Here is a 144179-nt window from a genome sequence, read left to right on the forward strand (position 1 = left end):
GGATACGAACTTAAACTTTAATACATTACATCTCTATATCTGACATAGTAAAGGGGACTTCTTTTTAAGCCCATAACCATGTGTGTGAGGTGTATACTTTTGTAGATTTATTTAAGACTACCAAGACACATTCTGTGTGACCCTGATTTAGCCCACTGCAGTAAAATGAAAGAGTTGCCAAACTACTGTACATATTGATAGACAAGTTAGAGAGATTGTTTCTCTTCCAAATTATGCAAATATGGATAAGCAAATATTTCAAGAGTAACTTTCATGTCCCCTCTACTTAAGTGATAATGCCAGAGAAGCTGGTGTTTGGAGGATATATTGGATATATATATTGTGGCAAACCTCTTCAAGGTTAGGAGCGTTTGTCACAAATTAAGTGGGAAACTGTCACCAAAATCCGCCCAGAATGAAAGTTATTTAGAACATGACAGTACCTGTGTATTTGTTTCTCCGTCCTGGTCCACCCAGGCCGCAGGCAAGTCAAGGATAGCAGGGTTCAGTACACAAATCTGGTTCTCGGTAGGACCAGGTCTAAACGCCAACAGGTAAGTGCAAAACAGTCCAGCTCATACACGGTAAATCCAGCCAATATAGATTGTCTCTTTCTCTATGGTTCATAGATCCTTCCAGCCCTCTCTCTCCCTTCCTGGTTTGTCTTGACCCTTTATCTGTGGGTCGGCTCCACCTTCTGAGGGTTCCCCTTGCTTCTGGGAATTGTAGTTTTGGTAGTCGCCATTTTTGTGATCGGGCAGAGCCCGTTTATTAGTTCTGCTCTCACATATCTGCCATTTATCACTCGACCCCCTTCTTTGCCACAATATGTATATATGTATATATCCTGCAAACACAGGCTTTGAGGGCATTATCACTTTTATACAACGGGTCTCCAAATCAATACTGATTTACATATTTTCGATAAAAACAAACGTAATATTTATTAATTTATTCATACTATTTCATCCTTCCAGAAGATATAGTCCTGACACAAATCTAGGGTTTCTACCCAAGCCGGCTGGGTTGGGTTCTATCCGTTCGGTTGCCAGAGACGCAACCCAGTCGTTCAGTCTTTTTGTTCCGTATCTATGGACGCGACCCAGTCGTTCGTTCTAAATGTTCTATTGGTTGGCAACGTTCTTATCCCTTTGCTTGCTAGCTAGCCAACTATGACTAACTTCTGGCTGCACATGTCAAACAGTGCAGCCAGAATAACAACAGTTTCTGCATTTGCATTTGTTTAAGTTGTTTTCTATTGACATTTATTTGCATACATCCATAACAATGAGCTAATGAGGCATTATTTTGCCTGACATAGAATATGTGCTCTCTCATCAGAACGCTGTTGTTCAGAGGAGCTAGCCAACAACACAGCTAACACAATAACTTCAAACTGAAGCTGGAAAGACTGCAAAGTAGCTGCACTTCATTTTGTTTGAATTTTTTTCAATTGATATTTCTTTGTATGTATCCATAAAAATTATGACAGCTGATTCATGATTTCGACTGGATGAGAAACGCTGCCTGCTTGTCTGCCAAGTCCCGACACATGCATTACTATGGGACAGCTGGAGATTGAATTTGAATATTGAAACAATGTTGCAAATGTCGTAAAGACAAACAGCAAGGTTTATACAAATCTCCCCTGTTGAAAACTAAATGCTAGTCTGATAGAAATGTGAGATAATATCTAGATGCTTTTTGTAGTAGAGATCAAGTTTATAAATTGCCTGCCTGGGCTGATGAGACAGTGGATTGCGCAGTCAGATGGAACAGAGTAAATAGCATGTGTGTGTCTGTTACCATTACGCCCTAGTGGACTGCTCCATCTCTTTTCATTATTGCTTGACCTATAAGGAACAGTGATGATGCATCAGTCACATCAGTCAATGAAAATCATTTTACTAACAGTGTACAGCAGGCATATCACACCCTGTATGTCAACCATAAGTCAAAGAGGTGTTGTGCCCTCATGTGGTGATGCAGTTCCATTACACTTTATACTGAATGCCCATATATGTAAACAAACAACTGGCAGATCACTTAATTATCCTGTAGCATGCATGTCTTTTAATTGGAATGATTCAGTAAACATGTATTTTTCATATAGGCTTCATACAATACCTTGTGGAACATAGGTTACCAAGGGAGATTAACATAATACGTTGAAGGGAAACATTAAATTATGCAGTACCTACATTGGAAATTGAGGTCAATGTTGGGGCTTGGAAGTAACAGTACTTCAAAGCTTCTAGAAGTTAAGTTAAGAATATGTCCATAGACTGATGATGTCCAATGATGGCCATGGACTGAAAATGCTAATAGAGTGATGTTTACATTTTGTTCAGTATCTGTGTCATTTTTCAAAACAATAATATGGATTAGGATTTATTTTTAAATGATTGATCTGCTTTCGCTCTCTCTCTCTCTCCTCGCTCTCTTCCCCTCCCTCTCTCTTTCCCTCACCCACTCCCCCCTCTCTTTTCTCTGGTTGATTTAAAAAAAACACAGTTCATGTATTCCTTAATTGACATACTGTTTGAGCTGTAGAATGCACCAGTAACTGCTTGCAGCACATACAGGTCTTTGTGACTTTTCCCAAATGTCTATTTATGTCATTGTAATTCAGATATCACATAATATTCCATGTATATAGTAACATTTAGCAGCAACATGTTGAGATTATTTCCAATTTCATGTAGACACTGCACAACATGAATTTAATTTGTTATACTATTATGCAGTAATAAGATATTTTACAGTCTTTCTGACAATTCAATTGTTTGATTATTTACATTTCACAGTAATATTTTTTAAATAGTTTATCCGCGGACTAGCCACATTCTCTGCAAACATAATCTAACAATGGAACTTTCATGGGAGGTTATTCAATAGCGACAAATATCTGGACTCTTTATATACACTCTTGTTGTGTCCATGAACGAGCTCATATGGGATCCTTCAGATTTAAGTGGTACCAAATGTTTTTTCTCAGGCAACAATAGGCCACTGTTGAACTTGGTCGTTTATAGACCTGGGGTCGTATAATAGTAAAATAGAGATCTGAGCACTTCAGGTTCTTGACGTTAGTGGAAGGCAGTAAGGGGTCATAAACAAAAAATCCGCACATTGGCAACCAACCTAATTTCATCGCACTCCGGCGGTTTTCATGGGTTTAATTTCCTTCTGTACATTGCAACAGGAGATGGAGAGTCTGGAGATGATAGTGCTGGAACCAAAGTCTTCTGACACAGTCCATGGATCAGGATAGCATTTTGTGATAGATTGATCTCTCATAATGCATGCTCTATCGTCTAATGTATGGTGATACGTTTAAAGTCAGCAACCTCTTTACAGAGAGCGGGGAGCGCGATTACATCCAGATGTGTCTTGTTTAATTTTCCCCCTATGCATTGGTTGTGTTAACTGAAAGCAGGGGCTGTACATTAGAACGTTGACATTGTAGTGTGGGGCAGATAACTGGGCTACTGCATTACATAAGCACACAGAAGCTTGGGGGACTCTTCTCATGCATGCAGGTACCTACAGTACACTGAGCTGGGCCTACCCTCACGGTACCCCGTGCTATGAATGACCCATAGAGCACTACCCTCCAGAGCACATCCCCTCGGCGCATAGCACAGGCCAAAAATCCATCTTAGACCTGTGTCACCCCTGTACGTAACAGAGGCTCCTTTTCAACCTTGGGAAGCCATGACCCCTTCGGAGACCGTGTTGGGGTTTGGGGGGTGGTGAGAGGGAGGTACTCAAGCATCAAGCGTGACATGGGGGAAGGAAGATCTTCAAAAGGATGGCATTTCGGAGCTGGGAGTTTACATGGCAGTTTATTTTTCTTTGTGTGTTTGGGGGGTTAGGGAGAGTTGAGGGTGAGAGGCAGAGAACCGCCAATGGCAGGCCTGCTCCTATGAGGTTGGGGCCACTGAGGTCTGGTTGTTTTAGCCTAGGAGGTCGTGGAGCGGGGAGAGGAAGCTGGAGACCCACAAGGTTGGCCCAAAGTACACCCTGCCTCCAGACTCCCAGGTTGCCAAACCTGAACACTCAACTAACAATAACTACCATCGCTTGGCCTTTAGAGATTTACATAGTCCTAAATTCACTAGAAATGTATTTAACAGTATCATTTAGTTACCATATTTGTCTGCATATATGATCTGTGCTCTAAACACGAATGAACAGGTGTTGAAAGGTCATAATTTTGAGTAAAATAATTGCAGCAAGAGCTCCAACAGCCCAACTCATAACTAAACAAGAAGTGAACAAGGAGTCTACATAAGACCTCATATGCTGTCCAGCCTCCCACTCAGAGCATTCCAACTCACATGAATACAGTGCATTAGACAGCAGGGTGCATTTTGGCTCATTTTGCACTTTGTACTGAAAATACTGGTTCAAGAAGACTGCCGGCCATTTAAAGTTTCCACTTGGCCTTAAATGCCTGTGGAAAATATATATGCATCCAGCAGATCCGTGTAGCTGGGGGATGACTATCTACTTATAGCCAGGAGGAGGAGGGATAGAGAATGTACATACTGTATAGGGGCGGGGGTCTCATGTCTCTTAATTGTCCTGGAGCTCGTTCATCAATAAGGTTTTTAACAATGCGTCCATACAATTCTCCCTATGTTTTTATGCCTTTAATCCCATTACTGCCTGCTGGTGGGAAAGACAAAGCGATGGATGAGAAACAGATTGATGTGCCTTGCCAATGAGCTTTACTGCCCAGAAGGGACTTGTATTCTATAGGCTGTAAACTGAAACATAATTATATCAATATGCTGCCTTTGGTAATTTGTTTTCCTTTCATGGTATGGTCTAAGCACAGTGTGCATATGGGACACGTACAGAGCCTTCAGAAAGTATTCACACCCCTTGACTTTTTACACATTTTGTTGAATTTAAAATGGATAAAATTGAGATTGTCTTGTCACTGGCAAACACACAATACCCCATAATGTCAAAGTAACACATACAATTAATTATCACATACAATTAATTAACACAGATTTAACCACCAAGACCAGTAAGGCATTCCAATGCCTAGCAAAGAAGGGCACCCATTGGTAGATGGGTAAAAAAAGCAGACATTGAATATCCCTTTGAGCATGATGCAGTTCATTACACTTCGCATGGTGTATCAGTACACCCAGTCACTACAAAGACATGTGCGTCATTCCTATCTCCGAAACCGGTCAGGGACTTTATATTAAAAAAATATATGTTTTACCTTTATTTAACTAGACAAGTCAGTAAAGAACAAATTCTTATTTACAATAACAGCCTACCCCAGCCAAACCCTCCATTAACCCGGACGACGCTGGGCCAATATTGCGCCGCCCTTTGGGACTCCCAATCACGGCCTGTTGTGATACAGCCCAGGATCGAACTTGCCTATGTAGTGACGCCTCTAGCACTGCGATACAGTGCCTGAGACCGCTGCGCTTGTAATCGTTAAAGGGGAACCTGTTTAGGGTCCTGTTGGTTGCAGGTCCGACCCCAGACATTTAGATTTCTGCATTTTTATATCAAAATGCTGAATTTCCCATTTTACCAAAAACGCATTAAAAAGTGTGTATTTATTGTTACATAAACAATGATTGGTGTCTCAGCATTGAATTGCCAAATACATTTGTTTAAAAAACAGAGACCTACTTCGTGCTAGCGCAAAGGACTTCCATATAGTCTGTAATCCAGTAGATACTCTTCTTCGTGTTTCTAAAATTGATATTTACAGGAGGCAGGACAAAGGAGTGTCTTACTATTGGTCTTCAAGAAAATAAATCAGAACGAAAGGAAGTTATCAAAGATTTGGTAGCTAGCTAGACTAGCGGTTAGCAATCTCCGAAGTAAAGTAAGGCTCGGCGAATAACGTTAGTAATCGAGTAATCGTGACATTTGCCAAAATGAAGTGCAATACTATTCCAGTCAGATACAAATACACTACACATTTCCACTCTTGTCCTGACCGCGATGGAGATTTCTGTCAGGCATGGCTGCAGGCCATCCGACATTGTGCTTATGGTGTCGATACGACGCCTAAAGTCACGGGAAAGCTCCAACCATTGAAGGTATGTTGCTAGGTAGCGAAGTTGCTAACACCTGTAGCTAGTCACCACAAAGTCATTTATAACATAATTTGCTTGCCATTCCTTGAACTAGTTTGTGGTGTTTTTAGCTTAGCGGCTACTGTAACAGTAACATTATCCTGTCCTGCTGACTGTTTTGTTTGTTTAGCTTTGTGATGCAATTTCCTTTTTCATTATAACGTTACTGATAAGAAATAGTATATTATTTTCCACCTGACATCACAGGTTTCTGTAGTGCTATTGATTGCATTAATGTACTTGCCGTAGTTAAGGTTAATGAGCAGGACACAGCCCTAGCTATATACTGTAGATACATGTAATGCTCCGTCCCTAGCTGGTACATGAGTTGTAATGACAACAATCTAGCCCAACCTTTACATTATTTACATTAAAACATTTAGAATATGAGCTCATGCACTAAATTGACATGTAATGACTGACTCTTTACCAAAGCAAATTTGAGGAAAACGCTACCAAAGTTCTACCAACACATTGACTGTAGCACTCGCTCTGAGAAAACAGATTGTTATGATCACGCGGACTGGGATATGTTTCGGGTAGCCTCTAAGAATAACATCGGCAATACACGGATACGGTGACTGAGTTTATCAGGAAGTGTATAGGAGATGTTGTATCTACTGTAAATATTAAAACCTACCATAACCAGCAACCATGGATAGATGGCAGCATTCGTGCAAACTGAAAGCATGAAACACTGTATTTAACCATGGCAAGGTGACTGGGAATATGGCCGAATACAAACAGTGTAGTGATTCCCATTCCCACTTCTGTCATCATGAAGTGCTTTGTGAGGCTAGTTAAGGATCATATCACATCTACCTTACCTGACACCCTAGACCCACTTCAGTTTGCTTACCAACCCATAGATCCACAGACGATGCAATCGCCATCGCGCTGCACAATCCCATCTGGACAAGAAGAATACCTATGTAAGAATGCTGTTCATTGACTATAGCTCAGCATTCAACACCATAGTACCCTCCAAGCCCATCATTAGGTTTGGGGCCCTGGGTCTGAACCCTGCCCTGTGCAACTGGGTCCTGGACTTCCTGACGGGCCGTCCCCAGGTGGTGAAGGTAGGAAACAACACTTCCACTTTGCTGATCTTCAACACAGGTGCCCCATAAGGGTGCATGCTCAGCCCCCTCCTGTACAGTACTCCCTGTTCACCCATGACTGCGTGGCCACGCACGCCTCCAACTCAATCATACATTTTGCAGACGACACAACACCAATTGTGCTATTGTGTGTGTTTTTCACCTTATTTGTAACTTATTTTGTACATCCTTTTTCTGCCACCATCTCTTATGACCAAAAGAGCTTCTAGAGGACAGCAATTACTCACCTCGTATTGGAGGAGGATTCTTTCTTTAACGAGATGGATGCAAAGGATTCACTTCAGTCACCCGACAAGGCCCAAAGCCCCATGAAAGAGAAAGCAACTGAGATATCAGGGACGTAGGTCGGTGGGCCTTGTAAGGATCCGACGGCGAGTGGGTAATCTGCCTCTACCATCAGTTCTATTAGCCAACGTACAATCATTGGATAACAAAATAGACGAACTACGATCACAAATATCCTACCAATGGGCCATTAAACACTGCAATATCTTATGTTTCACAGAGTCGTGGCTGAACGACGATATAAATAACATACAGCTGGCGGGTTATACACTCTATCAGTATGACAGAACAGCAGCCTCTGGTAAGACAAGGGGTGGCGGTCTGTGTATATTTGTAAACAACAGATTGATGCACAAAATCTAATAGTAAGGAAGTCTCGAGGTTTTGCTTACCTGAGGTAGAGTATATCATGATAAGCTGTAGACCACACTATTTACCACCACACTATATTCGTCATAGCTGTCTATTTACCACCACAAACCGATGCTGACACTTAGACCGCACTCAATGAGCTGTATACGGCCATAAGCAAACAGGGGAAAAAATCATCGAGAGGCAGCGCTCCTAGTGGCCGGGGAGTTTAACACAGGGAAACTTAAATCTGTATTACCTCATTTCTACCAACATGTTAAATGTGCAACCAGAGGAAAAACAACTCTAGACCATCTTTACTCCACACACAGAGACACGCACAAAGCTCTCCCTCACCCTGCATCTGGTAAATCTGACCATAATTCTACCCTCCTGGTTCCTGCTTACAAGTAAAATTTAAAGCAGGACGCACCAGTGACTCGATCAATAAAGAAGTGGTCAGATGACGCAGATGCTAAGCTACAGGACTGTTTTGCTAGCACAGACTGGAATATGTTCTGGGATTCTTACGATGGCATTGAGGAGTACACCCCATCAGTCACTGGCTTCATCAATAAGTGGATCAATGACATCGTCCCCACAGTGGCTGTATGTACACACCCCAAGCAGAAGCCATGGATTACAGGCAACATCTGCACTGAGCTAAAGGGTAGAGCTGCCGCTTTCAAGGAGCGGAACTCTGATCCAGAAGCTTATAAGAAATCCCACTATGCCCTCCGACGAACCATCAAACAGGTAAAGCGAACGTATATACAGGACTAAAATTGAGTCGTACTACACCGGCTCCGATGCTCGTAAATTGTGGCAGCGCTTGCTAACTATTACAGACCACAAAGGGAAGTACAGCCACGAGCTGCCCAGTGACACGAGAGTACCAGACGAGCTAAATTACATTGAGGCAAGCAACACTGAAGCATGCATGAGAGCATCAGCTCGGACGACTGTGTGAACACGCTCTCCGGAGACGATGTGAGTAAGACCTTCAAACAGGTCAACATTCACAAGGCCTCAGGACCAGACGGATTACCAGGACGTGTAGTCAGAGCATGCATTGACCAACTGGCAAGTGTCTTCACTGACATTTTCAACCCGTCCCTGATTGAGTCTGTAATACCAACATGTTTCAAGCAGACCACCATAGTGTTCATGGGCACAGGGACTAAGGTAACCTGCCTAAATGACTACACACCCTAGCACTAACGTCTGTAGCCATGAAGTGCTTTGAAAGGCTGGTCATGGCTCACATCAACACCATTATCCCAGAATCCCTAGACACACTCCAATTTGCGTAACGCCCCAACAGATACACAGATGATGCAATCTCTATTGCACTCCACACTGCCCTTTCCCACCTGGACAAAAGGAACACCTATGTGAGAATCCTATTCATTGACAACAGCTCAGGTTTCAACACCATAATGCCCTCAAAGCTCATCACTAAGCTAAGGATCCTGGGACTAAACACCTCCCTCTGCAACTGGATCCTGGACTTCCTGACGGGCAGCGCCCAGGTGGTAAGGGTAGGTAACAACACATCTGCACACTGATCCTCAACACGGGGGCCCCTTAGGGGCGCGTGCTCAGTCCCCTCCTGTACTCCCTGTTCAGCAATGACTGCATGGCCAGGCATGACTCCAACACCATCATTAAGTTTGCTGACGACACAACGATGAGACAGCCTAGGTCAGAGACCTGCCATGTGGTGCCAGGATAACAACCTCTCCCTCAACATGATCAAGACAAAGAAGATGATTGTGGACTACAGGAAAAGGAGGACCGAGCATGCCCCCATTCTCATCGACGGGGCTATAGTGGAGCATGTTGAGAGTTTCAAGTTCCTTTGTGTCCACATCACCAACAAACTATCATGGTCCAAACACACCAAGACAGTCGTGAAGAGGGCACAACAACGCCTATTCCCCCTCTGGAGACTGAAAAGATTTGGCATGGGTCATCAGATCCTCAAAAAGTTTTACAGCTGCACCATCGAGAGCATCCTGACTGGTTGCATCACTGTACTCTGGCTCAAATCAATATGACACAACAGTACCATTCTGAAAACAAGGCAGGCCTCCAATTTCCTCTTCTTTCTCCAGGTGACGTTCTTTACTGTAATTACATTTAACGAGCATACCAAATACTATGAGGGAGTGAGAACAGAAAATGATTGTTTTCTTGCGGCGCGCATTAATCTACTTCATGGATTTCAATATAAGAAAATAACAAAATACATTGGCAAAAATGTGCCTACTGAAATAAGTTAGCTGAAAAATTGTGCCTAGAAAGTCATTACAAGGACCGTTGTGGTCATGGGAGGTCACGCTCGTGTGTTTGGGAGGTATTTATGATGGACTTTGACGTTGCATGTGGAAGGTGGGGGTAGAATCAGCTTATTACCTAAATCTAAATACTCAAGCAAAGGATCTAAAAACTGTCTGGGGTAGTGACAAAACACCAGGCAAGTATTTTGAGTTAACTTCCCTTTTAAGGACTACAGAGATTTTCAGGCTAAAAAATAAACGGAATGGAGCTAAGCACAGGCAAAATCCTTGAGGAAAACCTGGTTCAGTCTGCTTTCCACTAGACACTGGGAGATGAATTCACCTTTCAGCAGGACAATAACCTAAAACACAAGGCCAAATCTACACTGGAGTTGCTTACCAAAAAGACAGTTAATGTTCCTGAGTGGCCGAGTTAAAGTTTTCACTTAAATCTGTTTGAAAATCTATGGCAAGACCTGAAAATGGTTGTCTAATAATTATCAACAATCAATTTGACAGAGCTTGAAACATTTTGAAAAGAATAAATGGCCAAATGTTGCACAATCCAGGTGTGGAACACTCTCAGAGACTTACCCAGAAAGACTCACAGCTGTAAACGCTGCCAAAGGTGCTTCTACAAAGCATTGACTCAGGTGTGAATACTTATGTAAATGAGATATTTCTGCATTTCACATTCAATAAATTTGTTACATTTTCTTAAAACATGTTTTCACTTTGTCATTATGGGGAATTGTGTGTAGATGGGCGAGATAATCTATTTACTCCATTTTGAATTCAGGCTGTAACGGAACAAAATGTGGAATAAGTCAAGGGGTATGAATATGGTCTGAAGGCACTGTAAGTAATGGATTCCATGAAGTAACCTCATCCCTATAGCTGCCCCCATCGGCAGTCCAACAGTGCTCGTCTGTTGCAGCATCTGGTTCATTATACAAGACTGATGAAAGCTCTTTAATATGAACTCGCCGAGCACAGTGCAGACCCCCACCTTCCTCCCCTCACCCCCACCACCCCTAACCCTCGTGTGAGAACATGTGGAAGCCATTCACATGCTGCAGCGGTAGAGGGACCCCTGGTTAGATGGGAACAGAAAGGGACACAGGCATGGAGAGAGAGAGAGAGACAGACAGCTGTAGCTCTGTTGTATTGGCAGCACAATCAACCAGTTAAACAGGCTGATTTAAAACAGGCTGAGACCCATGGAACATGCTGTACAGCCAGCCACTACGACAAGAGAGGAGAGGACAGGACTTTTGAATTTTCAGACTATCTTCTGATCAGTTTTCCACTTTAACTGTTGCTTGTGTTCTCTTTCTTGCAATATTTTCAAATTGTGATGTATGTTCATGTGAATGGATGATAGAGGTTGTTTGAAAGGGTTTAATAGAAGGGGAGACGGAATTTTAACAGGGAAAGGGGGGTAGATGGATGGAAAGTATTTGAAGACATTTGAGAGAGGGAGGAACACGTACAATACTTTCAGTGGGACAAAGATGAACATCAGGGCAACGTTGTGTTCATGTACTGTAAGTGATCACAACCCAGTAGCATCCCAATATTTCCGAGCCTGCATCTGAAGTAAGAATGACCGTCTCCTTGTCTGGTTGGCATGATAGACACAGATGTGATTTCATACAAAGGAAATCATGTATTTTACATTTTATTAAGAGACACTTTGGGAGTAAAGTTCCTTGGGTTTGAGAAAAGAAGTATCATGTTCCATTCTATTTGTGTTACAGAAAATTGTTCCAATGCATGTAGTTCTTTATAGGTTTGTCTGATTCCGTTTGTCTGAAGTTGGCAGGTCAAGTACTCACGATTGATGTAATTTCGTCAGTCAGGCTTCTCTCTTGTATGTGTTACATTGTCTCTGAGAGGCAGGAGTTAGGCTATGACTGATGGCAGGGGAACAGATAAAGAGCCACAAGCAAAAGTCCCCTTTAAATCCACATGGTTCTTCAGGTGTTGAGATTAATCTACAGGACCTCTAAAGAAATGCCTAGCACAGAATGGCAACAGCTGGGGACTGTACCACAACACTGTCACTGAACCCATTTGAGGTTTTTGTGGATGGTCTCTAGCCCTGATGATGTTTGGGAGTTTTAGGGTGGTCTGCTTCCCCTTTCTCAACATTGCTCAACCTCACTTCCTTATGGGGCTGTGATAATGGACCCGAGATGGTGAGAGAGACGCACTGTCTAATTGATTGTTTTGTAAGCATATGGACATTGAGTTTACAGACGTAGTCAAGCAGAATGGAAATTGAAGGGTTAAAAGTCCAGAAAAACAATCACTTCCTGTTTGGCTCTAAATTGGAAGGTGGTATGTGGGAAGTTTAAAAAGCTCCAACCTCGCATGAGGGGCTTGCAGTAAAACATAATTATCATTATTTTTGCTGAATCACGTTAGCACTAATCCTTCGAAACATTTATATCGCCACCCGTTAGTTTGTGTAGTCGGTGCCAAGCGGTGCAGCTCTCATGTAGGGCTAATACACGTCAGTGGGTTGCTGAGTCACTGACCCTAAACCGCCAGGACTAACCTCTGAGTGTGATGATAGCCACCCTGTCTAGGTGAAACATCCCGCTAAAGGCCTGGAACATGTGCCACACTGGCCCTTAAAAGTGTGCTCTTCAGATGTTGGGAAACGCCCCTGCTTCGCTATAAAACCTATAATGAACTAAAGTGAGTTTGGACCAGCGATTTGGAGCGAGAGTGTTTATAATACATTTTATTTTATTTTTTTCCCCCCTTGTCCTCCCCCTTCCCTGTTATTTTTTATAGACAGATTTTCGTGAATGCTTTGTCATTTCCCTTTGTGTGTTTCGTCCTGGTCTTTGAAAAGGGAGGAAGGAGGCAGATTGTGTTGGGAGGAGGAGAGCAGGGTGCCTCCATTTTGCCCTGGAGCTCTGCATGTGGATGTGAAGCCACATCTGATGGGCAGGGGGAAGGGGAGTGGGAGGGTTCTGGTATAATGGCTGTAACTACTGGGGCACTGACGTTGAGGGATTGATTGGGTTTGTAATGGCCGCTACAATAACCGAGCAAAGCCATTCAAACAGGGGTCCGTTCAGGGGGACCAGTAAAGGAGGAAGAGTTAAATAGGGAAAGGATACTGTACTCTCTGCCCTTGTTTGCATGGATTGTTCCAGGTACACAAAGGGTCCTCTGTCAAAAGAGGAGGTTTGTTTAGGATGTGGTTAAGACAGGACTGGTGTCACAGCAGAGTAGTTAACCATGCATTTGTTACACTCAGTCAGTAACATGTTGCATAACAATTTTGGGGATTGACGCTCAAATATTTGCATTACCAATGGGCCTATGTTGAAGGCCCAGTGCGGTCAAAATTCTGTTGTTCCTGTGTTTATATCATATTATACAACAGCTGATGAAACTAACACTATAGAACTGTGAAAACATTTGATCAGTGATATTTCCTGATAGTTGCTGGTTGAAAATACAATCTAACAAGGACTTTCTAATCAGCAGGCTTGCATGGGCAGGAGTTTTGGCTTTCCATGGTGACATTATATTTTTACATTTGACATTTTAGTCATTTAGCAGACACTCTTATCCAGAGCGACTTACTGTATTCTTTTTCGACATCACCATGCAGTAAATTGGTTGATAGAGCAATAACAAAGAGAGTTACAAACCTCTCGGCCAATAACAGCTAGTTTTTAATTTTCCCTTCCCCACTCAAGACCCCTCCCAGATAGTCCTAGCAAAAAATGGGCAAAAAGCCATTTTAATTGGAAATCTATTACTGTAAATTACTTAAGAGTTATTGTTTGTTGCAGCACTATTCATCAGCCAGTATGATGTGGATGAGTGAGTATGATTGAGTGAAGTAACTGCCTTTTAATGCTCATGAGACCGATGTTGTTACCAGTGCTTATTTTCTCAGGCAAATTAACCATCTATTAGCAGAAACTGGTATATATATATTGGACCAAAATGGTTTAGACTACGCCCTCTGAACAATCACGCTAATCACAATTTCCCAACAAAATGATTATGAAACAATTCCATTGCCAGAATTGTACATTTAACTGATGGGGTTTGAACGCATATCTTCTATGTACACATATCTTCTATGTACCTGATCTTCTATTAGCCCACTGAGCTAAAGCCTAGGTATAGACACAATACCAATGAATAAAATAAGCCAATGAATCTCCTTGTTCCGGTTCGCTCCTCGTTCTAGTATTTCTTGATCTCTTCTTAACATGTATGGACCCAGAACTTCATTGAGCAGCTGACCAATTCTGTGAGAGATTACACACACAACAAGTAGCAACTTACATTTACATTTCAGTCATTTAGCAGATTCTCTTATCCAGAGCGACTTACAGTAGTGAATGCATACATTTCATACATTTTTTTCCCGTACTGGTCCCCCGTGGGAATCGAATCCACAACCCTGGCATTGCAAACACCATGCTCTACCAACTGAGCCACACGGGACCAACTTATCTTGCAATGCCTTGTTTTTATTTCACTTAGCTCCGACGAGAGACATGGCTTATAAGAGCCCCTTGAGGATAGATAGAAAACTAAAATATACAAGCTTCAGAGCTGTTTGTGCACTAATGACTCGATTGCTACCCGCACTCTTTCCCAAACCCTAGCGTGCTCTCACTTTGGCCAATCCAAATCTTAGTGCTGTTTCTGTCCCAGTGTAAATCTTGAGAGATTGCTGAGGATAGTCTTTTGTCCCAGAATAAGACACAAGGGTCTGTGACATGATTTGGGCACAAGCATATCTTTAAGGTTACAAAACAGCGAATAATATAGGGCTGTTTTTCTGGAGCCAGATTATGCCCGCTCTTGGACTAACAGAATACGAAATGAAGAGTCTCCATTGAAAATGATTAATCTGGATCTGTGAGGGGCAACATTTTTAATGTAGGATGAGCTGTTGAATGATGGAGAAGATCGTATGTGAGCTGTTTAATGAGAGAAAATGTGGATGTTTGTTTGAACCTCCAAGCTGACAAATTGTAAGCAACTGTTGATCTCCCTTCCTCACTCATCTTCAAAGCTGTGCACGGGGGCTATTTTGCTTGTGGGTCTGCATTGGTATTGGTTTGGTCATGGTTGAACAGCACTGAGTGAGAGATGTTGAGTGGTGTTGCTATGAGCAGAGACAACCTAGACCAGGGGTGACTCTACCGATCAGTTCTGCTTCATGTGTGGCTCCCCGTGTTGTACGGAGACCTAATTAAATGTAATGTGAAAGAAGAGTAACAGCTGTGGGGGGAAATGACTGACAAATCTTTACTAATCCCAGGTTTTGTTAAGACTGCATTTTCCTTTCCTATCTCATAATAACGAACGTGGTAAGAACTTACTTTCCACCGTGTTACCCTTTCATCTGATAGCTCTTTTTCTTTCTATGATGTACTCACATAGGAGAGAGCTTGGCTCTCTGCTAGGGTACATTGTAGACTATTAGATTAGTAAAGTGATTCATCTGAGCCACACACTGTTCTACATCTGTTCCCTTGCCCTCTCCAGCTGTTCTCTGACGGCGTTCTTCTAAAATGAATCTATAGGAGATCGCTAGGGTCACTGACAAAGTGTTCTGGCTCCCAGTATATAATCTAGTGTGATCCCTCCAGTCCCTTTACGTCTAACGTTTATCAGTGCATCCAGTTCTGACTTTGCTCCAACACTGTTCACTCGCCATGTGTTTTCAATATGCAAGTGTATACCTAAAAGCCGTCTTTAACAATTGGAACTAGAGAATTACAGTAGATGATGTAAAAGCTATTCACTGACAATAAAAGATTATGTTGATTAAACTCAAATGAAAACAAACATTAAACAACTGACATGACGCGCAGAAGACATTTGAAGTTTGTCTTTTGTTTGCAATGCCAGGTGGCTCTGCCTAGCCCCACCCATGTCCTTGGCAAGGGACCCTGGACTCCAAAAGATAGTGTGAATTTTTCGACCTCTTAGATCAATTATGAATAAAAAGCATGTGGCTGTAAACTTGGCACTGTCCGAACTCTTTGGTCATTCATTGAATCGTCTAGAGGCACAGTGATAGTCATGAATCCACCTCTCTACCCACTACCCCAAGACACACCCCTTTCAAATTCCAATTGTCTTCAGTTTCATCTTTCCCATCCATTGACGCTGACTTCAGCTACATCTGGCATCCAGCCTCAGCAATGCTCTGTGAAAGCACTCACAGACTAATCAATTCGTTTCAATAGGACCACAGAATGCTTATCAAAAACTCTCATCCAACCCAACATCCAAAGACTTGCTGGATGAGGACAGATTTGATTTTGATTTTATTTGGATCTCTTTTAGTCCCCATTTGGACTAATCTTCCAAGAGTCCTTAAATATTAAAATACAATTTATATACGAACACATTTTCACATATAACACACTATTACAAACATACATAATATACTAACATAATAAACCAATAAATAATCAATCTAAAAAATATGGATTCTTCATCTACTGTAATCCCACAACATTTCTGTGTATTATATTTAAATTGTTTTAAAATAATGTTTAAATGTATATATTGAAAGGTTTCTGGTTTGCTCAGGTAATTTATTCCATTTCTTTATTGCTCTAAATCGAAATGTTCTTTTGCCTATTTCTCTTTTCTGTCTAGATAACGCATAGATGGTGGACAATCTATTCCTAGTATTTACGGAATGTCTGTCTCTTACCAACTGATTACCGTTGTGAATTGTACTTGGCCGTTTTAAATTATGTATATTATGAAATAAAATAAGCATGTTTTTTTTCAATTATCTTGTCGATTGATGACCAACCAAGAACATTGCGTATGACTGCAACAGAAAAACCATATCTCCACCGTAAAACAATCCTTGCTGCTTTGTTCTGTGCAATCTGCAGCCTCCTAACTTCACTTGATGATGCATTTTCCCCAGACCACAGAACAGTAGTTCACTTGACTCTCAATTAAAGCTTGTGTTATTTGCTTAAGAATTTTTCCTGGTAAATATTTAGCTATCCTTCTGATTATACATGCTGTTTTAATCATTTTTTTACATAGATTAGTTATTTGAGATGACCATGATAAGCAGTTGTCTAGCTGCACTCCTAATAGTTTGGTTTCTACCACTTCTTCAATTTGTACTCCTCCCATACTTAATTGTATCCCATGCTGTTTTGGCCTTTTCCTAGTGGAACAGATCAACATAACTTTGGTTTTCTTGGTGTTTAAAACAAGTTTATTCTGGCAAACCCACTCCCTAATATTCTCCAAATCTCCTTGTAAAGCTTGCTGTATCTGTTCAACCGATTGTCCTGCTGCATAAATTGTAGTATCATCTGCAAATATAGTAGCTTGAGTTTCAGCTAGGGCATAGGAAAGGTCGTTGGTATATATTAAATAAAGAAGTGGCCCAAGGCAGCTGCCCTGCGGTATTCCACAGTTTAAAGCATGAGGGGAAGAAAATGAACCATTGATATAGGTGGACTGTTTCCTGTCAGTTAGATATGACTGTACCCAATTCAATGCTACCTCTTTAAAACCATAATGCATTAATTTTGTCAAAATTATCTAATGATCCACTAAATCAAATGCTGCACTGAAATCTAAAAATAGTACCCCCACAAACTTGCCATTATCCATAGCATTGAGCCACTGGTCAGTCATGTCAACCAATGCAGTGGTAGTGGAATGATTTTTGCGATAAGCATGCTGATTGGCTGTAATCAGATCATTATTTTCCATGTACTCCCATATTTGTCTACTCACAATACCCTCCAATATCTTACTGAGTGTAGGGAGTAGACTAATTGGTCGACTATTGGCAGGAGTAGCGGTTCCTTGGCAGTCTTTCGGAATAGGGCACAGAAGTTCATCTGTATCGTAATGGCACTGTAATGACACTGTCTCCAGCACTCCAAGCCCCCTGCCTTCCATCTTCTCCTGTCCTTTCACAGTCCAAACCATGCCCCAGGCTGCAGACCTAATGATTCACCACCATTGTCATAATACTGTCCTTTGGGTTAGGTTGGGTCTGTGACTTAGTTCCGGGGTTCAATATGGGGAAGGGAGGTGTATTTCTCCACGGTCATTAGGGATCTTAATATGTTATTGGTTAGACGTCTCCCTAAAGCCATGTTTCTTCATGGCACCATCATAGAAATAGAATGAATAGAACAGGCGTGTAACCTCTGACTGGTAAACTCATCCTGGCACATTTTTGCAAAAGGCTAAATGTCACAGGGTTTTTTATCAATACATTGCGGTCAATCGGAAAATATGAGTGTCACAGGGTTGACGTTTATATCAATACATTGCAGTTCATGTGAAATGATAAGCTTCACAAGTGTTGACGCTTATCTCCATAGGAAAAGATGTGTCACACGCCTAAGTGAATACATTTCAGTCAATGTGGGAAGATTAACACCACCATATGGGCGCAGAGAAAGGCATCACAGACATGACACCCTCCTCTCTCTACATATCACTCTCTCTCTCTCTTTCCACGACCCCCTCCATCAACCTTTTGCCCACCACCCAGGACAATGGATCGGATCCCAGCCGGTGACCCAAAACAACTACGCCGTAAAAGGGGCAGACAGAGCGGTCTTCTGGTCAGGCTCCGTAGACGGGCACATCGCGCACCGCTCCCGAGCATACTACTCGCCAATGTCCAGTCTCTTGACAACAAGGTAGACGAAATCTGTGCAAGGGTAGCCTTCCAGAGAGACATCCGAGACTGTAACGTTCTTTGTTTCACGGAAACATGGCTCACTCGAGACACGCTATCGGAGTCGGTACAGCCAGCTGGTTTCTTCACGCATCTCGCCGACAGAAACAAGCATCTTTCTGGTAAGAAGGGCGGGGGTGTATGCCTTATGATTAACGAGACGTGGTGTGATCATAACAGCATACAGGAACTCAAGTCCTTCTGTTCACCTGACTTAGAATTCCTCACAATCAAATGCCGACCGCATTGTCTACCTAGAGAATTGACTATAATCACAGCCGCATAAATCCCCCCCAAGCAGACACGTCGATGGCCCTGAACAAACTTCATTTGACTCTATGTAAACTGGAAACCACATATCCTGAGGCTGCATTTATTGTAGCTGGGGATTTTAACAAGGCTAATCTGAAAACAAGGCTCCCTAAATTCTATCAGCATATCGATTGCGCTACCAGGGCTGGCAAAACCCTAGATCATTGTTATTCTAACTTCCGCGACGCATATAAGGCCCTCCCCCGCCCTCCATTTCGGAAAAGATGACCACGACTCCATTTTGTTGCTTCCAGCCTATAGACAGAAACTAAAACAGGAAGCTCCCACGCTCACGTCTGTTCAACGCTGGCCCGACCAATCGGATTCCACGCTTCAAGATTGCTTCGATCACGTGGACTGGGATATGTTCCGCATTGCTGCGAACAACAACATTGACGAATACGCTGATTTGGTGAGCTGGTTCATTAGCAAGTGCATCGGCGATGTCGTACCCACAGTGTCTATTAAAACATTCCCAAACCAGAAACCGTGGATTGATGGCAGCATTCGCGCAAAACTGAAAGCGCGAACCATTGCTTTTAATCAGGGCAAGGTGACCGGAAACATAACCGAATACAAACAGTGTAGCTATTCCCTCCGCAAGGCAATCAAACAAGCTAAGCGTCAGTATAGAGACAAAGTAGAGTCGCAATTCAACGGCTCAGACACGAGAGGTATGTGGCAGGGTCTACAGTCAATCATGTACTATAAAAGGAAAACCAGTCTGTCTCCCAGACAGACTAAACAACTTCTTTGCTCACTTTGAGGACAATACAGTGCCACTGACACGGCCCGCTACCAAAACCTGTGGGCTCTCCTTCACTGCAGCCGACGTGAGCAAAACATTTAAACGTGTCAACCCTCGCAAGGCTGCAGGCCCAGACGGCATCCCCAGCCGCGTCCTCAGAGCATGCGCAGACCAGCTGGCTGGTGTGTTTACGGATATATTCAATCAATCCTTATCCCAGTCTGCTGTCTCCACATGCTTCAAGAGGGCCTTCAATTGTTCCTGTTCCCAAGAAAGCTAAGGTAACTGAGCTAAATGACTACCGCCCTGTAGCACTCACTTCCGTCATCATGAAGTGCTTTGAGAGACTAGTCAAGGACCATATCACCTCCACCCTACCTGACACCCTAGACCCACTCCAATTTGCTTACCGCCCCAATAGGTCCACAGACAATGCAATCGCAATCACACTGCCCTAACCCAACTGAACAAGAGGAATACCTACGTGAGAATGCTGTTCATTGACTACAGCTCAGCATTTAACACCATAGTACCCTCCAAACTCGTCATCAAGCTCGAGACCCTGGGTCTCGACCCCGCCAGTGCAACTGGGTCCTGGACTTCCTGACGGGCTGCCCCCAGGTGGTGACGGTAGGTAACAACATCTCCACCCCGCTGATCCTCAACACTGGGTCTCCACAAGGGTGCGTTCTCAGCCCTCTCCTGGTACTCCCTTACCCACGACTGTGTGGCCATGCACGCCTCCAACTCAATCATCAAGTTTGCAGACGACTGCCTGTTCACCCCGCTATCATCCAGAAGGCGAGGTCAGTACAGGTGCATCAAAGCAGGGACCGAGAGACTGAAAAACAGCTTCTATCAAGGCCATCAGACTGTTAAACAGCCATCACTAACATTGAGTGGCTGCTGCCAACATACTGACTCAATTCCAGCCACTTTAATAATGGAAAAATGTATGTAATAAATGTATCACTAGCCACTTTAAACAATGCCACTTCATATAATGTTTACATACCCTACATTACTCATTTTTTAATTTATTTCACCTTTATTTAACCAGGCACTGTGATAGACTGCATCCAGTTGTGATAGACTGCATCCAAAGTCGAGGATCGGTAGGATAGTCAGTTTTACTAGGGTAAGTTTGGCGGTGTGAGTGAAAGAGGCTTTGTTGCGAAATAGAAAGCCGATTCTAGATTTGATTTTGGATTGGAACCGTCCAGGGTGGTGATGCTAGTCGAGCGGGCGGGTGCGGGCAGCGAACGGTTGAAAAGCATGCATTTGGTTTTACTAGTGTTTAAGAGCAGTTGGAGGCCACGGAAGGAGTGTTGTATGGTGTTGACCAGGGTTGGAGTAGCCAGGAGGAAGGCATGGCCAGCCGTTGAGAAATGCTTATTGTAATTTTCGATTATCATGGATTTATCGGTGGTGAACGTGTTACCTAGCCTCAGTGCAGTGGGCAACTGGGAGGAGGTGCTCTTGTTCTCCATGGACTTTACAGTGTCCCAAATTTTTGGGGAGTTGGAGCTACAGGATGCAAATTTCTGCTTGAAAAAGCTAGCCTTTGCTTTCCTGACTGACTGCGTGTATTGGTTCCTGACTTCCCTGAACAGTTGCATATCACAGGGACTATTCGATGCTATTGCAGTCCGCACAGGATGTTTTTGTGCTTGTCAAGGGCAGTCAGGTCTGGAGTGAACCAAGGGCTATATCTGTTCTTAGTTCTGCATTTTTTGATCGGGGCATGCTTATCTAAGATGGTGAGGAAATTACTTTTAAAGAATGACCAGGCATCCTCGACTGACGGGATGAGGTCAATATCCTTCCAGGATACCCGGGCCAGGTCGATTAGAAAGGCCTGCTCGCAGAAGTGTTTTAGGGAGCGTTTGACAGTGATGAGGGGTGGTCGTTTGACCGCGGACCCATAGCGGATACAGGCAATGAGGCAGTGATCGCTGAGATCCTGATTGAAAACAGCGGAGGTGTATTTGGAGGGCAAGTTGGTCAGGATAACGTCTATGAGGGTGCCCATGTTTACGGATTTGGGGTTGTACCTGGTGGGTTCCTTGATGATTTGTGTGAGATTGAGGGCCTCTAGCTATATACTATATACTGTACTCTATACCATCTACTGCATCTTGCCATCTTGATGTAATGTATCGCTAGCCACTTTAAACAATGGCACTTTTATATGTTTACATATCCTACATTACTCATCTCATATGTATATAATATATTCTATTCCATCCACTGCATCTTGTCTATGCCGTTCTATACCATCACTCATTTATACATTTTTTCATGTACATATTCTTATTCATTCCTTTACACTTGTGTGTATTAGGTAACTGTGAAATTGTTAGGTTAGATTACTCGTTGGATATTACTGCATTGTCGGAACTAGAAGCACAAGCATTTCGCTACACACGCATTAACATCTGCTAACCATGTGCATGTGACAAATACTATTTGATTTGACCTCTCCCTCTGTCTCCTCTCTCACATCTCCCGCACTCCATTCTTTCCCCCTCCTCTATAATATTTCTAGACAGACAGACAGACAGACAGACAGACAGACAGACAGACAGACAGACAGACAGACAGACAGACAGACAGACAGACAGACAGAGACAGGGAGAAAATATATATATATACACACTACCGTTCAAAAGTTTGGGGTCACTTAGAAATGTCCTTGTTTTTGAAAGCACATAGGTGTACAGAGGCCCATTATCAGCAACCATCACTCCTGTGTTCCAATGGCACGTTGTGCTAGCTAATCCAAGTTCATAATTTTAAAAGGCTAATTAATCATTAGAAAACCCTTTTGCAATTATCTTAGCACAGCTGAAAACTGTTTTTCTGATTAAAGAAGCAATAAAACTGGCCTTCTTTGACTAGTTGAGTATCTGGAGCAGCAGCATTTGTGGGTTCGATTACAGGCTCAAAATGGCCAGAAACAAAGATCTTTCTTCTGAAACTCGTCAGTCTATTCTTGTTCTGAGAAATGAAGGCTATTCCATGCGAGAAATTGACAAGAAACTGAAGATCTCATACAACGCTGTGTAGTACTCCCTTCACTGAACATCGCAAACTGTCTCTAACCAGAATAGAAAGAGGAGTGGGTGCACAACAGAGCAAGAGGACAAGTACAATAGAGTGTCTAGTTTGAGAAACAGACGCCTCACAAGTCCTCAACTGGCTGCTTCATGAAATAGTACCTGCAAAACACCAGTCTCAACGTCAACAGTGAAGAGGCGACTCCGGGATGTTGGCCTTCTAGGCAGAGTTCCTCTGTCCAGTGTTTTTCGCCCATCTTAATTTTTTGAGATATGTCTTTTTCTTTGCAACTCTACCTAGAAGATTGTTTAGTATAGTCCGACTGTAACTCCACTTACTACTAGCTGTATAGTCCATTTGTTTGTGTTGTTGGTCTGGCTAGTTTAATGTTCCGATCAGTAGCTAGCATTCACTCTTGTGGCTGCTAGCTCCTTCATGAAAATGGGCATGAGGGAAGCCCTAAAATATTACATTCTTCTAAATAGTGAGAACGATCGGGAGCAGGCAATGTTGAAAAGTAATCGTCAGACATGTTGTACTTTTCTTAAATGTATTTTAGTAATTGACTAAAACAATCAGGCAACAAGAAAATTACGTTTGAAAAAGGTTACATTTTTGCTGTGAGCCAATGGGGTACACCTAGGTAACCACAGGTTGTCTTTCCCACAGGCGGGCGGGGCCACGACTTTCTATCTATTACCGACTGGGACTATAATCCAACTCAATATTCACATCATAAGAAGGAATTCCCTTCGACCACACCCACAAATTGGGGAAAACAAACATTATTTCCCATTGACCCCCATTGTACGTTTTTGCTGTGAGCCAATGGGGTAACAGGGTGTTTTCCCCACAGGTGGGCAGGGGCTGTGATGTTCTATCAAATAGGGGGTTGCCAGGTGACGTACAACGCCTCCTGGCAGCCATTTTGGAAGACCACCCACCGCATCAATTCTTCAGACAACAACAGCTGACTGGCTACTCCAAACTGCATGAGAACAGTGCCTAAAACTAGTTGACCATCACCATGGTCAATTTCTGTGTAGTATTTGGCTGCTCTAACAAGGCAGGAAAGACAACAGGAAAAAAAGATTTTTACAGATGACCTGCAATCATGAAACACCAAGGAGATAAGACTAAATAACTATCAGAAAAGCGAAGAAATCTTTTTGCCCTTCAGTTGTCAGTACAGGGTCTGCTCTGATCATTTCATCACTGCTAAGTCTGATCGATTTTGAGTTTAGTTGTTATGCTAACCAAGTCTTGACAACAAGACTAAGTTAGCCAACACTAGCTAAGCTACGTAAATAGCTTGTATTCTAGCTAATAGCATGCGTCTCTCTCATAGTTGGTGTGTGAGTTTCATGTTTTGGGGAAGCACATTTTCATCATAAAAATGCACCTTTAATATAAAGCATTGCTTCAATCATTGCATTTGCTGACTAATGTAAGCCTACTATTCCTAATGTGATGAGTAGATTGTATAGTCATCATTTATTAGGCTATTAATATAACTCAATCTAATTACTATGCATGGCTTAGCGTGTAGTGGAATAGGCCTATAGGCTATATCAGATACGTTTCTTTTTTTTCCCTTTGCACAGGAAAAATGTGGCCTTTGATAAACATTAGCAACATCTTTTTTCATTTGACAAATCACAGGGTAGCCTAGGCCTACTCTGCTGACACTGGCAAACAATGACAATGACCTTGTCTTGAACGCAACTATCTAATCTACGAAAAGGAGAGACACAAATCAAGAGTTCTGGTGTTATAGGTGAAGTGATATTCTAACATCAGGTGTGCATTTTAGTCAGCTGCAAAATGGGTTCACATGGCTGATATCCTAAGAAAGTGTGCCAATCAAATAAATTGGAGAGCTAACAACTGAAAACAAATGTACGTTTCATTTGCGAATACAACACAGAAATACAGACAAATGAGAAACAGATTTCCTTACCCTCTTAAATGCAGGATTGGGATATGTGATTAAAAACTTCTTATGGCTTGAATCCCGTTAGCGGAATCGATATGACAACAGCCAGTGAAAGTGCAGGGCGCCAAATTCAAAACAACAAAAATCTCATAATTAAAATTCCTCAAACATACAAGTATTTAACACCATTTTAAAGATCAACTTGTTGTTAATCCCACCAGTGTCCAATTTCAAAAAGGCTTTACAGCGAAAGCACCCCAAACGATTATGTTAGGTCAGCGCCTAGTCACAGAAAAACACAGCCATTTTTCCAGCCAAAGAGAGGTGTCACAAAAAGCAGAAATAGAGATAAAATTAATCACTAACCTTTGATGATCTTCATCAGATGACACTCATAGGACTTCATGTTACACAATACATGTATGTTTTGTTCGATAAAGTTCATATTTATATCCAAAAATCTCAGTTTACATTGCCGCGTTATGTTCAGCAATATTTTGCCTCCAACACATCCAGTGATTTTCCAGAGAGCCACATCAATTTACAGAAATACTCATCATAAATGTTGATGAAAATACAAATTTTATGCATGGAACTTTAGATAAACCTCTCCTTAATGCAACAGCTGTGTCAAAAAAGCTTTACCAAAAAAGCACACCATGCAATAATCTGAGTACCGCGCTCAGACACAAAAACATGCCATACAATATATCCGCCATGTTGGAGTCAACAATAGTCAGAAATAGCATTATAAATGTTCACTTACCTTTGATGATCTTCATCAGAATGCACTCCCAGAAATCCCAGGTCCACAATAAATGTTTGTTTTGTTCAATAAAGTCCATCCTTTATGTCCAAATACCTCCTTTTTGTTCGCGCCTTCAGTTCACAAATCCAAATTCAGGACGTGCAGGTCAGACGAAAACTCAAAAATGTACATTACAGTTCATAGAAACATGTCAAACGATGTATAGAATCAATCTTTAGGATGTTTTTATCATAAATCCGCAATAAAGTTTCAACCGGAGAAATCCTTTGTCTTCAGAAATGCAATGGAACTGAGCTACCTCTCACGTGAGCGTGCATGGCTGAGGCTCATGCCCTGCTGGCAGTCATCTGGTTCCAGGAGCTCTTATTCATCCCCACTTTACAGTAGAAGCCTCAAACCATGTTCTAAAGACTGTTGACATCTAGTGGAAGCCTTAGGATGCAAAATGACCCCACAGACAATGTAGTTTGGATAGGCAATCGCTTGAAAAACTACAAACCACTTCCTGTTTGGATTCTTTCTCAGATTTTTGCCTGCCATATGAGTTCTGTTATACTCACAGACATCATTCAAACAGTTTTAGAAACTTCAGAATGTTTACTATCCAAATCTACTAATAATATGCATATCTTAGTTTCTGGGTGTGAGTAGCAGGCAGTTTACTCTGGGCACGTCAGTCATCCAAGCTACTCAATACTGCCACCATTCATAAGAAGTTAATCAACATTGACACTAGTTCATCTTGAATAATACATTTAAGTAAAAAATGTAAACAAGTTTAAATGGGGTGGCAGCGTAGCCTAGTGGTTAGAGTTTTGGATTAATAACCGAAAGGTTGCAAGATCAAATCCCTGAGCTGACAAGGTACAAATCTGTCGTTCTGCCCCTGAACAAGGCAGTTAACCCACTGTTCCTAGGCTGTCATTGAAAATAAGAATTTGTTCTTTACTGACTTGCCTATTTAAATAAAGGTAAAACATTTTTTAAAACACTTCACTTCAAAAGAGTCCACACTTTATTTAATATATATTTTTTGGACTTGTACAGTTAACTCATATGTAAAGTTAAGAAATCTCAGTAACAAGTAGGCTATTATTACTAAAGCATTATTTCAAGTGAACAAAAAAAGTCATTATCAGAGGTGGCCAATCTCGCTCCACTGATCCCTGATCTACTTGGTGAGCAGACTTCTATTCCATCCTAGAAATAGCACACTTGATTATTAACTAATTAGGTTTAATAAATTGCATCAGTTGCGCTACTGATGAGCTGTAACAGAAGCCTGCATACCCAGCAGGGTTGGCCTACTCCAGTTGTAATACGTTTATACATTGTGTGTGACTGTTAAAGGGTAAGTAGCATAAATATAACCACCTGACATATGGATTTGCATTAGAATACGCATCAGAAGTCCCAATGCAAAGTTACAACTCACCTTTCAATTTGTTGAATTATTACAAAAAAACTGATCAGAATTCTAAAGAATGGGGATAAAACATTTGCGGGGTGTGACGCAATATGGAAGACCCAGAAAGCCAACCTATTCCTTATAATTTAAATCAAACCAAGTCGTTTGTTCTCATGACTTCTGGTTTCAATATAAAAATTCTGCCAACTCACAAGCAAATACTTTATGAATATGTTACAAATCAGCTTGCAAGGTTGCTAGCCAACTAGCCTGCTAACGTTGGCCCTACAAGCCTACTAACGTTGGCCCTATTAGCCTGCTAATGTTAGCCCTACCAGCCTTCTAACATTACATTAACACTTCCTGAGTCAGCCAGTTGCTATCAACACCTAACTTACAGCTGCATTAAAGTAAACCAACGTTTTTGAAATATATAACCATATCTAAACAGGTATCAAAGAATGTTATATGCAGTTAACATTATCTTAGCCAGCAAACTAGCTTAGCCAGCTAACGTTACTAATATGCAGTGTAATGTTTCTAGCTAACCCTTTACGCACCTTAACGCAGCCTCATTCTAATGAACCCTGTAAAATAGCCTCATTCTAATGAACCCTGTAAAATAGCCTCATTCTAATGAACCCTGTAAAATAGCCTCATTCTAATGATCCCTGTAAAATAGCCTCTTTCTAATGAACCCTATAAAATAGCCTTAATCTAATGAACCCTGTAAAATAGCCTCATTCTAATGAACCCTATAAAATAGCCTCATTCTAATGAACCCTATAAAAAAGCTTCATTCTAATGAACCCTGTAAAATAGCCACATTCTAATGAACCCTCTTTTTCCAGCAGTAACCCACAGAACATAACTAAAACACAACCCTCCAGCTGATAAAAAAAGTAAAGAGAGCGCAGACACTTAAATATTGCCAGCTAGCGCTCATCAAGGTAAAAACTGTAGGCTGAGTTAGCTACCAAACAAAGGGCGAGCCAGGGAGTGAGGCACTAATTAGCCTTGCCAGCTAGCATATCACTGCAGAGGAAACTTCTGCCAGATATGAAATGTCACAATGTGAGACAAAAGCAGTGACTCCGAGTATAGCAGGAACTCTGTTTCTACTGGGCCTGACCTTTTTGGAGAATCTGATGAAGACCAGGTGTTGTTAATGTTAGAGCATGCAGCTGAGGCAGGGATCACTTTTGTCTCAATTTGGAGCCCGAAGCAAGGCACCGAGAGCGCACTGGGGCTGAACCTGTAGTGCAGGATGTAGCTTCAAGTAGGGAATGTTGATTGGTAATATGGCTAGCTAGTTAGTTTACTACTGAAAATACACCCTATAATGTTACTCCCTTCATAACTAGGTCTGAACCATGTACAAATAACTTGTTGTACGTGCTCGTGAAGCAGGTATATTCACATGTCGACAGCCATGAAGTCTGTGTGCTGTCAGGAATACAAGCAGACAATGTCCAAGTTGATAGAGGAAGGAATGGGTTGTATAACGCAACATTCTGGCTTCCCCACGTTGTGCCTGGATGTCAATGTGATGCGCACTGCCTACAATATCTACCAGCAAGCAGTGTTGCCAACTCCTCAGTAAGGAAAGTAGCTATTGCCTGTCCTAAAAGTCTCTAAATGACGTCATCACCTAATTTGCATAATCGGCCATGTGCATGTAGTTGTGATGGATGCTGTAGGAGAGGGGAATAACGTCGTGGGAGAGACAAAAAGTGAGCAAAAAACACCTAAATATGTTTAGAACTACAAATTAACTTTCTTCTGTTGATTCTTGTTTTTTTAATGTCACAATTCCAACCCTCCTCCTTTATCCGGGCTTGGGACCGGCAAAAGTGACCCAAAAGAGACACTGACGGAGTTAATTTGTTTTTTATTTTATTTTTTGTTTTTTTTTTTTTCTTAATTTGGTTTGGTTTTTAACCTTATGGTCCACTTAGGAGCCTACAACAAGTCACAGTAAAGCATGAACATTTTTAACCATAATATAAAAAATTAAAAAATTGTATACAATCTACATTAACAATTTAAATGGACCAAAAAGAGACAATAGAAAAAAACGGTCAATGACAATGTGAGAAAATTATGGTAACTATAAAAAATATTTTTTTATGTAAACCAGGGCAGGATCAGCCAGCAGCGGCTTCCCGCATGCGCGATTCATTTGCAGTCTGGACGCGGAGGGGTGAACATCCCCTGCTCTGACTGCAGCTGGGAGGGACTGCTGCGCAAGGACTGAGCCGCCTATGAGTGCTTTGGGACAGGGTGAGGCCCACAGCAGCACCCGCTGCTAGAAGAGTAAGAATGACGCTTGCTTTCACGTCAGAGTCTCCAAAAGTCTCCAATAACACCAGAAAAGGTCGCTAGATTTGTCGCTAGACGCTTTTTTGAAAATGTGTCGCTAGAGGGGTCTGAATACTCGCTAAATTGGCAACACTGCCAGCAAGACTGTGCCCAGGAGGCTGACAGAGTCCATAGTCAACAAAGTTAGTTAATCTATAAATACAATCCTCACTAATTGTGTGCAATAATGAAGTCAAATAATGTTACACCACTCCCCCTACCAATAGTAATAAAGTTTCTCCCTAGATATTTCAGACATGTTGCCTATAGGCAATTCATCAGCTGGAATTGGTTCTATCTGGGGCAGTACAACGGTGTGCCAATTCCAGCATGTGCAGTCAACGGGATATGAAATAGGTTCCCATATGAGGAGAACATGCCCTTCACAGGCATCAAGTTACCATTCAAATAATTCAAACATGTTTTTAACAACACTTCTACAAATATATATATTTTTTATTTAACCAGGCAAGTCAATTAAGAACAAATTCTTATTTACAATGACGCTGGGCCAATCACAGCCGGATGTGATACAGCCTGGATTTGAACCAGGGACTGTATTGATGTCTCTAGCACTGAGATGCAGTGCCTTAGACCGCTGCAGCACTCGGGAGCCCGGTTGTACCAATACTGATGCACTACTTTTGTCATGGGTCTTTTTTTGTTGTTGTCACATTCCACTTTGTGGTCACAGTCCCCATAATAATGATAGTTAATATACAATAACAATAACATTTTGAAATACAATAAATAATTGTATATATTTTTATAGATTTCTTTATGGATGATTGAGACGTGCAGAACTTGGTGTGAGGAGTTTCAAGGAGCCCAATGTCCGATGAACATAGTTTGCGGGCGGGTGTGTAGGTGTGGAGTTAGGCTTGCTACCGACTCAAAGTGCTGCTTACACTTATCCAATTATCTCAGCTAAGTAATGGGAAGTAAACAAGGGCAGAGGGTACAAGAGAACAACTCTGTGTAACAAAACCGTATTGACAGGTGCAGCTCTACTCTAGCAGACAGAAATCAGCATAGGTTTGGATCAGGTGTGTAGATGGCAGTGGGACGTAAGAAGGCAGATGTTGAACTGAGGTGCTATTCAGGTTCATAGAGGAAGAGGGAGCAAGAAAAATGAATTAGAATGTTACTCAAGTTCTCACGTATTGTAAAACATTTAGGCTTTGAATCATTATGACACCGCATGTTACCAATATGATAACAACAATGCTTCCTGCATGGAAAGACTAGTGTGAATGCAGGTGTTGATGGCAATGTGGCATTAGACGACTGATGTTGGACTGAGGTGGTATCAAAAAGGATTTAAAAAAAGAAGCACAGGATACATTTGATGGGAAGGTGACAATTGACAGACAAACAATGGAAAAAGGGCTTTGATACACTTGACTACACTCTTACTTTGAAATGGCTTGAAATGGCCCTGATGTCCGGTAGTCAGAGCATAGTTGTGAGATGTCCTTCAGGATCAAGGTCCCATGTAGAATATTCTCCATCCCCACTGCCAGAGTCTGGAATTAAATTTCAAAACAGAATGAACCATAATATTCTAAGAATATAAGGCTGTTCTGTAAAAAAACACATGTACTACATGTTAGATGTGGACACTTACCGTGCCTTCGGAAAGTATTCAGACCCCTTGACTTTTTCCACATTTTGTTATGTTACAGCCTTATTCTAAAATGGATTAAACTTTTTCCCCCCTCATCAATCTACACACAATATCCCATAATGACTAAGCCAAAACATGTTTTTAGAAATACCTTATTTACATAAATATTCAGACCCTTTGCTATGAGACTCGAAATTGAGGTCAGGTGCATCCTGTTTCCATTGATCATCCTTGAGATGCTTCTACAATGTAATTGGAGTCCACCTGTCATAAATTCAATTGATTTGACATGATTTGGAAAGGCACGCACCTGTCTACATAAGGTCCCACAGTTGACAGGGCATGTCAGAGCAAAAACCAAGCCATGAGGTCAAAGGAATTGTCCGTAGAGCTCTGAGACAGGATTGTGTCGAGGCAAGAACATTGTGGCCTCCATCATTCTTAAATTGAAGAAGTTTGGAACCACCAAGACTCTACAAAGAACTGGCTGCCCAGCCAAACTGAGCAATTGGCAGACAGTTCCTCTGTGAAGATGGGAGAACCTTCCAGAAGGACAACCATCACTGCAGCACTTCAACACTCAGGCCTTTATGGAAGAGTGGCTTGACGGGAACCACTCCTCAGTAAAAGGCACATGACAGCCCACTTGGACTCTCAGACCATGACAAACAATACTCTCTGTATTGAGAGAGTATTGAGAAGATTGAACTATTTTGCCTGAATGCCAAGCGTCACGTCTGGAGGAAACCTGGCACTATCCCTACGTTGAAGCATGGTGGTGGCAGCAGCATGCTGTGGGGATGTTTTTCAGCAGCAGGGACTGGGGGACTTGTCAGGATCGAGGAAAAGAGGAACGGAACAAATTACAGAGAGATCCTTGATGAAAACCTGCTCCAGAGCGCATAGAACCTCATACTTGGGTGACAGTTCACCTTCCAACAGGACAATGACCCAAAGCACACAGCCAAGACAATGCAGGAGTGGCTTCTGGACAAGTCTCTGAATGTCCTTGAGTGGCCAATCCAGAACCCAGACTTGAACCCGATCGAACATCTCTGATGAGACCTGAAAATAGCTGTGCAGCGACACTCCCCTTCCAACCTGACAGAGCTTGAGAAGATATTCAGGGAAGAATGGGAGAAACTCCCCAAATACAGGTGTGCCAAGCTTGTAGCATCATACCCAAGAAGACTTGAGGCTGTAATCGCTGCCAAGGGTACTTCAACAAAGTACTGAGTAAAGGGTCTGAATACTTATGTAAATGTGATATTTCCGTTTTTATTAAAATACATGTGTCATTATGGGGTATTGTGTTAAGATTGATGAGGGAAAAAAAACTATTTCATCCATTTTAGCGTAAGGCTGTAATGTAACAAAATGTGGAAAAGGTCAAGGGGTCTGAATATTTTATGAATGCACTGTAAATGTCTTATCTGAATACTTTCTATGTTCAGGATCTTGTTGATGTTCTGTTCAACAGCAGTGAATGTCCCAAGTGAATGTCCCAACCTTCGCAGAATGGCCGGGACTAATACTCCTTCCATTTCCTTCCAAGACCAGATCTCCACCCATTTCCTTGAGTGTTTTGATGGTGCCACTCTGCTCAACATCCCATGTCTTGAGGACTGCTGGCTTAAGGTGGTTATGCTGTTGACGGAAGAATGTGCTGCGGTGAATGGTGGCCACTTCCATCATGCCGAGTATTCAGAGGACTTTTGTTGGCATACAACCTGACACCAAAATGGCAGCAGAAAGGGCAGGTTATCTGCTGGCACCCTCCCGATCATTGGCTGGCTGTACCATTCCCTCACATGGTTATAATACCTGGTGATCTGTGTGATCAGCGCTGTTCCTCTGGCTGTTTATATCGTCCATGGACTCTCCTTATCACACCCAACACAGACTTGGAAAAGCTTAATCAGTTGGGAATGGAACACAATTAACTTATTTTCCTTGTCCAGACTGGCTGAAGCCTCAGGCTCCCTGAGAGTGAATAAAATATATGTTAGACATTATTATAACATCAGACATTTTTACAGACTCTGTAGGGCAAACAAAGTTGTATTCACAATTCAAAATATTCACACCACTACTCACCCAATGATCACATCATCTTCCTTATCCTCAGCTGGGATGTAGTCCTCATCCTCCATGTCCTCTCCATTGTCATAGATTTCCTCGTTCTCCTCTAAACCAAGGTCCAACTTTTTATCTTCAATTAATGTGCATTGCACAAATTGGGATTGTGCCATAGTGTTAATTGTTTGACAGCCTAGACATATTTCAGTATGTGTACACAAATTAAATCTGCTCAGGTTTTATGATAATAAATGATTGGTATTGACAGCTTTTTCACAATAACTGCCTGGTCATCAGGTGAGCTGAGCAGTATACAATGTGACATATGAGAAGACAAAGGAACATAATATCAAATCTAAAGTAACTAGGGTAGATATATAAGATGATGACTCACCAATGCTTCTTGAATGTGGCATTAGTAATGACACCTTTGTGCCTTTATGAGACGGGCCAGTTGGTCCCAATGCATGTGATACAACCGGCACTTCAGATTGGAGAGGTACAGAGACTACACAAGAAGGTCACTCAATACAAAAGGCTCATCCTAGACACTAGTTGCTAGACACTAGATGTGCCATCCATTTTGCCACCAAAGCCCCATATACTACCCACCACTGCGACCTGTATGCTTTCGTTGGCTGGCCCTCACTTCATATTCGTCACCAAACCCACTGGCTCTAGGTCATCTATAAGTCTTTGCTAGGTAAAGCCCCGCCTTATCTCAGCTCACTGGTCACCATAGCAGCACCCACCCGTAGCACGTGCTCCAGCAGGGATATTTCACTGGTCATCCCCAAAGCCAACTCTTCCTTTGGCCGCCTTTCCGTCCAATTCACTGCTGCCAATGACTGGAACGAATTGCAAAAATCACTGAAGCTGGAGTCTTATATCTCCCTCACTGACTTTAAGCATCAGCTGTCAGAGCTGCTTACCGATCATTGCACCTGTACACAGCCCATCTGTAAATAGCCCATCCTAAATAGCCCGCCCATCTGTAAATAGCCCACCCTACCTCATCCCCATATTGTTATTTATTTTTTTGCTCCTTTGCACCCAAGTATCTCTACTTGCACATTCATCTTCTGCACATCTATCACTCCAGTGTTAAAACCTCGAGGGGCTAGGGGGCAGTATTTTCACGGCTGGATGAAAAACGTACCCAATTTAAACAGGTTACTACTCTGGCCCAGAAAATAGAATATGCATAGTATTAGTAGATTTGGATAGAACACACTCTGAGGTTTCTAAAACTGTTTGAATGGTTTCTCTAAGTATAACAGAACGCATATGGCAGGCAAAAACCTGAGAAGAAATACAAGCAGGAAATGAAAATCTTGTGGCTGTACTATTTTCGAGTCATTGCCAATAAAACACACAGTGACAAAGGATTCATTTTGCGCTTCCTATGGCTTCCACTAGATGTCAACAGTCTTTATAAATGTATTCACTACTGTAAGTTGCTCTGGATAAGAGTGTCTGCTAAATGACTAAAATGTAAAATGTAAATCATTTCACCCCCTTCCATGGCGATTAGCTAGCTACCTAGTTACACATTTTGAGTTTGTGTTTTTCATTTACAATGATAAATACATCAAAATAGCTAACTAGTTAATATGAAGTTAGCTTGCTGGTGATATTTAATTCACTTAGCTAGCTATACAGTATGTAAAGTTAGCTAGCTAGCTATCTAACATTACGTTAGCAGCTCATTTGAGTTAGCCTGCACATTAAGTTCCTGTAGCAAGCTAGCTAGCTAATAATACATTGTTTTTGATCATTTTCAAAATATATTTACTTACTTGAATAGGTTCTCCCACTGCCTCCATTTTCTGGGTCCTTAGAAAAACAAAATAATGGGCAATCTTCCCAATGTTTCCGGTGGTAGCAGAATGCAGCCAGCCATGTGGACAATTAGAGGACTCCACCAGACTAACTCTGGAACTTCCAACATGGCGCATAGAGTGGTTGATAGGTGATTTGTGATGCAACTGTAACCCTCTATTAATGGGTTGCACGTTGCGTCACAATATTGTTTTGAACATTCGTTTTATGACTGATTCCCAACCGAGCATTCTGCTCAATGCATCCTCATTGGGCGCTGATGAAGATTTAGTCTAAAGTGCATTACTGTGGCTTGAAAACACAATGGCATTTCTAAAGAAGGCAAATAATTAGTAGGAAAACTTTTGGTCATCATTTTGATGTTGCAATATTGACTAATGGCAGTATAACTTTAGCTAGCTAGCTAAGATTGAGGGGAGACCTGATTTTAGCTAGCTAATGTTAGCGTTGCTAGCTATTTTTGATAAACCTTTGCTAGCCAATGACAACATTGCCATCTGTCTAAAGTAAATTTGACAAGATGATGATGATGATGATGATGGCAAAGTTGCGTCCTACTAAATATGTGCAGACTTCACCAATGTCATTGTATTCCCAAGCCCCTATAGTGTAATTTAGATGAAACAGTCATTAGCCCACGTTCAAAATTATTAGCCCACGTTCTATTTTTGAGCATCAGTGTGGCTGTGGCGTCTGTTGAATGTTGATAACAATGGCAACAAAGTGACCGAGTGACAGAGGTGCAACCCATGAATACCGACTGGGACTGTGACTGCCTGATATTGTGATGCCATAATTCCCATGGTCATGTAGAATGTTCATTCAAATGATGTTAACTGATGTGGCTCATGCAATAGAATATATTTTTTGTAATGTCAGTTGCGTTGAATCAACAAATCACAGCATATATTGATGGGTAACCTTCCTGCTTTTACTTCCTCCTTTGCTCCTATGGGTACACTCACAATGGTCGTCAGTCAACCCATTATGCCATCATTGACTTGAATGGGGACGCCCGTTCTATTCATTATATTTCTATGCGTGCCACCTCAGCATCTGAACCTGGACCTTAGAGAGGCCTCGTTTCATCATGCTTAAATTATTCAGGGAAGAGCAAATGCTGTACATGGGGACTTGTCCCTTGAGCAGTGGACCTTTGCCTATAGTTCTGCAATAGGGTGTGATATTTCAGCTGATGGTTCAGGGGGAAGGGGGGTGTTGAGGGCATGAGAGGGAAGCTTACAGTCCACCGTAAAGAAGGCTAGACCACCACCACATTTGTGCTGCTAGCATGTTAAAGTTATGATTGCATACTGGAATATAACATATAACATGATAATGATGACTGTACTGTACAACGCTTTACCGCTCAAGGAAACCATAAACAAATGTGCTTTAACTACACCAGTGTGCTCAGTGAAGAGAGCCAGTGAACTTAAACAAAACTCTAAGAGACTGACACTGCACTGTAATCACATCTGGGTTCTATGGAGTGTACACTTTCTTTATCTTCAGAGATATTTTTTGCGAAATAATTGTTTTGGGTTTGAATGTTTTCCTTTCAGACGCCATACATTCAGAACTAATAATGAGACATAATTGTCCGATGCTTAGCCCTCCCTTCCAAAAGCAACTAAAACGGATGAAGAGAAAAACATTGTATTTTATTGTTCCTTACCAGTGAATTCCCCGGACTGTTAAGGAACATAGACATGTCTGTCTCCTTCCAGACACATGTTGGGAAGCCTGCCAACTCTTATGTACAGGCTACAGATCACCACTTCCTCCTCCCCATACTGATTCTACCAGTCTGACTGGAAATGATGGGGAGAGTGTGCCCAATCCAATATGGCTGACTATATGGCAACTCTAGTTATTCCACGTAATGCATTTAGACCACTGGTAATTTGTTTTACAACGCGTTAGTAGCTTGGTTTCCATTCAACTGGCGACAGATTTTCATGCGAATATTGTAGAATCTGCATGAAGAAAATATGCGCATTTCCCACTAGTGGTGTGCTTCCAACAAATGGACTAAAGTTGCGGATAAAGTTTGGTGCGTGATGACATAATGCACACAAAATGTACTTTTTCAGATAGGTTTTCATGTACCAAATAGAAATAAAAAGTTCAATATGTTTCCATCGCATTTTTAAGTCTACCGATATACCAACAGTTTTGTCACAAAAAAAGTTGTGTTAAATAGAAAATGTGCCTAGTCTGGTCTTGGCATGTGGGCTTTAGCCAACAGCTTGCACATAAAGTGCAGATAGGCTGGGCGGGTAGGCTAGTTTACATGAGGAGATTATTATGAATAAGAGCGAGAATATTTTTGTTGGTCAAATGGCAGTCAAGTATCGATCATCATGTCACCGGAATAAGACCCTTGATATTTATTGAAAAGGAGCAATAAAATCACTGCGCACTTTCACCACTCTGTGAAGTTCATCTTAATTTATTTAATCTGTAGCCTAATAAACTGCATGTTTTCCCGAGTCATAGTGGGAGGACCAAACACCATATCATCAAGTGACTCCAAGTTTACTTCGATGCAATTGTTATTATATCAATATTCACACATAAAGGCATTTCCACCTCCATTTCTCACGAAATACATTTTACAGACACAAAAAGATCCCACCATGTCGAACAAACAAATCATCTGTCGGCATTTATAAAAAATGTAAATAAGAATTTGTTCTTAACTGACTTAGTTAAAAAAGGTTAAATAAAAAAAAATTCTAGCGAATTTTCCTGTTTCCATCCCAGCTGTCATGATTTTTTTATTTATACGGTAAAACTTTACTCACAGAAAAACTGTTGATGGAAACATGGTTACTTACTCAGATATATACTGTTCCATTGAGACATTTCCCTCTGTAGCACTCTCAATGTCTCTATTCTACGCCAGCTGTGGGGTTACAGCCAGCAAGTAGTTGGCATGAAAGAAAGTTCACTGCCCCTTGACTGCCAGCTTAGGCACCACCACAGATAACCAAGGCTTTGCAAGAAATGACATCACAATAATATGTGAAGACTGATCTCTTCCATTGCAACCCCCACGTATTTAGCCAATATTTGTTTCATCAAATAGAATAACAAAAGAGAGAGCCACAGACAGAGTGAACCTTGCCAATAGCAGATCACCCAGTGGTGAGTCTCCATCCAGCGATGACCTGATTAACTGTTACATGTAATAGTCTTAAGAGGTGTAATCATTAAAGTCTGGCTCTTTAAACAATCAAAAGGTTACAGGAAAATGTACAGATCAGATTTTTCCCATTATGAGCCCTACATGTTTATCCAATGCTGTTACGATCAACTCTGGTAAAAACATAACACCACAGACTGTAAATGGTTCTTCCCAATAGCTCCCTACAGTAGCATCATGATTTACAGTTGAAGTCGGAAGTTTACATACACCTTAGCCAACTACATTTAAACTCAGTTTTTCACAATTCCTGACATTTAATACTAGTAGAAATTCCCTGTCTTAGTTCAGTTAGGATCACCACTTTATTTTAAGAATGTGAAATGTCAGAATAATAGTAGAGAGAATGATTTATTCCAGCTTTTATTCCACAAGCTTCCCACAATAGGTTGGGTGAATTTTGGCTCATTCCTCCTGACAGAGCTGGTGTAACGGAGTCAGGTTTGTAGGCCTCCTTGCTCGCACACGCTTTTTCAGTTCTGCCCACAAATGTTCTATAGGATTGAGATCAGGGCTTTGTGATAGCCACTCCAATACCTTGACTTTGTTGTCCTTAAGCCATTTTGCCACAACTTTGGAAGTATGCTTGGGGGTCATTGTCCATTTGGAAGACCCATTTGCGACCAAGCTTTAACTTCCTGACTGATGCCTTGAAATGTGGCTTCAATATATCCATATAATTTTCCTTCGTTATGATGCCATCTATTTTGCGAAGTGCACCAGTCCCTCCTGCAGTAAAGCACCCCCACAACACCCCCACCCCCACAAAAATGATGCTGCCACCCCCGTGCTTCACGTTGGGATGGTGTTCTTCGGCTTGCAAGCCTCCCAATTTTCCCTCCAAACATAACGATGATCATGATGGCCAAACAGTTATATTTTTGTTTGATCAGACCAGAGGACATTTCTCCAAAAAGTACGATCTTTGTCCCCATGTACAGTTGCAAACCGTAGTCTGGCTTTTTTATGGATTTTGGACAGGGGCTTCTTCCTTGCTGAGCGGCCTTTCAGGTTATGTCGATATAGGACTCAATTTGTTGTGGATATGGATACTTTTGTACCTGTTTCCTCCAGCATCTTCACAAGGTCCGTTGCTGTTGTACTGGGATTGATTTGCACTTTTCGCACCAAGAACTCGTCTCCTTCCTGAGCGGTATGACGGCTGAGTGGTCCCATGGTGTTTATTCTTGCATACTACTGTTTGTACAGATGAATGTGGTACCTTCAGGCGTTTGGAATTTGTTCCCAAGGATAAACCAGACTTGTGGAAGTCTACAATTTTTTTTCTGGGGTCTTGGCTGATTTCTTTAGATTGTCCCATGATGTCAAGCAAAAAGGCACTGAGTTTGAAGGTAGTCCTTGAAATACATCCACAGGTACACCTCCAATTGACCCAAATTATGTCATTTAGCCTATCAGAAGCTTCTAAATCCATGACATCATTTTCTGGAATTTTCCAAGCTGTTTAAAGACACAGTCAACTTAGCGTATGTAAACTTCTGACCAACTGGAATTGTGATACAGTGAATTATAAGTGAAATAATTTGTCTGTAAACAATTGTTGGAAAAATGACTTGTGTCATGCACAAAGAAGATGTCCTAACCGACTTGCCAAAACTATAGTTTGTTAACAAGACATTTGTGGAGTGGTTGATGACTCCAACTTAAGTGTATGTAAACTTCCAACTTCAACTGTACTATCATAAGCAGTCATTCGAGGTGTAATAACTCATGGGCTCTTATCAATTATGGTGATGCTCCCACGGTCCTTGGCCAGAATGTTTGACAATTGTGGCCAAAGTGGAGCCGTATATTTCCATGCCCCCCAAAGAGAACTCACAGTGGCCAAGGGAAAGTGCCAGGATTTCAGAAAGAGAAAGAAAGAGAGAGAAAGAGAGAAGAGAAGGGGTTGGGAAAGGCAGGGAAAGGGGACTTTACACTGGGATCTTATAGGTGTGTTTTATGCCTTCTTGTGTGTTATGTGTACTGTATATTATAAACTGGGTGGTTCGAGCCCTGAATGCTGATTGGTTGACAGCCGTGGTATATCAGATCATATTTGTCATGGTATGACAAAACATTTATTTTCACTGCTCTAATTACATTGGTAACCAGTTAATACTAGCAATAAGGCACCTCTGCGTTGCACAGTGCATAAGAACAGCCCTTAGCCGTGGTATATTGGCTATATATCACACTCCTCTGACCTTATTGCTTATTTACAAGCTTTGTAGATTATCAAAGACTGATCGGTGCTGTTCTTGGAGGGGGTTGTGGGTACTTGCGCTCCATCCATTTGCCTTTGTTCCTCACATGATGGTTGTTTCACGGTGGCAATCTCTTTGTTCATGGAGTGGTGCTTTTATAACTGTAATGTATGGTTGTGTGTTTCCATCTGAAATAAAACAAATGAGCCAAACGAATCTTTAGCATTTGTTGCATTTGATATGATGTGCAGTGACAAGGAGCTGGCATGGGCAAAGGACACTCCTGCTATTTCCACCCTGGATGCCAGGCATTGCGCACAGATGGCACATGAATGGGGACGCAGTGCCAAGGCAACTCTACCGTGAGTCGAGCCATCCTTAATAAGGATCAGATGACAAAGTACGTCCATTATAACATAGCGTAACAAAATACAGTGTTTTTGTTCCTCCCTGATCTGAAGCGAGGCTGAAACCATGATACACCATCTGTGAGGCGTCTCATCACTTCTGCTCATGCATGGGTCCAGCCCTCTCCAAACGCACTAAGCTCATCCTCCCCTTTTTGTCCCTATCTTGTCCTCATGTTGAGAGAAGCAGCACGTTGTCTGAGCATTATTAACCAGCAATAGTCCTGTCCCCAATCACTTGTTGTGTCTGTGACGATGATTTGAAGCACATGTTTGGCGGTGGCTAACATGGACACCCTCTCCTAGTTCAGCCTTGACCTGCTCAGTTCAGCTCAGTTCTATGTGAAGGTTTATGTAAAGGGACACCAGGGGTCTGAGACGACCATTGTCCTGCGGCCCCCGATGGCAGCATCCCAGGAAGCTGCTATATGTATATTAACGGGAACCATACCACCCTGTCAAGTGCAGGAAGCACAGACCTCAGCGAGCCAGCTGGGAATCCGCTCATGGCCCAGACACGAGGCGAAGGGTCTTTGGGTGGGACATTCCATATACATCCTTAGTGTTCAGTATGTACTCTCCCACACAAACACTCCCACAAGTACACAGATGGACAAGCTAATGGGCACACTAAGAAATACTTACGTATTCATGCACAATGAGTTATTGCAGATAGTCATAAACACACATACATGTCGCACACACACATACACACCTACACATTCACATGCACACATACCCAGTACCCAACCACACAAATTACTCTGCCTATGCACTGTATATAGCTGCCCCAACTGTCAAAGTGCTGATGACTACTTTCCATTGCAGCCTTTATTGCAACTTGGACTAGGGCTGGTTGAATTGTGTTTCCGTTGGACTTTTTCCCATTGCTAAGCAGTGCTATTAAATCAGGGGCGTTCAGCATTATTCATCCATTCAAATTAATGCATTAACCCTTTTGTGGTTCTTCACGTATAGTTTTCTCCTCTGCAGTCCCATACATATTCTGTGCTGATTACATCATTTGGGTCATGTCACGTCACATGGACACTCTGCAGGACATTTACGTTACTTGTGCTGTTGTCATGTTGCCCTAGCTGTGAGTTTATTTTTTAAATGGGTGGCTTTTTAACAGTTTTCATCAGGTCTGTAATAGGTCAATTCACCAGCGCTGAACTTCTACACAATAAATTGGTTTTCATTGCACTGTAAGGTGATCTGTTTCATGGTCAGTGATCTTTGGCTTGGACACTCACATGAAGATCAAAGTTGATGAAAAAAATCTGTACAACAGAAAGAAAAATGCCTGGGAAAATCTGATTTTTAAGCATTGCCCTTATTTAAAATTCATGAAATGCCAAAGTAACCGACAACGCCAGTGTTTAGGGAACAGAAGTAATTAGTTGCGTCCTTAAACGTTGATTGTGTGTCCAAATATACTTACACCATTTTTTCAATAGAAAATTAGTTTGCAGCATTAATCTAGCAAAACAATACTGCTGAAATCTGCTTACATCCAAAATGAACTGGTTCAATGGTAAGTTTGGCTGCAGAATGGTGGCTGTGTTTCCTGGATCTACATTTGTCCCTGAGGTTTGTCTGCAAGTGTTTCCTTCACTGTGGGTGAAAAGTATCTCAGTCATAGCTGTGCTAACTAGCTAGCCTTCATTAGTGGAGAACACTATGTTGTGGTAAAATCCCCCAGAGTCATACATTATATCTACTTTCTAGCCTGGAGCAGGACTGAAGTTCTGCTGTACATACCCTACAAACTGCCAATCATTCTCCCTGTAAATACTTTGGGATTGCTGAAACTTAAACTACCACAGGACCAGAGTCTGTTGAAAGAATAAGCCTCACATGGTACCCAAACTGGCTGTGCGCGTGCGCCATCATGCGCCATCTTGCATAAATGGATTTTGTCCCCCCACACCAAACGCAATCACGACACGCAGGTTAAAATATCAAAACAAACTCTCAACCAATTACATTAATTTGGGGACAAGTCGAAAAGTATTAAACATTTATGGCAATTTAGCTAGCTAGCTTGCACTTGCTAGCTAATTTGTCCAGGGATATAAACACTGAGTTGTTATTTTACCTGAAATGCACAAGGTCCTCTACTCCAACAATTAATCCACACATAAAACAGTCAACCGAATCGTTTCTAGTCATCTCTCCTTCTAGTCTTCTATTTTAGCCCTTGGCAACGCAGACGCTTGTTGGCCGCGCGCGAGCAGTGTGGGTGCAATAATTGAATAATATAGTTATTTTAATATTTTAATAATTATTATTATTTTACAACGCTCGCGCTACGCAAGCATTGTAGTCAGCCTGTCAGGAAGTAATCTATGCGATATTGCAACTCATGCACCGTACATTGCATTCCCTTGCATTTTAGGTCAATCTCAACTGAATCCCACCACTACCACTAACTTAGGTCCTGTGTGGCTCAGGTTATGGGTTCGATTGGGACCAGTGGGACCAGTATGAAATAATATGAAATAATATGAAAGTGTTTGCACTCACTACTGTAATTCGCTTTGGATTAGCTTACATTCGGCGTTCAGATCTTATGTAAGATATCTGGTAGATGGCGGTCTAGGTGGGGAGGATGTCATTAGCTAGGGCTTTAGTCTATACAACAGGGGCCCATAGGGTCTTCTGTGACAGGGTTGTTGTCACATTTCAGGGGGTGTAAAAGAAAGAGAGTGAGAGAGAGAAAAAAGTTTCAATTTCCCCAGCTGTAGCAACTCTTATGATCGAGAGGCCCAGGGTACCGTCTACAGTGTGTTCCTCCACTCCCAATGCTGCTGTCACTCAAGGACCATCCCGGAAAGCTGAGAAAACTATTAGAACCCCCCCCTCCTGACACCCCTCACCACCCCTCCTCAGTGGACTAAAGTCTTGGAGGTGTTTCTTTGTTCAGTACACTAAGTCCTGGAGGTGTTTCTTTGTTCAGTACACTAAGTCCGGCAGGTGTCATATCAACAAAGGGGACACTTTGAGGCCAATATAGTGTACCTTTTCTGCCCCTCTGGGAGGCCAACGTGAAGGAACATAATGTTGTGGGGAGGTTGAGGAGAGCTGTTCATAAATGACGTGGCTGAGTGAAGCCTATACAGAGCTATGTAGAGCCAGAGTGATGGGGAGGGGGAGTGGTCTCAGCCATGCTGGGCTACAATAAAAGAGACCTCATATCTGAGGAGTCCAAACTGTCCAGTAGCACTACCGGTGGCTGCTGTTCCAGGGTTACTGGCACACCTCATAATAGAAAGAAAGAAAATAAAGAAAACAAACAAAGAGCTCTTGATTCTGATTCCTTTGTTACCTTGCTAATTAGTGTGATTTTTATTTTTGCATTTCCAGTGAAGAGGCCCCTTGGTGTGAAAAAAAAGAAAGAGAAAATGATCACCCTGCTTTGCACCGTTTTTCTTTCCCTGACCCTGGCCAGCAGTGTGTACAGCGAGACCAACAGCCCTGCTTCTCCACCAGCCTACACAGCAGGTAAGAGAGAGAGAGTGTGTGTGTGTGTGTGTGTGTGTGTGTGTGTGTGTGTGTGTGTGTGTGTGTGCCGTGCGTGCGTGCGTGCGTGCGTGCGTGCGTGGTTACAGGGGTGTGTAGTGTCTGTACATGTGTGTGTACTATGGGGCCTCAGTAAAGTGGTACCATAGACTTATAACAGCAGGGTAATTGTAGTGGTTGGTAATAGAAGCCTCTCTGGGCTGCCATACACAGTCTGACTCACCACTGACTTATCAACTGCTTTCGGCTGGCCACTGGCTGAGCATAAATCAGCCTGTCACTCACAAGGGCTCACTGTCCACACGTCACAATCTACTGGTTTTACACTGCATATTTGGACAAAACTATTATTTTTAGAATTTAAATGTGGACCAAACCCTACTTTTTACTCGGAAAATGAGTCACTGTTTCCATTGTAGCTTATAGGTCAGAATTTGTCAAAATTGTGTTCTGATAAACTGTAGCTACGTGCTTATTATCTTTTTTTTCCCACACTGCATTCCTATTAGGAGGAAGTGAGAAGGGGGAAATTGGAACAGCACCTGCTCCAGTTACATCCTTAAGTATTATTTGAAATAGCACCTGTTGACTAAATCAAATACTGTGGGATATCTTACTGCCAAATGCAATAGTCAAATACCACTAAGAAACACATTGGTCTAGCTCAAACCAGAGTCTCAATGTACAAGGTTAAGAGTAGTATGAAATGTAATTTCTTCAGTCTGTCAGGCTGACTCATGGGATTTGAGCAGTAGCACGGCAGACAGAGAAACATGGCCAAGTAGAAAAAATGCACTTTCTCGGAGTCTGTAGATGAGATGCTGTTCTGTCTGTGCAAAAGTTTGTTCTACTCATGTGGGCTGATGATGTCAGAAATGTGTGTGTGTGTGTGTGTGTGTGTGTGTGTGTGTGTGTGTGTGTGTGTGTGTGTGTGTGTGTGTGTGTGTGTGTGTGTGTGTGTGTGTGTGTGTGTGTGTGTGTGTATATGTGTGTGTGTGTGTAGCCCCATGATGTCATAACCTTGGCTCTGGCCGGCACCCAGCCCAAATCTATACAGTAGATCTTTATTCTAACCCTATGGAAAAGAAGCCTTAATGTACACTTATGCCAGGGGCGTTGCTTGCTCCACTGACTCACCCAGGCCTCTGAGCCTGTGGAAATCTTTAGTGGTACATGCATTTTGACAAGAACAGGGTTAAGATTAACAGCCACAGCAAAACATATAGAGCTGAACTCTAGCCAAATGACTCTCCCTTTCCCACTGAGGTAATGGTCTATTAACTCTGGGGATTTTTTGGGGCTGATGCTTGGACGGGACTGGGGATTGGACAGGGCTGGGGTTTGGATAGGGCTGGGGCTTGGACAGGGCTGGGGCTTGGACAGGACTGGGGATTGGACAGAGCTGGGGCTTTGACAGAGCTGGGGCTTGGACAGGACTGGGGATTGGACAGGGCTGGGGTTTGGATAGGGCTGGGGCTTGGACAGGGCTGGGCATTGGACAGGACTGGGGATTGGACTTAAGTAGGGTTTGGTTGGAGCTGGGCCTGGGATGGGACTTATACAGGGTTGGGCTGGAGCTGGGGTTTGTGCTTGGACTCAGGCAGGTTTGGGGATGAGGCTGTGGCTTTGACATAGTTGGTGCCTGGGAAGGGGCTTGGGCTCGGGCTAGTTTGGGAGGGGGTTGGTGCTGTATCAGGAGGGGGCTGTGATGCTGGTACAGCAAGTGAAATCTGATGTGAAAGTTTAAAGTAACTGTCCAGTTTTTCCACATTTCTATGAAATATGACCTGTAATTAATTAAAATATGAGTGAAAATATTTCCTTTCCGAAAAGTATAATTAAGTATGTAAAAAAGCAGATTTTCTGTGTTGTAATGATACAGGCCAACCCCCAACAACAGAATGGTGTGGACGTATACCGGTCATTAAAAATATTATTGTGAGTAGACCGCTGATTGGCCATCTCAGCCAATGAGGCAGGAGACATCATTCTCTATGAGGAAATATCAAGCATTTTTGAAACGGTCTGTTTGAGATACATGTTTGAGCTGTTTTTTTATAAATGTTTTATTTATGCTTTGGCCACAAATACCAGTATAGGATGAGTCAACAACATTATTTGGGTATGAGTTAAGAGAATATTAACTTTTAAAAGGGAGCTTTTCACTGAACAATTACTTTAAGACAGGTCTGATTTATAAGGCGATGGCAACAGCCAAGAAGTCATGGTGACATCATAGTACCATTCCCAGAGTATGTGTGTGTTTAAGAGAGTTGACATGTGTGTGCATGTGTTCGTACACACCTGTGTCCGTGTATGAGAGTGAGTGCACGTTTTCTGGGCACGTGCGGGGGTGTGTGTGTAGGCGTGTACCTTGGTCACAGCTGGCTGTTAACTAGATCTCCCTGTTGACTCAGGAGCAGAGCTGCAGGATGTTGTAAAGGATAGCATGTCTAGCTGGTCGGGGTGGGTGTGGTTTTACACTGGATGACACACATGTAGTTACAGCTGTGTAACATACTCTCTGTATACATACTGATTCAAGCTTATTGGCTAATTAGTGACTAATCAACTTGCTCGGTTGCTCCCTCAACGTCTCAAAGTCCACAGTAAATCTAAGTTAATGAACACAAGGTTAGGATAACATTATGAAGTGCCTGTAGACTCTGAACATGTATGTCACATGGCAACGTTGGACCATTATGATGTTACTGTCAATTTATTACTCTCTCAGATACAGCTGTTTTCAGTCACTCAGTACTATAACATTTTACGGAGTGAGAGAGAATTGTATATGATCGTAAAATGGCAGTAGGTCATGGCTACTACGGTACTTTTTATTGTCATGCACATGTGGTCACTTACTTATTCTCTCCTCTTTTTCATTCAACCCCCACCTTCAAAATCCTAAGTTCTAAGGGCCCGGGGCTGGGTTTCCACTAAGCTAACATATGGATGGTCATACCCAGGATCATTGAACTATTTCATTTAACATTTTTGGACCCCTATAGGTATAAAAAATAAATGAGAAAAACCTATTAGATGAAGCATTGAATTTGGCCTTATTGCTGTTTAGCCCCGTAGAAACACACTGAAGATGGTGCAGACCGAGAAGGGCGACATCTTACGAGTTCCAATATAGTGAAATTTATCATGTTTAACTTAACTTGTTTTGTACAGTAAGTTCATACTATTATCACATATGACTGCGAAGCACTTCTGGACATCAGATCACCAGTTACTAATCCTTGATTTCAACTTCAGCAAGAGTCTTCTGTCATAGAGACTTGAAAGCTGCTATATTGTATGTCTTACTGCTGAAACGTGGCTGGATGATGAAGCTATGCACGTAGTACTCGGTGGATTCTCCATCCAGTGGCAGGATCGGTTGGTGGCTTTAGGGAAATCGAAAGGAGGCAAAGTGTTTAAAAAAAAAAAAAAAAAACTGGTGTGCTACTTCCAGTGTGAAGGAAATCTCTAGCTTTGACTCACCTGATACCATCCTACTGCAACAACCCTCACACAGGAGCCCCTCAGGGGTGTGTGCTTAGTCCCCTACTGTACTCCTTGTTCACCAACAACTGTGTGCTCGCGCACGACTCCAACACCATCATCAAGTTTGCTGATAACACAATGTTGATAGGCCTGATCATCGACGGCGATGAGTCAGCCTACAGGGAGGAGGTCAGAGATTTAGCACTGTGATGCCAGGACAACAACGTCTCCCTCAATGTCAGTAAAACCAAAGAGCTGATTGTGGACTATATGAGAAAGAAGCCTCCTGAGTGGCACAGAGGTCTAAGGCACTGCAGTGCTTGAGGCGTCACTACAGATCCTGGTTTGATCCCGGTCTGTGTCGCAGCTGGCCGCGACCGGGAGACCCATAAGGCGACGTACAATTGTCCCAGCATCGTCCGGGTCATGGGAAGGTTTGGCTGGCCGGGATGTCCTTGTCCCATTGCGCTCTAGCAACTCGCTCTAGACTGCTAAATGGTAATTTAATGTCACCAGAACTATCTGCACTGATTCTATCTTGCACTGACCCTACGCACGCTCATTAGACTTTATATACACACCAAATACACACGTACTCACACACTATACTGTCATTCCCAAACAAAACCCACACACATTCAAACACTACATACGGACACACACACACATAGAACACACACACACACATACCGACACAGAACAAACACATATACAGTGCATTCAGAAAGTATTCAGGCACCCTTTACATTTTCCACATTTTGTTATGTTACAGCTTTCTCCTAAAATGGATTTAAAAAATTATTCTCATCAATCTACACACAATACCCCATAATGACAAATTGAAAACAGCTTTTTGTTGTTGTAAATTTATTAAAAAATAAAAACAGAAATACCTTATTTACATAAGTGTTCAGACCCTTTGCTATGAGACTCGAAATTCATTTCAGGTGCATCCTGTTTCCATGAACCATCCTTGAGATGTTTCTACAACTTGATTGGAGTCCACCTGTGGTAAATTCAATTGATTGGACGTGATTTGAAAAGACAAACACCTGTCTATATAAGGTCCCACAGTTGACAGTGCATGTCAGAGCAAAAACCAAGCCATGAGGTCAAAGGAATTGGAGCTCCGAGACAAGATTCTGTCGAGGCACAGATCTGGGGAAGGGTACCCAGAAATGTCTGCAGCATTGAAGGTCCCCAAGAACACAGTGGTCTCCATCATTCTTCAATGGAAGAAGTTTTGAACCACCAAGACTCTTCATAGAGCTGGCCGCCTGTCCAAAGGGCCTTGGTCAGGGAGGTGACCAAGAACCCAATGGTCGCTCTGACAGAGCTCTAGAGTTCCTCTGTGGAGATGAGATAACCTTCCAGAAGGACAACCATCTCTGCAGCACTCCACCAATCAGGCCTTCATGGTAGAGTGGCCAGACGGAAGCCACTCCTCAGTAAAAGGCACATGACAGCCTGCTTGGAGTATGCCAAAAGTCACCTAAATACTATCAAACCATGACAAAGTTTCTCTGGTCTGATGAAATCAAGATTTTACTCTTTGGACCGAATGCTAAGCATCACGTCTGGAGGAAACCTGGCACCATCCCTACAGTGAAGCATGGTGGTAGCAACATCATGCTGTGGGGATGTTTTTCAGTGGCAGGGACTGGGAGACTAGTCAGGATCGAGGGAAAGATGAACAGACCAAAGCACAGAGAGATCCTTGATGAAAACCTGCACCAGAGTGCTCAGGAACTCAGACTGGGGAGAAGGTTCACCTTCCAACAGGTCAACAGCCCTAAGCACACAGCCAAGCCAACGCAGGAGTGGATTCAGGACAAGTCTCTGAATGTGCTTGAGTGGCCCAGCCAGAGCCTGGACTTGAACCCGATCGAACATCACTGGAGAGACCTGAAAATAGCTGTGCAGCAACACTCCCCATCCAACCTGACAGAGCTTGAGAGGATCTGCAGAGAAGAATGGGAGAAACTCCCCAAATACAGGTGTTCCAAGCTTGTAGCGTGAAATCCAAGGCTGTAATCGCTGCCAAAAGTGCTTTAACAAAGTACTGAGTAAAGGGTCTGAATACTTATGTAAATGTGATATTTTTGTAAAAAGAATCTGAAAAATATATATTTTTTTTAAATCACCATTTCTAAAACCTCTTTTTGCTTTGTCATTATGGGGTATTGTGTGTAGATTGATGAGGGAAAAAATATATATTTTATACATTTTAGAATAAGGCTGTAACGTAACAAAATGTGGAAAGTCAAGTGGTCTGAACACTTTCCGAAAGCACTGTACATACACACTTTTACACTCATCATTTGCTGCTGCTACTCTGTTCTTTATTTTACTCTTATAATTATCTATCCTGATGCCTAGTCCCTTTACCCTGCCTTCATGTGCATACATGTTACGTCCTGACCAGTATAAGGGGTTATTTGTTATTGTAGTTTGGTCAGGGCGTGGCAGGGGTGTGTTTGTTTTGTGTTATCGGGGTTTTTGGGTATGGTTCTATGTTTTTGTATTTCTATGTTTTTTCTATGTTGTGTATTTCTTTGTGTTGGCCTGGTATGGCTCTCAATCAGGAACAGCTGTACATCGTTGTTGCTGATTGGGAGCCATACTTAGGTAGCCATTTTTCCACCTGTCTTTTGTGGGAAGTTGTTTTTGCACTGCTATGGTTAGCCTGCAATACTGTTTAGCTGTCGTTCGTGTTTTTTCGTTTTCTTGTTTTGTGTAATGTTCTAAAAAAAGTATTATGAGCATTCACGTACCCGCTGCATTTTGGTCTACTCAATACGACGGCCGTGACAGAACTTCCCACCACAAACGGACCAAGCAGCGGGGTAAGGAACTGGAAAGGAGCTATCCGGAGTCGTGGACTTGGGAGGAGATCCTAGCCGGAGAGGGACCATGGAGGAAGGCTGGAGAGGACCGGGAGTGTTATGCTGGAACACGGCTGGCATGGAAGCCTGAGAGGCAGCCCCAAAATATTTTTTGGGGGGCACATGGGTAGTTTGGCTGGGCCAGGGTTGAGCCCTAAGCCAACTCCCCGTGCTTACCGGAGGCAGCGTGGTACTGGTCAGGCCCCGTGCTATGGGGTGATGCACACGGCGTCGAGGACGAGCATCCACAGGCCGGTGTTCTCGGTGCCAGCGTCCCGCATTTGCCGGGGGGAAGCGGGCACCCAGCCAGTACGGGTGGTGCCAGTCCTGCGCTCGAGACCGCCAGTGCGCCTCCACGGCCCAGTGTATCCTGTTCCCACTCCCCGCACTAGCCCTGAGGTGCGTGTCTCCAGTCTGGCGCCTCCAAAGCCAGCACCACGCACCATGCCTCCAGTGTGTCAGCCCAGTCCAGTACGTCCTGTTCCTGCTCCTCGCACTAGCCTTGGGGTGCGTGTCACCAGTCTGGTACCTCCAGTACCAGCCCCACGCACCAGGCCTCCAGTGCGTCAGCCCAGTCCAGTTCGTCCTGCTCCTGCTCCTCTCACTAGCCCTGTGGTGCGTGAAAATAGTCTGGCGCCTCCTAAGCCAGCCCCACGCATCAGGCCTTCAGTGCGCTGCTCCAGTCCAGAGCTTCCAACGACAGTATCCCGTCCAGAGCTTCCGACGACAGTACCCCGTCCAGAGCTTCCGACGACATTACCCCGTCCAGAGCTTCCGGCGACAGTGCCCCGTCTAGAGCTTCCGGCAACAGTGCCCCGTCTAGGGCTTCCGGCGACAGTGCCCCATTAGAGCTTCCGGCGACAGTGCCCCGTCTAGAGCTTCCGGCGACAGTGCCCCGTCTAGAGCTTCCGGCGACAGTTCCCCGTCCAGTGCGTCCAGCTACGTCCTACAGTCCAGAGCCTGCAAAGACGACCCACAGCCCGGAGCCGGCAGAGACGGCCCACAGTCCGGAGCCGGCAGAGACGGCCCACAGTCCGGAGCCGGCAGAGACAGCCCACAGTCCGGAGCCGGCAGAGACGGCCCACAGTCCGGAGCCGACAGAGACGGCCCACAGTCCGGAGCCGACGTAGACGGCCCACAGTCCGGAGCCGGCGCAGCCAGAGTCGCCCTTCAGTCCGGAACCGGCGCAGCCAGAGTCGCGCTTCAGCTCGAGGTCTCCAGCGACGCGCATCAGCCCGAGGTCTCCAGCGATGCGCATCAGCCCGAGGTCTCCAGCGACGCACCTTAGCCCTGAGCCTTCAGCGGGGGTGGACAGTTAGGTTGGGGACTAAGGCCAGAGCCTGAGCCACCTCCGTGGTAGGAGGATTGGGGAGGGTGGATGTTGCACTAGAACAGTCGGTGACGGTGGCCACCCTCCCTTCCCTCCCCTGTAGTTTTGGGATTTTTTGTTGTGGGTTATTGTTTTGTTAGTTTTTTGTTTCAGGTGCATCCGGGGTCTGCACCTTTGGGAGGGGGGGGGGGTACTGTCACGTCCTGACCAGTATAAGGGGTTATTTGTTATTGTAGTTTGGTCAGGGCGTGTCACGGGTGTGTTTGTTTTGTGTTATCGGGGTTTTTGGGTATGGTTCAATGTTTTTGTATTTCTATGTTTTTTCTATGTTGTGTATTTCTTTGTGTTGGCCTGGTATGGCTCTCAATCAGGAACAGCTGTACATCGTTGTTGCTGATTGGGAGCCATACTTAGGTAGCCCTTTTTCCACCTGTCTTTTGTGGGAAGTTGTTTTTGCACTGCTATGGTTAGCCTGCAATACTGTTTAGCTGTCGTTCGTGTTTTTTCATTTTCTTGTTTTGAGTAATGTTCTAATAAAAGTATTATGAGCATTCACGTACACACTGCATTTTGGTCTACTCAATACGACGGCCGTGACAGTACAGCTGAAGTCTGAAGTTTACATACACCTTAGCCAAATACATTTAAACTCAGTTTTTCACAATTTCTGATATTTAATCCAAGGAAACATTTCCTGACTTAGGTCAGTTAGGATCACCACTTTATTTTTAGAATGTGAAATGTCAGAATAATAGTAGAGAGAATTATTTATTTCAGCTTTAATTTCTTTCATCACATCCCCAGTGGGTCAGAAGTTTACATACACTCAATTAGTATTTGGTAGCATTGCCTTTAAATTGTTTAACTTGGGTAAAATGTTTCGGGTAGCCTTCCACAAGCTTCCCACAATAAGTTGGGTGAATTTTGGCCCATTCCTCCTGACAGAGCTCGTGTAACTGAGTCAGGTTGCTAGGCCTCCTTGTTCGCACACACTTTTTCAGTTCTGCCCACAAATGTTCTATGGGATTGAGGTCAGGGCTTTGTGATGGCCACTCCAATACCTTGACTTTGTTGTCCTTAAGCCATTTCGCCATAACTTTGGAAGTATGCTTGGGGTCATTGTCCATTCGGAGACCCATTTGCGACCAAGCTTTAACTTCCTGACTGATGCCTTGAGATGTTGCTTCAATATATCCACGTAATTTTCCTTTCTTATGAAGCCATCTATTTTGTGAAGTGCACCAGTCCCTCCTGCAGCAAAGCACCCCCACAACATGATGCTGCCACCCCCATGCTTCACGGTTGGGATGGTGTTCTTCGGCTTGCAAGCCTCCTCCTTTTTCCTCTAAACATAACGATGGTAATTATGGCCAAACAGTTCTATTTTTGTTTCATCAGACCAGAGGACATATCTCCAAAAACTATGATCTTTGTCCCCATGTGCAGTTGCAAACCGTAGTCTGGCTTTTTTATGGCGGTTTTGGAGCAGTGGCTTCTTCCTTGCTGAGCGGCCTTCCAGGTTATGTCGATATTGGACTCGTTTTACTGTGGAAATAGATAATTTTGTACCTGTTTCTTCCAGCATCTTCACAAGGTCCTTTCCTGTTGTTCTAGGATTGATTTGCACTTTTTGCACCAAAGTATGTTCATCTCTAGGAGACAGAATGCGTCTCCTTCCTGAGCGGTATGACGGCTGCATGGTCCCATGGTGTTTATTCTTGCGAATTATTGTTTGTACAGATGAACGTGGTACCTCCAGGCATTTGGAAATTGCTCCCAAGGATGAACCTTGACTGATTTCTTTTGATTTTCCCATGATGTCAAGCAAAGAGGCACTGAGTTTGAAGGTAGGCCTTGAAATACATCCACAGGTACACCTCCAATTGACTCAAATTATGTCAATTAGCCTCTCAGAAGCTTCTAAAGCCATGACATAATTTTCTGGAATTTTCCAAGCTGTTTAAAGGCACAGTCAACTCAGTTTATGTAAACGTCTGGTCGACTGGAATTGTGATACAGTAAATTATAAGTGAAATAATTTGCCTGTAAATAATTGTTGGAAAAATAACTTGTGTCATGCACAAAGTAGATGTCCTAACCGACTTGCCAAAACTATAGTTTGTTAACAATACATTTGTGGAGTGGTTGAAAAACGAGTTTTAATGACTCCAACCTAAGTGTATGTAAACTTCCGACTTCAACTGTATCTACCTCAAGTACCTCATACCTCTTCACATTGATCTGTTTTTTGTACTCCTTGTATTTAGGTCCATTCTTGTGTATTTTATTTTATTCCTCTTACTCAGCATGGAAAAGTTTGTAAGCAAGCATTTCACTATAAAGTCTACACCAGTTGTATTCGGCGCAAGTGATAAATACAATTTGATTTGAATAACAGATTCATACATGGAAAAAAGATGGGTGTCGTAGAGAAAAACAGAGAACACCATCATATTCTTGAGAGTCTCATCTTTCCATCGAGGGTTCATATTAGTTTGTACAGTTCAGATGTTTTTTGGAGAAGACCAATTTTTGGGATGTGTCCTGGTCTGACAAACAGTGCTGTAGCTCTGCCACCTTCCACAGACATATTTTGATGGGGATTGTTTTATTATGCTAATTAGATTAGTAAATAAGTGGGGAGGAAATGGTTGGTAATGGTTTAATGAACAGTTTGTATACGTTACATTGACATTTTAGTCATTGAGCAGATGCTCTTATCAAAAGCAACTTAAAGGAGCAATAAGGGTTACGTGCTTTGCTCAAGGACACGTTAACAGATTTTTCACCTAGTCGGCTCAGGGATTTGAACAAGCAACCTTTCCGTTACTTGCCAAACACTCTTAACTGCTAGGCTACCTGCCACCCCAATTAGGGGGAACCCTTGACCCCAAACAAATAGCCCTGTATAAATAAGCTAAGACTTGATATACACTGAGTGTACAAAATATTAGGAACACCTTCCTGATATTGAGTTGCACCCCCTTTTTCCCTCAGAACAGCCTCAATTCGATGGGGCATGGACTCTACCAGGTGTCGAAGGTGTTCCACAGGAACGCTGGGGTCATGCACGCCTGGTGCTTTTGATGAGGAGCCATTGTGTCATTCTGTAGCAGAAGTGGTATAAACTCTTTGGCGTGTGTTTGGTGGGTAATTAGGGGAGGGGTGGAGGAAAGAGCGGTTGGATTTAGGGCTATAGGGGAAGATAAAATGTGTAAGGCAGCCCCACTTCTGTTCATTAAATCAGTCTACAGGATAGCTTGCAACTGATATGTATAGGCCATGCTAGTAAATCCAGCCACGCGTCGACTATGTGCTCTGTGTGCATAGAAGAATATGGTTCTGGGATTTAGAGAGTTTGAGGTGAGAAACAGGGGTGGAGGAAGCTGGGGTGGGGGGAGAGATGACTGAACCGGGAGGCAGTTAACCTGGAGCGCCTGGTAGTGATTCTTGCATCCACGTTGAAAAGTATTTTCCCGTTGAAGAGCCAGTGGAACCGTTTTCAAGTCATGGCTTTGGTGTGGCTCAAGAAGCCCGCGGTTATACGACTCTCTGAGTGAGCCTCCGCCAGACAGATGTGGAACAGAACCCAAGAGAGATACAAAAGAGGAAGAAAAATAGAGGAAGAGACAGATGTAGAGAGATTTAAAGCAAATTAAAGAGGCACCAGGAGATAGTCAGGCACAGAAGGAGAGGGAGGAAGGGATACTGGCTAGGATGCCACTGGGGACACCAGTTAGTACTGACATATTTTGATCTATGACTCAATAGGGGACTTAGTTTTTACCAAATGCTGCTGATTATTTCTCCAGACATATTCTGCTCAAAGGGAAGGGGATGTGAAAAGCCTGCTTTGCATCGAATCAAAGTTTATTGGTCGTGTACACAGTTTGGCAGATGTTATAGCAGGTGCCGTGAAGTGCCTATGTTTCTAGCTGCAACAATGCAGCAATATCTAGCAATACAATAACAATACACTCCTAATCCAAAAGTTAATCCAAAAAGAACAAGAAATGAAGACATCAGAACGAGGTTGGTGGCACGTTAATGTTGGTGTCACCTTAACTGGGGAGGACTAAGTGGAATGGTAGCAAATACATCACGGTTTCCATGTGTTTGATGCCATTCCATTTGCTCCATTCCAGCCATTATTATGAGCTGTCCTGCCCTCAGCATCCTCCACTGCAGCAATATCAGAACAAACAATGTCAGCAGAGGTGTGAAACCCATAGGGGGCACAGGGGCATGTGTCAACATATTTGTCCTGTTTAAAAAATATATATACACCAAGTGTACAAAACATTAAGGACACCATGACATAGATTGACCAGGTGAATCCAGGTGAATGCTATGATCCCTTATTGATGTCACTTGTAAAATCCACTTCAATCAGTGTAGATAAAGGGGAGGAGGCAGGTTAAAGAAGGATTTTTAAGCTTTGAGCCAGTTGAGACATGGGTTGTGTATGTGTGCCATTCAGAGGGTGAATGGGCAAGAAACAATATTTAAGTGCCTTTGAACACGGTATGGCAGTGGGTGCCAGGCACACCGGTTTGTGTGAAGAACTGCAACGCTGCTGGGTTTTTCACACTCAACAGTTTCCCGTGTGTATCGAAAATGGTCCACCACCCAAAGGACATCCAGACAACTTGACATAACTGGGAAGTATTGGAGTCAACATGGGCCAGCATCCCTGTGTAACGCTTTTGATACCTTGTAGAGTCCATGCCCCGACAAATTGAGGCTGTTCTGAGGGCAAAAGAGGGGTTCCTTGGCTGAGATGGGAGAACCTGCCATAAGAACAACAGTCTCTACAGCACTTCACCAATCTGGGCTTTATGGGAGAGAGGCCAGAAGGAAGGCACTCCTGAGAAAAATGCAACACTTTGGCCTGAATGAAAAGCGCTATGTCTGGAGTAAACCAGGCACATTTCATCACCCGTCTAACACCATGAGTACCGTAAAGCATGGTGTTGGCAACATCATGCTATGGGGATGCTTTTGAGCAGCAGGGACTGGGAGACTGGTAAGAAAAGAGGGAACAATTAATGGAGCCAAATACAGGCAAATCCTTGATGAGAACCTGATTCAGAGTGCAAACGACCTGAGACTGGGGCGAAGATTTATGTTCCAACAGGACAATGACCCCAAGCATACAGCCAAAGCAATGCTGGAATGGCTTCAGAACAAGAATGTGGAAGTCCTTGAGTGGCCCAGCCAAAGCCCAGACTTGAATCCCATTGAAAATCTCCCCATCTAATTTAACAGAGTTTGAGAAAAGCTGTGAGGAATAATGGGAGGAAATCCCCAAATCCAGATGTGCAAAACTGATACAGACATACCCAAGATGACTCAAAGCTGTAATTGCCGCCAAAGGTGCTTTGACAAAGTATTGACTCAGGGGTGTGAATACCTATGTAAATGAGATATTTCTGTATTTCATTTTCAATACATTTGCAAAAATGTCTAAAAACATGTTTTCACTTTGTCATTATAGGGTATTGTTTTCAGATGGATAAGAAAACATCTATTTAGTATATTTTGAATTCAGGCTGTAACACAACAAAATGTGGAATAAGTCAAAGTGCATGACACAAATAATTTTTCCAACAATTGTTTACAGACAGATTATTTCACTTATAATTCACTGTATCACAATTTCAGAGGGTCAGAAGTTTACATACACTAAGTTGACTGTGCCTTTAAACAACTTGGAAAATTCCAGAAAATGATGTCATGTGTTTAGAAGCTTCCGATAGGCTAATTGACATAATTTGAGTCAATTGGAGGTGTGGATGTATTTCAAGGCCTACCTTCAAACTCAGTGCCTCTATGCTTGACATCATGGGAAAATCTAAATAAATCAGTCAAGGTATGGTTCATCTTTGGGAGCAATTTCCAAATGCCTGAAGGTACCAAGTTCATCTGTACATACAATAATACGCAAGAATAAACACCATGGGACCACGTGTAACCGATGTGAAATGGCTAGTTAGTTAGCGGTGGTGCGCGCTAATAGCGTTTCAATCGGGTGACGTCACTCACTCTTGAGACCTGAAGTAGTTGTTCCACTTGCTCTGCAAAGGCCGTGGCTTTTGTGGAGCGATGGGTAACGATCCTTCGTGGGAGGCAGTTGTTGATGTGTGCAGAGGGTCCCTGGTTCGAGCCCAGGTAGGGGCGAGGAGAGGGACGGAAGCTATACTGTTACATTGATGCTGTTGACCCGGATCATTGGTTGCTGCGGAAAAGGAGGAGGTCAAAATGGGGGTGAGTGTGAAATGGCTAGTTAGTTAGCGGTGGTGCGCGCTAATAGCGTTTCAATCGGGTGACGTCACTCGCTCTGAGACTTGAAGTAGTTGTTCCCCTTGCTCTGCAAGGGCTTCGGCTTTTGTGGAGCGATGGGTAACGATGCTTCGTGGGAGGCAGTTGTTGGTGTGTGCAAAGGGTCCCTGGTTCGAGCCCAGGTAGGGGCAAGGAGAGAGACGGAAGCTATACTGTTACACACGCAGCCGTCATACCACTCAGGAAGGAGTCGCGTTCTGTCTCCTAGAGATTAACATACTTTGGTACAAAAAGTGCAAATCAATCCCAGAACAACAGCAAAGGACCTTGTGAAGATGCTGGAGGAAACAGGTACAAAATTATCTATATCCACAGTAAAACGAGTCCTATATCGACATAACCTGAAAGGCCGCTCAGCAAGGAAGAAGCCACTGCTCCAAAACCGCCATAAAAAAGCCAGACTACGGTTTGCAACTGCACATGGGGACAAAGATCATAGTTTTTGAAGAAATGTCCTCTGGTCTGATGAAACCAAAAAAACTGTTTGGCCATAATTACCATCGTTATGTTTGGAGGAAAAAGGGGGAGGCTTGCAAGCCGAAGAACACCATCCCAACCGTGAAGCACGGGGGTGGCAGCATTATGTTGTGGGAGTGCTTTGCTGCAGGAGGGACTGGTGCACTTCACAAAATAGATGGCATCATGAGAAAGGAAAATGATGTGGATATATTGAAGCAACATCTCAAGACAACAGTCAGGAAGTTAAAGCTTGGTCGCAAATGGACAATGACCCCAAGCATACTTCCGAAGTTGTGGCGAAATGGCTTAAGGACAACACAGTCAAGGTATTGGAGTGGTCATCATAAAGCCCTGACCTTAATCCCATAGAACATTTGTGGGCAGAACTGAAAAAGTGTGTGTGAGCAAGGAGGCCAAGCAACCTGATTCAGTTACACCAGCTCTGTCAGGAGGAATTGGCCAAAATTCACCCAACTTATTGTGGGAAGCTTGTAGAAGGCTACCCAAAACGTTTTACCCAAGTTAAAGAATTTAAAGGCAATGCTAACAAATACTAATTGAGTGTATGTAAACTTCTGACCCACTGGGAATGTGATGAAAGAAATAAAAGCTGAAATAAATAATTCTCTGTACTATTATTCTGACATTTCACATTCTTAAAATAAAGTGGTCATCCTAACTGACCTAAGACATGGAAGGTGTACGTCAACTTCAGACTTCAACTGTACCTTTGGCTATGTAGTGTATCTAAGAAGAGGCTGATGTGTGGTGACCATTGACTGCTCTGTCTGGCCCAGGGTGCTGTATTTCCTGGGACTCTTGTCAAAGCTTTATTGATTGGGGCTACACCAGTGGTGAGGGGGTCATGAGCCAAGTGCATCCATCATGTCTCGTCATGGGCTTAGAGAGATGTGTGTAGGCAACCACTAGGTGGAATCCCCACAAAGCACCACTCTCATGAAGACTTAACAGAGGTCAGGGAGATTGTGGGAACTCCCATGGAGTGACTAATAGCACCTACTTCTCTGAACTGAAGGGTGGCATGACTAATAGCACCTACTTCTCTGAACTGAAGGGTGGCATGACTAATAGCACCTACTTCTCTGAACTGAATGGTGGCATGACTAATAGCACCTACTTCTCTGAACTGAAGGGTGGCATGACTAATAGCACCTACCTCTCTGAACTGAAGTCCTTATTAGGAGGGAGGCCGGGAAGAAGGGAGGGAGAGAGGGAGGGAGGGAGGGAATAGTTGTCACCTTTTTTTGTAAACTGATGAATGGAAGACTTTGTTTCCTGCCCTGGTGGGATGCCCAACAATATTTTTACACAAATCAGCTGGGCTGGATGAAAGATAAACATTTAATCTCGGGGGTTAATGAGTAATAAACTAGCATTTGATAACTGCTGAGCTGGCTGTGGTATACAGTTTGGTAACTGCCAGAGCTGTCAGTGGTATACAGTTTGGTAACTGCCAGAGCTGTCAGTGGTATACAGTTTGGTAACTGCCAGAGCTGTCAGTGGTATACAGTTTGGTAACTGCCAGAGCTGTCAGTGGTATACAGTTTGGTAACTGCCAGAGCTGTCAGTGGTATACAGTTTGGTAACTGCCAGAGCTGTCAGTGGTATACAGTTTGGTAACTGCCAGAGCTGTCAGTGGTATACAGTTTGGTAACTGCCAGAGCTGTCAGTGGTATACAGTTTGGTAACTGCCAGAGCTGTCGGTGGTATGCAGTTTGTTAACTGCCAGAGCTGGCGGCGGTATACAGTTTGGTAACTGCCAGAGCTGTCAGTGGTATACAGTTTGGTAACTGCCGAGCTGGCTGTGGTATACAGTTTGGTAATTGCCAGAGCTGTCAGTGGTATACAGTTTGTTAACTGACAGAGCTGGCGGTGGTATACAGTTTGGTAACTGCCAGAGCTGGCGGTGGTATACAGTTTGTTAACTGCCAGAGCTGGCGGCGGTATACAGTTTGGTAACTGCCAGAGCTGGCTGTGGTATACAGTTTGGTAACTGCCAGAGCTGTCAGTGGTATACAGTTTGGTAACTGCCAGAGCTGTCAGTGGTATACAGTTTGGTAACTGCCAGAGCTGACGGTGGTATACAGTTTGTTAACTGCCAGAGCTGGCGGCGGTATACAGTTTGGTAACTGCCAGAGCTGTCAGTGGTATACAGTTTGGTAACTGCCAGAGCTGGCGGTGGTATACAGTTTGGTAACTGCCAGAGCTGGCGGTGGTATACAGTTTGGTAACTGCCAGAGCTGTCAGTGGTATACAGTTTGGTAACTGCCAGAGCTGGCGGTAGTATACAGTTTTTTAACTGCCAGAGCTGGCGGTGGTATACAGTTTGGTAACTGCCAGAGCTGGCTGTGGTATACAGTTTGGTAACTGCCAGAGCTGTCAGTGGTATACAGTTTGGTAACTGCCAGAGCTGGCTGTGGTATACAGTTTGGTAACTGCCAGAACTGGCGGTGGTACTGTATACAGTTTTGTGAAAACCAAATCTGGTGGTGCCACACGGTTTGGTAACTGCCAGAGCTGGCGGTGGTATACAGTTTGGCAACTGCCAGAGCTGGCTGTGGAATGCAGTTTGGTAACTGCCAGAGCTTCAGGTGGTATACAGTTTGGTGAAAGCCAGAGCAGCAGGTGGTATACACTTTGGTAAAAGCCAGAGCTGGCGGTGGTATACAGTTTGGTGAAAGCCAGAGCTGGCGGTGTTATACAGTTTGGTGAAAGCCAGAGCTGGCGGTGGTATACAGTTTGGTGAAAGCCAGAGCTGGCGGTGTTATACAGTTTGGTGAAAGACAGAGCTGACGGTGTTATACAGTTTGGTGAAAGCCAGAGCTGCAGGTGTTATACAGTTTGGTGAAAGCCTGGCGGTGTTATACAGTTTGGTGAAAGCCAGAGCTGGCGGTGTTATACAGTTTGGTGAAAGCCAAAGCTGGCGGTGTTATACAGTTTGGTGAAAGACAGAGCTAACGGTGTTATACAGTTTGGTGAAAGCCAGAGCTGCAGGTGTTATACAGTTTGTGAAAGCCAGAGCTGCAGGTGTTATAGAGTTTGGTGAAAGCCAGCTGCTGGTGATTTGCTCCAGAGGCGGGAGACTGGCTGGTGCCCCAAAGTGGAATCTAATCAGGACTAGAGGCCCCATTTGATGATAGAGCTTACTGGACCCAACAGAAAGGGGAGAGTGTGTGTGTGTGTGTGTGTGTGTGAGCGCATGTGTGTGTGTGTTTCTGTGCATGTGTTTTATAACACACAAACACCATAAATTATTCAGATAATAAGCCTACAGTATATAGTGTGACCCAATTGTGTAACAAGCAATATGTTACCTACTGTAAGACCCAGATTGTGCTAATGTCACGCCCTGACCTTAGAGATCCTTTTATGTCTCTATTTTGGTTGGTCAGGGCGTGAGTTGGGGTGGGCATTCTATGTCCTTTTTTCTATGTTTGGTATTTCTTTGTTTCGGCCGGGTATGGCTCTCAATCAGGGACAGCTGTATATCGTTGTTGCTGATTGGGAGCCATACTTAGGCAGCCTGTTTTCCTTTGGGTTTTGTGGGTGGTTAATTTCTGTTTAGTGTTTTGCACCTGACAGAACTGTTTGGCTGTTGGTTTGTTGTTTTTTTGTCTAAAGTGTTCTATCTTTAATAAATTCATGATGAGCACTAACCACGCTGCGCCTTGGTCTACTCTCTTCAACGACGGCCGTTACAGCTAAGGAATCTTTGGTGACAGTCAGTTTCACGCTGGTACACCCCTACCACAAGACACTATACACATAAGCTTATACAGTAAAGTCCATTTAAACTGCCCCCCATTCCCCTACTCAACCACTAGTGCCAGGAACATGGCAAATTGCTCAGCAAATTATTGCAAGGGATAGAGCCATGCCACAATGGGAAAGAGGTTTTGTGACAGTCTGATGTTCTCATAGCTATATTAACATTGTTCAACTCCAAGCCACAGTCATTATGGTTTTTAAAAACTGGTTTATAGGCAATGTTGAGAGGTGCATTTTTCAGAGATCCTTTAATACTTTTTTGCTTGCCAACCAACCACTTGCAAAGCCACAATTCTTGTGGACCATCTTTATTCTGGTAGACTTGAATGTCCTCGAACGTCAATCATTAATACGTATGCATAAACCCATTACTGACTCAAAACATTACCAGACGTGTCAGTCTGCTTTTTGAAAGCGGTCCTTTCTGAACTCACACCAGTAATTAATACAACATTGTTCAGTATTCTACCCTGTTGTTCTGATGCCTTATTGAATCTTAACACATTCTACGTCTTCTCTTGTCTTTCACAGAAACTGAACTTGGTGATCAGAACCGGGTGTTTGCCAGCCGTGGCTCCAACGTCACTCTACCATGCCGGCTCCACCGCCAGCATGGGATGTCCTTCGGCAGCGTGGGCATGAGAATCAAGTGGACCAAGCTGTCTGCAGACGAGTCTCTGGAGGAGGATGTGCTAGTGTCCATGGGCTTCCACAAAAAGAGCTACGGCAGCTTCCAGGGTCGCGTCCACCTGCTGGAGGCCGACGATGACGACGCCTCGCTGGTCCTTAGCGACGTGTCCCTAGATGACGTGGGAAAGTTCCGTTGTGAGGTCATTGACGGCATTGATGATGTCATCCATGAGGTTACCTTGGAGGTGCAAGGTAGTGTAGGCTACAGCGATGGTAAATCCTTCTCTCTTTACTTCTGCCCCCGGCTCTGCGATGGGCGTCATCTCATCGCATCATCCCACATTTCCTCATCACCCCGCACCATTTTATCTTGTCTTCTTTGTCTTTATGTTGTGGTTATACTTTACCCTGTAAATAGAGAGGAGTTTTTCAAGACCAAGTAGCCTGACCTGCAGGGGGGAAAAGTATTTAGCATTTTAGCAGGCGCTCTTATCCAGAGTGACTTACAGGAGCAATTAGGGTGAAGTGCCTTGCGCAAGTGCACATCGGTATATATATTTTTTTACCTAGTCGACTCTGGGATTTGAACCAGCGACCTTTCGGTTACTGACCCAATGCTCTTAAGCCGCCCTAGTCCTACCCAAGAACTACTGGTGGAAATTAATGGTTTCAAGACCAGAGCCAATAAATCTTTTTCACAGACTGGCTGTTCCCTTATTTTCAACACCTCACAACCACATTATTGATTTCTTTGCAGAAAGACAAAAGACGAAAGAGCTGACATGTTTTGTTCATTTATTCAGATTTTGTGCTGAATACATTCACGCAGTCTAACACTGCAGTAAACTAAAACACATTTTCCATCTGAACTAATACCACTCCACATTTATCCAGACATCCTCCTTACTTATACCATTTGTATAATGATGAAATGAGTCCTGTTCTTCCTTTTAATATGTGGCACAAATACAACCACATGGCAAATCACCTATCGGTAAAACTGAGTCAGCCTAAATGCATTTCAATACTATTATATGGTCCTTGTTCCTATTTGGGCCAAGAACGCCTGAGCAGATTTTGCTCTTGGGTAAGAAAAGGGATCTTTAACAGAGAGAAGCTAGTTTGCTAGCCATAATGAAAATATGCTGGTACAACTAGCCATTGTTAACATTGGAACAAAATAGTCCAATAAAAAGCCTTAATGTTGGTTGTGAGTTTTCTTCAAAGTACCGGTAATCAAATCAAAATGTTATTCTGTTTGCGGCTCTACACATCTGACAGTCCAGCACTCGGGTACTTAGGCTACCATGGGATGCAGGGTTTTGTAACAGATGTAACTACAGATGCTGATATAGCAATGCCAGGATAATCTACTGTCTTACAGGGATGGTTCCTGCTTTATCGGCTCCTAATAATTTCTTAACGATTCCCAAAGGGTAAAGAGAGAAGTGGTTGATTTATCTTGGGATAAACAGGCAGTGGTCAAATGTCACCCTCTCTGTTAGCTACAGTAGCAGTGAAACAAAGCAAAGATGGGGGTTAAATGCAGATGTCTTACTCAGGCTGTTTACGATTGAAAGAAATTAACAGGTGGCTCTCCCTTAGGCATCAATACAATAGCATCTGGGTGTGGTCTACTTAGTTCATTGACTGTTCATGAACCAGAAAAAATGAGGGAGTGGAATGTCTCGCTTCCTCTTACATCTCTGACACAAAGTACATTAATGAAGGCTGAAGAAGTAATGTTGAGGTCAAATTCTGTGCTCTCCAAGAACATGTCAACAATCACTAGAGCCTGATGATAACCACCTTCCCCTCAGGGTTTTCACATTTATAAGGGATTACATTTGGGTGGAGGCCGGACAAATAAAATACTTAACAGGACAATAGAGGAGTGGACCAGCAAAGTCTGAGTCAAAGGAATTAATTCCATTACAAAACCATCACACTCAAGGTGCTGTTTTATAGCTGTTAACTACATAACTGAACCACCCAATGATTGACACCAGAAGTTCCATTTGTACTTTGTATTATGGTGCATTCAGGTTGTTCTGGCCTAACATACTTACATACATACATACATACATACATACATACATACATACATACATACATACATACATACATACATACATAGATCATAATGTGAGCCAGTTTGCTACAGCAGGAAAATAATCCTGCAGCAACAGGAAATGTGAATTATTATGTGTATTTTAATTAATGGACATTTTTGTAGGAGTTGACACATTTTTCATAAGGATATATCAAGTCTGAAATTTCTAAGTAGAAATTACAAACTTCAGAAGCCTTTTAAACCTCAAATCCACTACACGTTTTAGATTTCCTGCATTGCAGGAAATATCTCAAGCCACAGGGAGATCAAATTAAGGTCATGCATCTGTAGCTTGGCAGTTGCAGCCTAATTAAAACATGAACAGCTTGTTTGGTAAAAGAGCAGAGTTCACACCTAGCTTGCGTGAGATGAATCTCCCTTCCCTGCTGAGGGGCAGACAGCCACGAAGTTAGGCAGTTAGCGAAGTCTGGAGATTCTCTGTCTCTCTGGAGACGGCTGCTCTTCTAACACTCACCAGGAGCCGCAAGACCAAGAAGAGTAATGGCTTACACTCACTAACATATACTATCAGATCGTATGTCAGAAACCCCCATTCCCTCATGACTGGTCCGGTCCAGACCCAGGACCACACATTCTTCATCCCACTGGATGTCTGGGTCTGTAAACCGACAGTAGGACAAGTGTGTAAAACATAAATCCAAAATCCTCTGTTCCATACACTTCCTGAAACTGGAATTACAAACACGGTGTCACTGGTTTAAAAGGAAGAATGATCTGTATTCATCATATTCCTCACCTCAGTATGTTATGATGTTTTATGTGTATCTGTATGTTTTCATTTACGGTATATTTCTGTCTACTGTATGTACAGTTGAAGTCGGAAGTTTATATACACTTAGGTTGGAGTCATTAAAACTCATTTTTCAACCACTCCACACATTTACTGTTAACAAACTATAGTTTTGGCAAGTCGGTTAGGACATCTACTTTGTGCATTACACAAGTAATTTTTTCAGCAATTGTTTACAGACAGATTATTTCACTTATAATTCACTGTATCACAATTCCAGTGGGTCAGAAGTTTACATACACTAAGTTGACTGTGCCTTTAAACAGCTTGTTAAATTCCAGAAAACGATATCATGGCTTTAGAAGCTTCTGATAGGCTAATCAACATAATTTGTGTCAATTGGAGGTGTACCTGTGGATTTATTTCAAGGCCTACTTTCAAACTCAGTGCATCTTCACTTGACATCATGGGAAAATGAAAAGAAATCAGTCTGGTTCATCCTTGGGAGCAATTTCCAAACGCCTGAAGGTAGAAATTAATCTGTACAAACAATAGTACGCAAGTATAAACACCATGGGACCACGCAGCCATCATACCGCTTAGGAAGGAGACACGTTCTGTCTCCTAGAAATGAACGTACTTTGTTGCGAAAATAGCGAATCAATCCCAGAACAACAGCAAAGGACCTTGTGATGATGCTGGAGGAAACAGGTACAAAAGTATCTATATCCACAGTCAAACGAGTCCTGTATCGACATAACCTGAAAGGCCGCTCAGCAAGGAAGAACCCACTGCTTCAAAACCACCATAAAAAAGCCAGACTACGGTTTGCAACTGCACATGGGGAAAAAGATCGTACTTTTTGGAGAAATGTCCTCTGGTCGGATGAAACAAAAATAGAACTGTTTGGCCATAATGACCATCGTTATGTTTGGAGGAAAAAGGGGGAGGATTGCAAGCTGAAGAACACCATCCCAATTGTGAAGCACGGTGGTGGCAGCATCATGTTTTGGGGGTGCTTTGCTGCAGGAGGGACTGGTGCACTTCACAAAATGGATGGCATCATGAGGAAAAAATTAAGTGGATATATTGAAGCAACATCTCAAGACATCAGTCAGGAAGTTAAAGCTTGGTCGCAAATGGATCTTCCAAATGGACAATGACCCCAAGCATACTTCCAAAGTTGTGGCGAAATGGCTTAAGGACAACAAAGTCAATGTATTAGAGTGGCTATCACAAAGCCCTGACCTCAAACCTAAAGAAAATTTGTGGGCAGAACTGAAAAAGCGTGTGCGAACATGGAGGACTACAAACCTGACTCATTTACACCAGCTCTGTCAGGAGGAATGGACCAAAATTCACATAACTTATTGTGGGAAACTTGTGGAAGGCTACCCGAAACGTTTGACCCAAGTTAAACAATTTAAAGGCAATGCTACCAAATACTAATTGAGTGTATGTAAACTTCTGACCCACTGGGAATGTGATGAATGAAATAAAAGCTGAAATAAATAATTCTCTCTACTATTGTCCTGACATTTCACATTCTTAAAATAAAGTGTTGATCCTAACTGACCTAAGACAGGGAATTTTTACTGGGATTAAATGTCAGGAATTGTGAAAAACTGAGTTTAAATGTATTTGGCTAAGGTGTATGTAAACTTCCGACTTCGACTGTATAAAGCATGGGTAACTATGCAATGGGTTTCTTCTATCCACTGTGGTGATTACATTGAAGGATACATTCAAAATAGTACATGTCTTAAAAGGATAAAAAAATATTTTCCAACTTGTTAAAAGAGAACAATTAATCTTACATTATACAATGGGGGGTCTAATCCTGGATGCTGATTGGTTAAAACCGCGTTCCAACCAGTGTCTATTCGTCAAGTTACCGCCCGGCTAAAGCTGTGACGTTAAAATGCCTATTTACTGTTCCATCTGACTGCGCAATCTACTGTTTCATCAGCCCAATCAGGCAATTTATGAAGTTAATCTCCACTGTAAAGGGCACTTAGAAATTATTTCCCATTTCTTTTAGACTAGCATTTGGTTTTCAACAGCGGAGATTTGTATAAACCTTACTGTCTGTCTCTCTCCAAAATTTGCAACATTGTTTCAATACTGAAATTCGGACGAGACATACAGGCTGGCAGCTTTTTTCAGCCAGTCGAAATCATGAATCAGCATTATTTTTATGGATATATACAAAGAAATGTCAATATAAAAACACAAAACACAGCTAGTTTGCTGTCATTCAAGTTTCAGTTTGAAGTGATTGTCTTCGCTGTGTAGTTGGCTAGCTTCTCTGGTGAGAAAGCAAATGTTCTATGCCAGGCGATATCGTGCATCATTAGCTCATTGTTATGGATACATCCCCCAAAAAATCACTAGAAAACAGCTTAAACAAACGCAAATGCACCTACTTTGCAGTTATTCTGGCTGGACTGTTTGTCATGACTGTGTTAGTCGAAGTTGGCTAGCTGGCAAGCATGGGATAAGAACGTTAACAGCCATCATGACAACGGAACATTTAGAACGACTGGGTCACATCCATAGATTAAGAACAAAAATACTTAACGACTGGGTCGCGTCTCTGGCAATTGAATCGATAGAACAAACAAATAAATTCATCAAAATAAAGTTTTTAATGAAATTCTATCAATAATTATTTGAATATCTTGTTAACCCGTTGTATAAACGTGATAATGCCCTCGAAGCCAGTTGTTTGGAGGATATATTGGCACAGTTTGCCGAGCCCTCAACGAAACAACCCCCATGTCAATATATCCTCCAAACACGGCTTCGAGAGCATTTTCACTTAACCCCAGCTCCTTTCTCATTCCCAGGTGTGGTGTTCCCTTACTCCCCACGTCTGGGCCGATACAACCTCAACTTCCACGATGCCGAGCAGGCTTGCCTGGACCAGGACTCTGTGGTAGCCTCGTTCGACCAGCTCTACGAGGCCTGGAGGAGTGGCATGGACTGGTGCAACGCCGGCTGGCTGAACGACGGGTCCGTGCAGTACCCCATCACCAAACCTAGAGGGCCCTGTGGAGGTGCCAACGCCAGGGCGGGCCTGAGGAACTACGGCCAGCGTGAAAAGTCCAAGAGCCACTACGATGTCTTCTGCTTCACCTCTGGCCTCAAGGGTGAGTTGGTGTTTCCTTCGTGTGGTTGTTTTCCAGTTGATCATTGCAAATGCAGTGTGTTATGTATCATTGAGACACAATTATTCAAGTAGCAGAAATAGATGGACATACATTGCAGTAGGGCAGAGTTCATCAACATAGCTAATAGACCTTTTTGTAAAGTGAGGCAGAATACCCCCAACCCAAATCCTCTGTTGACTTTTGGCCGACCTCAGGTCGTCTCTACTGGCTGGTGCAACCCGACAAGCTGACGTTCGCAGAGGCTGTTCAGGCGTGCCAGGATGACGGGGCTGAGATTGCCAATGTGGCCCAGATGTACGCTGCCTGGAAGCTGAACGGTTATGACCGCTGCGACTCTGGCTGGCTGGCTGACGGCAGCGTCCGCTACCCCATCTCCAATCCCCGCAGCAACTGCAGCCCAACAGAGGCGGCCGTGCGCTTTGTGGGATTCCCTGACAAGAAGCAAAAGCTCTTTGGTGTCTACTGCTTCAAGGGCCAGCAGTGAAGAGGGAATGCCAGGACTTAGCCCTGTGCACAAAACCAACTTAACCACCAAAGAAAAAAATGACAACAATAACACCAATACATGTCGGGAATTAATTCGCATGAACTAGCATGAGCTCATTTCCTTACAAAAACTGTGCTAACTTTTTTTATTCTTACAAACTATGAATATTGTAAAAACAAATTTTCATACTGCAATGACCTAAATAGATTTTGGAAGCTGAAACAAGAGTTGTTCCTCGTCATGTAATAACACAGCACCGTGGTTGAAATTGTGACAGAGACAAGGCTAGGATGAGTTACATCATCCTCGTTTATTTTGTCCTCCACAAATTGAGTGTGTGAAGAAATAATGATTGGAGCATTTATGCTCTATTTGGCCAGGGAATGCTTTTGAAGTTTCAAAAAATGGAAAAAAAAATGTCTGTGACAAAATGCATCAGGTCTAACTAACATGCATATCAAGCAGCTTATGGGCTAAATTTCATTAACATAGTAACCACAGTTTGACTGTGGAAGTTCTGTTTTCAGTAACACTTTCACAGTAATGCTACCACAAACTACGACAGACAAATAACAACAACAACAAAATCACATTTTTATCCCCATCTCAAGTGAATCTTCATCTAGCATTTCACAAAGGAGATTCAAGTCAGCAAGCTAACTTTCCTGTATGTCCTGAAACGGTGAACTACACCCATAGAAAAAATGGTTCCAAAAGGGTTCTTTGGCTGTCCCCATAGGAGAACCCTTTTTGCTTCCAGGTAGAACTATTTTGTGTTCCATGTAGAAGTCTCTGGGGAAACGGATCTATATGGAAACCAATAGGGTTCTACCTGGAACCAAAACGGGATCTTCAAAGTGTTCTCCTATGGGACAGCCGAAGAACCGATTTAGGTTCTAGATAGCACCTTTTTTTCTAAGAGTGTAGGATATTGTTTCAAAAAGTTTCAGAAAAGTTTGTCTGCTAACTCATTGTCCCTTCTCTTTGCAAGTGTTACTTTAATAATGCATGTCTCTCTTCAACATCTAAATACTTCCCCCTCTTACTAAGAATCCTCCGGGGTGCTTTTCAACTTTATGAACTGTGATCCAATCTTTTAACATTTCTGTTTCAAGCATAACATGAATGTATGTGTCCCGTACTGTCACTCCTCTTTATAGATAGTTTAGATCAATAGATAATCAAAAGTCATACTGAGCAATTATTTTAACTAATATAACCCGTTTTGTTATTTTTTACAAAGTGTTTGTATTGCCTTTTTCTTATGTTTTTTATGTCACTATGTGTGGCATATTGCTTTGTCAAATTGTTTTTAATAGTTTTTTTTGTAACTCTTAATATGTACTCCCCACACTTGCCCCTCACCCAAACCTTACTTAGTGTACAGTATTATATTGGACAAAATTCTCAGATTGAAATCGCTACAATTCCTAGGTATAATTTCAGCTAAATGTCAGTGAAGGAAAAATCTCAACGTACTATAGTGTTGATTGTACGGCATCACATAAGAGGCATCCGCTTTGAGAGTTTCCAATTGGATTTTTTTTTAAAACAACATTGAGCAGTTTTTGTTTTCAAATCAATGAAACGCAGGGTCTGACTTAAATCCTGACTCGAAGAAGTTGGTCCAGTCCAGACTCGAAGAGCAAAAAATCACAAAGTATTTGCTACCAGTTTTAACTCACACTTGAGATTAGCCTCTTGTGAAGTTAATTCTGGAATGATAATATCCAAGGGCAGTAACCAGAATTATTTTATATGCAATGCATATAAAGTGGTAAATAAAGAGAGTGACTAGAAATACCACGTGACTTCTATGTCTCCATATTATGTAAAATGTTTTACAGTGTTCCCTCAGCATTACAACACTAAAATGGACCCATTGGACATGCAGGAGGTTGACAACTGAGATGTGTGTTGACTATAGCCATAACCACTAGCCTAGTGGAGACAATATTGGTCAGTAAAACTGAATATACAAATGATGGAGGTGATCTTTCTTTTCTTTTTGTGTTGCATTTAGGCTTACCTTTCTCTCGCTCTCCTAGATGGCATTGACACAGGTAGCATGTGGTTATTTGATTGAACCTGGTTTACTAACTGCAGTCACATAAAAAAGAAACAGACTTTTCTAAAGCATGATACACATAATTGGCGTTTTTCACATTTGTGTTACCTTTGTATGCACACATCCCTTGGTGCAGGTGTTTTTTGTTTTCTAATGCCATTTACCTTTTTGAACAAAAGACCAAACTGAAAATAAAGACTTGGTAATAAACTTTTGACACTGTGACTTTTTCCCCTCCATTAAATGGTAGTTCTGTGTATTTCTGTTGTCGTTGGATCTGGACCAACATAAATGGATTATGGTTCTACTTTCTATAAATGCTGAGGTTGCCCTTGGTGCAGTAGAGGGCTGCTGGCAGGAGCAAAGGAGTTGGCAAATGAAGGGCACTCTCCTGTCTCCATGTTCAGTGTACAATAGAGTTTTATATTGAAGGTAAATTGCCTGCATAAAAGCTTTAATATTGCATGTGTATCAAACACTAGGATATAAATGTAGGGATTGATATAAACAAAGGCTCCACTTGCACTGCAAAGTCCCATTCAGAAACCAATTACAAATCAATATTTTGTGATATGAAAATGTGCAACCATGGTATAGATTTAATAATAGCCTATAAAGTGTGGAGGTGGTTTGTGTGTGTCATAAGACACTCAAGACCAGGCCTATAGGTAACCTGTCTAAATGACTATCGCCCGTAGCACTCACATCTGTAACCATGAAATGCTTTCAAAGGCTGGTCATGGCTCACATAAGCACCATCATCCCAGACACCCTGGACTCACTCCAATTCGCACACCGCCCCGACAGATAACGCAAGCTCTATTGCACTCCACACTGCCCTTTCTGGACAAAAGGAACACCTACATGAGAATGCTGTTCATTGGCTACAGCTCAGCATTCAACAACATAGTGCCCTCCAAGCTCATCACTAAGCTAAGGACCCTGGGATAAAACACCTCCCTTTGCAACTGGATCTTGGACTTCCTGACTGGCCGACCCCAGGTGGTGATGGTAGGCAACATCACCTTTGCCATGCTGACCCTCATAAAGGGGGCCCCTCAGGGCTGCATGCGTAGTCCCCTCCTGTACTCCCTGTTCATCCATGACTGCGTGGAAGCGCACGAGTCCAACTTCGTCATTAAGTTTGCCGATGACATGACGTTGATAGGCCTGATCCCCAACGTCGATGAGACAACCTACAGGGAGGAGGTCAGAGACCTGGCAGTGTGGTGCCAGGGCCACAACCACTCCCTCAACGTCAGCAAGACAAATGAGCTGATCGTGGACTACAGGAAACGGAGGGCCGAGCACACCCCCATCCACGTCGACGGGGCTGTAGTGGAGCAGGTCGAGAGATTCATGTTCCTCGGTGTCCACATAGCTAAGGAATTATCATGGTCCACACACACCAACACAGTCGTAAAGAGGGCACGACAACGCCTCTCCCCACTCAGGAAGCTGAAAAGATTTGACTTGGGTCCTCAGATCTTCAAAAAGTTCTACAGCTGCACCATTGAGAGCCTCTTTACTGGCTGCATCACCGTTTTGTATGGCAACTGCTTGGCATTCTACCGCTAGGCGCTACAGAGGGTAGTCCATATGAGCTCCCTGCCATCTAGGACCTCTATACTGGTCGGTGTCAGAGGAAGGCCCTAAAAATTGTCAAAGACTCCAGCCACCCAAGTCATAGACTGTTCTCTCTGCTACCACACGGCAAGCGGTACCAATGCACCAAGTCTGGAACCAACAGGACCCTAAACAGCTTCTACCCCCAAGCTATAAGACTGTTAGATAGTTAACCTATAGCTACCTGGACTATCTGCATGGATCCTTTTTTGCACTAACTATTTAAACTCATCACATATGCTGCTGTTACTGTTTATTATCTATCCTGTTGACTCACATCAATTCAGTACTGGTACCCAGTGTATATAGCGACGTTATTGTTACTCATTGTGTATTTATTATGTTTCTATTTTCTATTAGTTATATATATTCTCTTTGCGTTGTTGGGATGGGCCTTTAACTAAGCATTTCATTGTTAGTCCACACCTGATGTTTAAGCATGTGGCAAATAACATTTGATTTGATATATAGAAAATAAGTGTATTTCCCCTTAATCTTCCCTGGCTGTTTATTCTTGTCTATAGGAGACCTACCGGCTGTTTATACTTCTCTATGGGAGACCTGACAGCTGTTAATACAGTACTTCTCTATGGGAGATCTGCCAGCTGTTGATACTTCTCCATGGGAGAGCTGCCAGCTGTGATTCAACTGACTATTATTTAAGAAGTGAGAGAGCAGCAGGACAGAGACAGACAACTTCTACCTCCTTTGCTTTGGTATGCTAAGTGTTGCCTAGCCAACCAAGTAGATTACAGGGAGCTGTCTCTCCAAGTGGTTCTATTTGTGGTATATTTCAGCGGGGAAACATTTACTGTGTTAGCAGAAGGAAACGCCAGACAAATGTAAGGGTGTTGTTTGACTAGCCCAAGAACCCATTGACATGCCACTTCCAAAGGTTGTGTTAGAGACTCCTTCAAGACTGCTTCAAAATACACTGCTGCACACGCCAGGGAGATGCCAGGGAATATCACTAAAGCCACAAAAAACTATGGCGGAGAGGTGAAGAGCAATGCTGTTTTATTATACAAAGCAAAGCACCAGAGTATACACACAACGTGGGGGCTTGTTAAATGTCTGTGCGTATGTGTGCATGCGCATGCGCTTGCGCATGCATGTGTGTGTGTGCGTCAGGGCTAAATCCTCTCCATGTTTCATGCTTGTCACTGATATCCAGATTATGTTACACGGCTGAGGAAATGCCAAAGTAATGAATAAACAATGGACATGGAGCATTAGACTCTTTTCTAAAGAGGGAAGAAAGCCTCCGATATCCCAGAGAAACCAGCCGAGAGAGTGTTCTTTTCCTGAGCTTATTAACGGGATGTCTGTTTCATGAAGGAAGATTGAAGGGTTTCTCTCCGTGGGACATCCAGCCAGAGGCCTGTAATGCTAATGACAGCTAGAGCAGCAATGTTCACCATAAGAACTGTACACAAACCTCAATCAATACAAAGATTGCATTCATCTACTCACTGTTATTGTATGTAATAATGGTGAATTGGTAATGGTGTTTCACACCATTGCATCATCGTAGAGCAGGGCTCCCCAACTGGAGGCCCGTGGATAGTTTTATTTGGACCTCCAAGTTTTCTGAGGATTGTTTTGGTTTTTTTAGGACTATTTTAAAATGTATTTTTTAGATGGTTTTATTTTTCATTGTTGGACATAAAATACCGTAAAAACACCAGGAAATCAGGTTTGGAATTATTATGTTTTTGGGCAAATGTTTGAGCTTCTTGCAGTCAATTTGGTCAGTCTACAAATTATTTGTTAATATGTTCTGGCCACCCCGACCATCCACTCAAAAAAAAAATCGGCATGCGGCTGAATCTAGTTGATGATCCCTGTTTAGACAGAGCTTCTCAATAAGCAGGCACTGGGGGACCAATGGAGTGATGTTCAGTGGAACTGAAGGGGGCACAGGCCCCCCTATTTTAAACCATTATTTGTACTGAATTGTTTTTAAGGCATTGCATAGGTAGAAAAGTAGAGCACCCAAACGCAGATGCTCCAACAAAACATGGAAGGCTTCAACCCATACCAACGTTTTGAGCCTCACTGATATTCCCTGCTCAGTACCCGAAAAGACATGTGCTTCTGACCTCATATGTTAAAGGAATTGAGTATGGTCACCGATGTCCCCTAAAAGTGAACAGTATGTGCTGTGGAGACAGGGCGGTGATATATCCACCTCTGTTCTGTACTGTCTTTGACCCCAGGGTCACTGGCCAAGGATTGAGCATCAGCCTGTTTTCTCTGTGTTTCACAGCACAGACCAGCGCTCCGGAGCCAAGAGGATGAATGTATGTCAGTATAGGGGCTTGTGGAATAAGTGTAACACTTTACAGATTCACATGTAATGTTTCTCCCTGCGAGGATGTGTGCACAAAAGCGCTGGTGAACTGTAATAGCGTGCTGTGCAGGGCTCCAATCCATTAGGGATTTGTGTTCAGATGATAATGGTATGGAAAGCAGAAGAATACTTTAAAGGTAATGACTTGTGAGAGGGTTGTGTTACAATGTGAACTGTACAACAATATGGAGTCTTGCTTTGGTAGGCGTCATATTTTCTCTAATTCAATACATTTGTTTTCTCATATCTCTCACACTTTCATATCTATTTTAATTAAAACGTTCAGGCAACAGTAGCACACCTCCTGGATACATATTGCAATGTCGCAAGAAACAAATGTTCAGGAGTTACTAAAGATTTTCAAGTGAAAGTAGCCATCCCAGTTCATTGACAGCAGCTGTTTGTAGACAAAGCTTTGAGCAGTAAATGGCATGTCATACAACTAGTTCAATGTTCAACAGCGCTACCTGCTGGTAGTAGGACTGTACTACTAACAAAGTGAAGTCCTGTTGACCACCACGATCACGGTAAAAGTCAAAGCTTACTGCTGAACGTTAAATCATGGTTTGTAACATGGTTTGAAGCCTAGCCTGCCCCAGACTGTTAATACATGTAATGGTGGTGACCTTACAAACAAAAAGGCGACGCGAGTAAAATGGGCAAACTTTTGTTTTTATTTCTTTGGTGACTGAGAGCAGGTAAAACAGTCTTGTTTAATTTAAAAATGTATTTCTCAAACATCCCAGACTTTCACATTGTAAAAAAAAAAGTTATACTGTAAATATAAAATGTTATTATGTGCACTTTAATGCTAAAACACAACAAATAAAAAAAGACAAACAACAACTGCTGGATGATCGTCATCAATTGTGCAACACTAAATCTGTACAAAGTGTTTGGTGATATTGTGACGGAAACACTGCAATTTCAGCTGATTGAAGCCCTTGGTCCATTGTTGACCCCTAAATGTCATACTATAAGGCCTATCTAGCATAGTGTGTAGTAAAAGAATATCTTCATCACATTGACTCAGATACTGTGATGTTAGCTGTCTCCCACAAAGCATGTAAATACATGTAGTATCGAGACTAGTCAGACCAAGTGATTGCATCATCAGAATATTTCACTTACAAAACAATAACATAGCAAGAAGAGGAAGAGCAGCTTGAAAAATAAATTATTTGTATCTTTTGTTTAAAAAGGTGTTTGTTCAAGTCTTTTGAAGTGTTTCACTAAGTACATTCTCTCAATAGTAGTTTTACATTGACCTAAGAAAACAGCACATGGAAGGAAGCGAAGAGCTTGAGTCGCCTACAGTGTCAGGAAACAGAGAAGTTACCCCCTCAGGCAGAACAGAAGTAAAGCAAATTTTTTAAAGGATTTTTATAACATTGTTTTAGTAACATTAAAATACCTCACATTTGTTGTAAACGTAGCAAGGAATTCCAGGTTATATTGTCTAGAAAACATACATTCCATAACCCTCCTTTCCCTTCTATAGTTTCATTCAACACAGCCAAATAATTTACAGGTCGATGGCTTCACTTCAATGTATAAGGCCTTTAGGGCTTAGGAGGAGACACTCATTTGGCCCTCAGTCAAATAATACTTAGAAATCTCCTCTCTTGTTTCTCAACATACAATAGAAAGCAAAAGTGTTAAATGGATGTGCACAAACATTAACCCATTATCAACGCATCATATATTTTTTATATATCTATGGATGAGATGGGATGAAGACTGCAGCTGATGACAAAGAGCTAGTGATAAAAGGTCAAATTCTGATTGAATGGGCCTTCGCCATGTTTCAGTTTTTCATTCTGTGATCTGAAATCTGATTGGTCAGTGACGTGTGTCATCGGATAGTCCCAAGCTTGGTATTGGATGAAAAACTCTGAAAAAATGCATACAGTAATCATGTGTAACAACAAGATAAACCCAAGCATAGATCCTCTTTCTTTGAAATGTCATTTCCGGAATAATGTAGAGAAGAGAGAGATGGATTGTGTACTGTGGATTCATTTGATTGTCAGTGCCTGCGTAGTACAGACTATTTGTAAATTAATTGTATTATTTTGCATAACATAAGCGCTATAATTTCACAAAAGCTGGAATTTGCCGATATCTTTTTCCCAATGTAAGAGTTGAACGCTCTCCTGTCTGTATAAAATGGAGAAAATCGTATAGTTGAGGATGAATGCATTATTTGGTCCAAAGTACATCTCCAGCACACTTTCCCAGTAGCCAACTGAAGGTATCCACTTTGGCTTTGTTATAAAATAGTGTCCCTTTATAAGAATATTCTTTAAAATAATATTTCTTTAAAAAGGCACATCATTCCAAGATTCCATCATCAAAATTGCAAGAAAAATTGTAAATATCCTTTGGGTTTCTTCTTTTTGTCCTTTCATTCATTAAAGTTCTTAAAATGTTTTCATTCCATTAAAAAAAACAAATATCCACATAACTAACAGTCCTGCGTTCCTATGGTTTAGGCTCTGCTGGTTCTGAGTAACCTAGTGTAACCATGGCGATCATTGTCTTCTGCTTGTCTTCTGCCTCTCCTCTCTCTCCTTCCTCGATGGTGAGGATGATGTCGGGCCGTCGCCTCGTCGGACCGCCGCTTGTATTTGTTGCTACTGAACAGGCTGTAACTCTGCCTCCTCGCAAAGGCCCTCTGGAAGTTTGATGCTGGGGAAGAAACAATAGCACTTGGTCAGAAAATGTGGAGAGATCCTCACTAGAATCAATCAATCAATCGATCTACTGTACTCACGACTCATGCAGGCGATTTTGGGGATGTCCCATCGGCCGTCTTCATGGCAACGGATGGTTGGCACGTGCCTCTGGATGAAACCGTCCCTACACTGGTACCTCACTAGTGCGTTGATCTCATAGCGTGACCTCTTTCTGCCGAAGGTACGAGCGTTCTGTACCAGAGGGGGCTGGTTACAGCCCACTGGGAAGAACACACAGGGGTTGATGGGAGAATGAATGGCTGAATGGATGGATGGATGGATGGATGAATAAACAAATGAATGAATGGATTAATGGATGGATGAATGGGTGGATGGATGAATGAATGAATGATAGATAAATGTACACAGTCAGTGGATTGAAATAGCTCTCAACATTTCAGTCATTTAGCAGACGCTCCAGTCCAGAGAGACTTACAGTTAGTGCATCCATCTTAGGATATCTAGGTGGGACAATTATTATGGGACAATTATGGCTAACATTGAAGTACTTTTGTGGCATTTTTAAACTGTACTTCTGTCTTACCTGTGCCTTTCTTGCAGGTGAAGGTGAGATGGTAGTTGCAGGGCACGTCATTCCACTGGCCGTCCTCGTGCCAGATCATCACCACACAGTCCTCTCCAGATGAGAAGAAACTGTCTGGCTGGTTGGGACGCCAGTTCTCATATTGCTATGGGAAAAGAAGAAGAAACAGACCATCACGATTGGATCATCATCATCATCACTGTCCACATCATCATCATCATTATAAGAAGGATCGGACCAGGATCACAGTAAAGACACTTTAGTAAATTTCCTCTAGCAAGTGCCTCACTTTGTCCGAGCTGAAATCAGTACAGATACACACTCTCTTTATTTTAGAATGACAGCTAACAACATGCTGGCAGCACTCGTTATCTCTGGGGTATAATTGGAACAATAGATATGGTCAGTGATAGTCCAGTCTCAAGTCTCCTCTGGGGTAAAGGCCATTACATTGGTTATCAATGAGGTTAAAATAGCTTTCCAGTGTGTAGTTAGGTTGGTGGGGCCATTTCTGAATGACTCATAAGTGGCAGCTGAATGTAATGCTTATATCATCCACTGGAGGGCTCTATGTTCCTTCTGCCTGTTCAGATCAACACAGACGTATTGACACATCTGGAACTAGAATCATGACAACAATCCTTTTTTTAAATTCGATTTAACCTTCATTTTACCAGGTAGATGGAGTGAAAACTATTTTTCACTTACAGCGACAACCTGGTGAAGAGTTGCAGGGGTGATAGATAACGGTAGAATGTACTGTGACTGGGGAATTTAAATCACGTTTTACTTTCTCCTACTTTCAAACAGACTATCCTACTCGTCTGTCTCTCCAACCACCCTCTCTCCTCTCTCCCTACCCCTCCTCCCCTCTCTCCTCAACCTCTCCACCCTCTCTTCTCTCCCCCACCCCCTCCTCCACTCTCTCCTCATCCTCTCCACCTTCTCTCCTCACCCCCTCCACCTCTCCACCCCCTCTCCTCTATCCCCACCCCCTCCACCCCTCTCTCTTCTCTCCTCACCCCCTCCACCCCTCTCTCCTCGCCCCCTCCACACTTCTATACTCCACACTGCTGCCTCAGTTCCCAAAGGACACTGTAAGCCACTGCTCAGCTACACTATGACATCACCCTCCAGACTTTTCACTGGGACCCTGTGAGAGACTTCGCTCCAAAGCCAAACAAAGGAACCGAAAAGAGGCCAAATCACTAAATAAACTGAGCCTGTGAGTCCTGCTCAGATAAACATTATACTGGTACAGTTGTGCTGTGCAGGATGGAAACAGTCATGGGAAATAGAATGTTTCTAACGCATATACACTGTCATATTGCACATTTGGAAGACAGAGGACTATTGATCCAATGCGGAGTATTGGATATTATAAACCGGGTAGTTTGGGTCCTGGATGCTGATTGGCTGAAATAGCATTTCAGCTGTGTGTACACCTAGTGTACAAAACATTAAGAACAGCTGGTCTTTCCATGGCATAGACTGACCAGGTGAATCCAGGTGAAAGCTATGATCCCTTATTTCTGTCACTTATTAAATCCACTTCAATCAGTGTAGATTAAGACAATAGAGACAATTGAGACATGGATTGTGTATGTGTGCCAGTCAGATGGTGAATGTGAAAGACAAAAGGTTTAAGTGCCTTTGAACAGAGTATGGTAGTAGGTGCCAGGCGCACCGGTTTGTGTGAAAAACTGCAATGCTGCTGGGTTTTTCACGCTCAATAGTTTCCCGTGTGTATCAAGAATGGTCCACCAACCAAAGGACATCCAGACAATTTTTTAATTGCAGAAAAGTTATCCTGCAACAGGGTGATCAAATTAAGATCTTACATCTGTGTGTGTGTGTGTGTGTGTGTGTGTGTGTGTGTGTGTGTGTGTGTGTGTGTGTGTGTGTGTGTGTGTGTGTGTGTGTGTACGACAATTATCGTGTGTTGAAGCAGAGTTACACTAGTAATGCCAGGCATGTATTGAATGACACACCATTACTGTGTAATGTGGAGAGACCATAGCAAAGCATTGAGAAGCCTACTCTTAGCTCCTCTCCCACCTTGTTAGAAATACAATTGATCCTGTCACAGGGAAGTTATATTATTAATGTGGCATTGCAAATATACTTTCTTTGGATGAATAGAGAATTAAGCAATATGTCCCGAGGGGTATGGTACAGTGCCTTTGGAAAGTATTCAGACCCCTTGACTTTTTCCACATTTTGATAGGACTTTGTTGAAGCAACTTTGGCAGCGATTACAGTCTTGAATCTTCTTGGGTATGAAGCTTAGCACACTTGCTTAGCACACTTGTATTTGAGGAGTTTCTCCCATTCTTCTCTGCAGATCGCCTCAAGCTCTGCCAGGTTGGATGGGGAGTGTTGCTGCACAGCTAATTTCAGGTCTCTCCAGAGATGTTCGTTCGGGTTCAAGTCCGGGCTCTGGCTGGGCCATTCAAGGACAATCAGAGAATTGTCCCGAAGCCACTCCTGTGTTGCCTTGGCTGTGTGCTTAGGGTCGTTGTCCTGATGGAAGGTGAACCTTTGCCCCAGTCTAAGGTCCTGAGCGCTCTGGAGCAGGTTTTCATCAAGGATCTCTCTGTACTTTGCTCCGTTCATCTTTTCCTCGATCCTGACTAGTCTCCCAGTCCCTGCTGCTGAAAAACAACCCCACAGCATGCTGCTGCCACCACCATGCTTCAACGTAGGGGTGGTGCCATGTTTCCTCCAGACATGATGCTTGGCATTCAGGCCAAAGAGTTCAATCTTGGTTTCATCAGACCAGAGAACCTTGTTTCGTATGGTCTGAGAGTATTTAGGTGCCTTAGGCAAACTCATAGTGCGCTGTCATGTGTCTTTTACTGTGGAGTGGCTTCCCTCTGGCCACTCTACCATAAATGCCTGATTGGTGGAGTGCTGCAGAGATGGTTGTCCTTCTGGAAGGTTCTCCCATCTCCACCGAGGACCTCTAGATATCTGTCAAAGTGACCATCGAGTTCTTGGTCACCTCCCTGACCAAGGCCCTTCTGACCAGATTGCTCAGTTTGGCTGGACGGCCAGGTCTAGGAAGAGTCTTGGTGGTTCCAAACTTCTTCCATTTAAGAATGATGGAGGCCACTGTGTTCTTTGGGACCTTCAATGCTGCAGAAAAGTTTTGGTACCCTTCCCCAGATCTGTGCCTCAAAACAATCCTGTCTCGGGGGCTCTACGGACAATTCCTTCGACCTCATGGCTTGGTTTTTTCTCTGACATGCACTGTCAACTGTGAGACCTTACATAGACAGCTGTGTGCCTTTCCAAATCATGTCTAATCAATTGAATTTACCACAGGTGATCAAGTTTTAGAAACATCTCAAGGATGATCAATGGAAACAGGATGCACATGAGCTCAATTTCGAGTCTCATTGCAAAGGGTCTGAATACTTATGTAAATAAGGTATTTCTGTTTTAATTTTTAATAGATTTGCAAAAATGTCAAAAAAACTGTTTTTGCTTTGTCATTATGGGGTATTGTGTGTAGATTGCTGAGGGAATTGTTTTATTTAATCAATTTTAGAATAAGGCTGTAACGTAACAAAATATGGAAAAAGTCAAGGGGGCCTGAATACTTTCCGAAGACCATTACAAACTGGGTGGTTCGAGCCCTGAATGCTAATTGTCTGACAGCTGTGCTATATCAGACTGTATACAACGGGTATGACAAAACATTAAATATGTATTGCTCTAATTACTTTGGTAACCAGTTTATATTAGCAATAAGGCATCTGGGAGTTTGTGGTATACAGTATGCTCAATATACCACGGCTAAGGGCTGTCTCCAGGCACTCCGCTTTGTTCCTGCGAACAGCCCTTAGCAGTACTATATTTAAGCAATAAGCCCTGAGGGGGTGAGGTATCTGGCCAATATACTACAGCTAAGGGCTGTTCTTATGCATGACGCATCGTGGAGTGCGTGGATACAGGCCTTAGTTGTGGTACAGTATGTTGGCCATATACCACAAACCCCCAAGGTGCCTTATTGCCATCATAAACTGGTTACCAACGTAATTAGAGCAGTAAAAATGAATGTTTTGTCCTACCCGTCGTATATGGCCAATGTACCATGGCTAAGGGCTGTATCCAGGCACTCCGCGTTGGGTCGCGCTAAGAACAGCCCTTAGCCGTGTTATATTGGCCATATACCACACCCCCTCGTGCCTTATTGCTTAATTCTCTATTCATCCAAATAAAGTATATTTACAATGCCACATTAATAATATAATTTCCCTGTGACAGGATCAATTGTATTTCTAACAAGGTGGGAGAGGAGCTAAGAGGAGGCTTCTCAATGCTTTGCTATGGTCCCTCCACATTACACAGTAATGGTGTGTCATTCAATACATTCCTGGCATTACTAGAGTAACTCTGCTTCAACACACGATAATTGGCGTATGACACACATACAGATGTAAGATCTTAATTTGATCACCCTGTAAAACTAGAGTATTTGAGCTACAAAAAAAAAAGCTTCTGAATTGTCTAATTTCCCCTTGGAAATGTCAGACTTGATTTTCCTGTTTGAAAAATGTATCAACCCCTACAAAAATGTACATTAAATTTAATCCACATAATAATTCACATTTCCTGTTGCTGCAGGATTATTTTCCTGCTATAGCAAACTTGCTGCAGCTGTATACACACAGCTGCAGAGCTGCGTGGAATGCACCGCTGCATTGATCAGAGCTACCATCTTTCAGCTAGGCTTTAGGTTCAAACAGTCTGTTCAAAGCCTTGACCCCCCCCCCTCCCCCCTCATCTTGTTCCTCCCCCGAGGCCCCATGCAAGAACCCACAAGGAACCTTGTTATTACGGTTAGCAAACACAACCTCAGCTTCCTGCTCAGCTGACTGACGTAGCAAATGCCCACAACAGCCCCCACGCATCCTCCCCAAAATAATCAAACAACCTCCCTCCCACAAAACCAAAATGACCCCACACATGCAAATTATAATTCCTACATTTCCTGAATGAATTGAAAATCAATGTTGTGTGTGTTAAATGTGTTTGTTGTTTTACACAAGAGAGAATGTAATACTGTTAAGGTAGATACACTCTGTTCCCAGATAAAGCCGTAATACAGTAAGGCTGACCACCCACCCAGGCCCACTAACCTACCCCACCCCCCCACCTATCTCTCTCTGCTGCCGGGGACAGGTGCTGCCCATCTGTGTGTCTGGCTGCCTGCTGTGCTTCCTGAGGAGAGGGGGAGGCCTGTACCTGTCTGCGCCTGTCAGCTCCTCTCTCTGCTGCGTCATTGACACCTTTATTCCCATCTCTCTCAACTGAGAGGGGGTTCAATCTGCCCGCAAAAGGACACAGCTTATCTCCTGCCCCCCAGGCCCTCTCTGTCCTCCGCCCTTCCCCCCACCCCTCTCTCTCTGGTGATGGTGGGGTCTTATCTTTGAAGTGAAGAGCCAATCTGTACAACCTGGCCGAAAGTAGTAATTAACCACTTTCCTGTCTAGTGAGGGGAATCTGCAGTGCGTTTACATGACCACAAACAAACATGCTGCCACTTGTGCAGACACATACACTAGATATACTGAGGCTCATTATGTCGATTTTTCTCCCTCTCTTACAATCAACAGACACACAAAATTCAAGCCAGTGTGGTTATTGTTATAGTTTGTGAATGACAGAGATTGTTGTTAGTGAAAGGCATGACATGTCACTGGACATGTAGAGTAGCATTTCCATAGCAATAGAATGAATAGAACGGGCTTGGAACCTCTAACCCTGGCAATTTGACTGGGAAACTCATGGGTACACTTGCAATGGCTGCCTGGTATTGTGATGCAATAATTTCCATGCTAATGTAGAATGTTCATTCAAATGATGTTAACTGATGTGGCTCATGCAATGGAATGTATTTTTTGTAATGTCAGTTGAATCGACAACTCACAGCACCGATTATTTTTGTATATTTTTTTTACATCCCTTTTTTCTCCCCAATTTCGTGGTATCCAATTGGTAGTAGTTACAGTCTTGTCTCATCGCTGCAACTTCCCTATGGACTCGGGAGAGGCGAAGGTCGAGAGCCATGCGTCCTCCGAAACACAACCCAACCAAGCCGCACTGCTTCTTGACACAATGCCGATCCAACCCGGAAGCCAGCCGCACCAATGTGTCGGAGGAAACACCGCACACCTGGCGACCTGGTCAGAGTGCACTGCGCCTGGCCCGCCACAGGAGTCGCTAGTGCACAATGAGACAAGGATATCCCTGCCGGCCAAACCCTCCCTAACCCGGACGACGCTGGGCCAATTTTCCGCCGCCCCATGGGCCTCCCATTCGCGGCCGGCTGCGACAGAGCCTGGACTCGACCCCAGAATCTCTGGTGGCACAGCTAGCACTGCGCCACCCGGGACAGCACAGATTATTGGGTACACTTCCTGCTTTTACTTCCTGCTTTGCCTCTATGGGTATACTCGCAGTCCCCCCGTTATGCCATCATTGTCTTGAATGGGGATGCCTGTTCTATTCATTATATTTCTATGAGCATGACGCCAAGCCAGTGAGCTTGTCCAACAGGGTGTAGAGGAGATAGTAGGGTATGTCATGAGAAAGTGACCACAGTGAGTTTCCTCATTTACCACCGCAGGAAATGACACATCTCCTAGATGACTGTGTTTGTCAGCAGTATCCCTGTAAATATTTACCGGGATTCAACACTGTTTGTTGAGGCTAAAAAGTGTGAGAACCCCTTCTTACCATGGGCGTGCTGTCGGTCCAGCGGAAGTCATTCTCGTACATCTTATCATTCAGGCCGATCCACTGGTAGTCCTGTCCAAGGCCTGCCGTGAAGGGCACAACAGAACACAGGAGGTCAATGAGTTGATTCCAATGCCTTATTAGGCGCTTTTCAGTCCCTCCATAAAGAGAGAGCGAGAGAGGCATTTTTCTACACATGCATCACTCTTCCTGTTCCAACTGCCTGCGTTTTCTTTCTCTCTCTCAGCCAAGACGTTTGACGTCTACTCCACGTCTACTCCACTGTTGCTGCCAACCACCCAAAAACCTACTGTAGTAATCCACTATGCCTCTCTGCTCCACAGCCCATATTCATTAATGAGATTAGTGTATACTGACTTTAAGACGAGGAGCATGGGGATAAATCTGTTGGGAATTCCCTGGTGTTTCTGCAAATTCCAGATGTAGGATAATCCTACAATTAGCTGCAGGGGTTTTAAATCAGCCTTAAGAAGAATACTTGTGAAATACTGTAGTTATTTTCAGATGGTTGAGACTGTGTCATTGAGCATTATTCTATGGTTGGCTTTGTGTCTTGTGTTGTCTTGTGTACAACTAATAGTATTGTTTTCATGGCGTGTACGTGTATGAGTGTGATATCACACTTACGGTTGACAAACTGCTGCTCATCATGGGAGAGGATGCTGGCCAGGTGTGCCCCCTGTACCCGGCACTCTCTCTCCGCTGTGTCCCAGTTCCTCCTCTGGGGGATGTACTTGTAGCAGTTGCCCTGGAACTTGTGCCAGCCATAGTCACACGTCTCAGTGTCTGAGGAGAGAGAGAGAATGGATGTGTATCACAGACATTTGTGCTTCAACGGTACAATAAAAAAGATAACAGCAGCTGAGAATCCACGGACAATGACACAGACTTTTACAATGGGCGGAATGCCTATAAATAAACACAGCATTTTCAAAAACTGTTATTGATTGAGGGGGGAAAAAAGGTTGTTAACAATGCATGAGTCTACAACTTGGCAAAAAAAGGTCATGTGATTAATGAATAAAAGGGTTACACACATTCTAATACCTTTCACTATATTTTCACTGAAAAAGGAAAAAGAGACTCTCCCCTAAGAATGTCTAATCCACCCAACACCTGTAGGAACATGGTCCTATCTGGATGTTGATCTAGGTTTCATCCCTATCCTCCAGTGCACACCAATTAGGTTCAGGAGATAACTAGGAGACAGAGAGCGGGGTACTGTGTGTCTTTATAAGGTCACCCTGAGCCCCCTGGCTCTGCTGTTATCTCAGACTGCTCTCTAATCAGAGCCCCCCCTCAATTCAATTCAAGGGTCTTTAAAAGTTAAATAAACAATACAAAGTGGACAGTAAATATTACACTCACACAAGTTCCAAAATAATAGAGACATTTCAAATGTCATATTATGTCTATATACAGTGTTGTATAACGATGTACAAATAGTTAAAGTACAAAAGGGAAAACAAATAAATAAACATAAATATTGTATTTTCAATGGTGTTTGTTCTTCACTGGTTGCTCTTTTCTTGTGGCAACAGGTCACACATCTTGCTGCTGTGATTGCACACTGTGGTATTTCACCCAATAGATATGGGAGTTTATCAAAATTGGATTTGTTTTCGAATTCTTTGTGGGTCTGTGTAATCTGAGGGAAATATGTGTTACTAATATGGTCATCTCTCTCTCTCTCTCCCTCACTCCCTCTCTCTCTCTCCTCTAGCCCCCAGCACCCTATAAACCAGTGAGGAGGTCAGAGAAAGACTCTGGAGTGTCTACACTAGTGGTTATCTATGTATATTTTTTCAATATCAGATTTCATGAACCATTTTGATGGTAACCCTGTCATGATGCAGTCATGTGTGTGTGTGTGTGTGTGTACTACTGTGGCACATCTATTTACTTATATTTACTACTTACCTTCTCACTCTCTTATACCCTTAATACAGTTGTATATGGGCTAAACAAAGAGTGTTATCATAGCCTTTTCTCTGTTTGCCTTCTGGCAAGAGACCCTGAGAAAACAGCTGGGTCTAAGCATACGGGATCCAGCCCTGACTCAGTGATGAGTAATGGCAGCAACATTCGGAGTATGGTCAGGACAGACTGGCCAGCATGTATAATGCCCTGGGTCAACACACCAGGGACAAAATGGGGTGTAGTCAAGCTATAGACTCAATAGAGAATAAGAGGCTATGAGTTTGTCTGAATGACATAATCAGGCATATCACTGTACTTGTGCATGTAACATTAAAACTTCAAACTTTAAACATGAAGCTTGAGTTTCTCAACCCAGGTTCTGTTGAACAAATGCAGTGATATCTACTGATTCCTTTCACATACCCTGCTTAGGGCCAGTGAACGATTGGATCATTGTTGAGTTGAACAAGAGAGGACGTGAAGTCTAAAACACCTGTACTGGAAAATTACTTTACACCTGGACTCGTGGGTATTAACCGAATGTCTGTGATTTCTTTAATAGACCATTGTGTTTGCAGACATGGAAAACTGTGACAATCTGTGGTCTGTCTGATATGTGAAGAGACTGTAGCCCCTGGCTTTCTGACCACACATTTCTACGCTTCCTCCAGTATCTGAATGACTCAGAGTCTAAGAGTCTCACTCTATTTCCCAAGGGCTCAGGTAACTGATCATATCACACACAGCTATCTGGTGATCTATGACTTTCCTCCAACAAAGCCAACTTCTTTTCCTCTGTGATCTAAATTCAATGATCAGTGATGTATTTTTGTGTGAAATCGAGGCCAGCGCTGGAACGCGTCACACCGTTGCTAAGAACACTGCCATTGTTTATTTTACTATTTCATATTCTCCTTTGCATGGCAAGCCTTTATAAGTACTAGTGCCTGAATGATGGAGAAAAAGGGTTAGCTGGAACAACCTTGAACAAATACCTACTCGAATGCTTTCATTCAGCTGATGTTAAATGAGGAGAGAATCCTACTGACAGAGTTTACTGACAGATCCCATGGATATTCTAACTAACCTACCTTCTTCACAATAGAATCCAGTGTAGCTTGAGAGGCAAACACAGGTGAAGGAATTCAGGCCGTCAACGCATGTAGCTCCGTTGTGACAGGGGTTGGACTGACATTCATCAATGTCTGAAAAGAAAACGTGAAAAAGCATGGGTAAATTATACTGCACAAGAAATAAAACAAACCGAAAGAACAACTGCATAACCAGTCAGATGTGAAGGAGGTGGACATGCAAAACAAATGCATGTCTGATGAACTCGGAATTCAAATTACAACATGTAGACAGTGGTGGAAAAAGTACCCGATTGTCATACTTGAGTAAAACTGAAGATACCTTAATAGAAAATGACTAAATTAAAAGTAAACGTCACCCAGTAAAAGTCTAAAAGTATTAAGTTTTAAATATACTTAAGTATTAAAAGTTAATGTAATTTCAAAAATATGCTTAAGTATCAAAAGTAAAAGTAAAAGTATAAATAATTTCAAATTGCTTTGAAAGCAAACCAGCAAACCAGATGCCACGGTTTTCTTGTTTTTTAATTATTATGGATAGCCAGGGGCACACTCCAACAGTCCACATATTTTACAAACTAAGCATGTGTGTTTAGTGAGTCCGCCAGATCAGAGGCAGTAAAGATGGCCAGGGATGTTCTCTTGACAAGAACTTGAATTTGACGTTTTTCCTGTCCCGCTAAGCATTCAAAATATACTTACTTTTGGCTGACAGGTAAAATGTATGGAGTAAAAGTACAACAAAAGTTGTGAAAAATATAAATAGTAAAGAAAAGTACAGATACTCCAAAAAACTACATAAGTTGTACTTTAAAGTATTTTTATTTAAGTACTTTACACCATTGCATGCAGATAATACCCATTGTCCAATTTTGGCACATGGCTACTGCACCAGTAAGCCACCAAAATGAAAGGCCTACACATAAATGTGGCCTTCAGGATATAATTGGTCCTTTCGTTGAGATGAATCTCATTAGCATATTGAGACTGAACGCTTACTCTAAAATGCCTAGTCCTCCACTGACTGAAAACCATTTTTGGCATACCTGTTTCACAACGATCTCCACTGTAGCCAGGTGCACAGCTGCAAGAGGGGAGACTTCCGCGTCTGTAGCAAGAGCCCCCATTCAGACAAATGTTCTCAGTGCAGGAGTGGATGCCTGTGTTTTAAATAAGAAGTAGAAAAAGGAAAACAAACATTCAATTGATTTCACATTCTAGAGAAGATAAACGTTAAATGACAAACGTTTAAAATTATGATATGATGATATTTCCATAGCACACAATAACATTGTATCATTGACCACCACATACCTGCAATTTCAATTGCCTCGCCAACGATCGTGTGCCCCAAATCCAGTCTGGTCTCAGCTGAAGTGGTAGTTTCCACTCCCTTGATGGGGGGTTCACCCTCGACTAACGTAGGTCCTGATACATTATCATAGTCCACGGTTTTCTCCTCCTCAGACACAGATGAAGGAATGCTGTGGATTGTAGCGACTGATTCTGGCTGGTTCTGTGTTCCTGCTGGCGATTCAGTTGTGTACTCTGGCTTTTCCCTTGTTGGCATCTCCGTGGTAGGAGTAACAACTTCCTCAATTTCACCCTGTGCTTCCTGTTTCTCAGAGGAGCTTACGACACTAAGGGACTCCGCCCCGGGGGCGGCTGGAGACTGGCGAGATGGTGGACTGGTGACACCTGGCAAAACCACGGTCTGAATCTGTGCCGACGATTGGGTGGTTTCCTCCATAGTGTCAATCTCTGGCTTCTCAGAAACGGTCTTTTCTTCTGGACTGCTCTCAGAACCGGTTGACTCAATTTCAGCACTAGGAGTCGTGAGAGAGGGTGAACCAGTGACAGAGGCTGTCAGTTCTGTCTGAGTCACAAAGAGGGATGGGGTGGTCTCCTCTGTTGTGTCACTCTCTGGCTTCAAGGTTGAAGCTATTGTCAACTTTTCGTCCAAACTGCTTTCTGAGCTGTAGGAGGCTAATACTAATTGAGTCACAGATGGGCTGGACAGTTCCTCTGATCTGCTCTCTGAACTGCTCTCTGAACTCGATGACACACTCTCAATATTCTGTGTTGGGACAGTCTGTGTTGGGACAGTCTGTGTTGGGGCAGTTCTGAGCACTGTTGCTTCCACCTTAGGCTTTGTGGTGGTTATAACGACGGAAGGTATAGATTTAACCTGTACTGGGTCTGAGGTACTTTCATAGTCCACCATTTCATCAATGTATGTCATTGCAGATGGTGTGCTGTTCACGTTAGTTTCTAATACCTTCTCAGTTAGAGGAGAAACAATGATAGGAACGCCTGTCTCTTCAACCACAGCCTCTTGTTCGGAGTTGCCCTCTGCACTAGGAGAAGCCTCCTCTGTTGTAGGTACCTGGCTTGAAGCTTCAACTTGTTGCTCTGCCTCTGGTGTGGGTAAAACAGCATCAGTCTTCACTGGAGAAGCAGTAGAGACAAAAGTTGATTCTGAGCTCTGTGCAGGTGCAGTTATAGTTTCTAAAGACTGGCTTGAATCTTCCTTAGGCAGCATGGGACTGGTTGTAGGCAATGCCGTTTCCTCAGAAGAGAGATCAGTATGAGGACGATGAGTAAATGTTATCTCCGACCTGGCCTGTTCGAACGATTCCTCTGGTGTTGTCATGTCTGGTTTGGGGGCAAATGTTGTGACAAACTGGACCACCACGTCAGACTCTGATGCTGCCTCAGTGGAATAGACAGAGGCAATTGCCTGCACTGTGCTAGCCAAGAGAGGATCTTCTGTTGAAGAAGCGTCTGTAGTGAAACCCTCACTTGTCTGGTGACCTGAGCTCTGGTCATCTGTGGAAGGTAAGACGGAGATGGTAGCTGACGGTTTTCCAGAGCCTGATGGTCTCTCAGTTTGCTCAGTGACTTCACTCTCTTCTGTTACAGTTTCCTGTGATGTTGTTGTAGGTTCCTCTGTGCTAAACAGAGAAGAAACTGTAGTAGTTGGTAAGTCTTCGGTAAAAATTTCAAGGGTTTGGTCACCTGAGCTCTCCTTATCTTTATCAGGTAGGACTGAGATCACTGTGCTTTTCACTGAACTGAGAATATCTGATGGCTGTCCTGTGTTTGTTAGGTCTGTCTGTTTGGTTTCTTCACTATCAGCAGTTGTTTCAGGAGAGGTAAGGTCAGCCACGGATTCATAGACAGCTGATGTTGATGTCTGCAATGGCTTGGCTGTGCTACTGTGTAAATTAGCTTCTGTTACAGGAGACTCCTGGGTGGTCATCGGACTTGTCTCATCTCCAGAACTCTCTTCATCTGTAGAACCTGTTTCTGTGTCATCAACACCAGGAGTTACTAACTCCTCTGAGTCTGTTGGTGTTTCTGTCGGATCAATGGCTGCAGTCCCTTCTGGTGACATCATATGTGGAATTACTGTGGTTTTCACTTGTTCTGCTTTGACAGTGCTGTGTACAGAATAAGCTGTTGTAGTGACCAACATATCAGAGGTATGGGTAAATGCATGTTGGGTAAATGCAATCTCAGACCTAGCCTGTTGGAAAGATTCTTTAGGTTTTGTCACGTCCACCTCGGGGACAAAAGTTGTGACAAACTGGTCCACCACATCGGGCATTACAGATGGCGCAACAGTGGAATGGACAGACAAACTTGCCTGGGAGGAAGCTTTCTCTGTTTTCTCAGTCCAAAACAGAGACAAACCTGTAGTAGTTGTAGTCTTTTCAATCTCTGCTGTTGCTTTTTCAGGTGACATTGTTGTGGCTGTTACCTGCTCCATTTTGACAGTGCTGTCAACTGGAGAAACTGTGGTAGTTTTAGACGCTTTAGTAAACTTATCAGGGGTATGGTCACCAGAGCTCTCTTCGTCTGTGGAGGTTATATCCGAAATGGAAGAAAGTGAAGGTTTCTCAGTGCTGAACAGAGAATAAACCGTAGTTGTGGATGTCATTTGTAAACGTACAGTAACAGACTCTTTGGTAAACGTTTTAGGGGTTGGGTCACCAGAGCTGTCTTCATCTTTGGAGGTTAAATCCAAAATGGAAGCAACTGATGGTTTATCTTTGCTATACAGGGAGGAAGTGGCTTCAGAGGGTTTGGGATTCGAAGTCTTCATGTCATCCCCAGAGATGACCTTCTCTAAAGATGGAGGTACTAGAATGGTAATCTCTGTCGCTTCACCCTCCTTAGTAGCTCTTGAGGTGGGGATTGTGGTTTGGGAGGTCTCCACTACAGAGGTGAAGGTCTCAGATCCAGAGCCTTCAAAGTCGTCTTCTCCTGAAGACTCATCAACAGGCAATGGGCTGGTTGGTTTCACAGTCGCTTTGTCTTCTTCAGAGGACTCTGGCGTCTGTTGTGTAGGAGTGTCAAACACCTTGGTGGCTTGGGTGGAACTAGATGAAGTTGTTGTGGCCTCCACTTCAGAATGCTCATCAGATGTGTCTTCTACTCTAGCTTTAACAGTAGTAGGAGAAGGGGTGGTGGATAATTCAATTGCATCTGTCGGGAATTCCTCACTGCTAACGGTGGTCTGTGAGCTTGTATCTATGGGGAGAGTTGATGCTTGGGATGATACAGGGGCAGAAGGAGTAGGCTCTGTATCAGACTCCTCACCAGTGACACCATCTCCGGAGAACTCATCACTAAACACATTTGGTGTGGTGAAGGCCGTCTGAGAGCTGGACTCCGTGGATAGAGCTCTGGCTTGGGTGGTTTCAGCTACAGAGGACACAAACACTGAAGTAGACGCATCACTAAAAACATCCTCTACAGATGACGAGGTGGTCGTTCGAACAGTCTCTGAATGTTTAACTTTTGCAGACCTTGTTGTCTGAGCACTTGCCTCTGCAGATATATCTACAGAGGTGACTGATGGGATTTGTGTTGTGGCCAGACTCAGTGAGTCAATTGTGGAAGACAAATAGTCATCTGTCCCAGACCCTTCAGGTTCTTTTGTCATTGCAATTGAGGACTGTGGTGTCATGGTAATGGCTGTGACTCCCCATGCTTCCTCTGTAAAGATGGTGGGGTAGAGAGGTGAGGAGAGTTCAACCATTGCCACAGTATCAGCGTCAATGATGGTTTCATCTTTAGTGATAATCTCAGGGGTTGTGGTCATGCTGTCTGTAACAGTGGAGAACAGTGTGTCCTCATCTCCGGCCTCCTCTGTAAATATGATAACTGTGCTTGTCGATGGTTTCGTACCGTGCAGCACCATGGTGGGGGTCTGGTCAGTTTTGGTTTGGCTGCTTGCTGAGGTGACTATCATGACCTGCTGGTTGGTAACACCCTGGTATATAATAGAGGGGAGAGCAGTGAATGTGGATGACTGCGATCTAAAAGGCACTGTTGTATGGTCTCTGACAGTTGTGTGGTCTCTTGCTACTGTGTGGTCTCCAACAGTTGAATGATCACTCACTGTTGTATGGGCTCTCGTCGTAGTATGGTCTCTTTCGGTTTTATGGAATCGGTGTGTTGTATGGTCACTCATAGTGGTGCTATCAGTCATAGTTGTGCGATCATTCACAGTAGCAGGGGGCTGTGTAGCATCTGGACTGATGGTAGTTTCTGTATCTGGGCTGACATGACCCTCGTCATCTGGGCCTGGTGTGCTTGACACAATAGATTCTGTTTGGCCTGTTTCCTTGGTAAACACATCAGAGGTCTGGTCACCTGAGCTTTCAGGGTCTGTGATAGTTAAATCTGAGGGTTTCTTTGTACTGCTTGTTTCTCTTTCTGTCACCTCACTTTCCGGGGTCTGAGCTGTGATAGAAATAGCGTTAGGTACCTCTGCAGTTGTGCCAGATGATAGAGTTTCATCAACCTCAACAGCTGTTTCTAGGCTTGTGACAATGCCCACAGACAATGTGGTAAATTCCTCCATTGTTGTTGCTGGACTAGACAGTAGAGGAGCAATTGTGCTTGCAGGTTGCTTAGTGGACACGTCTAAATTGTCTTCACCTGAACTATCGTCCTCTGTACCATCATTCTCAACTGTAGAGTCAATTGTCAAGTCACCACTACCATGCTCTGTGAAAGAGACTGTGGAAGCCTCTGATGGTTTACCTGTTATTAACATTGAAAGAGATTGGGTTGATGTGGATTCCTGTGACTGTGTGAACTCTTTTGAAGCATCAACATTTGGAGTCCAAGATGTGCTTTCAGTCTCTCTGATTTCGGTCTCATCTGTGGCTACAGTGAACTGGTCCTGTGGTTTACTGGTGGTCTCAACTTCTACCTCCTCACCTGAACCCTCTGGCTGAGTTGTCTCTTGGTCATCCTCTGTTTTTGAGACTCCAGATCCCTCCATGTCTATGGGTGAAGAGGTGCTGTGGGTATACTGTGTTGATGCTCCGGTTTGTTCCGTCACCTTTCCTGTAGATGTATGAACAGTGGTATATCTACTGACAAACTCAATCGTTGAGACTGGTGCCTTGGTAAACATATCAGGTGTCTGGTCACCAGAACCATCTTCCTCTGTAATGGTCAAGATTGAACTTGAGGTCACTGTTGGTCTTGATGTAGTGGAAGCACTAACTGACACTGATGTGGATGCAGTTATTGCAACAGACTCCTTGGTGAACATCTCAGCTGTTGCTCCACTTGAGCTTGTATCCTCTTCTGAAGTGAGGATGGTGCTTGTCTCTGTTTCATCAATAATGGGAACAACTGATGGAATTTCTGAGCTTGATGGTGCCTCTGGCTGTTCTGGTCTGACTGTACTATACACCGGAGAAGGAGGGGTGGCAGCTGACTGAGTCGAAAACATATCAGAAGTCAGATACCCTGAGCTCTCCTCCTCTAGGATGGTAGTCTCAACATGAGCAATTTTCTCAGTGCTATATAGAGAAGAAACTGTAGCAGAGGCAGCAGCCATTTCCGACTCCGCTGTTTCAATTTCCTTTGATACTGAAGTCGTTATATAACTTGGTTTCTCAGTGATAAACAGAGAAGTTTCTGTAGTTGTAGCAGTCTTTTCACTCTCTTTTGTTGCAGTGTCCTGTTGCGCTGTGGTAGGTTTCTCAGTGCTATACAGAGAAGTTGCTGTAGTTCTAGCACTTCTTGCTGTCTCAGCTGTTACAGTTTCATGTGACGCTGTGGTCACTATTTGTTTTGGCTTCTCAGTGCTAAACAGAGAAGAAACTTTAGTCGTGGATGTCATTTGTTCTGCTTCGACTGTGCTGTATACAGAAGAAACCGTTGCAGTAACAGACCCTTTGGGAAACATATCTGGGGTCTGGTCACCTGAAATTTCATCATCTGTGAGTGTTACATTTGACATTAAAGCAACTGATGGTTTCTCTGTGCTGCTTGTATCTTTTTCTGTCACCTCACTTTCCTGGGTCTGAGCTGTGCTATAAATAACCTTAGGTACCTCTGCAGTTGTGCCGATTGATAGAGTTGCATCAACCTCAACAGCTGTTTCAACGGTGGTGTCACCACTGACAGACAATTTGTTAAATTCCTCCATTGTTGTTGCTGGACTAGACAGGAGAGGAGCAGTCGTGCTTGCAGGTTGCTTAGTGGACACATCTGAGATGTCTTCACCTGAAGTCTCATGCTCTCTCTGTTCATCCTCGGCTATAGAGTCTATTGTCAAGTCACCACTACCCTGCTCTGTGAAAGAGACTGTGGAAGCCTCTGTTGGATTACCTGTGCTTGACATGGAAGGAGATTGGGTTGATGTGGATTCCTGGGACTGTTTAAACTCTTTTGAAGAAACATCACCTGGAGTCTCAGATGTGCTCTCAGTCTCTCTGATTTCATTCTTATCAGTTGCTACAGTGAACTGGTACTGTGGTTTAGTGGTGGTCTCCACTGGTGCCTCGTCAACTGACCCTTCAGGTTTACTTGTCTCCTGGTCATCATCTGTTTCTGGGATTCCCAAGACCCCCATGTCAACGTAAGTGAATGCAGTGACAAATGGTGATGATGTGCTTGCTAGTCCAGTTGCTTGGTCCACAGAAGGCTCCAAAGTTTCAACTGCTGCAGTGGGAGAGTCTATGGGCGTTTCATCTATTTCTTCTGTGGGTGTGATGACTGTTCCTACAGTTGTGCTTTGGAATTGGTCAATGCTGTTGATTGGGGAGGAAGATGTGATCATCAAAGCTTCTGACCCTAGTGATGTTGGTGTAGTAGATTCCTTGGTAAACATTTCAGGTGTCAGGTAGCCAGAGCTCTCCTCATCTGTGAATGTGACCACGTTGGCTGTCACACTTGAGACAGGGCCAGCTGAAGGTCCATCTGTGCCTGTTGGTTCTTCTGTCTGCTCAACCACCTTGGTTCCGTTAGTTACTTCAGTACTTACTGATTTTGTTACCAATGAGTCTGTTAAAGATGATGTAGTATGCAGTGGGGCTGTTGTAATAGCAGATGTGTCATCACCTGAACTCTCACCCTCTGTGGCATCACTTTCTGAAATAGAGGGTTCTGTGAAGTCTCCACTTCCTTGCTCGGACAATGAAGCAGCAGCTGATTCTATTGTCTCAGATGTGCTAGTGGATAGAGGGTATTGGGTTGATGTAGATTCTTGGCTGAGCAGTGCGGACTGTGTTGAGGATGCAACACTTAGAGCCTCAGATTTACTCTCGGTCTCTTTGATTTCTGTCTCATCTGTGGCTACAGCGAACTGGTCCTGTGGTTTACTGGTGGTCTCAACTACTTCTTCCACACCTAAACCCTCTGTCTGAGGTGTCTCTTGGTCACCCTCTGTCTTTGAGATTCCAGATCCCTCCAAGTCCATGGGTGAAGAGGTGCTGTGGGTATACTGTGTTGATGCTCCGGTTTGTTCCGTCACCTTTCCTGTAGATGTATGAACAGTGGTATATCTACTGACAAACTCAATCGTTGAGACTGGTGCCTTGGTAAACATATCAGGTGTCTGGTCACCAGAACCATCTTCCTCTGTAATGGTCAAGATTGAACTTGAGGTCACTGTTGGTCTTGATGTAGTGAAAGCACTAACTGACTCTGATGTGGATGCAGTTGTTGCAACAGACTCCTTGGTGAATATCTCAGCTGTTGCTCCACTTGAGCTTGTATCCTCTTCTGAAGTGAGGATGGTGCTTGTCTCTGTTTCATCAATAATGGGAACAACTGATGGAATTTCTGAGCTTGATGGTGCCTCTGGCTGTTCTGGTCTGACTGTACTATACACTGGAGAAGGAGGGGTGGCAGCTGACTGAGTCGTAAACATATCAGAAGTCAGATACCCTGAGCTCTCCTCCTCTAGGATGGTAGTCTCAACATGAGCAATTTTCTCAGTGCTATATAGAGAAGAAACTGTAGCAGCGGCAGCAGCCATTTCCAACTCCGCTGTTTCAATTTCCTTTGATACTGAAGTCGTTATATGACTTGGTTTCTCAGTGCTAAACAGAGAAGTTTCTGTAGTTGTAGCAGTCTTTTCACTCTCTTTTGTTGCAGTGTCCTGTTGCGCTGTGGTAGGTTTCTCATTGCTATACAGAGAAGTTGCTGTAGTTCTAGCACTTCTTGCTGTCTCAGCTGTTACAGTTTCATGTGACGCTGTGGTCACTATTTGTTTTGGCTTCTCAGTGCTAAACAGAGAAGAAACTTTAGTCGTGGATGTCATTTGTTCTGCTTCGACTGTGCTGTATACAGAAGAAACCGTTGCAGTAACAGACCCTTTGGGAAACATATCTGGGGTCTGGTCACCTGAAATTTCATCGTCTGTGAGTGTTATATTTGACATCAAAGCAACTGATGGTTTCTCTGTGCTGCTTGTATCTTTTTCTGTCACCTCACTTTCCTGGCTCTGAGCTGTGCTAAAAATAACCTTAGGTACCTCTGCAGTTGTGCCGATTGATAGAGTTGCATCAACCTCAACAGCTGTTTCAAGGGTGGTGTCACCACTGACAGACAATGTGGTAAATTCCTCCATTGTTGTTGCTGGACTAGACAGGAGAGGAGCAGTCGTGCTTGCAGGTTTCTTAGTGGACACATCTGAGATGTCTTCACCTGAACTCTCGTGCTCTCTCTGTTCATCCTCGGCTATAGAGTCTATTGTCAAGTCACCACTACCCTGCTCTGTGAAAGAGGCTGTGGAAGCCTCTGTTAGTTTACCTGTGCTTGACATGGAAGGAGATTGGGTTGATGTGGATTCCTGGGATTGTTTAAACTCTTTTGAAGAAACATCACCTGGACTCTCAGATGTGCTCTCAGTCTCTCTGATTTCATTCTTATCAGTTGCTACAGTGAACTGGTACTGTGGTTTAGTGGTGGTCTCCACTGGTCCCTCGTCAACTGACCCTTCAGGTGTACTTATCTCCTGGTCATTTCCTGTTGCTGAGATTCCCGAGACCCCCATGTCTACGTAAGTGAATGCAGTGACAAATGGTGATGATGTGCTTGCTAGTCCAGTTGCTTGGTCCACAGAAGGCTCCAAAGTTTCAACTGCTGCAGTGGGAGAGTCTATGGGCGTTTCATCTATTTCTTCTGTGGGTGTGATGACTGTTCCTACAGTTGTGCTTTGGAATTGGTCAATGCTGTTTATTGGGGAGGAAGATGTGATCATCAAAGCTTCTGACCCTAGTGATGTTGGTGTAGTAGATTCCTTGGTAAACATTTCAGGTGTCAGGTAGCCAGAGCTCTCCTCATCTGTGAATGTGACCACTGAGGCTGTCACACTTGAGACAGAGCCAGCTGAATGTCCATCTGTGCCTGTTGGTTCTTCTGTCTGCTCAACCACCTTGGTTCCATTAGTTACTTCAGTGCTTACTGATTTTGTTACCAATGAGTCTGTTAAAGATGATGTAGTATGCAGTGGGGCTGTTGTAATAGCAGATGTGTCATCACCTGAACTCTCACCCTCTGTGGCATCACTTTCTGAAATAGAGGGTTCTGTGAAGTCTCCACTTCCTTGCTCGGACAATGAAGCAGTAGCTGATTCTATTGTCTCAGATGTGCTAGTGGATAGAGGGTATTGGGTTGATGTAGATTCTTGGCTGAGCTGTGCGGACTGTGTTGAGGATGCAACACTTAGAGCCTCAGATTTACTCTCGGTCTCTTTGATTTCTGTCTCATCTGTGGCTACAGCGAACTGGTCCTGTGGTTTACTGGTGGTCTCAACTACTTCTTCCACACCTAAACCCTCTGGCTGAGTTATCTCTTGGTCACCCTCTGTCTTTGAGATTCCAGATCCCTCCAAGTCCATGGGTGAAGAGGTGCTGTGGGTATACTGTGTTGATGCTCCGGTTTGTTCCGTCACCTTTCCTGTAGATGTATGAACAGTGGTATATCTACTGACAAACTCAATCGTTGAGACTGGTGCCTTGGTAAACATATCAGGTGTCTGGTCACCAGAACCATCTTCCTCTGTAATGGTCAAGATTGAACTTGAGGTCACTGTTGGTCTTGATGTAGTGAAAGCACTAACTGACTCTGATGTGGATGCAGTTGTTGCAACAGACTCCTTGGTGAACATCTCAGCTGTTGCTCCACTTGAGCTTGTATCCTCTTCTGAAGTGAGGATGGTGCTTGTCTCTGTTTCATCAATAATGGGAACAACTGATGGAATTTCTGTGCTTGATGGTGCCTCTGGCTGTTCTGGTCTGACTGTACTATACACTGGAGAAGGAGGGGTGGCAGCTGACTGAGTCGTAAACATATCAGAAGTCAGATACCCTGAGCTCTCCTCCTCTAGGATGGTAGTCTCAACATGAGCAATTTTCTCAGTGCTATATAGAGAAGAAACTGTAGCAGCAGCAGCAGCCATTTCCGACTCCGCTGTTTCAATTTCCTTTGATACTGAAGTCGTTATATGACTTGGTTTCTCAGTGCTAAACAGAGAAGTTTCTGTAGTTGTAGCAGTCTTTTCACTCTCTTTTGTTGCAGTGTCCTGTTGCACTGTGGTAGGTTTCTCAGTGCTATACAGAGAAGTTGCTGTAGTTCTAGCACTTCTTGCTGTCTCAGCTGTTGCAGTTTCATGTGACGCTGTGGTCACTATTTGTTTTGGCTTCTCAGTGCTAAACAGAGAAGAAACTTTAGTTGTGGATGTCATTTGTTCTGCTTCGACTGTGCTGTATACAGAAGAAACCGTTGCAGTAACAGACCCTTTGGGAAACATATCTGGGGTCTGGTCACCTGAAATTTCATCGTCTGTGAGTGTTATATTTGACATCAAAGCAACTGATGGTTTCTCTGTGCTGCTTGTATCTTTTTCTGTCACCTCACTTTCCTGGGTCTGAGCTGTGCTAAAAATAACCTTAGGTACCTCTGCAGTTGTGCCGATTGATAGAGTTGCATCAACCTCAACAGCTGTTTCAAGGGTGGTGTCACCACTGACAGACAATGTGGTAAATTCCTCCATTGTTGTTGCTGGACTAGACAGGAGAGGAGCAGTCGTGCTTGCAGGTTTCTTAGTGGACACATCTGAGATGTCTTCACCTGAACTCTCGTGCTCTCTCTGTTCATCCTCGGCTATAGAGTCTATTGTCAAGTCACCACTACCCTGCTCTGTGAAAGAGGCTGTGGAAGCCTCTGTTAGTTTACCTGTGCTTGACATGGAAGGAGATTGGGTTGATGTGGATTCCTGGGATTGTTTAAACTCTTTTGAAGAAACATCACCTGGACTCTCAGATGTGCTCTCAGTCTCTCTGATTTCATTCTTATCAGTTGCTACAGTGAACTGGTACTGTGGTTTAGTGGTGGTCTCCACTGGTCCCTCGTCAACTGACCCTTCAGGTGTACTTATCTCCTGGTCATTTCCTGTTGCTGAGATTCCCGAGACCCCCATGTCTACGTAAGTGAATGCAGTGACAAATGGTGATGATGTGCTTGCTAGTCCAGTTGCTTGGTCCACAGAAGGCTCCAAAGTTTCAACTGCTACAGTGGGAGAGTCTATGGGCGTTTCATCTATTTCTTCTGTGGGTGTGATGACTGTTCCTACAGTTGTGCTTTGGAATTGGTCAATGCTGTTTATTGGGGAGGAAGATGTGATCATCAAAGCTTCTGACCCTAGTGATGTTGGTGTAGTAGATTCCTTGGTAAACATTTCAGGTGTCAGGTAGCCAGAGCTCTCCTCATCTGTGAATGTGACCACTGAGGCTGTCACACTTGAGACAGAGCCAGCTGAAGGTCCATCTGTGCCTGTTGGTTCTTCTGTCTGCTCAACCACCTTGGTTCCATTAGTTACTTCAGTGCTTACTGATTTTGTTACCAATGAGTCTGTTAAAGATGATGTAGTATGCAGTGGGGCTGTTGTAATAGCAGATGTGTCATCACCTGAACTCTCACCCTCTGTGGCATCACTTTCTGAAATAGAGGGTTCTGTGAAGTCTCCACTTCCTTGCTCGGACAATGAAGCAGTAGCTGATTCTATTGTCTCAGATGTGCTAGTGGATAGAGGGTATTGGGTTGATGTAGATTCTTGGCTGAGCTGTGCGGACTGTGTTGAGGATGCAACACTTAGAGCCTCAGATTTACTCTCGGTCTCTTTGATTTCTGTCTCATCTGTGGCTACAGCGAACTGGTCCTGTGGTTTACTGGTGGTCTCAACTACTTCTTCCACACCTAAACCCTCTGGCTGAGTTGTCTCTTGGTCACCCTCTGTCTTTGAGATTCCAGATCCCTCCAAGTCCATGGGTGAAGAGGTGCTGTGGGTATACTGTGTTGATGCTCCGGTTTGTTCCGTCACCTTTCCTGTAGATGTATGAACAGTGGTATATCTACTGACAAACTCAATCGTTGAGACTGGTGCCTTGGTAAACATATCAGGTGTCTGGTCACCAGAACCATCTTCCTCTGTAATGGTCAAGATTGAACTTGAGGTCACTGTTGGTCTTGATGTAGTGAAAGCACTAACTGACTCTGATGTGGATGCAGTTGTTGCAACAGACTCCTTGGTGAACATCTCAGCTGTTGCTCCACTTGAGCTTGTATCCTCTTCTGAAGTGAGGATGGTGCTTGTCTCTGTTTCATCAATAATGGGAACAACTGATGGAATTTCTGTGCTTGATGGTGCCTCTGGCTGTTCTGGTCTGACTGTACTATACACTGGAGAAGGAGGGGTGGCAGCTGACTGAGTCGTAAACATATCAGAAGTCAGATACCCTGAGCTCTCCTCCTCTAGGATGGTAGTCTCAACATGAGCAATTTTCTCAGTGCTATATAGAGAAGAAACTGTAGCAGCAGCAGCAGCCATTTCCGACTCCGCTGTTTCAATTTCCTTTGATACTGAAGTCGTTATATGACTTGGTTTCTCAGTGCTAAACAGAGAAGTTTCTGTAGTTGTAGCAGTCTTTTCACTCTCTTTTGTTGCAGTGTCCTGTTGCGCTGTGGTAGGTTTCTCATTGCTATACAGAGAAGTTGCTGTATTCTAGCACTTCTTTTCTCAGCTTTGCAGTTTCGTATGTGGTCACTATTTTTTTTTCTCAGTGCTAACGAGAAGAAACTTTAGTTGTGGATGTCATTTGTTCTGCTTCGACTGTGCTGTATACAGAAGAAACCGTTGCAGTAACAGACCCTTTGGGAAACATATCTGGGGTCTGGTCACCTGAAATTTCATCGTCTGTGAGTGTTATATTTGACATCAAAGCAACTGATGGTTTCTCTGTGCTGCTTGTATCTTTTTCTGTCACCTCACTTTCCTGGCTCTGAGCTGTGCTAAAAATAACCTTAGGTACCTCTGCAGTTGTGCCGATTGATAGAGTTGCATCAACCTCAACAGCTGTTTCAAGGGTGGTGTCACCACTGACAGACAATGTGGTAAATTCCTCCATTGTTGTTGCTGGACTAGACAGGAGAGGAGCAGTCGTGCTTGCAGGTTTCTTAGTGGACACATCTGAGATGTCTTCACCTGAACTCTCGTGCTCTCTCTGTTCATCCTCGGCTATAGAGTCTATTGTCAAGTCACCACTACCCTGCTCTGTGAAAGAGGCTGTGGAAGCCTCTGTTAGTTTACCTGTGCTTGACATGGAAGGAGATTGGGTTGATGTGGATTCCTGGGATTGTTTAAACTCTTTTGAAGAAACATCACCTGGACTCTCAGATGTGCTCTCAGTCTCTCTGATTTCATTCTTATCAGTTGCTACAGTGAACTGGTACTGTGGTTTAGTGGTGGTCTCCACTGGTCCCTCGTCAACTGACCCTTCAGGTGTACTTATCTCCTGGTCATTTCCTGTTGCTGAGATTCCCGAGACCCCCATGTCTACGTAAGTGAATGCAGTGACAAATGGTGATGATGTGCTTGCTAGTCCAGTTGCTTGGTCCACAGAAGGCTCCAAAGTTTCAACTGCTGCAGTGGGAGAGTCTATGGGCGTTTCATCTATTTCTTCTGTGGGTGTGATGACTGTTCCTACAGTTGTGCTTTGGAATTGGTCAATGCTGTTTATTGGGGAGGAAGATGTGATCATCAAAGCTTCTGACCCTAGTGATGTTGGTGTAGTAGATTCCTTGGTAAACATTTCAGGTGTCAGGTAGCCAGAGCTCTCCTCATCTGTGAATGTGACCACTGAGGCTGTCACACTTGAGACAGGGCCAGCTGAAGGTCCATCTGTGCCTGTTTTTTCTTCTGTCTGCTCAACCACCTTGGTTCCATTAGTTACTTCAGTGCTTACTGATTTTGTTACCAATGAGTCTGTTAAAGATGATGTAGTATGCAGTGGGGCTGTTGTAATAGCAGATGTGTCATCACCTGAACTCTCACCCTCTGTGGCATCACTTTCTGAAATAGAGGGTTCTGTGAAGTCTCCACTTCCTTGCTCGGACAATGAAGCAGTAGCTGATTCTATTGTCTCAGATGTGCTAGTGGATAGAGGGTATTGGGTTGATGTAGATTCTTGGCTGAGCTGTGCGGACTGTGTTGAGGATGCAACACTTAGAGCCTCAGATTTACTCTCGGTCTCTTTGATTTCTGTCTCATCTGTGGCTACAGCGAACTGGTCCTGTGGTTTACTGGTGGTCTCAACTACTTCTTCCACACCTAAACCCTCTGGCTGAGTTATCTCTTGGTCACCCTCTGTCTTTGAGATTCCAGATCCCTCCAAGTCCATGGGTGAAGAGGTGCTGTGGGTATACTGTGTTGATGCTCCGGTTTGTTCCGTCACCTTTCCTGTAGATGTATGAACAGTGGTATATCTACTGACAAACTCAATCGTTGAGACTGGTGCCTTGGTAAACATATCAGGTGTCTGGTCACCAGAACCATCTTCCTCTGTAATGGTCAAGATTGAACTTGAGGTCACTGTTGGTCTTGATGTAGTGAAAGCACTAACTGACTCTGATGTGGATGCAGTTGTTGCAACAGACTCCTTGGTGAACATCTCAGCTGTTGCTCCACTTGAGCTTGTATCCTCTTCTGAAGTGAGGATGGTGCTTGTCTCTGTTTCATCAATAATGGGAACAACTGATGGAATTTCTGTGCTTGATGGTGCCTCTGGCTGTTCTGGTCTGACTGTACTATACACTGGAGAAGGAGGGGTGGCAGCTAACTGAGTCGTAAACATATCAGAAGTCAGATACCCTGAGCTCTCCTCCTCTAGGATGGTAGTCTCAACATGAGCAATTTTCTCAGTGCTATATAGAGAAGAAACTGTAGCAGCAGCAGCAGCCATTTCCGACTCCGCTGTTTCAATTTCCTTTGATACTGAAGTCGTTATATGACTTGGTTTCTCAGTGCTAAACAGAGAAGTTTCTGTAGTTGTAGCAGTCTTTTCACTCTCTTTTGTTGCAGTGTCCTGTTGCGCTGTGGTAGGTTTCTCAGTGCTATACAGAGAAGTTGCTGTAGTTCTAGCACTTCTTGCTGTCTCAGCTGTTACAGTTTCATGTGACGCTGTGGTCACTATTTGTTTTGGCTTCTCAGTGCTAAACAGAGAAGAAACTTTAGTTGTGGATGTCATTTGTTCTGCTTCGACTGTGCTGTATACAGAAGAAACCGTTGCAGTAACAGACCCTTTGGGAAACATATCTGGGGTCTGGTCACCTGAAATTTCATCGTCTGTGAGTGTTATATTTGACATCAAAGCAACTGATGGTTTCTCTGTGCTGCTTGTATCTTTTTCTGTCACCTCACTTTCCTGGCTCTGAGCTGTGCTAAAAATAACCTTAGGTACCTCTGCAGTTGTGCCGATTGATAGAGTTGCATCAACCTCAACAGCTGTTTCAAGGGTGGTGTCACCACTGACAGACAATGTGGTAAATTCCTCCATTGTTGTTGCTGGACTAGACAGGAGAGGAGCAGTCGTGCTTGCAGGTTTCTTAGTGGACACATCTGAGATGTCTTCACCTGAACTGTCGTGCTCTCTCTGTTCATCCTCGGCTATAGAGTCTATTGTCAAGTCACCACTACCCTGCTCTGTGAAAGAGGCTGTGGAAGCCTCTGTTAGTTTACCTGTGCTTGACATGGAAGGAGATTGGGTTGATGTGGATTCCTGGGATTGTTTAAACTCTTTTGAAGAAACATCACCTGGACTCTCAGATGTGCTCTCAGTCTCTCTGATTTCATTCTTATCAGTTGCTACAGTGAACTGGTACTGTGGTTTAGTGGTGGTCTCCACTGCTCCCTCGTCAACTGACCCTTCAGGTGTACTTATCTCCTGGTCATTTCCTGTTGCTGAGATTCCCGAGACCCCCATGTCTACGTAAGTGAATGCAGTGACAAATGGTGATGATGTGCTTGCTAGTCCAGTTGCTTGGTCCACAGAAGGCTCCAAAGTTTCAACTGCTGCAGTGGGAGAGTCTATGGGCGTTTCATCTATTTCTTCTGTGGGTGTGATGACTGTTCCTACAGTTGTGCTTTGGAATTGGTCAATGCTGTTTATTGGGGAGGAAGATGTGATCATCAAAGCTTCTGACCCTAGTGATGTTGGTGTAGTAGATTCCTTGGTAAACATTTCAGGTGTCAGGTAGCCAGAGCTCTCCTCATCTGTGAATGTGACCACTGAGGCTGTCACACTTGAGACAGGGCCAGCTGAAGGTCCATCTGTGCCTGTTTTTTCTTCTGTCTGCTCAACCACCTTGGTTCCATTAGTTACTTCAGTGCTTACTGATTTTGTTACCAATGAGTCTGTTAAAGATGATGTAGTATGCAGTGGGGCTGTTGTAATAGCAGATGTGTCATCACCTGAACTCTCACCCTCTGTGGCATCACTTTCTGAAATAGAGGGTTCTGTGAAGTCTCCACTTCCTTGCTCGGACAATGAAGCAGTAGCTGATTCTATTGTCTCAGATGTGCTAGTGGATAGAGGGTATTGGGTTGATGTAGATTCTTGGCTGAGCTGTGCGGACTGTGTTGAGGATGCAACACTTAGAGCCTCAGATTTACTCTCGGTCTCTTTGATTTCTGTCTCATCTGTGGCTACAGCGAACTGGTCCTGTGGTTTACTGGTGGTCTCAACTACTTCTTCCACACCTAAACCCTCTGGCTGAGTTATCTCTTGGTCACCCTCTGTCTTTGAGATTCCAGATCCCTCCAAGTCCATGGGTGAAGAGGTGCTGTGGGTATACTGTGTTGATGCTCCGGTTTGTTCCGTCACCTTTCCTGTAGATGTATGAACAGTGGTATATCTACTGACAAACTCAATCGTTGAGACTGGTGCCTTGGTAAACATATCAGGTGTCTGGTCACCAGAACCATCTTCCTCTGTAATGGTCAAGATTGAACTTGAGGTCACTGTTGGTCTTGATGTAGTGAAAGCACTAACTGACTCTGATGTGGATGCAGTTGTTGCAACAGACTCCTTGGTGAACATCTCAGCTGTTGCTCCACTTGAGCTTGTATCCTCTTCTGAAGTGAGGATGGTGCTTGTCTCTGTTTCATCAATAATGGGAACAACTGATGGAATTTCTGTGCTTGATGGTGCCTCTGGCTGTTCTGGTCTGACTGTACTATACACTGGAGAAGGAGGGGTGGCAGCTGACTGAGTCGTAAACATATCAGAAGTCAGATACCCTGAGCTCTCCTCCTCTAGGATGGTAGTCTCAACATGAGCAATTTTCTCAGTGCTATATAGAGAAGAAACTGTAGCAGCAGCAGCAGCCATTTCCGACTCCGCTGTTTCAATTTCCTTTGATACTGAAGTCGTTATATGACTTGGTTTCTCAGTGCTAAACAGAGAAGTTTCTGTAGTTGTAGCAGTCTTTTCACTCTCTTTTGTTGCAGTGTCCTGTTGCGCTGTGGTAGGTTTCTCATTGCTATACAGAGAAGTTGCTGTAGTTCTAGCACTTCTTGCTGTCTCAGCTGTTACAGTTTCATGTGACGCTGTGGTCACTATTTGTTTTGGCTTCTCAGTGCTAAACAGAGAAGAAACTTTAGTCGTGGATGTCATTTGTTCTGCTTCGACTGTGCTGTATACAGAAGAAACCGTTGCAGTAACAGACCCTTTGGGAAACATATCTGGGGTCTGGTCACCTGAAATTTCATCGTCTGTGAGTGTTATATTTGACATCAAAGCAACTGATGGTTTCTCTGTGCTGCTTGTATCTTTTTCTGTCACCTCACTTTCCTGGGTCTGAGCTGTGCTAAAAATAACCTTAGGTACCTCTGCAGTTGTGCCGATTGATAGAGTTGCATCAACCTCAACAGCTGTTTCAAGGGTGGTGTCACCACTGACAGACAATGTGGTAAATTCCTCCATTGTTGTTGCTGGACTAGACAGGAGAGGAGCAGTCGTGCTTGCAGGTTTCTTAGTGGACACATCTGAGATGTCTTCACCTGAACTCTCGTGCTCTCTCTGTTCATCCTCGGCTATAGAGTCTATTGTCAAGTCACCACTACCCTGCTCTGTGAAAGAGGCTGTGGAAGCCTCTGTTAGTTTACCTGTGCTTGACATGGAAGGAGATTGGGTTGATGTGGATTCCTGGGATTGTTTAAACTCTTTTGAAGAAACATCACCTGGACTCTCAGATGTGCTCTCAGTCTCTCTGATTTCATTCTTATCAGTTGCTACAGTGAACTGGTACTGTGGTTTAGTGGTGGTCTCCACTGGTCCCTCGTCAGCTGACCCTTCAGGTGTACTTATCTCCTGGTCATTTCCTGTTGCTGAGATTCCCGAGACCCCCATGTCTACGTAAGTGAATGCAGTGACAAATGGTGATGATGTGCTTGCTAGTCCAGTTGCTTGGTCCACAGAAGGCTCCAAAGTTTCAACTGCTGCAGTGGGAGAGTCTATGGGCGTTTCATCTATTTCTTCTGTGGGTGTGATGACTGTTCCTACAGTTGTGCTTTGGAATTGGTCAATGCTGTTTATTGGGGAGGAAGATGTGATCATCAAAGCTTCTGACCCTAGTGATGTTGGTGTAGTAGATTCCTTGGTAAACATTTCAGGTGTCAGGTAGCCAGAGCTCTCCTCATCTGTGAATGTGACCACTGAGGCTGTCACACTTGAGACAGGGCCAGCTGAAGGTCCATCTGTGCCTGTTGGTTCTTCTGTCTGCTCAACCACCTTGGTTCCATTAGTTACTTCAGTGCTTACTGATTTTGTTACCAATGAGTCTGTTAAAGATGATGTAGTATGCAGTGGGGCTGTTGTAATAGCAGATGTGTCATCACCTGAACTCTCACCCTCTGTGGCATCACATTCTGAAATAGAGGGTTCTGTGAAGTCTCCACTTCCTTGCTCGGACAATGAAGCAGTAGCTGATTCTATTGTCTCAGATGTGCTAGTGGATAGAGGGTATTGGGTTGATGTAGATTCTTGGCTGAGCTGTGCGGACTGTGTTGAGGATGCAACACTTAGAGCCTCAGATTTACTCTCGGTCTCTTTGATTTCTGTCTCATCTGTGGCTACAGCGAACTGGTCCTGTGGTTTACTGGTGGTCTCAACTACTTCTTCCACACCTAAACCCTCTGGCTGAGTTATCTCTTGGTCACCCTCTGTCTTTGAGATTCCAGATCCCTCCAAGTCCATGGGTGAAGAGGTGCTGTGGGTATACTGTGTTGATGCTCCGGTTTGTTCCGTCACCTTTCCTGTAGATGTATGAACAGTGGTATATCTACTGACAAACTCAATCATTGAGACTGGTGCCTTGGTAAACATATCAGGTGTCTGGTCACCAGAACCATCTTCCTCTGTAATGGTCAAGATTGAACTTGAGGTCACTGTTGGTCTTGATGTAGTGAAAGCACTAACTGACTCTGATGTGGATGCAGTTGTTGCAACAGACTCCTTGGTGAACATCTCAGCTGTTGCTCCACTTGAGCTTGTATCCTCTTCTGAAGTGAGGATGGTGCTTGTCTCTGTTTCATCAATAATGGGAACAACTGATGGAATTTCTGTGCTTGATGGTGCCTCTGGCTGTTCTGGTCTGACTGTACTATACACTGGAGAAGGAGGGGTGGCAGCTGACTGAGTCGTAAACATATCAGAAGTCAGATACCCTGAGCTCTCCTCCTCTAGGATGGTAGTCTCAACATGAGCAATTTTCTCAGTGCTATATAGAGAAGAAACTGTAGCAGCAGCAGCAGCCATTTCCGACTCCGCTGTTTCAATTTCCTTTGATACTGAAGTCGTTATATGACTTGGTTTCTCAGTGCTAAACAGAGAAGTTTCTGTAGTTGTAGCAGTCTTTTCACTCTCTTTTGTTGCAGTGTGCTGTTGCGCTGTGGTAGGTTTCTCAGTGCTATACAGAGAAGTTGCTGTAGTTCTAGCACTTCTTGCTGTCTCAGCTGTTACAGTTTCATGTGACGCTGTGGTCACTATTTGTTTTGGCTTCTCAGTGCTAAACAGAGAAGAAACTTTAGTCGTGGATGTCATTTGTTCTGCTTCGACTGTGCTGTATACAGAAGAAACCGTTGCAGTAACAGACCCTTTGGGAAACATATCTGGGGTCTGGTCACCTGAAATTTCATCGTCTGTGAGTGTTATATTTGACATCAAAGCAACTGATGGTTTCTCTGTGCTGCTTGTATCTTTTTCTGTCACCTCACTTTCCTGGGTCTGAGCTGTGCTAAAAATAACCTTAGGTACCTCTGCAGTTGTGCCGATTGATAGAGTTGCATCAACCTCAACAGCTGTTTCAAGGGTGGTGTCACCACTGACAGACAATGTGGTAAATTCCTCCATTGTTGTTGCTGGACTAGACAGGAGAGGAGCAGTCGTGCTTGCAGGTTTCTTAGTGGACACATCTGAGATGTCTTCACCTGAACTCTCGTGCTCTCTCTGTTCATCCTCGGCTATAGAGTCTATTGTCAAGTCACCACTACCCTGCTCTGTGAAAGAGGCTGTGGAAGCCTCTGTTAGTTTACCTGTGCTTGACATGGAAGGAGATTGGGTTGATGTGGATTCCTGGGATTGTTTAAACTCTTTTGAAGAAACATCACCTGGACTCTCAGATGTGCTCTCAGTCTCTCTGATTTCAATCTTATCAGTTGCTACAGTGAACTGGTACTGTGGTTTAGTGGTGGTCTCCACTGGTCCCTCGTCAGCTGACCCTTCAGGTGTACTTATCTCCTGGTCATTTCCTGTTGCTGAGATTCCCGAGACCCCCATGTCTACGTAAGTGAATGCAGTGACAAATGGTGATGATGTGCTTGCTAGTCCAGTTGCTTGGTCCACAGAAGGCTCCAAAGTTTCAACTGCTGCAGTGGGAGAGTCTATGGGCGTTTCATCTATTTCTTCTGTGGGTGTGATGACTGTTCCTACAGTTGTGCTTTGGAATTGGTCAATGCTGTTTATTGGGGAGGAAGATGTGATCATCAAAGCTTCTGACCCTAGTGATGTTGGTGTAGTAGATTCCTTGGTAAACATTTCAGGTGTCAGGTAGCCAGAGCTCTCCTCATCTGTGAATGTGACCACTGAGGCTGTCACACTTGAGACAGGGCCAGCTGAAGGTCCATCTGTGCCTGTTGGTTCTTCTGTCTGCTCAACCACCTTGGTTCCATTAGTTACTTCAGTGCTTACTGATTTTGTTACCAATGAGTCTGTTAAAGATGATGTAGTATGCAGTGGGGCTGTTGTAATAGCAGATGTGTCATCACCTGAACTCTCACCCTCTGTGGCATCACTTTCTGAAATAGAGGGTTCTGTGAAGTCTCCACTTCCTTGCTCGGACAATGAAGCAGTAGCTGATTCTATTGTCTCAGATGTGCTAGTGGATAGAGGGTATTGGGTTGATGTAGATTCTTGGCTGAGCTGTGCGGACTGTGTTGAGGATGCAACACTTAGAGCCTCAGATTTACTCTCGGTCTCTTTGATTTCTGTCTCATCTGTGGCTACAGCGAACTGGTCCTGTGGTTTACTGGTGGTCTCAACTACTTCTTCCACACCTAAACCCTCTGGCTGAGTTGTCTCTTGGTCACCCTCTGTCTTTGAGATTCCAGATCCCTCCAAGTCCATGGGTGAAGAGGTGCTGTGGGTATACTGTGTTGATGCTCCGGTTTGTTCCGTCACCTTTCCTGTAGATGTATGAACAGTGGTATATCTACTGACAAACTCAATCGTTGAGACTGGTTCCTTGGTAAACATATCAGGTGTCTGGTCACCAGAACCATCTTCCTCTGTAATGGTCAAGATTGAACTTGAGGTCACTTTTGGTCTTGATGTAGTGAAAGCACTAACTGACTCTGATGTGGATGCAGTTGTTGCAACAGACTCCTTGGTGAACATCTCAGCTGTTGCTCCACTTGAGCTTGTATCCTCTTCTGAAGTGAGGATGGTGCTTGTCTCTGTTTCATCAATAATGGGAACAACTGATGGAATTTCTGTGCTTGATGGTGCCTCTGGCTGTTCTGGTCTGACTGTACTATACACTGGAGAAGGAGGGGTGGCAGCTGACTGAGTCGTAAACATATCAGAAGTCAGATACCCTGAGCTCTCCTCCTCTAGGATGGTAGTCTCAACATGAGCAATTTTCTCAGTGCTATATAGAGAAGAAACTGTAGCAGCAGCAGCAGCCATTTCCGACTCCGCTGTTTCAATTTCCTTTGATACTGAAGTCGTTATATGACTTGGTTTCTCAGTGCTAAACAGAGAAGTTTCTGTAGTTGTAGCAGTCTTTTCACTCTCTTTTGTTGCAGTGTCCTGTTGCGCTGTGGTAGGTTTCTCATTGCTATACAGAGAAGTTGCTGTAGTTCTAGCACTTCTTGCTGTCTCAGCTGTTACAGTTTCATGTGACGCTGTGGTCACTATTTGTTTTGGCTTCTCAGTGCTAAACAGAGAAGAAACTTTAGTTGTGGATGTCATTTGTTCTGCTTCGACTGTGCTGTATACAGAAGAAACCGTTGCAGTAACAGACCCTTTGGGAAACATATCTGGGGTCTGGTCACCTGAAATTTCATCGTCTGTGAGTGTTATATTTGACATCAAAGCAACTGATGGTTTCTCTGTGCTGCTTGTATCTTTTTCTGTCACCTCACTTTCCTGGGTCTGAGCTGTGCTAAAAATAACCTTAGGTACCTCTGCAGTTGTGCCGATTAATAGAGTTGCATCAACCTCAACAGCTGTTTCAAGGGTGGTGTCACCACTGACAGACAATGTGGTAAATTCCTCCATTGTTGTTGCTGGACTAGACAGGAGAGGAGCAGTCGTGCTTGCAGGTTTCTTAGTGGACACATCTGAGATGTCTTCACCTGAACTCTCGTGCTCTCTCTGTTCATCCTCGGCTATAGAGTCTATTGTCAAGTCACCACTACCCTGCTCTGTGAAAGAGGCTGTGGAAGCCTCTGTTAGTTTACCTGTGCTTGACATGGAAGGAGATTGGGTTGATGTGGATTCCTGGGATTGTTTAAACTCTTTTGAAGAAACATCACCTGGACTCTCAGATGTGCTCTCAGTCTCTCTGATTTCATTCTTATCAGTTGCTACAGTGAACTGGTACTGTGGTTTAGTGGTGGTCTCCACTGGTCCCTCGTCAACTGACCCTTCAGGTGTACTTATCTCCTGGTCATTTCCTGTTGCTGAGATTCCCGAGACCCCCATGTCTACGTAAGTGAATGCAGTGACAAATGGTGATGATGTGCTTGCTAGTCCAGTTGCTTGGTCCACAGAAGGCTCCAAAGTTTCAACTGCTGCAGTGGGAGAGTCTATGGGCGTTTCATCTATTTCTTCTGTGGGTGTGATGACTGTTCCTACAGTTGTGCTTTGGAATTGGTCAATGCTGTTTATTGGGGAGGAAGATGTGATCATCAAAGCTTCTGACCCTAGTGATGTTGGTGTAGTAGATTCCTTGGTAAACATTTCAGGTGTCAGGTAGCCAGAGCTCTCCTCATCTGTGAATGTGACCACTGAGGCTGTCACACTTGAGACAGGGCCAGCTGAAGGTCCATCTGTGCCTGTTTTTTCTTCTGTCTGCTCAACCACCTTGGTTCCATTAGTTACTTCAGTGCTTACTGATTTTGTTACCAATGAGTCTGTTAAAGATGATGTAGTATGCAGTGGGGCTGTTGTAATAGCAGATGTGTCATCACCTGAACTCTCACCCTCTGTGGCATCACTTTCTGAAATAGAGGGTTCTGTGAAGTCTCCACTTCCTTGCTCGGACAATGAAGCAGTAGCTGATTCTATTGTCTCAGATGTGCTAGTGGATAGAGGGTATTGGGTTGATGTAGATTCTTGGCTGAGCTGTGCGGACTGTGTTGAGGATGCAACACTTAGAGCCTCAGATTTACTCTCGGTCTCTTTGATTTCTGTCTCATCTGTGGCTACAGCGAACTGGTCCTGTGGTTTACTGGTGGTCTCAACTACTTCTTCCACACCTAAACCCTCTGGCTGAGTTATCTCTTGGTCACCCTCTGTCTTTGAGATTCCAGATCCCTCCAAGTCCATGGGTGAAGAGGTGCTGTGGGTATACTGTGTTGATGCTCCGGTTTGTTCCGTCACCTTTCCTGTAGATGTATGAACAGTGGTATATCTACTGACAAACTCAATCATTGAGACTGGTGCCTTGGTAAACATATCAGGCGTCTGGTCACCAGAACCATCTTCCTCTGTAATGGTCAAGATTGAACTTGAGGTCACTGTTTGTCTTGATGTAGTGAAAGCACTAACTGACTCTGATGTGGATGCAGTTGTTGCAACAGACTCCTTGGTGAACATCTCAGCTGTTGCTCCACTTGAGCTTGTATCCTCTTCTGAAGTGAGGATGGTGCTTGTCTCTGTTTCATCAATAATGGGAACAACTGATGGAATTTCTGTGCTTGATGGTGCCTCTGGCTGTTCTGGTCTGACTGTACTATACACTGGAGAAGGAGGGGTGGCAGCTAACTGAGTCGTAAACATATCAGAAGTCAGATACCCTGAGCTCTCCTCCTCTAGGATGGTAGTCTCAACATGAGCAATTTTCTCAGTGCTATATAGAGAAGAAACTGTAGCAGCAGCAGCAGCCATTTCCGACTCCGCTGTTTCAATTTCCTTTGATACTGAAGTCGTTATATGACTTGGTTTCTCAGTGCTAAACAGAGAAGTTTCTGTAGTTGTAGCAGTCTTTTCACTCTCTTTTGTTGCAGTGTCCTGTTGCGCTGTGGTAGGTTTCTCATTGCTATACAGAGAAGTTGCTGTAGTTCTAGCACTTCTTGCTGTCTCAGCTGTTACAGTTTCATGTGACGCTGTGGTCACTATTTGTTTTGGCTTCTCAGTGCTAAACAGAGAAGAAACTTTAGTTGTGGATGTCATTTGTTCTGCTTCGACTGTGCTGTATACAGAAGAAACCGTTGCAGTAACAGACCCTTTGGGAAACATATCTGGGGTCTGGTCACCTGAAATTTCATCGTCTGTGAGTGTTATATTTGACATCAAAGCAACTGATGGTTTCTCTGTGCTGCTTGTATCTTTTTCTGTCACCTCACTTTCCTGGGTCTGAGCTGTGCTAAAAATAACCTTAGGTACCTCTGCAGTTGTGCCGATTGATAGAGTTGCATCAACCTCAACAGCTGTTTCAAGGGTGGTGTCACCACTGACAGACAATGTGGTAAATTCCTCCATTGTTGTTGCTGGACTAGACAGGAGAGGAGCAGTCGTGCTTGCAGGTTTCTTAGTGGACACATCTGAGATGTCTTCACCTGAACTCTCGTGCTCTCTCTGTTCATCCTCGGCTATAGAGTCTATTGTCAAGTCACCACTACCCTGCTCTGTGAAAGAGGCTGTGGAAGCCTCTGTTAGTTTACCTGTGCTTGACATGGAAGGAGATTGGGTTGATGTGGATTCCTGGGATTGTTTAAACTCTTTTGAAGAAACATCACCTGGACTCTCAGATGTGCTCTCAGTCTCTCTGATTTCATTCTTATCAGTTGCTACAGTGAACTGGTACTGTGGTTTAGTGGTGGTCTCCACTGGTCCCTCGTCAACTGACCCTTCAGGTGTACTTATCTCCTGGTCATTTCCTGTTGCTGAGATTCCCGAGACCCCCATGTCTACGTAAGTGAATGCAGTGACAAATGGTGATGATGTGCTTGCTAGTCCAGTTGCTTGGTCCACAGAAGGCTCCAAAGTTTCAACTGCTGCAGTGGGAGAGTCTATGGGCGTTTCATCTATTTCTTCTGTGGGTGTGATGACTGTTCCTACAGTTGTGCTTTGGAATTGGTCAATGCTGTTTATTGGGGAGGAAGATGTGATCATCAAAGCTTCTGACCCTAGTGATGTTGGTGTAGTAGATTCCTTGGTAAACATTTCAGGTGTCAGGTAGCCAGAGCTCTCCTCATCTGTGAATGTGACCACTGAGGCTGTCACACTTGAGACAGGGCCAGCTGAAGGTCCATCTGTGCCTGTTTTTTCTTCTGTCTGCTCAACCACCTTGGTTCCATTAGTTACTTCAGTGCTTACTGATTTTGTTACCAATGAGTCTGTTAAAGATGATGTAGTATGCAGTGGGGCTGTTGTAATAGCAGATGTGTCATCACCTGAACTCTCACCCTCTGTGGCATCACTTTCTGAAATAGAGGGTTCTGTGAAGTCTCCACTTCCTTGCTCGGACAATGAAGCAGTAGCTGATTCTATTGTCTCAGATGTGCTAGTGGATAGAGGGTATTGGGTTGATGTAGATTCTTGGCTGAGCTGTGCGGACTGTGTTGAGGATGCAACACTTAGAGCCTCAGATTTACTCTCGGTCTCTTTGATTTCTGTCTCATCTGTGGCTACAGCGAACTGGTCCTGTGGTTTACTGGTGGTCTCAACTACTTCTTCCACACCTAAACCCTCTGGCTGAGTTATCTCTTGGTCACCCTCTGTCTTTGAGATTCCAGATCCCTCCAAGTCCATGGGTGAAGAGGTGCTGTGGGTATACTGTGTTGATGCTCCGGTTTGTTCCGTCACCTTTCCTGTAGATGTATGAACAGTGGTATATCTACTGACAAACTCAATCGTTGAGACTGGTGCCTTGGTAAACATATCAGGTGTCTGGTCACCAGAACCATCTTCCTCTGTAATGGTCAAGATTGAACTTGAGGTCACTGTTGGTCTTGATGTAGTGAAAGCACTAACTGACTCTGATGTGGATGCAGTTATTGCAACAGACTCCTTGGTGAACATCTCAGCTGTTGCTCCACTTGAGCTTGTATCCTCTTCTGTGTGAACAGTAACAGGGCTACCTGAAGGTTTTTCTGTGCTTTTTGACCTCTCTGTGACTTCTGTGAATGTCTCCGCTGTTGCAGTTTCTTGTGACGTTGTTTTCTCTGTGCTATATACAGATGAAACTGTAGTAGTAGCAGTCGCAGTGTCAGGTGTTGCAGTTTCATGTGATGCTGTAGTCTCTACATGTTCTGGTTTCTCAGTACTAAACAGAGGAAAAGTGGTGGTTGTTGTAGTTGCAGAGTCTATGGTGAGCGTATCACTTGTCTGGTCAACTGAGCTTTCTTCGTCTGTAGAGGAGATAACTGTGCTCGTCACCACCTCATCAATAACAGGTGTAACTGATGGTTTTTCTGAACCCGATGATTTCTCAGTCTGCCCTGTAACTTCACTCTTTCCTGTTGTGATCATTACATGTGGCATTTCAGTGGTTGTCATTTGTTGTGCTTTGACTGTGCTACAAACAGAAGAAACTGTTGAAGTGACAGGCTCTTTGGTAAACATATCAGGAGTCTGATCACCTGAGCTCTCTTCATCTTTGGTGAGAGCTGAGCTTGTCTCTGTAACAGGAATAGATGAAGGTTTTTCTGAGCCTGCCAGTTTCTCAGCCTGCTCTGTAACTGCCCTCTCTGCTGTTTTATATGACACTGTGGTAGTAATTACTGGTTTCTCAGTGCTATACAAATAAGACACTGTGGGAGTTGCAGTGTCTTTGGTGTAAATCTCATTTGTCTGGTCACCTGAGGTCACTGTAGAGGATAGGGTTGAGCTTGCCTCAGTCTCTTGAGTATCCACTGTAGCTCCACTAGAAACAGCTAGGCTGAAAGTCACAGAAGGTGAGTCTGTTGGTGACACATCAACTTTTTTACTGGGTTCAATGCTTGATGATAATGTTGATCTATCATCCTCCATTTTGCCCATGCTGAACATAGGAGAAGCTGTTGTCACAAGAGACTCCTTAGTGGACATCGCACTAATCTCATCTTCATCTGTAGAGGTGACAGCTGTGCTAGTCTTTGTGTCATCACTAATCGGAGTAGCTGATGGTTTCTCTGTTTGCTCTATAGCCTCACTGGTTGCTGATGAGCTTGTGGTCACATCATGTTCTGTTTTGACTGTACTATAAAGAGGAGAGAGAGGTGTTGCAGTAGATGTGTTAGTAAACATACCAGGGTCACCTGAACTTTCCTCCTCCGTAATAGTTGGGGTAACTGAAGGTTTATCTTTGCTTGTGGTCTCTTCGTCTTGTTTAGGTACCTCACTTGTCAGAATTGTGCCCTGTGTCGTGTATCGGCTGACTAAGTCTGAGAGAGTTGCCATGGTTGTCTTAATCATCTGAATAGTACTATATATTGGAGAAGCAGTTGTTGAAGGAAATTCTTTGCTGGACATTGGAGATATTGCCGGACTCTCAGAACCCTCTTCATCTGTGGAGGTTGAAGTTGTCTCAGTCTCATCAATGACAGGAACAACTAATGGTTTCTCTGTGCCTGTTCTGTCTTTGGTCAGTGCTGTTATCTCACTTTCCTGTGTAGTGTCTGCTGAGCTTGTTCTTGGTAACGTTGTTGTGGATCCTAACAAGATCTGTTCTGTGTTGTATGATGGAGAGCTGGTTGTGAACATATCAGAAGTTTGGTCTCCTGTGGTCTCCTCCTCTGGTATGGAAACCATATGTGCTGCAGAAGTGTCTTTCACGGTGGGAGACACAAAAGGCTGGCTAACTGATGTTCCCTCTTTCTGGCTTGTCAAAAATTCAGCTGTGGTAGAGCTCAAGGAATGCGATTTCGTGCTGCCTGCCTCTTTGGATGGCGTCACCTCAGTCGTGATCGTTTCTCCTAAAGTTGTTTGGGCACTTGTTGTTAAGGAAGGCAGAGTGGTGCTGGTTGGTTCCTGAGGAGTGTGTGTGTCCTGTGCTGATCCTTCCTCCTCGCCTGAGGTGGAGCCCTCAATGTCACTGGGGGTCGCTGGCGGTGATCCATCTTCAACATCACCAGAAGTGGGTGTAGAGACGGACAGTAAATGGGTTTGAGTGGAGATTACAACATCTGGAACAGCAGAGGTGCTCTTTGTTCCTTCTGCAATTTCAGTCGCATCTGTGGACACGTGCAGTTCAGTTGTGGGAGAGACAGAGAGCTCTTCCACAGACCCTTCTGGCTGAGTCACCTCAGCATTACTGTCATCATCCGGGGGTTGGGTCTCTGATCCCTCCACCTCTTTGTCAAACACAGAGGTGCTGACTTGCTGGCTTCCTTCAGGGGGTGTGGGTGTATGAGATGTTTGGGTTTGTTCTGAAGCTTTGGTTACTGCTGTGCCAGATGGTGAAACAGTGGACACTGCTTCAGTGGATGTAGTTATGATGTCACTTGGTCCCTCTCTGGTTTCTGAAAAAGATGATACACCCTCAGCTGTTTGCTCTGTTTTGGATGGGGTGGTTTCCACAATTGTTGTGACAGGTGCAGAGGTTGCAGTCACTTCTGTCTTTACAGCAGGGCCTTGTGTGGTTGACTCAGCCTGCTCTGGAGGTGACAGAGGAGGAGTTGACTCCACATGAACCATCTCAGGGCCATAGCTTTCAAACAATGTGTCCAGAGAGGACATTGACAAAGGCAGTGGGGAAGTTGAGAACAGTTCCTCCTTGGGCACCAAAGAGATCTCATTCTGAACCTCAGTCTCATCTGTTATAGTACCAATCTCTATCACAGAGTAATCAAAAACGGTGGGGGTCATCTCCTCCTCGCTGCCCCCCAGTGCGGTCACATTGCCCTCAAACTGGAACTGGTCTCCTCCTGGTCTCCTCCCAACCTCCTCCTCTATCCGTCTTCTCTCTGGCTCCAGGGTCACCTCATGTTTTCCATTGATGAAGCTCAGCATTGGGGTGATGGTGACAGCAGCAGAGGAGAATAAGTCAGGTTGTCCACTGGCCAGCATGGGCTCACCATCCACCAGGGAGAGGGTGGCCTGGTCAGGAACGGCAGGGATGATAGGGAACTGACTCAAAGTGTCTAAGATCAGCAGAGTCGCATCCACTGAAAAGAGACAGGGAAATGGAAAGAAAAGAAGAGCGAGAAAGAGAGAGAGATAGAGGGAGAAAGAGGAGGGAAAGAGACTGATTAGCATACATGACAATGACACTATAAAAAGTAATTGTGTTGCTAACATTAGTTCATGCATTTATTTATACTTATTACTAAATAATTATTGAAAGTGATTGATAAAGTGCACAAAATGAACAATTGTGACATTGTTCTTAAACTTATGATTAGATTTCTTTCCTCCTGAAATGTAACCTCACTGAACACAGTAATGGCCATTCTGTGTAATTTTACTAAAGTGTGGATTTTCCAAAGCTACAAAGAGTCGATTATGTGAAAATATACACATTCCTATCCATACGGAAATTGAAAAGCATTCCCACTGGGCACAGACATCAGTTCAACGTCTAGTTTTGATTTACATTTAGTTAAGTTGTGAAATCAACAAAACATTTCACCATGTCATTGGATTTAGGTTGAAAGTTAGGTAAAAAACATACAAAATGCTCTGACCTTTTGCAAATCCAACACATTTTCCATGTTGATTCAACGTCATCACATAGGGGGTTGAAATGTCGTGGAAACAATGTTGATTCAACCAGTTTTTGCCCAGTGGGTTGTCTCAACTTTCACAGTTCTCCGTCCAGGCTGTATTTAGTGAGTTGAAATTGAAATAAAAACAATTCCACGTTTGCCCTTCCTCTTTCAGCTGAACTCTATTCAGCTCCATGGTTTACAAAAACATTGGACCTGAAATCATGTAAGATCACCTAGGCCTAGGTCATCAGTGGGGGGGAAGGAGTCCGCTTCTACTCCTGTTAACCTTTATTATTTGTAGGTCCTCTGTCTAGTCACGAATAGCAGGGGATGGTCAAATCGAGTGGCAAGATCCCGCACTAAGTAGAGCTCAGCAGCTAATGCCTGTTATGTGCTTATGACTTAATGATTTGATATGGTCACAGCATCGTCACAACAAAGATAAAATGAGAAGACTAGTCACTTTAAAGGTCAGCCTACAAATAATCAAAATATTATAAATCAAATCGTCTCGTACATACTTGAAAACTTTGGCTTGTCTGCCAACTGAATACCATCCAAACCATAATCCACAGATTTATATCCCCAATTAATTTTCTAAGAAAATATGACCACAACCATAAGACCACAAGTGAGTCAGAAATGTAACATTTAGGCTTAACATTGAGGATTCCAAATTAAACAGTGACACTTCCAAACATCTTCGTGGAACATCGTTTGCTTGTCTGGGGTTACCACTATTGCATTACAGGTCTTAGGAAATATCTGTATTGATGGTGGCCACTTCCAACTTGGATTCATAAATCCTACATGTCCTGCAATACTACAGATGTAGGATCTTAATTTGATCACCCTGTTGCAGGAGAAATTTCCTGCAATGCAGGAAATGTAAAACTTGTAGTGTATGAGGTTTAAAAAGGCTTCTGAAATGTCCCCTTTGAAATTTCACACCTGATTTACCCTTACAAAAACTGTATCAACCCCTACAACAATGTCCATTAATTATAATCCACATAAGAATTTACATTTCCTGTTGCTGCAGGATTATTTTCCTGTTGTAGCAAACTGGCTCAAATGAAGATCCTGCATCTGTACACATTCACAAACAATCAAATACCACACATACAGTATAGTGGTCCAATGACCTTGTGTGACCCTAGGCTTCATCAGTATTTCTTTTTCTCCATCAGCTGTGTTAATTTCTTCTTCTTTTTTATGGTAACTGAGCAGCATCCTTCACTCTCTCTAAAGCACAAAGCTATCCCCATCTTCCTACACGCTTTACGCCTTGCTTTGGAAAGCACACTAAGTGACATGCTTCACCTGTTAAGAGGATGGCATCTGGTACACCTCACAATACTTGGCAGTGATGTTTCAATCAGGCTGTTATGGGGAGCATTAAAGAATGCGTATGCTCGGTGTAACACAGCCCTTAAGCCCATGTCCTGCGGGCTGAAAGGTTCCCCTCAGACCCCAAGTCAACTAAGGCCCTGAGCAAAGACAGACATCCTGTTCCTGCCCTGCTTTGCAAACAAGAACGGCTGTTCGTAGTCAAACCCTGAGCAGATCTATTGGATGTCAGAGTGTCTCCCTGAAGAGGAACGCGTGCCACATCTGATGATCGGCCCACACAACTGTACAGCCTTTGGAAAAGAAGTCCTCACACGTCCCCTCGAGATGCACACTCCTGTGTTTTTTTCCTTCCCCTTATTAATAACAAACGTTGTGAGTCAGCCAGTTCTTCACACCCTGATCTGACGGCACTAAAATGTATTATAAAGCAGGTGGTAAATGGCTTGGCAGAACACAGAGTAGTGTGGTCATCTCTCTGTCATGGTAATCAGCTCACCATTCTTTGGCTTGATCTGTTTACCATTTTCTACTTGCAATCCAACCAGCGCCAGGGTAGGGGATAATGGTTATTCATTCACCATTCACCACACACTCCTCCTCCATCTATTTCTCTCTCCCATCTGAAAAGAAAAGTTTCCCACAAGCTGTGGCTCAGATAGATTAATGGCTGGAAGAGAGAACACCTGCAGGAGCCGAGAGCTGCAGAGGCTGACACTTGTTTAAGGCCAGTGGAGCCTGGGAACACAGGAGAGCAACAATCCACCTGTTTACACACACACACACCCTCTTTAATCACTGCATCTTACCTCACCACACACTGCCAAGCACCCTACCCTTTCCACTCCCCCCCCCACCACTACCCCCACCACCACCACTACTACCCCCACCACTACCACTACCCCACCACCACTACTACCCCCACCACAACATTTTTTACATTTGTTTTTTACATTTTTAGTAGACGCTCTTATCCAGAGCAACTTACAGTAGTGAATACATACATTTCATTCATTTCAGGCCTTTTTTTTGTCTTTTTATTTTTATACCGGCCCCCCATGGGAATCGAACCCACAACCCTGGCGTTGCTCACGCCATGCTGGCGTTGCAAACATCATGCTCTACCAACTGAGCCACAGGGAAGACTACCACCACCCCCACCACTACCCCCACAACTACCACTACCCCCACCACCACTACTACCACTACTACCCCCACCACTACCACTACCCCTACCCCCACCACTACCACTATCACTATCCCCACCACTACCCCCACCACCACTACCCCCACCACTACCACTACCCTCACCACTACACCCACCCCACCACCACTACCCCCACCACTACCACTACCCCTACCCCCACCACTACCATTATCACTATCCCCACCACTACCCCCACCACTACCACTACCCCCCCACCACTACCCCCACCACTACCCCCACCACCACTACCCCCACCACTACCACTATCCCCACCACTACCACTACCCCCACCACTACCCACACCAATACCCCCACCCCCACCACTACCACTACCACTACCCCCACCACTACCACTACCCCCACCACTACCACAACCCCCCACCACCACTACCCCAACCACCACTACCCCCACCACTACCACTACCCCCACCCCCACCTCTACCACTACCTCCACCATTACCACTACCCCCACCATTACCACTACCCCCACCCCACCCTCACCACTACCCCCACCCCACCACCACTACCCCCACCACTACCCCTACCCCCACCACTACCATTATCACTATCCCCACCACTACCCCCACCACTACCACTACCCCCCACCACTACCCCCACCACTACCCCCACCACCACTACCCCCACCACTACCACTATCCCCACCACTACCACTACCCCCACCACTACCCACACCAATACCCCCACCCCCACCACTACCACTACCCCCACCACTACCACTACCCCCACCACTACCACAACCCCCACCACCACTACCCCAACCACCACTACCCCCACCACTACCAATACCCCCCACCACTACCACTACCCCCACCCCCACCTCTACCACTACCACTACCCCCACCATTACCACTACCCCCACCATTACCACTACCCCCACCCCCACCACTACACCCACCACTACTACTACCCCCACCACCACTACCACTAACTTACCCTCACCCCCACCACCACGCCTCCCCACCTCCCTCTTGGCCCTCCCTGCCTCAGTTGCTCAGTGGCGGGTGCCCAAGCTCCTGGTGACATATTTCACATCTGTTAAAATAAAACCATCCGCCCACATAAACCCAGGCCAGCAGTGGCTCTGGAGGGAGAGCAGTGCTCCATGCTGAGGACAGGCACAAACACTCTGCTGTGTGCGAATCATGACCTCAGCCACAAAACTCACCAGCTGCACAGCACCACTGCTTCAGAGTCCAGACCTATCTCCTGACTCTAATTCAGTGGGCAGGTATGTCATGTGGTTGCTTTGGAGGAATAATTTTGTACTGGAGGGCACATAACTGAAGATCAAATTATAAGTGGACAAATATCAGTTTTCCGTGCTCACTGGAGTCATTGTAGCCTATAAAAAGGGCTTGATAAGTGACAATAATCACTCACATCTCCCTGATCAGAATGAACAAAATTATCCCATAAGGGCACAGTGATATTTTAACGTGCAATAAAATATCACTGTGCCCTTATGGGATCATTTTGTTAATTCTGATCAGGGAGATGTGAGTGATTATTGTCACTTATCAAGCCCTTTTTATAGGCTACAATGACTCCAGTGAGCACAGAAAACGGAGGCCAACTCCCATAAGCAAGTGGTGTCTCCTGTGGTGGCACAAAACAGTCAAGCCACCACGCCACCAGCTATGTCCTCACAGAGAGGGGAGATTTTTTCTTAGTGGTGACATCACCCTTGAGGTGGTGTCCAGGCTTCAGTGTGCTGACAGGCATCTGTGCTTACTCAGGTAGGCTGCCAAGCCTCCTCCTTTACTTTCAGGCTGGCAGAGGGAGCTACGTGTGTGCGCACACACACACACAGGCTGTGCCCTGGGTCTGTGGTGTGGCTCCTCTTAGCACAGTGTTGGCTCTCTCCCCAGCAGGCTGCACCAGCAGGCCTGCACTCTGAGAGGGAGTCCAGATCACCTGTAGCCAGGCTCAATAGCATGTGCCAAACCAAGCATGTCCTGTAGCACCGTGCCAGATCACCACACTCATCTACAGCTAGGTTAGCACCACAGCGGGTCAGTAACATTGGAGTATCCCCCTGTTTTCTCCTTCTCATTTTTCTCATCCTCAAGGCCAGCCATATCCTCATTTTGACATAAATGCTGAGAGACAAGTAGCAAATATCCCCATATACTGTAATCTGAAGTGGGTGAGGTAATGTTACTGACACATGTAAAAGGCCACTTCAGCAGAAACTGCATGCCAATTCGCTTATGACACATTAAGGATTTTATTGCCTTACACTGATTGAAATTAAAGAGGAAAAGTGGCATATTGACACTTGGTAAAATATTACAATCATGCTATTAATCTGTAATCTAGCATTACTCAAAAAGCATGAGTAATCACACCTGAAACACACTGGCACTCTGAGCAACCATCAATAACCTGCTGAATAAATTGTCAGGCACCTGTACAGTAATCCCTCCCACTGGCCGATTGACTGTGAGGTGAGGCCACACACTCCCTCGTCCTACACTGTCGCGGCTGCCTCAGTGAAGAAGAATACCAGCGATAGCAAAACGCGACGTGGAGAGAGTTATTCTTAACATTGGTAATTTACATAACTCAGGTCCTGGAGGCCTCACTGCTATGCTGACCACAAAACCTGTTAATCCAATAAACAGCTGCTTTCTGAGAGCTTTTTCTCATTCTGTGTTAATTTCCCTCTGAACCCCCAATCTGTCTGGACATCTGTTCAGCTGGACTGACTGACTAAACTGAGGTGGTCCAGGCACTAAGAACCAAGTAGTCTCTTAACGGATGTGGGGAGAGAGGATCCACTGAGGAATTCACTAGCTAGCAGGGGAGAAGAAAACACTTACAAAAAAAGGGTTTTGCAAGGGGTCCCTTGACAGGTCTACAGGGGTGGAAATATATTTAATATATTTAATGATTAGAAATAATGTTGTTTTGTTTCTGTTGCTCTGTAACAGTGTCAGAAGATGTACAATTGTGACAATATGCTAATGTTGCCTTTGTTCTTCTGTCATTTTCAAAGGGTCTTCTGATGTAAATAACCTACATGAAGGTTTTCATGAAACACACTCAAGTAGCCTATATAGAGTAAAATGTTTTAAAATATGAGAATTATATGACACTATAAAGGCAAAGCAACGTCGGTATTCTTCAGCATTGTTTAGACAAGCTAATTTGCTATAGCAATGTATGTGTTCAGTGCAGTAGTGGTTCCACACTATAATTGGCTATCCAAATGACAAGACAAGTCATAATTTTCCTTTTCAAGTATCCAGCTCAAAAAAAGCCATTGTGGCAATATACGTAGAGATGCATGTTTTCAATCAGCTAGAATGAACTTCACCCATGGTAAATCAGAATACGGTTCGACTATGCTTCGTTTTTGCAGATAAGTTTACACAAAGACGATCTTTGTTTCACGATCAAGAGAGTATAAAATATTAGTGCTCCATGCTCCTCCAAACTACAGCATCTCCAAAAGAAAACAGCTACACCATTTGCAAAGCCAAAAACTACAAACATGTTCCATAATGGTATTGAAATGAACAACAGTCACACCAAAGATAATGCTGATATGGCAGCGCCTCCATGTGTATGTCTGTGTGTGTGTGAGAGTGAAAGAGAGAGAAAGAGAGAGAGAGAGAGAGAGAGAGAGAGAAGAGAGAGAGAGAGAGAGCAGCACATGCATTCTCCTTGGCAGAGAGTCAACCCCCCCACCCCCCTTTCAGCACCCTGGACAGCACATGGTCTTACTGTCTCTTGCCAACCCCCTCTACTGTACATTCATGTTCATTGGCAGAGAGCAGCAGCACAGTAGGCAATAAGTGTTAACACATGCCTGCGTTATGGACTCTCTGTCATATAGGCCTATGCCTAAACATATTGAAAAGGAAAAGAGCTGTTATTCACAGTAAAACCAAAACATGTACTGTGCTTATGTTTTAAAATGCAAGTTGACAGGAGGAGAGTGATCAAGTTGAAGACCCACCCTAGTAACAGTAGCCTATCACATCTGACCTCCTACTAGAGCAGACATAAAGGATCCCGGGTAGGGACAGACCTGAAAGACTACTAAGCACATGTGCACCACATGACCGTGTAGTAGGCCTAATCCTATTATAGGGAGGTCCCGACCTTTCCAGGTGATGCACAGCAAACCTTAACCACTGCAATCAACTTAATTGCAGACATCCAGGTTATCACTGTCATGAAAATAAACATAATCTGGAGAGCTACTGGAAGTTTGACCTTTATATGTCATACTTTATATTGATCACCAAACGTTGAATTGTTAACAGATCAACGTTTACCTTTAATGTTTGCCTATATCATATGACCATAGCATTGGATGTAATGGAATACAGTGAACAAGAGGTATTCTTCTTACCTGACTTGTTCTGCTTCTGCTCGTCAACATTGACAATGATGACATGGATTGGAAGTCCATCTGGGCCCACGGTGGCTGGAGCCCTGGTGGGCTTGATCACGGCGGAGGTCATGGGGGCAGATGTGAAGTATTCTGTGTCGATGTCTGTGGTGGTGTCTGGGTCTTCAGTCAGGGTTTCACAGGGGAACTCAGGGATGTGAGTGGTGGACTCTTCAATGACCTGGACGCCTGAGGTCACATCCTCAGCTGACGTCTCAATGTTGATGAGAATGGCAACTGCTGTTGTGCTCACTGAGGAAAGCTGCTTGGATGTCATGGTTGCATGTAGTGTGGGGGATTCAGTTGGTGGGGCCTGTGTTTGACTTGCCTCCTCCCTGTACACGGTGGCTAGTGTCTCCACATCATGAGGAAGAGGTTTCTGGGTGGCCTCAGCTTCAGAAACACCCTCTGTCTCAGCCGGGTGAGTCACGGCTTGCACGGTTGAATCTTGGGATGAGGGTGTGGTCACGGCATCAGTTTCTGAGCCATCTAAAGGCTTCAATGATGAATCCGTTGGTATTGCTGAGTGTGTGGTTCCTGGTTGTGTCGGGTTGGCGGTGGTCTCTATGCAGGTGCCGGGATCTGTATCACACATGATTGGGAGAATGGTGGGAGATGTGCTGGTTGAGGGCTCATCATGTACCTCTTGGGTTGGAGGAACTGGTGGAAGTCCCTCTACAATTCCTTCAGAGGATCCCTCAAGGACCTCTACTGCTGAGGGTTGGGCACTAGCCTCAACTTCACTATGATCAATTGGTTGAGAAGTAGCACCACTTACTGACACATCTGGAGTGGTAGAGGCAGTCATCATTGTGGAATCATCTGTGGTTTCAAGAGTGTAGGCCAGTTCAGTTACATGTAGACTGGAATCATCTATAGTGTCCTCGGTATTAATAGGTTCATCTGTAGTTTGCTCAGAGGTGATTGGTTCTTCTGTAGTTTCCTCAGTGGTGATTGATTCAGTTGGTTCGGTTGTCGAAACTGATTGGGCGTCTTTCAGGTTTAAGGTTATCTCTGGAGTAATCCCTTCTAGGACTGTTTCCTCTGTGTTTCCATGAGCAAACATGGGTTCTGTGCTAGGAGAGGCCTCTAGAAGAATGTCAGGCTGAACCGTGCCGACTTCAATCATGGAGTGATCCTCTGGTTCTTCTGTGGCTTCAGCCAATCTCTGCCCAGATTCTGTGCTCTGTGGCTGGGCCACGGTGGTACCTACAGACTCTTCAGGTTTGGCATCTTCCAACTGGACGGCTGCAGTGGCCGGAGGGGGAGCAGTGGAGGTAGAATCACCAGGATGTGGAGCTGTTGGACTTCCTGTTGTAGTGGGTGGAGCTTGGAACGAGTCTCCACGGCCTGGGTACGACTCCACATGGCCTGAGATTTCCTCAAAGTCAGTGATGTGGGAATCGGGGAAGGGCGTTGTAATGACATTGTCAATGGTCTGCTTGGTGATGGTGGCAACGGTAGTGTGTGGCTCTGTAGCAGCGGTTGTGTGTAGCGGGGTCACCTCCTCAAGATCATCTTCATGTGTCACCGGGGTGGGGCGAGGCGGGGCCATGCTGGTTGAGAACATAGACGGAGTTGCTGCTGTCTCAGCTGATTCTCCTGTCTCTGTGACAAGTTCAGAACTCAGGGTCTGGGTAGTGCTGCCTCTGTCCAGAGAAGAGAGCTCTGTTGTGGAGCCAATGGGGGATGTGGCCAGCATGGGGGGGGGCGTGGTAGAACCCTCCACAGACACATCCACCCAGGTCGTCTGATTTCTCAGCTCCCTCCTAGCTGTGGACAGAAGAATATAAATAAAGTGTATTACTGTCAATGAAATCCCCAGACCAAAAAAAGTGCCTGAAACAAAAAGAACCAATGACCGACACATAAAAATATGATCAGGCCCAAAAATAGTTTGTTACATAAGAACAGCGTGATTAATAGACAGTAAATTCATATCCCACTGTCTTATTTTTGGACCACTTAACTATTTAATCTGGGATCTTTCATTCTATTTTCAAACTACCCAGTTCCTGTCTGAGGCTCACTGGCTGGCACCAGAATGGTACGTTTGTCTTGGCTGTACCTTGCCAACTCACTCAATCCACCAGATTTCACACAGCACTACCCACTTACAATACAGCACACACGCTGGTGTATGGCACGACGCCAGTATAGACTTCACTATAAACCCTACAGTGAGTGTCCTCAGAAGACCCAGCCTGTAGACCTACAAATCATGACATTGTCTCCCACAGTCGCAATAAGTCTAATAATGCAAACTCTGGAATAAAAGGAGAGCAAAATAACAGAAAACAGAATGATTGATTAGCATTATTGGCTAATTGTTTATGAAACAAAGCAAAGTAATCCCCTTCAAACGTAATTCCCCTTACTAAACGTGGGACTCATCTTACAACTTTCTATATACTTGCAGAGTTTATAATCATTTGTAACACTTGGTTAAAAGTGTTTCTTCGTGTGAGAAAACAACAAAATCTGAGTAAAATACCAGGCATGGCTTAATAACATAGTGTTGCCATGGCATTTGAGTGTAGGGCATGAAAGAACTCTGTGTAAACATGAGGCTTAGAGACACATCAAAGCTTTGACAGCTGTTGTGTTTATCACTAGTCACTCCATAAATTCTCACTTTCTCTCCAAGAAATAATGATATTATTCTGAAATGATTTTTGACATGTTATGGAGGAGACAGTCCCTGGAGCATCAGTATTGGAAGCAGTTTCCCATCCCTGAGGTTTGTAATCATAACAAAGGTTCAAATTACCAAACAATGGTCATAAATTGTGTCTAGAAGTCCAGTATTATCATGTTGATCCATTCAGAATGTTCTTTCCCCCCATTCCCACCACTAGCACAGGCTAGTTTGCCTAGCACAGGCAGATACTGTAATGTAGGGGAGGTCATTTTCAAACTTTCTATTTTAAATGTTAAGACAAGTACCAACTTTGAACAGTAATTTTACATTTCCTACAGTGTCTATCGGCATGCATGTAGCCATTAAGTGTGAATTAAACAGTAGTGTAAAGTACTACTTAAGTAGTTTTTTTGGGTATCTGTACTTTACTTTACTATTTACTTCTACTTCATTACATTCCTAAAGAAAATTATGTACTTTTTACTCCATACATTTTCCCTGACACCCAAAAGTACTCGTTACATTTTGAATGCTTGGCAGGACATGAAATTGGTCTAATTCACTTATCAGGAGAACATCCCTGGTCATCCCTACTGCCTCTGATCTGGTGGACTCACTAAACACATGCTTCGTTTGTAAATTATGTCTGAGTGTTGCAGTGTGCCCCTGGCTATCCCTAAATTTAAAAAACAAGAAAATTGTGCCATCTGGTTTGCTTAATATAAGGATTTGAAATTATTTATACTTTTGATACTTAAGTATATTTTAGAAATTACATTTACTTTGATATATTTTAAACCAAATACTTTTACACTTTTACTCAAATAGGATTTTACTGGGTGACTTTCACTTTTACTTGAGTCATGTTCTATTAAAGTATCTTAACTTTTTCTCAAGTATGACAATCGGGTGCTTTTTCCAGCACTGGAATTAAACAGCACATTAACTTTTAGATGTCTATTGTTGTGGTTTTGTGGATTAGCTCTTGCTTTTTGGTCTCTTTGTGCCTGTCATCGCACGGTCTCTGTGTTTACTGGTGTTGTTCCTCCCTGTGCTCCAGCTCCTGACTTCATGTGGTTACGGGAACTGTTCCTCCAATATTCCTATTACATAGCCTAATCATAATTATGATCCCTCCCTATAAGCTACAGCACTGAAGGAATATTAAAGGTTAAGCTGCTAAGCGATCAAGACTATATTCCTCCCAGTCTGGTCTCAGTGACTGGATCAAAGCTTGATTGTTCAGAAGGCACATCCTTGCTTGTTCTCTCCCTGTCCCTATGTCTGACTCACTCTCCCCCTCTCCCTCTCTCCCTCTTTCTCTCTTTCCCTCATATATATATATATACACAAACACACACACACACACACACACACACACACACACACACACACACACACACACACACACACACACACACACACACACACACACACACACACACACACACACACACACACACACACACACACACTCCTCTCCTCAGCGGCGCGACAGGCTGTGTAAATCAGATGACAGCTGTTCAGCATTACGTACTTTCCCTCCTTCTCTACCAGCTATCTCTGATGTAAGGTGTGAGACCATTTTTTCCCTAGCAGGGAAAATAGTCTGTGGTCTGTTAGAAAGCAGAGGGAGTGCACTATCTGTTTGTGTGCTGTCACTGTTACCCGGTCCTTTGTTTTCTCCAGTCCAGGGACCAAATTATCCCTCCATTTTCCTCCTCTGCCACTCATCTACAGTAACTGACTAATGTATATATAATGTCTTATTTGGTGTTTTTGTGTTCCTGGAAGGGGAAATGATGAAGTGTCCCAGTCAATGGAAAAGGGGGTACTTGAAAAGTACTTAGGTGAGAACAAAACCAAAAAGGGAGAGCTAAAAGGCAACACAGGGAGATCTAAAATGGAATACAGGAATGTGGAGGTAAGGGTGCCCTCTTTATGTGACCTCCTAACCCTGTGACTTCTAGCGTCTCTCAGGGAGGCCCAATGGCTTATCTAGCCGATCCTCGTTTAAAAAGATGGAATGGCTAGGTCAGAGGTCGGCTTATCTAGCCGACCCTCGTTTAAAACGATGGAAAGGCAAGGTCAGAGGTCACCAAGGCTGACTGGTTTTAGAAGTCTGGTCAGTAGCTCCATCCGTTATCCTAACGTCTGCTCTGATAACTACCAAGTGAGTGTTACAGAAAAGGGGCAAACTCTGACAGTGGAAACGAGAGGAGAGAGGAGAAAAGAGAAAGATAAGGAGAGGAGAAAGGGTGACAGACCTGTATCTGCACTTTCTTTTGGTGGCCGAGTCATTTGGCATCACCTGGAGATGTCATGTTTAGATAGAGTTTATATAACTTGATCAAATACGTATATTAAGTATTATATATTTTTTATATTTGTATCTTTTATGAGGTAGTATGTGACTGTTTTCTCTGCTCAACTGCACCAATGAGGTTATTCAAAGCTAGCCACAGAGAAAGAAAACACAAAATGTGCCCAGCCTTGAAGTAATACAGATATTACAGCCGGACAGATAATGACTGTGTCTCTCCAACACACTATTGGTAAATAAATTGTCCATTAGTATCAGATTCGGCTATGCATCAAGTAAAACACTCATCAGATTTGGCTATGCATCGAAATCAAAGGCAGCAAGAGTTTAGAGTCATGATTTCATTCTACTGTAAGCCAATTCCCAATTTAGTTGCTGAGGGCGGAACACAAAAGGACATACAATGAGGTGAGTAATTCACTGTAACAGGCTACACAGTCTATCTAGCACAAAACGCACAACGCTCTACATCGGGATCTGTTTAGTTTGTTTTGTTGACAAAATAAATAAACCATACACTCAATACAAGGTGAGTTATACACAACATATTGAGAGTGGACTGTTTTGTAGACATTTCAGTATTTGTGTCAGAGAGGGTGCAGACAAGATGAGGATTGGTGGGTGGGAGTGAAGCAGCTGCACTCTAAAGGGGGGACATCCCAGCACTGTCCTTGACCAGAAATATTAAACCTTCTCTCACCTCAGTCTGTGTCTGAGTAGTGTGCTCTGAGAGTGCTCTGTTAAAATCCAAAAGGAACCCTTTCCACATAGATGCCTATGTATGTTTACCTGTAAAGCAGTAGGCTCCCAGCTGGGTGGAGGGTTCTGGGAAGCCAGTCTGGTTCCTGTAGCGGTACATGGTCCTGACGCCCAGTAGACCTCCACCGCACTGCATTCTGGGTACGGCGACAGGATGGCGAGCGCTACCGTCGGAGAGCCAGCCGTAGTCACATCTGTCCAGACCCTGTCTCCAGGCGGAGTGGAGCTGACCCGGCGACGCCAATACGGCATTCCTGTTCTCACACTCCTTCTTCGCCTCCTCAAATGTCATCTTACGGGTCACAGGCGCATAGTACACCTCACCTGAAAACAAACAGACATTACATGTAAATTGTGACTTTCTAGTGACTGGGCATCAGGATGTTGTAATACAACTTATATGTGTGCTATCACTGACTATAGTGTTATCACTAACTTTTTGGTCCTTTAAAAACCTGCTGCAGGTAAAATATTGTGTGATAGAGCTTGGAAAATAAATGCATGTGACTCTGGAGGACAACATAATGATGTTTGTTTCCCTGCCATGATACTAACGAGTATCACAATACTGGTATCATCCATAACAAATATGTCATTCCAATTTGACCATGGTAGCAGTGTCATAAAGCTATAGAGCCATAACTATAAGCCAGTGTCAGTGCAGTGGAGGGCTCTGGGCCTAAACCTTCTCCCACTAATTCATTTAGGACTACAGTACAGCATTCATTCCATTATCCTGAGGTGGGCTAGCAATGCTGACTATGTGTTTCACTCTCAAAGACAGTCTGTCCCTCATGCCATTAGGTCCCCCACAGTGGGTGTGGCAGTCCATAGTTAAAGAAGTCAACTTCATTACTCATCATCCAAAGTTTTTTTTCACTAAATAAAGATGACAACACTTATTGATTATGTTTTCAACCAGCCTGGATTGGAATATAGTTCAAAACAAGTGACAGTGGGGATAAAAAAAACTGCATGTTTTCAGTTAAGATTTGGGTGTAACCTTCACTGTCTTCTCAGTAGTTTCCATATGAATTCTCCCATACTTTAAACCTTACAAATTTACTGCTGTAAGTTTCGGACATCCCCAGTCGCAGTGTCTGGTGTTAAATGTGTCTTTAATAAAGCAGGCGTGAGACATATTAAACACCACAACACACAACTGTCTGTTTCTGTTCTATTGCCATGTGTCTCAGTGTCAAGCGAAGTATACTCCAGTTTGCTAAACATTGAAAAATGTTCACTAAAAGTCTCAGAATCCATAAATATGCATTGATATGCACAGTAATACCATACAGAAACATTGTAGTATAAGGTATGACAGTGTATATACCATACAGAGGAAGTATGTACAAGGTACAGTATGACAGTGTATATACAATACAGGTACCATTTTGGATTCAGGTTCAGGGGTGTTTGATGCTATTTCCTACTTCACAGCAACAAAAAAATGTATATATATATATATATATATTTATGCCTTCTTGAACATGTGAACTTTCATATGCCTGAATTACAAATATGTATGGGTTTCGTAAATATGAATAAAACATTTAAATTATGCGCCTAGTTTAGCCAAGGAGAAAACACTGAGCTATATAGGGAGAAAGTTAGGACCCATGATTGGCTGAGATAATAGAGGGGGGGACAATAGACAGACTACTTTCTGGAGGACAATGCCATGCTGACTCATGCGTTTAAATGTGGTTCTTTAAAGAGATGGGTGGGCCTAAGGCTTTAGAGGGCGTTAACAATGTTGAATGGGCATAAACAAAAAAGAGCTCTCTAGGAAGTGTGAAAATCATTCAAGGTCTGTTTTCTCCTACTTCTATCCAAAGTGGGATAACAAGTTTATCAAATTTCAAAGAAGCATAACTTGTATCATGTTTCCCCCAACTGCAGTGTATGATATACAATTTTGAAGCTATGTGTCTGAATTTTTATAAAATGCATTAAAAGAATGAACATTTGATATAAGCTCACCTTCCTGAATTCCGTCACAAATGTTTATTTGTGTACTATGCATTATTGACATGCATACAGTATATGTATATTGTAAATGAGAGGGTTGAACTGTGAGCAGAACATGGTGAGGTACGGGTGGGGTGGGGTGCTGCTTCCTGGCTGAGATTATACTGGAGTAACTACATGTGTTCCTCAGCTGGCCTCCATAACAGTGCATTAAGATCAACACTACTACATGTTACACCCTAATGGTATTATCATACTCCTTATGATCCAAGAGGATTTGACCTGATAATACCACAAGGAAGACATGTGTGATACCTTCCTAGCATGAGTGGTGTGAGGAGTGACGTTAGTGCTCAGAGACAAGTGATGGAGCACGCTGCGACTCACATTCAATTTGTCAGCAGGCTCAGCGTGAAGGATAAACACAGATAATAAAGTGTATTGGCTGCTCTCAGGCTTTCCCTTTATGGTGCCAGAAGCATTTAAAGCTCCCATCACCACATAGTTTCTGGTGTCATTTTTAGAGCCTTTGTGAAGGAAGGAAGGATCTGGTCCAACATTAAGCCTGGCAGTTTGTCTCTTTTGATGGTTCTGCCTGTCAGGGAAATAACATTTGGCACCTTGCTGCTTGTCAAAGTTACGTAGAGTTACTGTAGCCTTCACTCATTCCTATTTACAGACCGCAAGTATGTTATAAACAGGCAACAAACAAAATAGAATCCAGTAAATATTTAGAGAGGAAATGCCTTGCCACATGCATTTACTTTCTTACAATACCAGAATAAAGACCTAAATTGGTACATTGCCAACTCTTTCCATCACCAGGTGTGTAGAAACCCATTTCTCCCCCTGACTACCATCAGTGTAGTTTAGCAGCTTGTCTGTGTATGGTTCCATTGGATGTGCTCATCTTGGTTTTCATTGGACGTACCACTAGCCAACCCTACATCCAACATGTTGTTCTCTTACCATCCAGCTTGTCCACATAACAGTAGACATCATAGGTCTCTGTGGCCTTCCTGGCTCCATACGTCCTCACCCCAGCCTTCCTCTGCAGGTTGCCATAGCAGCCAGGTCTAGGTCTGGTGATTGGGTATCTACACATGCAAACAGAAGATAAGATCACGTCATGTAATTGATCCCTAACCTGTACATCATGTCATAAATGAGAAAGCCAGGGAGTCAGAATAGAGCTGGTACTGTCACTGGCTTAAACTCAGTATATGTCAGTACAGTCGTGGCCAAAAGTTTTGAGAATGACACAAATATTAATTTTCACAAAGTCTGGTGCCTCAGTTTGTGTGATGGCAATTTTCATGTACTCCAGAATGTTATGGAGAGTGATCAGATGAATTGCAATTAATTGCAAAGTCCCTCTTTGCCATGCAAATGAACTGAATCCCCAAGAAACATTTCCACTGCATTTCAGCCCTGCCACAAAAGTACCAGCTGACATCATGTCAGTGATTCTCTCGTTAACACAGGTGTGAGTGTTGACGAGGACAAGGTTGGAGATCACTCTGTCATGCTGATTGAGTTCGAATAACAGACTGGAAGCTTCAAAAGGAGGGTGGTGCTTGGAATCATTGTTCTTCCTCTGTCAAGCATGGTTACCTGCAAGGAAACACGTGCCGTCATCATTGCTTTGCACAAAAAGGGCTTCACAGGCAAGGATATTGCTGCCAGTAAGATTGCACCTAAATCAACCATTTATCGGATCATCAAGAACTTCAAGGAGAACGGTTCAATTGTTGTGAAGAAGGCTTCAGGGCGCCCAATAAAGTCCAGCAAGCGCCAGGACCGTCTCCTAAAGTTGATTCAGCTGCGGGATCAGGGCACCACCAGTACAGAACTTGCTCAGGAATGGCAGCAGGCAGGTGTGAGTGCATCTGCACACACAGTGAGGCGAAGACCTTTGGAGGATGGCCGGGCAGCAAAGAAGCCACTTCTCTCCAGGAAAAACATCAGGGACAGACTGATATTCTGGAAAAGGTACAGGGATTGGACTGCTGAGGACTGGGGTAAAGTCATTTTCTCTGATGAATCCCCTTTCCAATTGTTTGGGGCATCCGGAAAAAAGCTTGTCGGGAGAAGACAAGGTGAGCGCTACCATCAGTCCTGTGTCATACCAACAGTAAAGCATCCTGAGACCATTCATGTGTGGGGTTGCTTCTCAGCCAAGGGAGTGGGCTCACTCACAATTTTGCCTAAGAACACAGCCATGAATAAAGAATGGTACCGACACATCCTCCCAACCATCCAGGAACAGTTTGGTGACGAACAATGCCTTTTCCAGCATGATGGAGCACCTTGCCATAAGGCAAAAGTGATGACTAAGTGGCTCGGGGAAGAAAGCATCGATATTTTTGGTCCACGGCCAGGAAACTCCCCAGACCTTAATCCCATTGATAACTTGTGGTCAATCCTCAAGAGGCGGGTGGACAAACAAAAACCCACAAATTCTGACAAACTCCAAGCATTGATTATGCAAGAATGGGCTGCCATCAGTCAGGATGCGGTCCAGAACTTAATTGACAGCATGCCAGGGCGGATTGCAGAGGTCTTGAAAAATAAGGGTCAACACTGCAAATATGAACTCTTTGCATCAACTTCATGTAATTGTCAATAAAGGCTTTTGACACTTATAAAATGCTTGTGATTATACTTCAGTATTCCATAGTAACATCTGACAAAAATATCTAAAGACACTGAAGCAGCAAACTTTGTGAAAATTTATATTTGTGTCATTCTCAAAACTTTTGGCCACGACTGTACACATGCAAATTAAGACCAATGACAGCTATGGCAGAGAGGGTAAACTAAAGAGTTTTAGACTTCAGGCCCTGTGACAACCAGTTACCAGTAGCCTGGGAGACAGTCCTTTTCTGATTTAGCCAATTACTTCTATTTAGTTTTTGACACAAACAGAATAGAACATGGAAGGTCATCTCACCTAACTGACATATCTGCGATCCAGCCTGCGTCACATTGGTCAAAGCCGTCATCATAGGCTGATTTAAGCTGGTCAAGCGTGGCGATGGAGGCTCCTATGGTTTGGCAGGCCTGGACAGCGCTCTTGTAGTTCATGTTGTACCTGCTGGTGCTTGCCCGGTAGTGAAACACAACACCTGGGAACAAACACACACACACACACACACACACACACACACACACACACACACACACACACACACACACACACACACACACACACACACACACACACACACACACACACACACACACACACACACACACACACACACACACACAGAGACATAAAAACAAATTAGTTCCTGTGTAGAAAAGGGCCCTAGTAAATAATGGATTAATAATGAAAGAGTAAAAAACTGAGGGTCATGACTCCTGTCTAATAGCACACACGTGTGAAATAAATCAGGGTCTAATATGTTTGTTGTGATGATTTAGCTTAAGATGACTAGAACCTTCTGCAAGGACCACAAATGAAGATAACACTGGATGATTTAGAGACGATACCATGACCCTGACTTCCCATATTTGTGGCAGTAGACTGACTCTGAAGAAATGAATGATAATTGCAGCAAGTTGGAGAAATGGGTGGTTATGTCTCTGTGAAAGCCAAAGCGATCCCAAATCAACCCATCCCTGTTTTCAATGTCCCAAATATGAGTTATGTCTGCCAGATAATGTAACTCCCCAAATAAAGATTGAGAATATAGTCATATTGAATGATTGGGACACAGTTATCCTTCTATACCTCAGTTGCCATAGCTCTGGAACTGTTCTGCATAATATCCCACTTGGGACATAGACTGTAAACATGACAAGATTCAACATTGTATGTTGACACCTCATCAGTGACTGACCTTACTGTGTTTGTCTTTTATCAGATCATATCTAGTTTTCCTGGTGAGAAGATTAACTTTGCATGCCACTGTTTTCAATGAGAAACAGTTGCAATGCAAAACATTGGGAGAAAGAATGTTACACTAATACCAGATTTACTCCCTGATTAATGATTCACACATGATTGTTTCCTATGCTAAATCAAGGGGATAAAACAAGATGTCTTATTATAAGAGCATAGGGTCTCTCACCATTCAGGTAAAAAGGATGGGAACCAACAACAGGCACTAATATCATCAAATGCACACAATTCTTAGGCCTATAACATAGCTGAGTAACTCCTCCCTATGGCATAGCCACTCCAGAAGTGATGTGTCCCACGTAACGATACATATAGAGTTGGGTGTCTCTAGCACAAAATGCAGGAAACCCCAAGTCTACAGTCGACACATGTGCTCCCTACTTTCATATTTACTGAATGACACATTGAGGGAAATTGCTTTGATTTGCTAGTAATACGTCTCCACCACTACATTCAAAGGTTGGCTCATCAACTTCATAAGCTTATCAAACATTTTCCATTGTGAACTTGCCAAAGTGTCAATGTGCTTAGCAGATATTTTCTCCAGCATAAGGAAAGAAGAAGCAGAGAAACTGACTATACAGAAATAAACAGATGACACCAACCCTTGACGTCGAGGTTGACCATGTCCTGCGTGTCCTCGATACCAAACATGACCTCACAGCGGTAGGTGCCGGCATCGCTGGCTCGGAGCTTCACCATGGTCAGAGAAGAATCCCCCACATCCTCTGGGTGGCTGGGCACTGACACACGGTTTCTGTAGATGGAGCCTATCTTAATGACGCCATTTTGGGCCACCAGCACTGTGGATTCCTTTTCCCCATCCATTTTGGTCCATTTGATGCGCAGGTAGTTGGTGCTGGTGGGGGTTACTGTGCCGTTGGCGTTGATGGAGGGCTTGGCTGTGGGCATATTGGAGAAGTGGCACGGCAAAACCACCTTCCCTGAGAGGGAGCCACTCACAGGCCTCATCATAGTTAACGTGTTGGATGCTGAGAAATTTTAAAACAAGAAAGACTAGGTAAGGCAGTTGAAAATGTATAGAGAGATTACTGAACAATGGCATGTTTTTTTCAGAGAATAACAATGTTAACTCTGGTGCAGTATCAGTATGGGTGATAAAGGACAACAACAATAAAAACAACAAGAAGCAATACATTGATTCAAGGTTGTCCCCTTCAACCACACTACCCAAGCTTTTCCTCTAGCTTTAAACATCTGGTAAATATAGTCTGTGACAAGCTCTTCATAAAAAGTTAAACCTTTTATTCAAAGTTGAAACACTCTGCAAAGACTTCTAATTAGTCAAGTGTATTGCTAGTTTGCTATGAACCTCTTACTCAATAACAGACACAGAGGGTGTAACATTAAGTCCCAGACAACTAAAGAACATGCATCATAGCACCAAACTAGCCCTTGGAAAGTCAAGCCTCATCCTCAAAACTATGGGTGGGGAGCCTCCCAGTGACATACACAGAATGTGATGTATGTACATATAAATGTGTATGACATAAAATAGTCAAACAGGGAAGGCATGTCTGCAGTCTTAAAAGTTGTTCCACTACTATACTACTTGTCAGGAACCATAAGAAAAACTGATTCACTGTTCTTCAAGGCTATCAGAGCTAAAAATACACAATTGGCTGGTTTCCCAGACATAGATTTACCTTGGTTTTGGACTAAGGAGCACGTTCAACAGATAATCTACATTGACATGCTTTTAGTCCAGGATTAGGTTTAATCTGTGTCTGGGAAACCCTATAAACTACGAATGATACTTAAAATGCAATGTCAAGTCATAAATGAACAGAGTTTTCAAGTCATCAGTGTAAAAGCTCTTATTTGGTCCACATATCTTAAAATATATTGTTACTCTCTCTCTCTATGAAGGCCAACACCGCAAAAAAAAAAGTTTGCTATGTGGCACAGCTACAGTATGACACAGCTATGACAGCTTATAAGCATCGCATCTGGTCTGTCTAAACAACTCAGACTTTCTGGCAGCAGGTCAGACAGGCAAACAGTCCTCTGGAGCAAGGTTATTCACAATTCCCTCAACTATTGCTTTTTATAAAGTAATCAACACAGAGTAATTCCCAGTCTCTGTTTATGTTCCGGTTAGAACCACACCACACACAGCGCATATCCTCACGATGCCAGATGCAATGCCATGGCAACGAGCTGAATCACCCTTGGCCACTGGCACAAGATTATCACATTGGAGGGAATCAATGAACGCTCGGAGCAACGATGGGCAGAATGCTTTGGAAGTGGTGTGGGACAGTCGTGAGCAAGGCCTCTAAACAGAGGGCCTTACTAGGGCTGAGAGTTAAACCAGCTGTTTTAGCTGAATCCAGACTGGGACCTGGGCCTAATTGAAAGGTATCCTGTCTGTACAGGGCTAAGGACCTGAGGTTCTAGCTGCCCATCATAGGGCTGACCTTACTCTGCTTGCAGGGCTCACAGGCATTGACTTGGCGTTGTCTGTCTGCTGTTGATTGGGGTGAAACCTCATTGCTGTGAGACATGGAGTTATTATTTTTTATTTCTTTATTTTTTTTACCTTTATTTAACCAGGTAGGCTAGTTGAAAACAAGTTCTCATTTGCAACTGCGACCTGGCCAAGATAAAGCAAAGCAGTTCGACACATACAACAACACAGAGTTCCGCATGGAATAAACAAACATACAATCAATAATACAGTAGGAAAATCTATATACAGAATGTGAAAATGAGGTAGGATAAGAGAGGTAAGGCAATAAATAGGCCATGGTGGCAAAGTAATTACAATATAGCAATTAAACACTGGAATGGTAGGATGTGCAGAGGATGAATGTGCAAGTTGAGATACTGGGGTGCAAAGGAGTAAGATAAATAAATACAGTATGGGGATGAGGTAGATTGGATGGGCTATTTAAAGATGAGCTATGTACAGGTGCAGTGATCTGTGTGTGAGCTGCTCTGACAGCTGGTGCTTAAAGCTAGTAAGGGAGGTAAGAGTCTCCAGCTTCAGATATTTTTGCAGTTCGTTCCAGTCATTGGCAGCAGAGAACTGGAAGGAGAGGCGGCCAAAGGAAGAATTGGCTTTGGAGGTGACCAGTGAGATATACCTGCTGGAGCGCGTGCTATGGGTGGGTGCTGCTATGGTGAGCAGTGAGCTGAGATAAGGCGGGGCTTTAACTAGCAGAGACTTGTAGATGACCTGGAGCCAGTGGGTTTGGCGACGAGTATGAAGCGAGGGCCAGCCAACGAGAGCATACAGGTCGCAGTGGTGGGTAGTATATGGGGCTTTGGAGACAAAACGGTTGGCACTGTGATAGACTGCATCCAATTTGTTGAGTAGAGTGTTGGAGGCTATTTTGTAAATTTACATTTACATTTTTTTTTTACATTTTAGTCATTTAGCAGACGCTCTTATCCAGAGCGACTTACAGTAGTGAATGCATACATTTCATACATTTTTCATTCACGTGGAGTTCCAGGTCTCCGGCAGCCTCTGGAACTGCCGGTCTGCAGCCAACAAGGCTGAGTTCATCTCAGCCTATGCTACCCTCCAGTCCCTAGACTTCCTGGCGCTGACGGAAACATGGATTACCACAGATAACACTGCTACTCCTACTGCTCTCTCTTCGTCTGCCCACGTGTTCTCGCATACCCCTAGAGCATCGAGCCAGCGGGGTGGTGGCACTGGAATCCTCATCTCTCCCAAGTGGACATTCTCTCTTTCTCCCCTGACCCATCTGTCTATCTCCTCATTTGAATTCCATGCTGTCACAGTTACCAGCCCTTTCAAGCTTAACATCCTTATCATTTATCGCCCTCCAGGTTCCCTTGGAGAGTTCATCAATGAGCTTGACGCCTTGATAAGTTCCTTTCCTGAGGATGGCTCACCTCTCACAGTTCTGGGTGACTTTAACCTCCCCACGTCTACCTTTGACTCATTCCTCTCTGCCTCCTTCTTTCCACTCCTCTCCTCTTTTGACCTCACCCTCTCACCTTCCCCCCTACTCACAAGGCAGGCAATACGCTTGACCTCATCTTTACTAGATGCTGTTCTTCCACTAATCTCATTGCAACTCCCCTCCAAATCTCCGACCACTACCTTGTATCCTTTTCCCTCTTGCTCTCATCCAACACTTCTCACTCTGCCCCTACTCGGATGGTATTGCGCCGTCCCAACCTTCGCTCTCTCTCTCCCGCTACTCTCTCCTCTTCCATCCTATCATCTCTTCCCTCTGCTCAAACCTTCTCCAACCTATCTCCTGATTCTGCCTCCTCAACCCTCCTCTCCTCCCTTTCTGCATCCTTTGATTTTCTCTGTCCCCTATCCTCCAGGCCGGCTCGGTCCTCCCCTCCTGCTCCGTGGCTCGACGACTCACTACGAGCTCACAGAACAAGGCTCCGGGCAGCCGAGCGGAAATGGAGGAAAACTCGCCTCCCCTGCGGACCTGGCATCCTTTCACTCACTCCTCTCTACATTCTCCTCTTCTGTCTCTGCTGCTAAAGCCACTTTCTACCACTCTAAATTCCAAGCATCTGCCTCTAACCCTAGGAAGCTCTTTGCTACCGTCTCCTCCCTCCTGAATCCTCCTCCCCCCCCCTCCTCCCTCTCTGCGGATGACT

The 144179-nt window shown here is 43.7% G+C and overlaps 2 protein-coding genes across 4 annotated transcripts; one reads left to right on the top strand and one right to left on the bottom strand.

Moving 5' to 3' along the window:
• The first annotated feature begins 44071 nt into the window (after window positions 1–44071).
• On the top strand, window positions 44072–72131 carry LOC106585764 (hyaluronan and proteoglycan link protein 1). 2 transcript variants are annotated; one of them, XM_014172352.2, is made up of 4 exons: window positions 44072–44381; window positions 63231–63581; window positions 69043–69345; window positions 69561–72131. In XM_014172352.2, exons 1-4 carry the CDS (start codon window positions 44282–44284, stop codon window positions 69848–69850), a joined length of 1044 nt encoding a protein of 347 aa, XP_014027827.1. In that variant the 5' UTR covers window positions 44072–44281; the 3' UTR covers window positions 69851–72131. The 2 variants fall into 2 exon arrangements, with proteins under 2 accessions (XP_014027827.1, XP_014027825.1); XM_014172350.2 differs by having other exon boundaries at window positions 44073–44381; window positions 63231–63602.
• Window positions 72132–76551: 4420 nt separating this feature from the next.
• On the bottom strand, window positions 76552–103271 carry LOC106585763 (mucin-19). Of its 2 annotated transcripts, none has more exons than XM_014172348.2 (8): window positions 90276–103271; window positions 90008–90121; window positions 88962–89075; window positions 86578–86736; window positions 85930–86012; window positions 79183–79327; window positions 78677–78898; window positions 76552–78591 (listed from the first exon to the last, which is right to left on the bottom strand). In XM_014172348.2, the coding sequence occupies exons 1-8, from the start codon at window positions 103108–103110 to the stop codon at window positions 78392–78394; spliced, it is 13872 nt and encodes a 4623-aa protein (XP_014027823.2). In that variant the 5' UTR covers window positions 103111–103271; the 3' UTR covers window positions 76552–78391. The 2 variants fall into 2 exon arrangements, with proteins under 2 accessions (XP_014027823.2, XP_014027824.2); XM_014172349.2 differs by having other exon boundaries at window positions 78677–78859; window positions 90276–103270.
• Between the last annotated feature and the right edge of the window lie 40908 nt (window positions 103272–144179).

Source organism: Salmo salar, chromosome ssa24, assembly GCF_905237065.1.
Source record: "Salmo salar chromosome ssa24, Ssal_v3.1, whole genome shotgun sequence".
In the NCBI taxonomy this organism is placed as follows: domain Eukaryota; kingdom Metazoa; phylum Chordata; class Actinopteri; order Salmoniformes; family Salmonidae; genus Salmo; species Salmo salar.

Bases quoted from the DNA above. Each gene is read 5' to 3' on its own strand.
- LOC106585764 (XM_014172350.2), top strand. From the start codon at position 44,282: ATGATCACCCTGCTTTGCACCGTTTTTCTTTCCCTGACCCTGGCCAGC. The intron at 63,603-69,042 runs GTAAATCCTTCT...TCTCATTCCCAG, and splicing joins TAGTGTAGGCTACAGCGATG to GTGTGGTGTTCCCTTACTCC. The intron at 69,346-69,560 runs GTGAGTTGGTGT...GGCCGACCTCAG, and splicing joins CTTCACCTCTGGCCTCAAGG to GTCGTCTCTACTGGCTGGTG.
- LOC106585763 (XM_014172348.2), bottom strand. From the start codon at position 103,110: ATGGCTGCTGCTGCTGCTACAGTTTCTTCTCTATATAGCACTGAGAAA. The intron at 79,328-85,929 runs GTAAGAAGGGGT...CTTTTCCCATAG, and splicing joins GGACCGACAGCACGCCCATG to CAATATGAGAACTGGCGTCC. The intron at 78,899-79,182 runs GTAAGACAGAAG...CCATCCATTCAG, and splicing joins CACCTGCAAGAAAGGCACAG to CCATTCATTCTCCCATCAAC.